The 114,928-nt window shown below is 34.1% G+C and overlaps 4 protein-coding genes, 1 long non-coding RNA gene and 1 pseudogene across 29 annotated transcripts; 3 read left to right on the forward strand and 3 right to left on the reverse strand.

Moving 5' to 3' along the window:
- The first annotated feature begins 53,365 nt into the window (after positions 1-53,365).
- Positions 53,366-56,813, forward strand: LOC102659429 (uncharacterized). The gene is made up of 2 exons (XR_005886301.1): positions 53,366-55,778; positions 55,907-56,813. It is a non-coding gene; the product is annotated as an uncharacterized lncRNA (long non-coding RNA).
- Positions 56,318-64,102, reverse strand: LOC100817804 (protein HAPLESS 2-like; annotated as a pseudogene).
- Positions 64,103-64,206: 104 nt separating this feature from the next.
- LOC102670411 (E3 ubiquitin-protein ligase At1g63170-like) lies at positions 64,207-91,299 on the forward strand. Of its 18 annotated transcripts, none has more exons than XR_005886294.1 (8): positions 84,985-85,121; positions 85,221-85,560; positions 89,194-89,257; positions 89,334-89,374; positions 89,774-90,170; positions 90,383-90,512; positions 90,848-91,001; positions 91,090-91,299. XR_005886294.1 is itself a non-coding variant. In XM_041004874.1 (5 exons), exons 2-5 carry the CDS (start codon positions 85,244-85,246, stop codon positions 89,877-89,879), a joined length of 525 nt encoding a protein of 174 aa, XP_040860808.1. In that variant the 5' UTR covers positions 64,281-64,340; positions 85,221-85,243; the 3' UTR covers positions 89,880-90,326. The 18 variants fall into 18 exon arrangements, 9 of the variants coding, with proteins under 9 accessions (XP_040860808.1, XP_040860807.1, XP_014617493.1 ...); XR_005886293.1 differs by having other exon boundaries at positions 90,848-90,976; XR_005886297.1 differs by lacking the exon at positions 84,985-85,121 and adding an exon at positions 83,952-84,140 and having other exon boundaries at positions 90,848-91,299.
- On the forward strand, positions 70,803-75,471 carry LOC121172746 (clustered mitochondria protein). 2 transcript variants are annotated; one of them, XM_041004879.1, is made up of 4 exons: positions 73,342-73,461; positions 73,551-73,744; positions 73,843-74,723; positions 74,813-75,471. In XM_041004879.1, exons 1-3 carry the CDS (start codon positions 73,349-73,351, stop codon positions 74,028-74,030), a joined length of 495 nt encoding a protein of 164 aa, XP_040860813.1. In that variant the 5' UTR covers positions 73,342-73,348; the 3' UTR covers positions 74,031-74,723; positions 74,813-75,471. The 2 variants fall into 2 exon arrangements, 1 of the variants encoding a protein (XP_040860813.1); XR_005886300.1 differs by adding an exon at positions 70,803-72,518 and having other exon boundaries at positions 73,306-74,723.
- LOC100818339 (protein HAPLESS 2) lies at positions 72,609-85,345 on the reverse strand. 6 transcript variants are annotated; one of them, XM_041004868.1, is made up of 18 exons: positions 83,578-85,345; positions 83,359-83,502; positions 83,031-83,119; positions 82,893-82,932; positions 82,676-82,733; positions 82,534-82,594; positions 81,779-81,857; positions 81,363-81,497; positions 80,172-80,366; positions 79,921-80,001; positions 79,738-79,838; positions 79,102-79,219; positions 78,503-78,535; positions 78,299-78,398; positions 78,114-78,202; positions 77,514-77,629; positions 76,748-76,848; positions 72,609-74,701 (listed from the first exon to the last, which is right to left on the reverse strand). In XM_041004868.1, the coding sequence occupies exons 1-18, from the start codon at positions 83,755-83,757 to the stop codon at positions 74,616-74,618; spliced, it is 1,806 nt and encodes a 601-aa protein (XP_040860802.1). In that variant the 5' UTR covers positions 83,758-85,345; the 3' UTR covers positions 72,609-74,615. The 6 variants fall into 6 exon arrangements, with proteins under 6 accessions (XP_040860802.1, XP_040860803.1, XP_040860801.1 ...); XM_041004869.1 differs by lacking the exon at positions 72,609-74,701 and adding an exon at positions 75,286-75,503; XM_041004867.1 differs by lacking the exon at positions 72,609-74,701 and adding an exon at positions 76,054-76,656 and having other exon boundaries at positions 81,779-81,815; positions 83,578-84,141.
- A 1,584-nt stretch (positions 91,300-92,883) lies between the features above and the next one.
- On the reverse strand, positions 92,884-96,457 carry LOC100818325 (programmed cell death protein 2-like). 2 transcript variants are annotated; one of them, XM_006586653.4, is made up of 11 exons: positions 96,330-96,457; positions 95,962-96,195; positions 95,766-95,849; positions 95,540-95,670; positions 95,354-95,451; positions 94,618-94,706; positions 94,418-94,526; positions 94,043-94,197; positions 93,894-93,964; positions 93,412-93,526; positions 92,884-93,282 (listed from the first exon to the last, which is right to left on the reverse strand). In XM_006586653.4, exons 2-11 carry the CDS (start codon positions 96,163-96,165, stop codon positions 93,118-93,120), a joined length of 1,221 nt encoding a protein of 406 aa, XP_006586716.1. In that variant the 5' UTR covers positions 96,166-96,195; positions 96,330-96,457; the 3' UTR covers positions 92,884-93,117. The 2 variants fall into 2 exon arrangements, with proteins under 2 accessions (XP_006586716.1, NP_001241040.1); NM_001254111.2 differs by having other exon boundaries at positions 96,277-96,394.
- Positions 96,458-114,928: the final 18,471 nt, after the last annotated feature.

Raw genomic sequence — 114,928 nt, forward strand, 5'->3', positions numbered from 1 at the left:
TAAAGGCTATCTAATATTATTTGACTCTCATAACTGTGTTATTGAAAACAAGCATGATAGGAATATAAAGCATATAGGCTATAGAATAAATAATGTTTACATGATAAATTTAGATAAAAAACAAAACCATGATCGATGTTTTCTTAGTAAAGATGATGATCCTTGGTTATGGCATAGAAGAATTTCCCATATAAACATGGAACATTTAAATAAATTGATTTCAAAAGATTTAGTTATTGGTTTACCAAAACTTAAATTTTAAAAAGATAGATTATGTGATGTATGTCAGAAAGGAAAAAAAGTAAGGGTTTCTTTTAAATCAAAAAATATTGTGTCAACAACTCAACCCTTACAACTTTTGCATATGGATCTTTTTGGTCCCTCTAGAACTATGACTTTTGGAGGAAACTATTATGCTCTTGTTATTGTTGATGATTACTCTAGATATGCATGGACATTATTTCTCACTCATAAAAGTGATGCATTTCATGCATTCAAGAAACTTGCTAAAGTTATTCAAAATAAGAAAAATCTTAAAATTGCATCTATCAGGAGTGATCATGGAGGAGAATTTGAAAATAAAGATTTTGAATCATTTTGTGATGAACATGGCATTGAGCATAATTTTTCTGCACCCAAAACTCCTCAACAAAATGGAGTTTTTGAGAGGAAAAATAGATCCTTAGAAGAAATTGCTAGAACTTTACTAAATGATACATGTCTTCCAAAATATTTATGGGCTGAAGCCGTAAATACTGCATGTTACATCATGAATAGAACTTTAATAAGACCAATCTTGAAGAAAATTCCATGAGTTATATAATGGAAGAAAACCAAACATTTCACATCTTCATGTGTTTGGATGTAAATGTTTTGTGCTAAACAATGGTAAAGATAATTTAGGAAACTTTGATGCTAAATCTGATGAAGGTATTTTTCTTAGCTATTCATTGCAAAGTAAAGCACTTAGAATATATAATAAAAGAACTATGATTATTAAAGAATCCATTCATGTTTCTTTTAATGAATCTAATGCAATTTTGCCAAGAAAAGATGTACTAGATGATATTTCAGAATCATTAGAAGAAATGCATATTCATGGAGAAGATCACAAAAGCAAAGGAGATGAAAATAATAAAGATTTTCACATTGATGAAATTAAAGCAAATGCTGATCTTCCAAGAGAATGGAGAGCTTCTAAATATCATCCTCTTGACAACATCATTGGTGATATATCCAAAGGGGTAACCACTAGACATTCTCTTAAAGATATTTGTAATAATATGACTTTTGTTTCTATGATTGAACCTAAAAATTTGAAAGAAGCCATAATTGATGAACATTGGATAATAGTTATGCAGGAAGAGTTGAACTAATTTGAAAGAAATAATGTTTGAGAATTAGTTGAGAAACCTGAAAATTACCCAATTATAGGAACAAAATGGGTATTCAGAAACAAGTTAGATGAAAATGGCATAGTTATTAGAAACAAAAGGGATCTTCCTCCACCACCACCGCTGCTGGCCACCGCTGCCATGGAACCTCTGAAGACCCACCAACACCAGTTCTTCCCTCTCTTTCATCTCCTCGGTCATCCACATTATTTTCCTCTGATGACCAGCGTCAGAGGTACTTCTCTCAATTCTGTAATAGAGTCATTCTAGACCCTAAGTACCTTGACCTTGAATTTTTTGATGGGGAAACATTTGATTGTTACCAAGTGTTTCAAAATTTTGCTTTGGTTGATTTCATGTTTCTCAAACTTCCCTACTTTCTTGAATTAGTTAAAGTTTTCTATAATAATTTGAAAATTTAGGATGGTGTTCTTTATTCTGAGGTGCATAATATTCCCATTGTTATTGATCAGTCCTTGTTTTATTCATTGACTAAACTACTCAGTCAAGGTGTTCCTTTTGAGGGCACTCTTGTGGATGGCTGGAAATTTGACTATTCAAGTCATGATGCTCGCAGAATGGTTTGCAATGACCAGGCTGAGATGACCGACAAATTACTTTCTAGGTCATTTACTTTTGATTGTCGCATCATGCACTATATCATTGTTCGTATTTTGCTTCATCGGTCTTCAAATCTTGCCCAAGCCTCTAAAGAGGATTTGATTATGTTGTAAGCCCTTCAAAATGGTCATCAGATCGACTAGGCCCATCTAGTTCGGTATCGGATACATAAGGCATTACAGGCCAATGCACCTCTCCTGTATCCCCACCTTGTTACTCTTTTTCTTCATCATTTCAATGTTCCTTTGGATGATGAACCATATGTCAAGGTTAAAAGGTCTTTCTCCATTGGTGTCGGTGCTGTTACCTCCTTTGGTTACCGGAAGGATGTTGATGGTCAATGGGTTCACAAACAAGACTTGCCATCGCCTATTCCTGATGAACGTACCCCATCTCCTCCACCACAAAGGGATACTTCTTCTTCTCTGCTGATTGAAGTCCTCACAGAGCTCCACGATCTTCGAGCATTTGTGGGTGAACATTTTGATGTGATGGATACTCGCTTTGATGGGATGGATACTCATATCATTAGGCTTGGAGATGATATGAGCTTCATCAGGCGTTTCTTCGATCCCCCGACTGACTCTTAGTTATCTTTCTTATGTTTTATTTCCTTAAGCTTTATGGTCATTTCTTTCACCTTGTATTTTGGCTTTTATTGCTTAGTACTTTTGTTATGGTTGTCTTGGATGTTTACCATTATGTTTTGGTTTATGTTTGGTTATTTTAGACTTTGATTTGGATGATTAAGACTTGTTTGGTTTATTCTATGGATTGAATCAGTTTATGGATAAATTGTGCTATGATTTTACTATTGTCTTAGTTCCTTTCTCCAGACATTTTTGACTTTTTGATGTTGCCAAAGGGGGACAGTACTTAAGGGTAGAATTTATCATGAACTTAGGCATAAATTCCAATTTTAAGAGGGAGTAAGGGTTGTGAGCACGCATTATCAATGGTATATTGTTTATCTTGATTTCAGATTACTGTCATCATTAAAAAGGAGGAGATTGTAGAAGCATATATGATATGAAGTTTTGATGATGCCAAAGATGAGCGTGATTGAAGTTGAGAATTCAGAAATGCAAGAAGAGCGATGTACTTAGTTAGGGTCTTAGAAAGAATTCCTTAATTGATGTTGCACAGGTTTGGCTAAAGGAAATATTTTACAAAAGTTTTTTAAACAATTATCTTTTCAAAAATATGATATTTCCTCTTTGGTAATCGATTACCAGAGGATGTAATCGATTACCAGTGGCTAAATTGATTTCTAAGACAATTTGAAATTTTCGAATTTGAATTTAAAAGCTTGTAATCAATTACACAAGGTATGTAATCAATTACTAGAAGTTTAAACTGTTTGTAACAGCTTTTAGAAATTTGAATTTAAATTTTAAAAGCTTGTAATCGATTACAACACTTGTGGAATCGATTACAAGACACAAAAATTCAAATTTCAAGTCTGAAGAGTCACAACTCTTCAGAAACTAACTTTGTAATCGATTACCACATTTATGTAATCGATTACCAGTAAGGAATTTTTGAAAATAACTCCCAAAAGTCACAACTGTTCAAGAAGTTTTTGAATGGCCATCAAAGGCCTATAAATAGGTGACTTGGGATACGAAATTTCATAAGAGTTTTTCTGAACAACATTGTCTTATCCTCTCAAAACCAAATTTTCTTATCACTCTCAAAATATTCCTTGGCCAAAACACTAGCAAATTCAATAAGGAATCTTTATCGATCTTCAATTGTAATATCCTTCCCTTGAAGAGAGAAAATTCTTCTTCTTCTTATTCAGAGAGATCTGTTTAAGAGACCGAGGGTCTCTTAAGTTGTAAGGATATCTGAACACAAGGGAAGGGTATCCCTATGTGGTTCAGAGTTTGTAAAAAACTTTTTACAAGATAGTGAAAATCTCAAGCGGGTTGCTTGGGGACTAGACGTAGGCACAGAGGGTGGCCGAACCAGTATAAAATATGAGTTTGCATTCTCTCTTCCCTTAAAATTCTTTTATTTATTGCTATTTATCTTTTGATTGAAAGAAGTTTATTTTTGAATTGTCTTTTGAGTAATTCATATTAAGGGTGCATTGTTAACTCAAAAAGAGAGTTAAATTGTAATTGGGAATAATTTTTGTATCTTAATTCAATCCCATTTTCTTAAGATAATTGAGGCCACTTGTCCAACAAAGCATACCTGGTTCTTCTACCACTTCTTCTTGATGTTAATGTATTGAAACATGAGGCCCCATTTTTGTATCACAATTTTTTCTTTTTCCTAATTCCAAGAAGCATTTTCATCAATCTCAACATCTCAACTAATGGTGAGTTTCTTTGTTTGTATATTGTAAATTCTATAGCCTTTTGATTGCGTACTATATCATAAAAAGATTCCTCGTATAATCCTGTCTTCTAGCTTATGTCTCTTTTAGTATGGAACATGCATGTAGCAGATAGACCCAAATACTCTTAGGTGTTTAGCTTATGGCTTTCATCCACTCTATGCTTCAATAGGAATCTTGTCTTGAATTGCTTTAGTCGGACATTTTTTGAGTATGTAGACAACAATGTAAACTATTTCTGCCCAAAATGTATTAAGCAATCCCTTATCCTTCAACATTGATCTGGCCATTCCATGATTGTTTGATCCTTCCTCTCAGACACACCATTTTGTTGTGGAGAATATGCCACTGTAAGTTGACATTCAATGCCCTCATCTTCACAAAACTTATCAAACTCGTGTGAGTTGTATTCTTTGCCTCGATCACTTCTGAGTACTTTTATATGCTTCCCACTTTGTTTCTCGACAAATGCTTTGAACTTCTTGAATATTCCAAAGACTTTTGATTTTTCTTTAAGAAAGTAAACCTATGTCATTCTAGAAAAGTCATCAATGAAAAGGATGAAGTACTTTTTGTTTTTGAGTGACACTGTCCTCATTGGTCTGCAAATGTCAGTGTGGATTAACTCCAAAAAGTCTTTAGCTTTCCATGCTTTGACAGTTGAAAACAATAATTTGTGCTGCTTCCCAAGAAAACATACTTCACAAGCTTTATTATTTTCTTTCAAATATGGCAAACCTTTCATCATACTCTTTTGATATAGCAGCTTCAAAGCTTGAGTGTTGAAGTGACCAAACCTTCGATGCCACAACCATGAATCATCAACTTGGGCTTTCATGGCAATGTTTGTAGCATATTTGAAGCTTATTGGGAAACTTCTATTTCTTTTCTCCATTTTAACTTGAGCTATCTCCCACTTTTTGTTATTTTTATCATAGATTGTGCATGTATCTCCTTCAAAGTGAAGAGAATAGCCTTTCTCCATCATTTGGCCAATGCTCAAGAGATTCTCTTTAAGATTAGGAACAAGTATGACATCTTTGATGAATCTCGTACCTTTCTTTGTCTCCACCATGATAGTGCCTTTTCCTTTTGACTCTACCATGGTTCCATTTCCTAGTCAAACTTTGACTTTGACGGTGTTGTCAATTTCTTTGAAAATGCTCCTATCATTAGCCAAGTGATTGCTACAACCGCTATCCAAGTACCAGTTTCCACGTATCTCATCACTGGAATCTCGGGTAGCATAGAAAAGATGTTGCCCATTGTCATGCTCTTCAACAAAATTTGCTTGATGCTTATTTTTATTGCGACAATTCTTCTCCATGTGTCTAAATTTCTTACAATAGTGACATTGGCTTTCCACGATGCCAACAATCCTTCTCTGAGTGACTTTTCTTTTTATAGATGTCACATGGAAGATATTTTTCTTGATTTGTCTTAGAGAAATTTCTAGAATTCTCTTTGTTTCTAGAAATTTCTCCAAATTTCCTTTCACCATTTTCTTTTTTTTAGACCACAATTTGAGCTTTGATTGAAATACATTTTCAACAAAGTCTTCATCATGTCTTTTCAATCTTTGCTTATACGCTTTAAGAAAGACCATAAGTTCTATCACTGATAAAGTAGACAGGTCTTTGGTTTGTTCTATTATAGTCACAATTGCATCATATTTATGGGGAATAGAAATAAGAATTTTCTAGATAATTTTCCTATCAAAAATATTTTCCCTGCATGCTCTCATTTGACTAACTATTTCTTTTATTCTAGAATAATAGTCTTTAACAGTTTCACACTCCTTCATCTTTATTAACTCAAAGTCTCGTCTTAGACTTTGAAGTTTAACGGCACATACCTTGTCACTACTCTGAAACTCCTCTTGCAATGTACTCTATGCATCTTTGGAAACGTTGCATCGTCTATTGCTTGTTGTAAAATATATAGCGCCCTTGAATCTTTCTGCTTATTCTCCTTCAACTCCTTTTGTGTTGCAATTAGAGTTAAAATGTCGGCAGAAATAGTGAATCCATCTTCTATAATATCCCATAAATCTTGAGAGCAAAAAAATGTTTTCATTTTAATGCTCCAAAAATCATAGTTCTCTCCCGTGAAAATAGGGGCAAGAGTAGATGAAGCTTGGGAAGTATTAGCCATGGTTTAAGGAAAATATAGAATATAGTGTGATTTTTTATATAAAAAACATTAGTTTAAAATAAAGAATACTAAAGCGACATTGCAAAGGGCGGTGCAACACCACTATAAATATGCAATGCAATACTAATTGTAATATGAGGTTGAGAGAAATCAATAAACCTTTCTCCAAACATTAGTTGCTACATGGCATCTAGCCTTTACTAAATCACATTACAAAACTACAAGGCCTACACACTAAGTGTTCTACTATTTGTCTTTTAAGAGTCCTTATTACACCTCCTCAAACCCACATATCAATCATCATCCAACAACTAACCATTTTACTATTTTCCTAAAATACAAGCAGTGGTATCAAAACTACGTTCGGTCATATAGTACATTCTAGAATTTTGTATTCTAAAGTTATCTATAATTTACAAGCTTTTTCTTGCTTTGTGGATGGTTTCTAGGACATTCTTTTATTCTTCTTGAATTTTGCAGCACTTTTCGACAGTATTCGAAGGGATATTTTTTGCTTTTTACTTGAGTGTCTCTTGTTGAGGGAAAATTTCAAGTCAAAATGTTGAGAGTCAACACTTAGAACCTCAAAAATCCACTTAGCATACCTATTAATTTATTTAGCTTGAAATAAATTCTATTGAACAAAGTTTAAATCTATTCAAAATTTTATAGTGAATAGGCTTTAATAAATTAAATCTTTCTATTTTATTTGCTAAAAAATATTCCTTCAACATATTTTGAGGTTTCGGGATTAGCATTTATTGCATTGGAGCATATACGATAGATATCATTAGCATTTACAATACTGGAATTATGACTTTATAAGTCGGGTTAAATCACACATTTTACGACGGTTTTGAACCGTCGTAAAAATGGACATCGTAAAAGGCAAAAAATTTATAAAGACGGACATCAAAATCGTCGTTATATATACCACTTTCTACGATGGTTAACATATAACTGTCATAATATATCATATCAATTTATGACGGTTATTAGAATAACTATTTTCGTATGTACGTATGGTAAATGACTTTCTACGATAGTTATCAATTAACCGTCTTAGAAAGATCCACATACTACAACGGGTTATGGGGGACGGTCTTTGTATGTGTTTATAGTAAATGAATTTTTACGACAATTATCAATTAACTGTCTTAACAAGTTCGCATACTACGACGATTATCCAATAACCGTAGATAACCGTCTTAGTATTCATTACTTTTTTTCCTTTTTTTTTGGGAATGACTTTCTACGACGATTATTATATAACTAGCGTATTAAATCCAATATACTAAGACAGTTATATAATAACCATCGTAGTATTTGCAACTTTTTTTTGGAATTTTTTTTGTTTATTTTTTTTTTGCTCTATTGTATCTTTAATCATTTTCAACATAAATAAAATCATTTAACTACAACAAGTGTGAAAAAGTCAATATATATATATATATATATATATATATATATATATATATATCCATTACAATACAATAATACAATTTTTAAGAGGAATGCATGTATGTAATAAGTTTTGCTATCAACAATATTAAATTGAAAATATCTTGCCTAAATCTCTTGGTCTCACTTTGTATGTCCATGAAGGGTTTCTTGTCTATGTTTTCCTTTTCACTCTCCAACACAGCGATGTTCGTTCCTCCGATGCGGTGCTTGATCCTGAATATCTTCTAATCTAACCCTAAGATCGACTATCAACACTACTCGTACCCATTCCAAATCACCTATGAATATAACTTGGGAAATTAGGATTCAAATATAGACACCATCAATAGTATTTGTATCATATCATAAATAAAATAATGAAAGTTCAAACTAAAACAGAGTAGACACAAAGTATATGCTAGGTTTTCTTTTATGATCATCACTCTTACCAACATGAAAAATCATATATTTAACAAGTCCTATGTGGTTAATTGATAAATAGAAATTAGAGTATGAGTTTAAGGAAGTTTGTGTTAATTGATGTCTATTTTGCTTGTAAACAGATTTATGAGGACCAGTCTCAGGGCATATTATGCTATGAAGATGAGACAGGAGAAATAATTTGTGAAGGGTACGATGAAGGGCCTCGTTATCAACGAATTCCTAGGCCAACGCATCACCGAAGGTAGAGAATCTTAACCAACCTAGTGCTTAACTCCCTAACTTAGAAATTATTAGGCAGTGATGGACCATTTTTCATAGTTTTGACCAATCTTTAAGTGACATAAACAAAATTTTCAAATTAAGTGTTGAAATGAAAAGGCACAAATCTTTGTAGTCTCAGTAGAATAACAGTATTCTGGGGAAACTGCCCTAGTGGTAAATTTCTATTTCTGCACAATACACCTAGAGGTCCTTGATTTTGGAATTGGCCAAAAAATGTTTCATAGTAGTCAGAGTTAGCTCCTGGAATTTCTGCTACAGAATCTGGTGGAAATTTGACTTGACCATCTTGAGGAAACAATAAAACAACAAGTGATATGGAACATCAAAGATAGATGGAAAATGCAGGGAGATAAGTGAAATCTAGTTAGCATAAGCAATGGAAAATGCAACAACATGCATCTAGTCTACGATGCCTACGCTCCAACATGCATCTAGCAACATGCAACACACAAAAATCATGTTTAGACATAAAATGAACCAGCTGAAGTTGATAATCAACTCTTCTTCTAGTCTACGATGCCTACACTCCAATAAATTCTTGCATAACCAAAGCTATTATTACACTATTCAATATTGATGTATTTAGAACATGCATCTACACAATAGTGTAAAAAATAAACAATAAAAAGATGATTTTCACATCTCACACATCAAGATCTTGGGTCACATGCATGTGTGCACACACAAATAAGTCGCATATGTTTGTTACAATTGATCACCAAAGAAATAAATTTAAAATTTGTGAAACTCCCTATATTATTTTCACCTATTTCTACTCTTTTCTCTATCACTCCTAATCTCTGTCCATCTTCCCTTGCTATCTCATCTCTCCTCACTCTCCAATGATATCTTTCAAGCTAACAAAATAAAACTACCAAATAACTTTTACTTTTAAAGATTTTATTTTTAACTTTTTAAAGAGAAAAAAAGTCAAATATAGACTAAAAAGGAGCAACTCGTATCTAAGGGGCGAAAGGGAACAAACATGTACAAAGGACCAAATGTATAACGCTTTCAGTGAATGAACTATAATAACTTGATGATAAAAATAATACTTCCCAAATAAATGTAATTTACATCAACAAAATATGTGGTTCCAGGTAACAAATTATGTATTCCCTTCCTTAAACTTTCATTGTAAGTATATGGATGGTACCCCAATAGTCTGACAAGACTACAACCGATAAATGAGAAATGACTCAAATGAGGACCATCTCTAGTTCTAGTTGTCTTAATTTCAACATTTGAACGAACTACATCTTCAAAGTTAACAAAAACTTGGATTGCATCTTAAAAGTTGTTGGATCTGTAATTACCTGCACAGATTTGGGTAGCGCTTCAACTTCTTTCAAGTCTGTGTTGCAACCCCATAGTCGAATAAGTAGTTGTTGACACTTTGGAGATGATGATTTTAAGTAAGTCTTGTACCATTCAACAACATCATGCTTACTTATGTTCTTCAATTCTTCTGCTTCCTTCTTTGACAAGTCAAAGATATACCTAAAAACAATAATGTTTTATAGCATCAATATAGCAACAAAATGAAGCTAATAAAGACATTTCCTACAAGGCTAGCCCCTTTTAGTCCTCCTTAAACTTCTATCATCACTTGGCAGAAGATGTTCCATAAATAGCAGATTCAGCAGTAACCAGAAATAACAAAATGTGAGCATAAAAGATATATGGCAGCTGAACCATGAGTGGTTGCTAGTTATAATACTTAAACAATAACTGACAACTTAAATAACTAAAGTCTAACACTAACATTTAGACCCCAAAATATAAAATACCTTTTTTCAACAATTTGGTTCCACAATTTATTGCTTTCATATGTGAGTGGAGGGTCTTTCTCCAGCAGCTTTGCCATTAACCCACTTTTGTAATTCTCAAAGGAATCGCCATCAAGTCCATCTTGCAATCCCAAAATTTTTCTCCAAAGCATAAGTCTTCATTAACATTTCAATATAATATTTTAGATGAGGGAATAAAAAAATCTAGTCCGATACAAAAAAATCCTTTTTGGAATAAGTTCTTTTGACATTTTATTTTCTTTGAGATGAAAACTCAACAGAGAAAGATCATTTTGCTACAAAGAGAAATGAGAAATAATTCATAGAATAGCAGCTTCTGTTTGTCTGTCTCTTTTTCACAACCTCTTGTTTTTCATTGAATTTGAGACAACTACTATATAGCAAGCATTAAAACAAGAAATAGGATTTCTCATTGTTTGTGATCTAAACAATAAATAATTCAGATTCGGGCTATAACAACATTAATGCCATCATCTGAGGGGGAGAAAATAATTCAGACTCTGCTAATTACAAATTCCTCGCATTTTTACTATTTGCATCCATTTCCTCCTTTCTCAAAAATAGCAGGGTGGGTTATAGCTCTTCAGAATTAAGAACCCAAGTCATGTTAACTTAATTGCAGTTCACAAGGAAGCAAATACGCTAAGAACATGGAGGTTGAAGGAATCAGGAACACTTACCAATAATTCTTCCAGGCCATTTAACAAGTTTTCAATTCTACCTTGTAAGTGAACTGGGTGGTACTCAGATGACTGAACGCAGAAACAAAACCCAGAGATACGATATGTTACTCGTGGGCTGCATTCAACAACATAACTAAGCTGCTCTTTTGTCCTGTATCCACATACATGAATTTTAGTCCCCAAACAGACAAAACAAGAAGGCAAGAGAGAGAAATGAAAGATGAAGAAACAACAATCTCAACCTAAGTGACCAAATGCAAGTGAGTGGTTTCACTGATACATATTGTGCTTTTCAGTGAAACTAGGATTCTATAACATAATAGAAATTTCTAGACCAAATCAAGACCACTTCATTATCAAGCCATGCATGCTAAAAATTGGGGCTTCCCCATATATTGAATAAAAAGAATGGGATTGCTCACGTGAATTTCTTTCACCATTTTCCCTCTATGAACAAGGACACAAAGTGAAACATGGGTTCTTGGTCAGCAATTACTTCTTCAACATTATAGGTTTTCCTAGGTATTATGAATCAAAGTTATTACAGTATTTCTTAATATAAGAGTTTCCTAGGTTTTCCTTATTGTTTTTACCATACTGCACTGTATTAAGAAATGTAACAAAAATTTGTTGCAAGGAGAGGCAGTATTGCCCACATGTTAGTATTTGCTACACTAGAACAAGTTCTATGCACTTTTTTTCTCTCCAGGCTAGATACGATCTTTTGTTGACTCACTCCTTTTGCCAATTAGTAAGTCAGTGAGACACAAAACCAGAGACTCCCTGTTTTAACAACCTGTCTTTTAGAAATGAGCTTTCATGCACAACAATAGCTTCCAACACAAGTTCAGATCAGACTGAGTATACACTTTGAAAAAATAAATCTATCTCAAGCCTGATGCAATGATTTCTCAACTTTCGATAAATATAGAGTGGCTAGCTACAAACCTGTATCTCTTGTTAGGCTTACTTAGGAAACACTATGCACATTATTGCCTGGAACTAAATATGATTATAGTAAACCTAGTAACTTCTTGAATGCAAATAGAATAGCCATATACAAGATAGTGAAATAAATCTTCACCTCCACCAATAATAACAAGCTTCATCAATCCACCGTGGTAATAATCCTTGTATAATTTCAATATTTGCTCGAGCAAATTAATACCCTTCTCCATTGCATCAACCAAGCTCTTTTTATTCCCTTCATGTGAAAAAGAAATAAAATAGTTTTTCAAGTATACAAAATAAGCTGAAAACTAATTGACCAACAAATGGATGAATAACAAAATAAAACTTACTCCAAAATAATCTATTTAAAGGATGATTATGAGCTAAAGTATGGCACTGAAGTTGTTGAAGACGGCAAGCATCACTTTGTAAAACCTGGTTAAATTCTATGTTCAGTGTTCTACACCATTAATTGACTTAACATACTCTTCCTCGGAGATCCTGAAGAAAAAAACATAATGATCAGTAAAAGAAAGGCACATTATCAATGAAAACAAGGCAGAGATCAGCAGTCTCAGCATTCTCACTTGTCATCAGTCTTAACATTCTCACTTGTTAGCCTTAATTGACTTAACACATGTTTAATAAATACCTTTGTCCACAATACCCTCAAGACCCTGCAAGGTAGTGAGAGAAGCAGCAAGGTCATTGGCCCAGATGTTCCTTCCATCAACCACTCCAGCAAAGAGGTACTTTCCGGTGGGAAATCCACCCTTGATCAAATCAAGAGTGTTGCTTCCACGGACCAAATCAAATCCATATGCAGTGACACCATTCAGAGATGTGAGGGTCTTGTATGCCTCAACAGGGATGTCAACAAAGTAAGTCTCAACAAAAAAATTTAAACCAGATAAACCAGAAGTGTATTCATACTGGTTGTACATGAACAACACTAAAACAGAATTCCAAGTGCATAAAGGGAAATGCAAGTAAAAAAATTGTGAAAATTGTAAAAGTGATAGATACCTCAGGTATGAATTCAATGGTTTTAGTGCATCCAATTACACTTGTTTTTAAATTTTTGCTCCTGCATGAATCCATATTAAAGCAATTAAACCTACAGGATCGCTAGGCATATTCATAAATGGAAATGTCCTAAGACATAGATTACACCAGAAATAAAATTCAGCTAAGACAAACATGAAATTCTCAGCAAGAAGGCATGCATTGGTGTTTAAGTCATCACCACCAATAACAACGAGCCCATCCAAGTCTAGCTTTTTAGCTGTTTCTTTCACTTGTTTAAACTATACCATGCAAGTACACTGAACAAGTGCATCAAACTTGAAAGAAGCTACACAAGTGCTGAAATTAATTAATCATATAGTAAACATATGGCCTCACAAAACTCACCTGCTCTAGAGTTTCAATCTTGTCCCTCCCACTGTAACTCATGGTTGTCTTCATGCTGGGTGTGTGAACAGAAACAACTTCTTCCTCCATATGTTTCAACCTTTATATCTTGCTTAAGACATTACTGATGGAAACTTGCTTGTGGGGCTTCTATGGAGGCTGGATCTTTGAGCTTCAATGAGGTCCTTTAATGGTGATTTTCCACCATGGAGATGTAGCGGAAGACAAAGGAGAAGAGGGGAGAGGAGGCGCCATCCACTAGGGAATAAGCCATGGAAGAAGGAGCTTCACCACCAAGATGAGCCTTGGATAAGAAGCTTGGAGAGGATGCTTCAATGGAGGAAAAGAAAGAGGGAGAGAAAGAGAGAGGAGGGAGCACGAAATTGAAGGAAGAAAAAGGGAGAGAAGTTGAACTTTAAGTTGTGTCTCACAAGACTCTCATTCATCAAAGTTACAACAAGTGTTACACATGCTTCTATTTATAGACTAGGTAGCTTCCTTGAGAAGCTTTCTTGAGAAAACTTCCTTGAGAAGCTTCTTTGAGAAAACTTCCTTGGGAAGCTAGAGCTTAGCTACACACACCCCTCTCATAACTAAGCTCACCTCCTTGAGAAGATTCCTAAAGAAGCTAGAGCTTAGCTACACACACCTTTCTAATAGCTAAGCTCACCTCCTTGAGATGAGAAGCTAGAGCTTAGCTACACACCCCCTATAATAGCTAAGCTCACCCCCATGACAAAATACATGAAAATACAAAAAAGTCCCTACTACAAAGACTACTCAAAATGCCTCGAAATACAAGGCTAAAACCCTATACTACTAGAATGGCCAAAATACAAGGCCCAAACGAAGGAAAAACCTATTCTAATATTCACAAAGATAAGCGGGCTCATACTTAGCCCATGGGCTTGAAATCTACCCTAAGGCTCATGAGAACCCTAGGGCCTTCCCTTGGATCTCTGGCCCAATCTGCTTGGAGTCCTTTATCCAATGCCCTTGCGGGGTAGGATTGCATCAATTACCATGTAGAAAAACAATTAACATTTGTAATAGAGAGCTCATATGGCCCTCCATATAAAGAAGTGGAGTACAAGAATAGGTGTTGAAGTTTTGGAAATCAATTGTAAAGACAACATACACAGTTGCAGGCATAATTTCATGAGAAAGTCATAAAAAGTCAAACACATCCTATAGCATCTTTGTTACACCAAACATAATCAAGCTACAAGTGCATCATGTGATCATCATTATTTACTTGGAATTACATCTATGGGTGATAAGGGAATCTATGAAATAATAATTTCATTGATCCTATTAAAATGAATATTTTGTAATAAAATAAAACCACAAACTAAAACAATTTAAGCGTAAATAATGGAGACCTTAATTGTGCCTTTCATATACACTCAGCTAACCAAACCATCAAGTAGTTTGTTTGCAACCATTAATGTGACATGAAACAATTGTTTTAAATTTTTAACCAAATGTTGTAATCACAGGAAAAATGTACTACTCCATAATGTAAATCAAATTTAGCATTCACTTTTCCTAATAATTAAAAAGAATGTTGCCCATTTCTGCCGAAGTGTTGTGATGTCCTCCACGTCTAACGTTGATCCATCAGAAAACCACTGCAAAATTAAGAATCGATGACATTATTAGTAACTTAACAAATATTAACCAAACTTACAATTGTAAGTCCATGCATTACGTATACCTTGTTCTAGTCATCCTTCAATCCGCCAGCCACTATGCACCACATCCAATGCATGACATAATATCCGCACTCGTACTCTCTAGTTTGAACATGACTCTAAATTTAACAGTGAAAATTGTTAGTTAACATGCAACACTTCAAGATGTACAAACAGTTCATTACAAACAGGTATAACATCAATAATTGCTAACCTTCAGTTCAATCCACCAAGGTGTAGCTTGATTAGACATGCCTTCGAAAGAACTAGTTATTGTCTTCATTGCACTAGTAAATAAAATAAATAAAAAATCATATATATGACAACCATTTTTTCTGCATATTTAACAACAATTACCTCCACACACAATCATCTGTATATTTGAATAGAACCTGTTAATTGTGGCTTTGATGTTAATATCAGCCTTTTTCCTCAGGGAACAAAACCAAACAACCGTGTTTTCCCTTGGACACAGAACAAATAGTTGCCAATGTGCCCTGAAGTTGACAATTATAATTAGGTAATTATTCAACCAAAAAAATGACTACAATTAGAACAATAGTTGAACTTACTGATGCAAGTAAGCTCCTAAGTACAACTTCCTTTGTGATTCCTTGACCCATGTTTGAATGTATTGCTGGCATTGTTCACATCTGTCCTTAGCATTGTGTATAGATTGAGGCTCCAATAAACCATACAGTGACTAATCACCTCTGCTTCTACCGCACTCATTCATAAAACTATTTCCAACACAAGTCATGAATATTGTAAATGTCTTAGATTTTAAGATGTTGGTTATGATGTAATCAAACATAAAGGTTGCAGTTAAATGACTTACATGGTCCATGGCTGTAGTATAGCTATGTTTAAACACTTGTCACCTGATATTATTTCCGCTAGATCAACATGTGTGATGAAAATTTTTGCCCTAACATCAGGAAGTCCAAATTGCCTCGCTTCCCACGACACTTCCACTGGATTCTTGTACACGTAAAACAATGTCTTCATCAATTTTCCCAATGGATTGAATTCAACTGTAACCTCAGCCTCACCAACAATGTCCAACTGGCTTCCGCACATTATGATTTGAATCCTATATGGTAGAAGAAAATAAATATTAAGGTTAATCAAATATGGTGTATTACCAATGTGTATTTAAATGACATTTGGCAAGGCGATAATTATATTACTTACATCAGTTATAGGTTTCACTAGATGTCTAGGCCATGCAATGAATGTGCTACTCGCGTTCCTGACATACTGAATCTCTGAAGTGGAAAACGGGACACTGGCGTCACCATCATAAATTGTCTCAACACAAACCCTTACTACATCATCTGCGTAAGCAACAATGTGTATCGTGCCACCAACTCCAAACACTTTTCCCAAGGCCACAAACTATGTACTGTCGCCACACACAATGTATAAGCCCATAGTACATGCATCAACTGTAGACCGCTCCTTAGCAACAACATTTGTAGCAGCCTTGGCACAACTTTCTTTGGTGCTAACACGTGCAACCAATACGTCAGGGATAGACAGTCTAAAAGGAGCTGACTGTTGCATTTGAATTTGGGATAACTCACTCTTGATTGCATCCAACTGCTTTTGCATTATGTCGATAATCCGTTTGTTTTCATCTTCTACTTCTTTCCTCAACTCTTGCTTTATACTTCCTATGATTTCCACCAATTTATCTGCGGTCATCGTCATTGAAGAACTGTTGGAGCCAGTACCACGCGGTCCATAGTAATTACCTATGGTGACACCTGCGGAAGCAAAGCTTCATGATGAATCAAAAATGATTCAAAGGTGTTTTGATGATAACAATAATGACAACAAAAGATGATGACAAAGGTGATGAACAAAATGCTCAAAAGATCAAAGAACAACTCAAGTGAATCAAAGAACATCTCAAGTGAATCAAGAACAAGTCAAGAGTTCAAGAATCAAGAAGAATTCAAGACTCAAGAAGAAAGTCTACAATCAAGAATCAAGATTCAAGATTCAAGATCCAAGAATCAAGATCAAGATTCAAGACTCAAGATTCAAGAATGAAGAAAAAACTCAATCAAGATAAGTATTAAAAAGTTTTTTTTTCAAAACTTTGAATAACACATGAGTTTTTGACAAAACCTTTACCAAAGAGTTTTTACTCTCTGGTAATCGATTACCATATTGTTGTAATCGATTACCAGTAGCAAAATGAGTTTGAAAAAGTTTTCAAACTGAATTTACAACATTCCAAATATTTTCAAAAGGCTGTAATCGATTACAATGTTTTGGTAATCGATTACCAGTGTCCTTGAACATTGAAATTCAAATTTAAATGTGAAGAGTCACATTGTTTCACTCAAAAGCTTTGTGTAATCGATTACACTTATTTGGTAATCGATTACCAGTGTTTGTTTCTGAAAAATCTAAAGATGTAACTCTTCAAAATGGTTTTGCCTTTTTCAAATGGGTTTTAAGTTTTTCTAAAAGTTATAACTCTTCTGAATGGCCTTCTTGACCAGACATGAGGAGTCTATAAAAGCAAGACTTTGTTTTGCATTTTCAATCAATCTTTTCAACAACAAATCTTGAACAATTATTCATACAATCCTTTACAAGCCTTGAATCTCTTTGAATCTCTTTGAACTTCTTCTTCTTCTTTGTACCAAAAGCTTTCTGAAGTTTTCTGGTTTTCAAAACCTTGAAAACTTGTGCTATTCATCCTTTTCATTCTCTTCTCCCTTTGCCAAAAAGAATTCGCCAAGGACTAACCACCTGAATTCTTTTTGTGTCTCTCTTCTCCCTTTTCCAAAAGAACAAAGGACTAACCGCCTGAATTCTTTTGTGTCTCCCTTCTCCCTTGTCAAAGAATTCAACACGACACAGTCTGAGAATTCTTTTGATTCTTCCCATTCCCTAATACAAAAGCGTTCAAAGGTTTAACCGCCTGAGAATTCTTTTGTATCCTCATTCACAAAGTATCAAAGGTTTAACAGCCTGAGATCTTTGTCTTAACACATTGGAGGGTACATCCTTTGTGGTACAAGTAGAGGGTACATCTACTTGGGTTTGACTGAGAACAAGAGAGGGTACATCTCTTGTGGATCAGTTCTAGTGGAGGGTACATCCACTGGGGTTTCAAAGAGAACAAGGGAGGGTACATCCCTTGTGGATCTTTGCTTGTAAAAGGATTTTTACAAGGTTGAAAGAAATCTCAAGGACCGCAGGTCGCTTGGGGACTGGAGGTAGGCACGGGTTGTTGCCGAACCAGTATAAAAACTCTTGTGTGTTTGTTTCCTTCTTCCCTACTCTTTTACTTTCCGCTGTGCATTTAATTTTCGCTTTTACTTTCTGTTAAGTTTCTCTTCTACTCCATATTCTCTTAATAACATAAGTAAAAGCCTTATAAGAGTATTTTTTTAATTAGTAAAGGTTTAGGAATAATTAATTCAACCCCCCCTTCTTAATTATTCTGAGGCCACTCGATCCAATAAGTGGTATCAGAGCAGGTTTCTTGTAGAATGGCCTCTTTAGATTCTTTGTATTTCAAAAGTATTTTCAGGAACAGGTTATTTCAAGATCATGATGAAGACCAAGTCAACTTATGTCTCATGACAAAATCTAATGAGAATAACAAAGAAGATTCTGTAAGGAAGAAATGGTACATAGATAGTGGTTGTTCCAAGCACATGACGGGTGATGTATCAAAATTCAAACCTATTTCTCCCAAGAAAAGTGGACATGTTACATATGGCGACATTAACAAGGGAAAAATTATTGGAGTCGGCAAAATAGGTACAAGTTCTTCTACTTCTATTGAAAATGTGTTGCTTGTAGAAGGTTTGAAGCATAGCTTATTAAGTGTTAGTCAATTATGTGATAAAGGATATAAAGTATCTTTTGATTCTGAAAAATGCGTTATTAAGCATGAGCATGACAAAGATATTGAACATATAGGTTTTAGAGAAAATAATGTTTACATGATTGATCTAAAACAAAAATCTGTAAATGATAGATGCTTTTTAAGTAAAGATTGTGATCCATGGTTATGGCATAAGAGAATTGCTCATATTAACATGGATCATCTAAATAGGTTAATTTCAAAAGATCTAGTTATTGGATTGCCTAAATTAAAATTTGAAAAAGATAAGTTATGTGATGCATGCCAAAAAGGTAAACAAACAAAAGTATCCTTTAAATCTAAAAATATTGTTTCCACCACTCAACCATTGCAATTATTACACATGGATTTGTTTGGACCATCTAGGGTCATGAGCTTTGGTGGAAGTTACTATGCATTAGTAATTGTTGATGATTATTCTAGATATACTTGGACTTTATTTCTTACTCATAAAAATGATGCATTTCATGCATTTAGAAAACTTGCCAAATTAATTCAAAACAAAAAGAATCTCAAAATTATCTCCATCAGAAGTGATCATGGAGGTGAATTTGAAAACAATGATTTTGAAATGTTTTTTGATAAGTATGGAATAGAACACAATTTTTCTGCACCTAGGACACCCCAACAAAATGGAGTAGTAGAAAGGAAAAATAGAGCCCTAGAAGAAATTGCTAGAACTCTTTTAAATGACACACCTCTTCCAAAATACTTTTGGGCAGAAGCGGTTAACACCACAAGTTATATTATGAATAGAGCCTTAATCAGACCCATTCTTAAGAAAACCCCATATGAACTTTTCAACAATAGAAAACCAAACATTGCACATTTACATGTTTTTGGATGTAAATGTTTTGTTCTAAACAATGGTAAAGAAAGCCTAGGAAAGTTTGATGCCAAGGCAGATGAGGGTATCTTCCTTGGGTATTCCTTACATAGTAAAGCATTTAGAATATACAACAAGAGAACCATGACAATTGAGGAATCAATACATGTTACTTTTGATGAAACTAATATTACCTCCCCGAGAAAGGAGTTCGTTGATGATATTGCAGATGCTTTAGAAGACACTCAAAATGAAGAAAGAAATCTGAAAAGAAAGAGAGATGATGAAGACAAGGATGATCAAGATGACACAGCACAAGAAAATGATAATCTTCCCAAAGAATGGAAATCTTCAAGAAATCATCCTCTTGACAACATCATCGGTGATATCTCAAAAGGGGTAACAACTAGACACTCTCTTAAAGATTTATGCAATAATATGGAATTTGTTTCATTAATAGAATCTAAAAACTTTAAAGAAGCTATTATAGATGATCATTGGATAATAGCTATGCAAGAAGAATTAAATCAATTTGAAAGAAATGATGTATGGGAATTAGTAGAAAAACCTTCAGATTATCCAATCATAGGAACTAAATGGGTATTTAGAAATAAATTAGATGAAAATGGTATAGTAATTAGGAATAAAGCTAGACTTGTAGCGAAAGGATATAACCAAGAAGAAGGTATAGACTATGAAGAAACTTTTGCACCTGTAGCTAGATTAGAAGCCATTAGGATGTTATTAGCATATGCATCTATTATGAATTTTAAACTATATCAAATGGATGTCAAAAGTGCTTTCTTAAATGGTCTAATTCAGGAGGAGGTATATGTGGAACAATCTCCTGGGTTTGAAGATTCACAAAAACTAGACCATGTCTATAGATTAAAGAAAGCACTTTATGGCCTAAAACAAGCACCTAGGGCTTGGTATGAAAGATTAAGTAAATTTCTATTAGAAAATAATTTTACTAGAGGGAAAGTAGATACCACCTTATTTATAAAAAGAAAGGATAATGATATCTTGTTAGTACAAATTTATGTTGATGATATAATCTTTGGATCTACTAATGAATCTTTGTGCAAGGAGTTTTCTATTGATATGCAAAGTGAGTTTGAGATGTCCATGATGGGTGAGTTAAATTACTTTCTTGGACTACAAATCAAACAAACAAATGATGGGATCTTTGTCAATCAAGCAAAGTATTGCAAAGAACTCATTAAGAGATTTGGAATGGAAAACTCAAAACACTTGGCTACTCCTATGAATACAAGTTGTTATCTTGATAAAGATGAATCTGGACAACCTGTTGATCCAAAGCAATACAGAGGTATGATTGGATCTCTACTTTACTTATCTGCAAGTAGGCCAGATATTATGTTTAGTGTATGCATGCGTGCCAGATTTCAATCAAATCCAAAGTTTTCACATTTATTGGCAGTAAAAAGAATCATAAGATATCTATTAGGAACAGTTAGTTTAGGATTATGGTATCCTAAGAATTCTTTATGTAACCTAGTAGGATACTCAGATTCAGACTTTGCTGGATCAAAAACATATAGGAAGAGTACTAGTGGTACATGTCAATTCATAGGGTCTGCACTTGTTTCTTGGAATAGCAAGAAACAAAATAGTGTAGCTTTATCCACAACAGAAGCAGAATATATTTCTGCTTGTAGTTGTTGTGCACAAATTTTATGGATGAAACAACAACTATCTGACTATGGAATAGTATTAGATCACATTCCCATAAAATGTGACAACACAAGTGCCATAAACATATCTAAGAATCTAGTTCTTCATTCTAGAACCAAGCATATAGAAATTAGGCATCATTTTATTAGAGATCATGTTTTAAAAGGTGATGTTGTTTTAGAATTTGTAGATACTAAAAATCAACTTGCAGACATCTTTACAAAACCACTAAGTAAAGATACCTTCTATAACATTAGAAGAGAATTAGGACTAATAGATGTTAGTGACTTATCAAAATAAATCTCTATATTACTATGGTATTTGAACAATTTATTATTTCCTTATTTGCATGGTTTGATTGAACAAGTATGTTATTTGACTATGTGGATTTTATAAGTTAATCTGTTTATGATTGTTGCTTCATGGTTTTTACTTCATGATGTGGTTAATATTTTTTTATGAATGTTTAAGATATATTTGCATACTTTAAGTTTGATACGCACTTTGGCTTTTTGTTGATGCCAAAGGGGGAGAGAAATAGGGATAAATCAAGAACTCACATGAGTAATCAATTTAATTTTAAGATAAGCATAAATTCAAAAACAAAGGGGGAGCATTTATAAGATTGATCGACTAGGAAAAAGTGTGTGTGTGTTTCTTGATTTTAGAAGTTGTCATCATCAAAAAAGGGGAGATTGTGGAAGCAAAGCTTCATGATGAATCAAAAATGATTCAAAGGTGTTTTGATGATAACAATAATGACAACAAAAGATGATGACAAAGGTGATGAACAAAAAGCTAAAAAGATCAAAGAACAACTCAAGTGAATCAAAGAACAACTCAAGTGAATCAAAGAACATCTCAAGTGAATCAAGAACAAGTCAAGAGTTCAAGAATCAAGAAGAATTCAAGACTCAAGAAGAAAGTCTACAATCAAGATTCAAGATCCAAGAATCAAGATCAAGATTCAAGACTCAAGATTCAAGAATGAAGAAAAGACTCAATCAAGATAAGTATTAAAAAGTTTTTTTTTCAAAACTTTGAATAGCACATGAGTTTTTGACAAAGCCTTTACCAAAGAGTTTTTACTCTCTGGTAATCGATTACCATATTGTTGTAATCGATTACCAGTAGCAAAATGAGTTTGAAAAAGTTTTCAAACTGAATTTACAATGTTCCAAATATTTTCAAAAGGCTGTAATCGATTACAATGTTTTGGTAATCGATTACCAGTGTCCTTGAACATTGAAATTCAAATTTAAATGTGAAGAGTCACATTGTTTCACTCAAAAGCTTTGTGTAATCGATTACACTTATTTGGTAATCGATTACCAGTGTTTGTTTCTAAAAAATCTAAAGATGTAACTCTTCAAAATGGTTTTGCCTTTTTCAAATGGGTTTTAAGTTTTTCTAAAAGTTATAACTCTTCTGAATGGCCTTCTTGACCAGACATGAAGAGTCTATAAAAGCGAGGCTTTGTTTTGCATTTTCAATCAATCTTTTCAACAACAATCTTGAACAATTATTCATACAATCCTTTACAAGCCTTGAATCTCTTTGAACTTCTTCTTCTTCTTTGTACCAAAAGCTTTCCGAAGTTTTCTGGTTTTCTAAACCTTGAAAACTTGTGCTATTCATCCTTTTCATTCTCTTCTCCCTTTGCCAAAAAGAATTCGCCAAGGACTAACCGCCTGAATTCTTTTTGTGTCTCTCTTCTCCCTTTTCCAAAAGAACAAAGGACTAACCGCCTGAATTCTTTTGTGTCTCCCTTCTCCCTTGTCAAAGAATTCAACACGACACAGTCTGAGAATTCTTTTGATTCTTCCCATTCCCTAATACAAAAGCGTTCAAAGGTTTAACCGCCTGAGAATTCTTTTGTATCCCCATTCACAAAGTATCAAAGGTTTAACAGCCTGAGATCTTTGTCTTAACACATTGGAGGGTACATCCTTTGTGGTACAAGTAGAGGGTACATCTACTTGGGTTTGACTGAGAACAAGAGAGGGTACATCTCTTGTGGATCAGTTCTAGTGGAGGATACATCCACTAGGGTTTAAAAGAGAACAAGGGAGGGTACTTCCCTTGTGGATCTTTGCTTGTAAAAGGATTTTTACAAGGTTGAAAGAAATCTCAAGGACCGCAGGTCGCTTGGGGACTGGAGGTAGGCACGGGTTGTTGCCGAACCAGTATAAAAACTCTTGTGTGTTTGTTTCCTTCTTCCCTACTCTTTTACTTTCTGCTGTGCATTTAATTTTCGCTTTTACTTTCTGTTAAGTTTCTCTTCTACTCCATATTCTCTTAATAAAATAAGTAAAAGCCTTAGAAGAGTAATTTTTTAATTAGTAAAGGTTTAGGAATAATTAATTCAACCCCCCCCCCTTCTTAATTATTCTGAGGCCACTCGATCCAACAACACCATGTCCAGCAACACGAACACGACAAGGGTGCTCTGGATGGCCAATGGTAGTGTTCAAAATGTCTTCACGACCATGCGGGACAAAAGTTCCTTGTGTTGTTTGTTCCTGTAAATCATCTTGTCACAATCACAACTAACAAAATCATAAGTGTCATTACAACTTACAATTTATAAGGGTGTCATATACTGAAGTTACAATTTTGTCTGTGATTTCTTGAGCTGCTGCAGATGTCATTTGCCCAAATTTATTTGTTCTAGCCTTCTTCCATATCTGTATTTTCAGTACCCTCACCTTGATTCACTCTTGACTTTGTTTTCTCGGCCATCAATTTTTTTTCAAGCATATCATACCCTCCATGAGATAGTACATGGGGAGAGTCGTTGAATTTTTGAATTTCCTGTTCTTTTTGCATATTCCCTATCAGCGTTATCAAATACAAGTCAATAAATAATGACTTTAACAGCAATTACATAAGTTAAATTTTGTGTAAAAACAAATTAAATTCCAAGTAGGTGTCTATCGAGTCTTTGCAAATTCTTCCCATGTTTCTCAATCGAAACCATACTTAGCAAATGGATCGATGTTTTGTTGATCGTCTTTGTCAGCGTATACATATCTGGTGGTCAGGGAGAACTTAAATTGCCTTCATCTTGTCGCAACCATGGACATCACCTTCTTCTTCGCAGTTAAACCTTCAGGGATGTCAAATTTTGCCTAAAATAATAAATACTTTTCAATCAGTTACCATAAACCACATTTGCACCGGCATTATATATAAACAAAAGTAAACTCGTTACCAGTTTAGTGGACTTACCAAAATATCATCCCATATAAGAACTTTAAGAGTTTCAGGGACATCTTTCCAAGTAGAATGAACAATAGGGATTTTCTCCCGCGCCACTACCCCCAAGTAACTATGAAATTTTTCTTTATGAGGGCCACATCCTCTACCAGTAGTAGTGTCGACGTGGACAGTTGGTCGTGGTTGATCTAAGCTTTAGGCAGTCAACCTTCGAAGCTTGGTACTTTGTCTAGTCTTCCTTTTTGTGGTTGCGCTAGAAGAATCTGGTGGTGGAGAGGATCTCGAGGGTGTTGTCATGGTTGCATACAAAAAGAAAAATAAATCAAGCCAAGTTAATTATCCCAACATACAAGTATGAAATTCTAATGAAAGACAGATAATAAGAAATTGAAAATGATAATGGACAGCGTAAACAAAATTTGGGTTATATACCACATTCAAGTAGCAATATCTTCCCATAAACCTTCATCATGATCGATACGATTTGCATATACATCATCCTCCTCATTTTCAGCATTTATGGAAGGCATTTCTGTGGAAAACACCGACATGTCATTAACATCAAGGGTTGAAGCATCAATATCGGGAGGGATACCAGTTGTTTTCCCCTGAAGAACCACTGACCATCTCGAGTCACTGGGATCTTCAACATAAAACACCTGTCTTGCTTGTGCTACCAGGATGAATGGCTCGTTCTTGTAACCAATCTTTTGAAGGTCAACCAAAGTAAAACCCATTTTGTCTGCCGGACACGAGCATTTCCACTAACCCATTGGCACTTGAAAACAGGAACTCTAAATTCATCATAATCAAGCTCCCAGATTTCCTTAATGAGTCCATAATAAGGCATGGACGCTCAAATAGGATGGTTATCTAATGCACTACTAAAGTGGTCCGAATGAGCATCAATCGTTACTCCACAGTTTTGCACAATACTGTTATCATCCTATGTCTTTGTGTAGAAAGAATAATTATTGATATCATACCCCTTCCAAGTCAGGACATTGAGATTAGGCCCAATAGCTAACAATGATAATGTCTTAGAAGCACTGTCGCTAGCAAATATTGTTTTTCTAAACCAATTCACGAAACTCCTATTGTGCTCCTGTAACACACGCATCATATTCATGTTTGGGTGACAAGCTATGACATATTCTTTGTGAGCATCTATGTATGGTATAACTTCAGCTGTGTTGTTTAGTACATATAAATGTGCTTGTGAGACCTGCTGGTGATCCATGGTTACAACATTGAATCCTCATGTCCCCCTACCTTGGCGGGTAGACTCGTGACGGTTTTCAGGAAGACCAACAGGTGAAGCATTTTCAATGTACTCAGAACAAAACTCAATAGCTTCTTCTGCCACATACCTTTCAACAATGCTTGCTTCTGGCCGATATTGATTCTTGGTATAACTTTTCAATACCTTCATGTACCACTCCACCAGATACATCCAACGCAGATATACGGGCCCGCACAACCATATTTCTCAAACAAGATGAACAACCAAGTGAACCATTATGTCAAAAAATGCTGGTGAAAAATACATCTCCAACTAACAAACGATAATGAAGCCTTATTTTCCAAATCATCCAAGTGTTTCGGGTCGATGACTTTGCTACAGATGGCATTGAAGAAAAAACACAATCGAGTTATTGCAACCCTTACTTTGTCAGGCAATATACCACGAATGGAAACAGGCAATAATTGTTGCATTAAAATGTGACAATCATGGGACTTCAAACCAACCAATTTCATTTCAGTCATAGATACAAGGCTCTAGATATTTGAAGAGTATCCTAGTGGGACTTTAACATTTTTCAGACAATGACAAAAACTTTTTTTCTCGAACGTTGACATCGTATGACATGTTGGCAGCAAATATGTTCAAAGCCCTTTTGACACTGGATGCAACTGTTGTCGTATGCCCATTTCTGCTAGATCTTGACAATATTTCAAACCATATTTTATCTTCCTCTTAATGTTAAGTAGTGTGCCTATCAAACTATCACAGACATTTTTCTCAACATGCATAACATCTAAACAATGTCTCACATGTAAATTGCACCAGTAAGGCAGATAAAAAAAGATGGACCTTTTCTTCCAAATTTTGTTGGGGGAGCCATCCTTTTTTTGTGTCTTCACATAGATAATGGTAATGTTGTTCACCCAATCAAGAACTTCAACACCTAACAAAGGAATCGGTGCACTACCAATCACAGATGTCCCATTAAATGTTTTCTTCATTCGCCTATATGTGTAAAAAGGTTTTAAAAATCTTTAGTGTCTTGTATACACTGTCTTTTTGTCATGCTTTAATTGGATGTAACTTGTGTCTTTCTCACATATGGGACATCCGTGGTGGCCTTTCACACTATATCCACTCAAATTACCATATGCTGGAAAGTCATTAATGGTGCAAAATATCAAGGTACGCAACTTGAAGGTCTCATGAGCATTCCCATCATACACATCAACCCCTTCTACCCACAATTTTCTAAGGTCTTCAATCAAGGGAGCAAGATAGACATCAATGTCATTTCCTGGTTGTCTTGGACCGGCTATCATAGACATCATTATGTACTTCCGCTTGATGCACAACCAAGGAGGGAGGTTGTAGATCATTAGCAAAAAAGGCCATGAACTATGATTGCAACTCAAGTTTCCAAATGGATTCATTCCATCCGAAGCGAGACCAACCCTTAGGTTTCTAGGATCTTGGCCAAACTCTGGATACAACTAATCAATTGTTTTCCATTGAGGAGAATCAGCAGGATGATGGAGCAATCCATCTTGGATCTTGCCATCAGCATGCCATGTTAGGTTTTTCGCGTCTTCTGCATTAGCAAACAATCGCTTAAACCTTGGTATTACTGGAAGATACCAACACACTTTGGATGGACGATCTTTGTATGTGGTTGCATCTTCACTGCAATCATTGGAATTCACTTTGTAGCGTGACACCACCCCACATGTAGGGTAGTTGTGCAATTTAGCATACTCATGCCTATACAAAATACAATCGTTAGGGCAAACACGTATTTTTTGGTATTCCATTCCAACAGGACATAATATCTTTTTTGCCTCATAATGATTCTTCAGTGGCGTGTTATCTACAGGAAGCATATTCTTCAATAACAAGAGTAATTCATTGAAGCTTTTGTCACTCCACCCAAATCTTGCTTTCATATTCACCAAAGCTAACACCCCTGACAAACGTGTGTACTTAGTGTTGGACAAGTTGCCTCGGATATCTTAAGAAAGGGGGGTAGAATTAAGATATCACAGATTATTCCTAAATTAAAAAAAAAATCTACTTTTAAGTTAACCCAACAACCCAAGATTCCTTTTAAACAAGAACTCCTAGATAATAATGCAAATTAATCTTACTAAATAGAAATAATAAGCACTAAACAATAAAGGAGTTTAAGGGAAGAGAAAATGCAAACTCAGATTTATACTGGTTCGGCCACACCCTTGTGCCTACGTCCAGTCTCCAAGCAACCCGCTTGAGAGTTCCACTATCTTGCAAAATCCCTTTACAAGATCTGAACCACACAAGGACAACCCTTCCTTTATGTTCAGATTTCTTTACAACAAGAGACCCTCGGTCTCTTAATCCCTTTTTAGAAATAGAAAGAAGAGAAGAAGAAATATCTCTTGAAAGAGATAGATTGAACAATTTGAGCACTCAATTAATTCCTTATTGAATTGCAAGTGTATTGGCCAAGAAATTCTTAAGAGGATAAAATGATTTTGCTTTTTGAGAGGATAAGACTTTTTGTTCTGAAAAACTCTAAACAAATTCGTGTTCCAAGTCACATAAATAGACCTTTGATGGCCATGTAAAAATCATTTGAAAAGATGTGACCCTTGGAAATAATTTTCTGAAAATCTCCTCTGGTAATCGATTACAAGACTTGTGTAATCGATTACAGGCTTTAAAATTTGAATCAATAAGTTCAGTAACTGCTAGTAATCGATTACCATTCATGTGTAATCGATTATATAGTGTAAAGTTTGAATTCAAATTTCTAATAGCTGTTATAAGTCATTTTGGCCACTGGTAATCGATTACATCCTCTGGTAATCGATTACCAGAGAGTAAATCTCTTGAAAAAGACATTTTTGCTTAAATTTCTGGGCCAAACCTTTTGCAGTTTCAATTTGGAATTCCCTCCCTAAAAACACTAGAGATCTTCTTGATGTTGTATCTTGTATTCTTGAATTTTTGTCTTGAATTAAACTTGAGAAGCGCATTTTCATAAGGCATCAAAACATCACGATCATATGGGATCATCAAAACATCAAAGGCAAAGTCTTTGCTTCTTCAATCTCCCCCTTTTTTATGATTGTGACACCCTCTACCCCGACATATATATAAATAAATAAAATATATAAAAATATATTGGTAAACAAAATCACATGGTTAAAAGGTTCACATTCACTTCAATTATCAAATAAAACTTATTAAAAACAAATTTGACTCAAAATAAGGCCGTCAAAATTTACAAAAATATTTTGTTAAATCAGTGAGGTGAAATAAAATAGACTAACATCATAAAATTAATATACAAACTTATATCCCAATGTCACATCTTATCAGAGCGTTGTGTCCCAACGTCCTTCAGCACAATATTCTTTAAAGCAGTTTACCTAGTCATCTGCTCCGCCAAACACAAAGTTCAAGATCATCACAGGATCCAAACACAAACAGCAAACTGGGAGTGAGTTATCACATTCCTAACTAATAGAGAAACAAGACAACTAGATATACATATCATATAACCCAAATAAAACTTACTTACACGTAATTCACGTAATTCCACCACTTTGTCATTCAAGTTCACTTTTCATCCATCAATCACACTTTTCAATCATCAATCACATTACAGAAGAATCACATGCTCTGATCAAGACATAATAATACCTCAATTTCATAATAAACTATTAGCAAGCACATGAGACAATTATGCTAAGACTCAAGCCTACATGTAATGTGGTACCATGTCAGTGAAAAACCACCCTGGGGCGCTTAGGAGTACATCACAAGACACACCACACAATGGGTTTGCCAGGTCACTCTCACTAAGTAAGATCATAGGGAGACCAGTCAGGGTCATGATGTTTTGCGAGAATGCTCCAACCATATGGGATCAGCATAGGCTTAAAGGAGCACTCAAACCCGGTGACCCCCAAGGCCTACACTCCGAAGAGTCCGTCAGGGCCTCTCCCTCCTGATTCAGGTCCAACCCCTAAAATCATTTTAGCACATAGACACTGCTAGTGAATTATACAATACCCACAACCTCACACTCATATCATAAACATGTACAACATATTGCGCTACAATTTAACACTGGTTCCTAAATAGGAACCTACACTTTCTCTTTAACACTGCGCATTTACACTTTTCTCAAGATAACACTGGTCGGGTTATTCTACAATTCACAGCTTACAACACAAATAATGTCACATCAAGAGTTAATCACACACTTATTCACAACCAAAACTAGTTCACAATTTCACATCTCATAATGTCACAATTCACCATCACATGTTTTCACGTATCTCACAATTCAACACCTGTTCTACTTTACACTTTTACTCAATCTCAATAACAATATTATAATCTCAAGGCAACATATTATTCCACAATTCATCACATATTTCATTTATAAGCACTGCTCATGAATTATACAATATCACGACCTCACACTCATGTTTCAAACATGTTTAACACAATTGCGCTACAATTTAACACTGGTTCCTAACTAGGAACCTGCACTTTCTCTTTAACACTGCGCATAAACATTGGTCGGGTTATTGTATAATTCATAGCTCATGATATAATTAATGTAACATCAAGTGTTAAACACATCCACTTATTCTCAATCGAATATCATGTCCACACTTTACATCTCATAACATCACATCAACCATCTCATAACATTCCCAATGATATTCATAAGGTACAACATACACATGTTCATGAAATTTAACCATAATATTCTGAAACTCCAACACTTAATAATTTTTGGAATCATACTATAACACTCTACAATATTATTTACATAAATTATTAATATAAATAACTACCTCTATATATATAAACTAGCATACATCATATTAAATCACAAATTTCAAAGTAAGCTTTCAATGCACAAATTCTAAATAATTATATGAACACTTTGGTCAGTTTCAATTATGATATTAATTTTTTAAATTATATATAAAAACCTAAACAGCAAGAAAAAGAGAAAATACAAAATCAATATCTCTCTCTAAATTTCTCCTTACTTTATTTCATCAATTCATATTAATTAGAAAAAGTACTCAATTTATAGGGTTCACGCTCAACACAATAGCATATCAATTTCACAACAATTGGTCTGTCAAACATATATAATTCACTGTAATAATTATCAGGATAAAATGAAATTGCAAAAACACCCAAAAACTCATTCCAATTGATATCTCTAAGGATCCCTACACATGTTCTCACTGGTCCCCAATTGTGAATAACTCATCCCTTACCTCTAAGCGGGCTCACGTGTCTTCAACCCCGACAGCGGCATCTCTAGTGGTTTCCTGAGATTCTCCTAGTTTTTCCTCCGACTGCTCTAATAGAATTCCCAAACGTCAAAGAGACGGAGAAGGGATTGAAACCTCCACTTGTACTATCTTCATATGATTCCTTTTTCTCCCTCCGCGAACATTATCTCACAAATCCCAACGGTGAAAGTGTGTGAAATTGAATTTCGAACAACATATCCAAATTTCGTGAAACTCCAACGGTTAACGAAACCGGGATCGTAATTTTACTGAGACCGTTTTGGGTTTCTGCGGGAAAGGAAAAGGCTATAATGCGAAAGGTATTTCTCTCAGCTCAAACATGATATCAAAATTCCCAACGTTGAGAATACTTGGAATTGGGCTGCAAACATAGTGCTCAAATTTCACGACAATCCAACGGTGAACGAGTCCGAGATCATCGTTTTTCTGAGACAGGTTAGGTGGCCTGCGGGAAAAAGAGAGGGTTTTGGGAGAAGAGAGAAGAAACGAAATTGTGAGGCAGAGGAGGCTGAGGAGTCAGTCTGAAAACTGACCTAGCATGTTGTTATTTATAGCTAGGGGCATTTACGTCCTATTATTTGCTCTATTTATTTATTTATTATTTTATAAAAACAAACTTTATTTTATTCTCTATCAAACAAATAAATAAAATACCCTTTTTATTTTCTCTCAAATCATTATTTTAATTAATAATTATATCTCCTTATTTATTTATTTATAAAATCTCATCATTTTTTTAAAACTCTATTTATTTATAAATAACAATCATTTTTAATCTAGTTTACGAAAATTGGGATGTTACAATGATGACAATTTAATTCCTGAAATCAAAATAAAAACAATGTATATGCAAGATATATTGCATTCACTCATTGCATACTCCCCCTATGTTTTGGAATTAATGATCACCTAATACTTAACCACCACTTAATCACTTGATTACTTGATTTCTAAGCTTCTATTTTTAAGCTTCTATACCACCCCATTTCTCTCCCCCTTTGGCAACATCAAAAAGCCAAAGTGTGTGGTAAAAACAACACAATAGCATTCATATAATTCAATATAACACGGAAACACTAAAACCAAATATAATCCAAACATTCATAAGTTAAATAAATAATCCAAACATTCATAAGTCAAACCACAGATAATCCTAAGCATAAAAGACTAAATACCAAATACCGAAAGATAATGAAAATCCTGATAACTAAAAGATATAGCCAAATAAACGATAAGTAAGAATCTAAGACTTAGACGGTGGTGGAAGATCGAAGCACCGACGAAGATAAGTCACATCTTCTACAAGTTGGGTGATGCAGGTATCCATGCCTTCAAAGCGACCATCCAAGGAATCAAATCGTTCACCAACATATGTGCGGAGGCCCCGTAACTCTGAAAGAACTTCATTCATAAGGGCTGAGGAATAATCTCGTTGAGGAGGAGGAGAAGGAGTACACTCGTCTTGTTGAGGTAGCGCATCCTTCTTCAACCATTAACCATCACGATCTTTACGGTAACCAAATGAAGTTACAGCACCAGCACCAATAGCAAAGGATCGCTTGACTTGAACAAAAGGTTCATCATCAAGAGGAATTTGAAAATGACGGAGAAATAGGGTGACCAATTGAGGATAAGGAAGAGGTGCATTGGCCCGTAATGCCTTATGCATTCAGTACCTAACCAAGTGAGCCCAGTCGATCTGACGACCGGTAAGAAAAGCCCACATCAAAATCAAGTCCTCCTCAGAGGCTTGAGCCAAATTAGAAGAATGGGGAAGCAAAATTCTAACAATAATATAGTGCATGATGCGACAATCAAAGGTTAATGATCCAGCCAGCAATCTACCGATCATTTCAGCCTGGTCATTACAAACCACACAGCGAGCATCATGACAAGAATAATCAAACTTCCAGTCATCAATAATGGTGCCCTCAAAAGGTGCACCTTGACTGGGTAATTTAGTCAATGAAAAGAATAGAGATTGATCAATGATCATAGAAATACCATGCACCTCGGAAGAAATAATACCATCCTGAATTTTTAAATTGCTGTAAAAGACTTTAACAAGTTTAGGATAGTAAGGCAATTTTAAGGACATAAAATCAACCAATCCAGAGTTTTGAAACACTTGATAACAGTCAAATGTCTCATCATTAAAGAAATTTGTGTCTAGGTACTTAGGGTCTAAGATGATCCTAGAAGAAAATTGAGAGTTGTACCGTAGACGTTGATCATCTGAAGAAAATAGAGTTGATGATCGTGGAGATGATAAGGAAGGATGAATTGGTTTTGTGGGTGCTTCAGATGGTCCGTGGCGGCGATGGCCAGCAGCAGCGGTGGTGGAGGATGATCCCTTTCGCTTCTTTGATGATTATGCCATTTGATGAAGTTTTAGTGAATTTCAATTGGTGGAATTGAAAGAGGAGTGAAAATGATGAAGATTGGGCTTTGTGGGACGTGTTTTGGTTAAGAATTGAGGGAGATATGAAGATTTGAAAATTTAGGGAAGTGGAGGCACGAAGGAGGAGTGTGGCTGCGCAACGCCACTGGATTTCATGAGTATTTATAGAGGAAGACGTGATGTAATTGATTACAAGGTTTGGTAATCGATTACAGGAGCATTAAGCCTTCTGGTAATCGATTACAGGCTGTTGTAATTGATTACAGGCTATCTGTTCTTGTGTAATCGATTACCATAAAGTGTAATCGATTACCAGAACACAAACTAGGCTAGTTCCTCTAAAAATTATCTATGCCTATGCTAAAAACATCTAACAATATCAATCATCACTACTAATATGTATTTAATTCAATCATTCAAACATCAAACACACAATAATGCATCAATCAAACATAATAACAAGAATTTAAGCAAAATCAAGCAAAGTGACATACTTAACACAAACAATCAATCATTAAGAATAGATGATTCAATCAATCAATCCTTATTTATCCAAATCACTAATATCTAAGAGGCCTAATTCCCTTCTAATGGAAAAGAATGTTTCTTTGGGGAGAGGTTTTGTGAAGATATCAACAAGCTGATTCTTTGTATCAACAAACTCTAACACACAATCTCCCTTTAAAACATGATCTCTTAGGAAATGATGTCTGATTTCTATATGTTTGGCTCTAGAATGTTGAACTGGATTTTTGGATAGATTTATTGCACTGGTATTGTCACACCTAATTGGTATATGATCAAGAAGGATTCCATAGTCAGATAGTTGTTGCTTCATCCATAAAATTTGGGCACAACAACTGTCAGCATAAATATATTCCGCTTCAGTAGTAGATAAAGCAACAATGTTTTGTTTCTTACTATGCCATGATACAAGAGCAGATCCAATAAATTGACAAGTCCCACTTGTGCTCTTTCTATCAGTTTTGGATCCGGCAAAGTCAGAATCAGAGTATCCTATTAAGTTACATGTTGAGTTTTTAGGATACCATAATCCTAAGTTGATTGTTCCTTCTAGGTATCTTATGATTCTTTTTACTGCACTCAAATGTGATTGTTTAGGGTTGGATTGGAACCTAGCACACATGCATACACTAAACATGATATCTGGTCTACTAGCAGATAAATAGAGAAGAGATCCAATCATACCTCGATATTGTTTCATGTCTATAGACTGACCAGATTCATCTTTGTCTAAATAACAGCTAGTACTCATAGGTGTAGCCTTGTGCCTTGCACTTTCCATATCAAATCTTTTGATCAATTCTTTGTAGTATTTTGCTTGGTTGACAAATATACCTTCTTTAGTTTGCTTGATTTGTAACCCCAGGAAGTAATTTAGTTCTCCCATCATTGACATCTCAAATTCGCTTTGCATATCAAGAGAAAACTCCTTGCACAATGAATCATTAGTAGATCCAAAGATTATATCATCAACATATATTTGAACCAATAGAATATCATCATAGTTTTTCTTTATGAATAGTGTGGTATCCATTTTTCCTCTAGAAAAATCTTTCTCTAAAAGAAATTTGCTTAGATGTTCATACCATGCCCTAGGGGCTTGTTTTAAACCATATAAATCCTTTTTCAATCTATAAACATGATTTGGCTTATCTGTCATTTCAAAACCTGGGGGTTGTTCAACATATACTTCTTCTTGAATTAAGCCATTTAGAAAAGCACTTTTAACATCCATTTGATAAAGCTTAAAATTCATTATGGATGCATAAGCTAAGAGCATTCTAATGACTTCTAATCTTGCAATCGGAGCATATGTTTCTTTATAATCTATACCTTCTTCTTGATTGTATCCTTTTGCAACTAATCTAGCCTTGTTCCTAATGATTATGCCATGTTCATCTAACTTATTCCTAAATACCCATTTTGTTCCTATGATGCGGTAGTTTTCAGGTTTCTCTACTAGTTCCCACACATTATTTCTTTCAAACTGATTTAGTTCTTCTTGCATAGCAACTATCCAATGATCATCTATTATGGTTTCATTTATATTTTTAGGTTCAACCATAGACACAAAAGCCATATTATTGCATAAATCTTTAAGAGAATGTCTAGTTGTTACCCCCTTTGAGATATCACCAATAATGTTGTCAAGGGGATGATCTTTTAAAGCTTTCCATTCTTTTGGAAGTTCATCATTTGATTTGGCTTCTTCTGGAGGATCTTCATTGCTTCATTTCCCTTTTCCTTTAAAATCTTGTCCATGAATATGCATTTGTTCTAAAGATTCTGCAACATCATCTAAAATATCCTTTCTAGGAGAAATAGCATTAGATTCATCAAAGGAAACATGAATAGATTCTTCAATAGTCATAGTTCTTTTATTATATATTCTATAAGCTTTACTATGCAAGGAATAACCAAGGAAAATTCCTTCATCTGATTTAGCATCAAATTTTCCTAAGTTTTCCTTTCTATTGTTTAATACAAAGCATTTGCAACCAAAAACATGTAGATGTGAGATGTTTGGTTTTCTACCATTGAACAATTCATATGGAGTTTTCTTTAAGATAGGTCTGATTAAAGCCCTATTCATGATATAACATGCAGTATTAACGACTTCAGCCCTAAAATATTTTAGAAGAGGAGTGTGACACCCTTTACCCCACACATATATGTACTAATAATAAAAGAAATAATTAAAAAATTAAACTTAATTCAAGTTTTTAAAACATATTTAAATACAAGCCTTTCAAGAGGGTAGCAGGCTCACATTCACCTTTCTAACATCATCATAAAACTTTTCTAAATAAATAATAAATTCACTTCGGCTCAAACAAGGCCGTCTATAAAACCCTATACCCCAATGCCACATCCTATCAGACCATTGCGTCCCGACATCCTTCAGCACATGGTTCCTTAAAGTAATTCACCTAGTCATCTGCTCCCCCGAACACAAAGTTCAAGATCATCACAGGATCCAAACACAAACAACATACAGGGAGTGAGTTATCACATTCCTAACTAATAGAGAAACAAGACAACTAGATATACATATCATATAAACCAAATAAAACTTAGTTACACGCAATTCACGTAATTCCACCACTTTGTCATTCAAAGTTCACTATTCAATCATCAATCACATTACACAAGAATCACACGCTCTGATCAAGACATAATAACACATCAATTTCATAATAAAAAATTAGCAAGCGCATGAGACAGTTATGCTAAGACTCAAGCCTATATGCAATGTGGTACCATGTCAGTGAAAAACCACCCTGGGGCGCTTAGGAGTACATAACAAGACACACCACACAATGGGTTTGTCAGGTCACTCTCACTAAGTAAGATCATAGGGAGACCAGTCAAGGTCACGATATTTTGCGAGAATGCTCCAACCATATGGGATCAGCATAGGCTTAAAGGAGCACTCAAACCCGATGAGCCCCAAGGCCTACACTCCGAAGAGTTCGCCAGGGCCTCTCCCTCCTGATTCAGGTCCAACCCCTAAAATCATTTTAGCACACAGACACTACTCGTGAATTATACAATACCCATGACCTCACACTCGTGTGTTAAATACGTACAACATATTGCACTACAATTTAACACTGGTTCCTAAATAGGAAACCTACACTTTCTCTTTAACACTGCACATTTACAGTTTTCTCAAGATAACATTGGTCGGGTTATTGTACAATTCACAGCTTACAACACAAATAATGTTACATCAAGAGTTAATCACACACTTATTTACAACCAAAACTCATTCACAATTTCACATCTCATAATGTCACAATCCACCATCACATGTTTTCACGTATCTCACAGTTCAACACATGTTCTACTTTACACTTTTACTCAATCTCAATAATAATATTATAATCTCAAGGCAACATATTATTCCATAATTCATCACATATTTCATTTATAAACACTGCTCGTGAATTATACAATACCACGATCTCACACTCATGTTTCAAACATGTTTAACTCAATTGCGCTACAATTTAACACTGGTTCCTAACTAGGAACCTACACTTTCTCTTTAACACTGCACATAAACACTGGTCGGGTTATTGTATAATTCATAGATCACGATATAATTAATTTAACATCAAGTGTTAAACATATCCTCTTATTCACAATCGAATATCATGTGCACACTTTAACATCTCATAACATCACATCAACCATCTCATAACATTCCTAATGATATTCATAAGGTACAACACACACATGTTCATCAAATTTAACCATAATATTCTCAAACTCCAGCACTTAATAATTTTTGGAATCATACTAAAACACTCTACAATATTATTTACATAAATTATTAATATAAATAACTACCTCTATATATATAAGCTAGCTTACATCATATTGAATCACAAATATCAAAGTAAGCTTTCAATGTACAAATTCTAAATAATTATATGAACACTTTGGTCAATTTCAATTATGATATTAATTTTTTAAATTATATATAAAAACCTAAAAAAAACAAGAAAAAGAGAAAATACAAAATCAATATCTCTCTCTAAATTTTTCCTTACTTTATTTCATCAATTCATATTAATTAAAAAAATGCTCGATTTATAGGATTCACGCTCAACACAATAGCATATCAATTTCACAACAATTAGTCTGTCAAACATATATAATTCACTGTAATAATTATAAGGATAAAATGAAAATTGCAAAAACACCCCAAAACTCATTCCAATTGATATCTCTAAGGATCCCTACACATGTTCTCACTAATCCTCAATTGTGAATAACTCATCCCTTACCTCTAAGCGGACTCACGTGTCTTCAGCCAGCGATAGCAGCATCTCTAGCGGTTGCCTGAGATTCCTTCAGTTATTCCTCCGACTGCTCTGATAGAATTTCCAAATGTCAGAGAAATGGAGAAGAGATTGAAACCTCCACTTGTACTGTCTTTATGCGATTCCTTTTTTTCCCTCCACGAATAGTATCTCGCAAATCCCAACGGTGTAAGTGTGCTCAATTGAATTTCGAACAACATATCCAAATTTCTTCTCGCACTTCTCCAGCTTCGATTTGGAGATGATTTGAATTCCAACGACATGGAAGGAAGAAAGTATGAAGATAATTATTAGGGTGATAGCGGAACACAATGCCATTGTTATTGTTATGCATCAGTTCTCTAATTGCCCATACATAATACATGGGTGTGCCAGTGCGTGATAATAACCGCCAAGATTCAAAGGCGGTTTGGCGGTTTTTTACTTTCCTTTATGGTGTGTTTGGTTGGAAGGTGAGGAATAAGTTACCATAGAAATGTGGTGTGTGTATCTAATTGGTTTCCCAGACATGCACACTCTACGTAAGGCGGTTTGGCGGTTTGGCAGAAGTGACAGTAACCGCCAAAATAGATTCAAAGCGGTTTGGCGGTTTTTTACTTTCCTCTTCTCCGGAAGTCCCTACGCAACTGTGTTGAAGTGCATGGGCCACGCCGTTCACGTGCTCAGAGTTCCCTCTGCCGAGATCGTATACTGGTATAATAAATAATACATCATAGATGCTGCACTTTTCTTCTTCTTTGTATCGTTTTTTTCTTTCTGGCGATTTCTTTATTCTCTGAGAATATTCACGGTGCTATAGTTTTTAATGAAACAGTTGAACTCTGTAGAGAGGGGGAAGGGAATAGGATGTGTGAGAAGCTAGTTTCGAGTTTGTTTAAACCTGCGCACGGTGTCGTTTAGAATGCTATGTTATAGGGGAATCAAATGAGTTAATTCGGTGGACAATGTTTATTTGGCTAAATGTGTTTTGAATGATTCATTATAAAAGTATTCCCAATTCGGCAATTTCACAACATAGGCTTACGGGGATTACTGTACTGAATCATTTTACAGGATATATTTAAACATTTCAACCTGTGAATGGTGGGGAAAGCCTTGTGGACTGGAATTAGAAGATCCTGTGTGCAAGCCTTCCTTGCCAAAAAGGACTGTGTTCGACTTTTTGGTCCTCTGTTCTGGTAAGCAAGTTGCAGCACTTTTTGTTGTCTGTGTGATTTTAGATATATATGAAGTTTGAGAATTAAACTAGATAGAACTAGCATTGTTAGTGTGGTGCTGGAAACTTTTCAATATAACAAGTTGGTGTATTATTTTTTACTCTGTCCTCATTCTTTATTTTGTTTCTTACCCCCCCCCCCCTCCCTTTCATATGCTATTACTAGCTTTCATAGTTTTCTTTTAAAAAATAAAGTAATAGACATTCCATCATCAAGTTGGTGCAGACAAATTAGATTGATCATTTGAATGAAAACACGAACTAGGAAAACTTGGTTCATATATTTGTCTCATTTGTAGGTACTAGGTAGATTTATTGTTTTGGCTTGCAAAAACAACTCTAAGTTTCTAATTTTTGTGTAGATTTCTTTGGAGCCAGATTACCTTGTCAATGGAGAATATCTTGTAGATAAAGGAGCAGCTCCAAAGATGTTGAACTGTCTTATGTAAGTTTTTTAGCACTACTAGTTGGGCTTGGCATTTGAATTATCTTTGAAGTTCTAGCAAATCTGTATGCACAATGAATTTAATTAATTATATATATATATATATATATATATATATATATATATATATATATAAATCTATTAAGTAAAATATTTCTAAGAAAATTTATGTTATATTTTAGAAATGGTTGTTTAACGAAGTACCAACTAGATTTATTCAGCCTCTATTAGCTTATTTATTTATTTGTTATGTAACTAAAATTTATGATATTTATATAACTTAATAATTATAAATTAATATAACATAACAGTTTTATACATAATATAATTAATTTACTATTAGTTTATTTATTTGTAATGTGTGAATTTTTTTAGTTTTGTTAATTAATATAAATTGATTTTCAGGTGTACCATATAACTACTATTGAGCAAACTGAGACAATGTTACACATTTGCTTAATTTTAATAAAAAAAATTTAATTAAATAAAATAAATATATTTTAATATTTAATATTAGGACCATCGTTGTAGCATTTATTGGTCAACAGGATTTATATTCATGATGGTTTTATGATATTTAATCCAAAGCCAATTTTTTTATAGAGACCAAAATTAAATTTAAAATTTAATAATTTTTCAAGAAAATCATATTTAAGTATTTTCATAAGAAAATATAAGTTTTAAATGGCTATTCCTTATAATTTTATTATACGTAAAAAAAGTGTTTAATTTTTTTTAGTTTCACAATTTCACGTGTATTCTATATAATGTATATTAATTACTTAGTAGTGAAGTTAACAATGATGAATAGTTCTAATACAGGTCACAAACCAACTAAAAAAATTAAAAATGATCAATAAAAAATAATTAAAGTACACGATTATGTGGATTTTTAGTCTGAACAAAGTTTTGAATTTATGATATATATATATATATATATCCAGAGATCAGCGGAGTAGGATCAAACGGACAAATAGGAAGTAAGAATGCAATATGATAAAATCAAACGTAAGAATTGTAAACTTGTAAAGCAGATATCAAGGGCACACCGGAGACCGGCTTACAAATCCCAGGTTTTCATAAACAAAGAAACCGAAGCGGCGGCAGAGCCGCACAGGATCGGTGAAGGGAGAAGAGAGAAGGATAAAAAATAGAAATTTATTGAATCTAGAAAGAAGCGCTTACAAAAATCTTGTTTCAGAGCACCTCTCTTCCGAAACCTGAAAAATGGCTCAATGAAAGGGTGCCTCACAACATACTTGAGGACTCCTTATATAGCCAAAAATCTAAGACCGGTAGTTGCCGGTAGTTTTGACCGGGACTATTTGACTGTTTGTTACAAGACAAGTAGTTTTGACCGGGACTTTAATGGCTACAGGACAGGTAGTATTGTCCATCATTAATTACACATTAATTACAAACAGACGGTTTTGTGACCGAAATTTAATCTAAACAGATACCAAAACAATCATCTTCGTTTTGGTAAAAGGGATCTTCTTCGTCTTCTTCAGGAGAACTTGTTTCTTCCTTCTTTGAGGATGAAGCTTCTTCTTCCTGTTGTAACATTTGTAGAACTTCCTTCAGATTTTTAGCTAAGACCTCCTTTGATGTCGATCCTGCTAAAAATGCCGCCAGATGAGACTTTTGGTTCAAGAACACAGAAGTCTCTGGATCAGCCGCTTTGAGAAATTCTGGATGGGATTGGAACCATAGTTTTACTTGTTCTGGATCCGCTTTGGATGAGTCAAATTGTGTCCACCATTTTACAAATGTGTGTCTTTGTAGTGATGGATATTGGTTTGTCTTTTCAGTCTTGTTGTAACGATATTGCCATGAGAATATCCATGACAGTGCAAAGCTTGAAAAGTATTTAAGATCTGCTGGAATTCGTGATTCCTGCGAATTGTATTGTTTCTTAAATTGGGAAAATCCTTGTTGGACCGTTTCTGGGAATATCTCTAGGATTGGTCCAAAGAAGTCCCACCATTGCAAAAACCAATTGGGAAAATTGTAAATTGTGTTGGTCTTGAAATATATCAGCCATGAATGCTTGAAGCGGGTATTTTGGTGCCAAAACACCTTAGTCCAAGCATCAACGTAATCCCAATAGGTATAACCTACCGGATCAAATGGAACTGAAAATCTCTTTCCTTTGTTCAAGTCCGAACCAAAGTGTCTTGGTTGAAGAACTTTTAGTATTTGGATGGTTGAGTGGGTGTTTAAAGTTTGGTCTTTTGGATCTTTGAAATGTTTGATAGATACTGAGTTTGAATCTACCAAAATCAATTCATAAAAAGTTCTTGTCTTCAGGATGGTGGTTGGTTTGTAGTGAAATCCTGGTGGGAAAGCCTTGGCCGTCGCCTTGAAGGGATTTTTGTCCCAAAATTCAGGTTCCATCTGCAAAACAGTTAACAATTTATTTTTATAAATATAATTGTTAGTTTGTTTGGTAGGTGGTGTTTGAGCTTTGGCTAAAGGTAGTTTTCCTTTAGTATTGGTGGCTGTTTTGGTCATTGACGCATTTTGGATCATTGTTTGTAAATTTGATTCAGATTCATCATCAGATTCTGAGGCAATGTCTGCCCAAGATTTTTTGATTATTTTTGGAAATTTGGTCAGACCCATGTCTTGAAGGGCCTGAAGGGTTTCAATTGGCCATGCATAGTCGGCCGATGTTTGTTTGGCGGTTGCCGGTTTGGGAGATTCCTGAGTGGATGGCTCAGGTTTGATTGAGGCAATCTGGGTTGATGACCCTTCTAAATTGGTTTTCTGGGTAGATGACCCAGCCTGGGTTGGTGACCCAGAAGAGGTAGATGATTTCTTGATGGTTGGCTCTGGAAGAGCCAGCCTGGCTCCTTTGCCTGTACTCCTTCCTCCCCGTAGGGAGATTCCCGATGCCTTAGGAGGCATTACCACTTTTCTGTAAGAATTCACGGGTAAGGTAGTCAGGTAGTGAATTTGAGGTGCCCTTGATGTATTCTATGTCAAAATCAAAGACACTTAAAATTGCTTGCCATCGTGCAAAAATTTGTTTTGAGGCAAGGTTTTTAACATCTTTTTGTAAAATATCTTTGGCTGATTTACAATCAACCCTGATTAAAAATTTTTGGTTTAATAAATCCGATTGAAATTTGGAAATGCACAAAACAATTGCTAAAACTTCTTTTTTAACAGTTGAATATTTTAATTGTGCAGGATTCCAATGTTTTGATGTATATGCAATGACATGATCTTGGCCATGGACTCTTTGTTTGAGGATGCCACCATAACCTATGTCTGAAGCATCAGTTTCGACAATTTTAAATGCCTGTGGAATAGGAAGATACAGACATTTAATGGATTGGACTTTGACTTTGATTTCTTTAACCGTTTGTGTATGGAGGTCAGACCAAGGAGGCGGATTTTTCTTCAGCCTATCATGTAATGGCTTGACAATATTATTTAAATAGGGGACAAATTCTCCTACGTAATTTAGACAACCTAGAAATCTTTGTAACTGGGTTTTGTCTAAGATTTGGTTGGGGAATTTGCTAGCAAACTCTATTGACCTTTCGAATGGAATGATTGTACCTTGATATATATTGTGACCAAGGAATCTAATTCGAGTTTGGAAAAGATTGATTTTTGATTTGGAGACTGCCAAACCATTTTGTTTGATGATATGTATGAAGGTTTGGAGATGTTTGAAATGTTGGTCAATGTTTTGGGAAAAGATTAAAACATCATCTATGTAGACAATGACAAATTTTGAATAAGGATTAAAAATATTGTTCATAATTTTTTGAAATTCTGAAGGGGCATTCTTCAGTCCGAATGGCATCACGTTCCATTCATATTGCCCGAAAGGTACAGTAAACGCTGTTTTGTACCTATCTGATTCTTGGATTTGGATTTGCCAAAATCCAGATTTCATATCAAATTTTGAAAATATCTTTGCAGAATTTAATCTGTTAAGCAAATCTTTTTTGTTTGGAATAGGATATCTAATCCATTGTAATGCTTGATTTAATGGTTTGTAATTTATGACTAAGCGGGGTGTTCCACGCTCAATCTCAGATTGTTTGTTAACATAAAAAGCCGCACAAGACCATGGGCTTTTGCTTTTCCGGATTAGGCCTTCATCAAGCAAATCCTTGATTTCCTTTTGACAATATTGAAGAAGTTCTTCATTCATTTGGATTGGTCTGGCTTTTGTGGGAATTTGTTTTTCCCTAAAGTCTTTCTCATAAGGGAGATCGACAATATGTTTCTTTCTGTCCCAAAATGCATGTGGCAATTCAGAACAAACGGTCGATTCAATATGATTTAATAAAGATTGAATTCTTTCTTTTACTTGGGGTTTTCCCAGTTGTATCTGAATATTATTAAAAGATACTTCTTCTTTTAAGAAGTTAATTTGATTAATCTTATTTTCTATAAGATTTATATTTCTGGAAATTGGTTTAGTAGAAAAATTAAATATAATTTTTCTTCCTAAATAATTTGTGGTTATTCCTTCATTAGATATTTGGATGGGAAACAGGGCTCTAATGAAGGGCGTTCCTAAGATTACTTCATTCTTAAGGTTTTTTACCAGAAGAAAGTTTGTGTTAATCTTAAGACCTTGGTTTTCAATTATTGCATTTGATAGCTTAAAATTAATTTTTAATTTTGAGCCGTTTGCCGTACTTAATTTTTCTGAGGTTTTCTCAAAGAATTTTGTAGGAATTAATCCTTCTAAAATGCAGTTTGAATCAGCCCCTGTATCAAATAGGGCCATTGTTTCTAAAACGAAATCATTAATAATTATTTTTGTTTATGTAAAATTTTTGGATTTTAATCTTGTTGATTAATCCCATAAACATATCATCTTCTAAATTTTCTGGTTGGTTTTCCTCACTGTTGTTGGTACTTTCAGAATCACTATCTTCCTTAAGTTGAGAAAGAATGATCTGGTGAATTTCTTGTTGTTGACGAAGTTCTTTTACTTCTCTTTTTAGATTGTTTATCTCTGTTTGGAGATCTTGGATTGTCGTTGGTTTGGTTGAAGAATTTTCTAATCTCTTGAGTATGTTACTTACATCAAATTTGTTGTTTGTGATAAAATCCTTCTGTCTAGGTTTTACCTCTAATGTTTTCTTGAGTTTTTCCAGAAAAACCTTCTTTTCCTGGGGGTCAGGTATGGAATTGATTGCTTCAAACAAGAGATCTTGTTCTCTCGTTAGAGTATTGATTTGCCCATCATCATCATCTGTTGATGATAGTTGGTCATCTTGTTGGATTAGGTTTAGGTTTTCATCGGAAAGCACGGAGGATGAAGTTTTTGTTTCTTCCTCCGAGGTTTCTATGAGCCAATTGTTTATTTGCTCTTCAATTGCGGGTTCTAGGTTAAGGTTTCTTAACTTCTTTTTTAGCCTACAGTATTTGCTGATGTGGCCTTGTTTTCCACAATTGTAGCACGTTATTTTTGATTTTGTTTTTTGTTTAGGATTTTCCATTCCTCTATTGGTTGATGGTTTGTGTGAGTATCTCCTCCTTGGAAATCTCTTTGTATTGATCGGTTTATTCTCATGGATTTCTTTTTTAGAGGATTGTTTTTTCTTTTGTTTTGGACAGGCCGGTAGACCAAATTGTTCGCAGAAAGAACCTAAATCTCTCTTTGTTTGAGCCTTTTCTTTGGCTAATTGCCTTTGAATTTTGTCATCCTGACAAATTTTTAAGGCTACCTTTTGGACGTAAGAAATTAATTGACCATAGCTTAGACTTTCATATGGAATATCTCCATTGGCAGATTGACTACGGATTTTATCTCTAACCTTGTCTCCTAATGATCTGGGAAGACCAGCTAGAAATTTTTCTTTCCAAAAAGGTTGTTGACTATCTTCTCTTGTGTAAACCCTAGTTAGGAAAGTATCTCTATACCACCTAAAATCCGCTAAGGTTCTACACTTAAGATTTGACAATAATTCTGCAGACCTATCTTTCCACAAGGATGGGTCTCCAATGAAATGTTGGGCTATTGTAAAAATTAATGTGTTAACAGCGTCAGGAATCTCTTTATCATCGTCATTAGTAATGACTTTTCCATTGAGATCCGTCTTAACTGCGCTGTAAATTTTTGATTTCTCTTCGTTAGTGAGATAATTATCCCACCATCCTTTCAGTTGTCCAGAAAATCCTGCCACTAAGATATCTATAATGGTCTCTTCTGAACATTCATGGGAGGTTTGGTAAGCCGTAGCTACCATGGTCATATGTTGGAGTGTATTCATGATGTTATACTCCGTTTGTGCATCTATGTTCCATTCATAGATGTTGTTTGCACTAAAACTCTTAAAATTGTTTTCACCTCTTTCTTCTAATAGAAGGTCAGGGGCAGTTGGACGTTGATAATATAATTTGGAGGGTGTTTTCCAGTGTTTGGAATTAATTGGATTTATATTCTTCTCTGACACTGATCCTATCTCAGTTGTGTTATCTGAGTTTTGGTCACTATCTTCATTAATGACATTGATTAATTTGGAGGTACTTCTTGTTACCATTTTGGAAGTATTTTCCGAGGCTTAGGGGGTATCTGGAATGACTTTAAGTAAACTACCAATCTTGTTTAGTAATTCACTATGGTTGTCACCTACGCCTTCAATTAAGGATTTAGTTTTTCTAAGTTCCCTAATTTTTCTTTTAGCCTTCTCACTAACTTTGAAAGGTTTGAATAAAGGTTTTTCAATGGGGATTCTTGGCGAAGTTTCCTCAATTGATTTTTGTTTAGGAACTACCTTAGTTTTTATGGTTTCTCCTAACGCTTGTAAGTATTTGTTGGTATAATTTGCCTGTTCCATTAGGCTCTTAATGTCTTTAGAGGTTATTTCCTCGTTGACATCTTTTGTTTTGAATGGTATTGCCATGACAGCTCTACTGTTACTGTCTCTGATGTTTGGTAGTTGATATTGTGTTGCGGGAGGTATTCCGATTGGATTAACTCACCATCCTTCACTTGCCAATTTGTTATGACATTTGTTGTTGGATCACCTATGTTGTCTTGTTTCCAAGGGTAATCTATATCCTTTCTGATGGCATAAGCATGAAACCAATCAAAGAAAAGGACATTAATTTTGACTCTTTCGACAAATTCGTAGAACTTGTCTTGGATTTGTTTTCTGTTTGTACCCTTGTAATGTTGGAAAAACCATCTCCTTTGGGGTTCATTCTCCGGAGAATAAAAATCTTTCCTAAGGGTTTCCTTATCAATGCTAAAGTTGTCAGATAACATCATAAGGTTCCATAGAAGAGTATGTTGGGGATTGGATCGACTTTTGGTCGTCCTCTTGTTCTTGGTTGTAAGTTGTTCTAGGTATGCTTGAAGTGGTGTCTAATCCTTGGAGGTTTACAGTAGGGAACTGGTTATGTGACTCAGATCTGGTTAGTCCTACTGGAATTGAACGGGTTCTAACTGAAAAAGACCTTCTGGCTGACTCATATTCAGACCTAGAGGCTTCTATCCTTGATGAAAAAGAATTTCTCCTATTGAAGGTTATCTCTACCTTTCCGGAGTTATCTTGCTTAATATGCTCTATGGTTGGAGCGGGTCGGGGAATAGACGGTGTGGCCTTATCCATAACCCATCTTTCGGGAAGAGTTACTTCATCCCATTTTATTTTTCTCGGGAGAGACACGTTAGCCTTTGTCATATCAGTGATAAACAAGGTTGTTTCTCCTTTTTGAGGTTTTAACAGGACTCTAGATGCACAAGTATTCATGACCTTGTACTGGATCCTATAAATTAAGGCTGCTGGGATTGATCCTTCTTTCATGTCAAGGCCATGAAAGTGGATGTTTAAGAACAGAGAGTCAAGAATGTTTCTGTCCATCAGACTCACTGTTTTGTTTGGATAACAATTAAAATATATTGGACCTTGTCCTAGGCTGGTTTCGACTGTTCCAATTAGGGAGTCTTCAAATTGATTATGCCTAATATCTCTTAGACACATTAAAACTGCTGCATCTATGCCCATATCAATTAAGGGCTTGATGGCTACTTGTATACAACCGATGTGTAGATATTTATACTTACGGCTATGTTCATAAATTGAATTTTTTGAAAGTAGATGAAATTCTTCCCCTATATCTTGTCCTAGAGGAATATTGTTTTCTACTTTTTTGATTATATAATCAAAGTTGTGTTTGTCTTTAATTGTTTCAGGAACATATAGTTGATCCTGAGGGATTTCTGGAATGTTCCAGTCATCCATGTTTTGATTAATATCTTCGAATCGGACTTCCTCATCGAAGAGATTGTGTTTTGGGGCGACCTCTTGGGTCTGGTTATCTTGATCATTTAAGAGATTGGTGTTTCTTGAAGAAGATGAAGAGGAGGAATTTGAGCGAAAAGAGATACGGGAAAAGGATCGCAATAATCTAGACATGATTAAAACATTCTCTAATATCTTTGCCTTCATTTGGTTCCATAGGAATCTTTCCATAAGGCTATATGTTACAGAACTTCTTGGATCTGAATAAATGAAAAAGAAGATTTTTTTTTTTTTAACTACAGACAATATAGTTTGAACATTACTCCTATAGCCACCAGTATATTATGTCTCAATATTTTATTTGAACAATACACCTTAGCCTTACTGCCCTTTCTCATCCACGGGACTTACTGCTACAGTATCATTCAACTAAAATATCAGACTGCTGTGCTTCCAGAAAATACTGTTCAAACACATACTGTTTAAATTAAAATCACTGTACATGCTTCAGTGATTATGGGATGGGACGGCTTTGGGCTATTAATTTTCTCAGCCCACGTACTTGCCTGGAGTAGTGGATTTTTGACAGGTGGTGTAGATATAGACTTTAACTATTGGCTACTGGTATGTCAATGACCCTCAACATTTATGGAAGAAAAAAAATAATTCAGTCTATACTTTTTCTTATAAATAATTATTGAGAATTTGATCACACCTCTCTATAGATCATTATATCAAATGTACGTACTTCAATTGTTCATAATTGTTTTAAACTAAGTCGGTCACATTATAACTATTTTTTTATGAATTGGAGAGTTACCTCTATTCTATTGTTTCCTCTCTAATTAATTATGGCATACGTAATTCTCAATTAAGCTTTGGCTAATTGTAAAGAGTATAATATAATGTTACCGTTTTCCCTGAATATGTTACCGTATTGACATACACCTTCTTGGTGCTCTTGCTGAGAAGATCTCTCTTTTCTTCTTTTTTGTCTTTTGGGGTTCATGTGTGTGTGTATATGTTCATGATGTATCCATGTCCTTGTTCAATGCATGCTGCCCTTTTATTGGATTATTTCCCTAACTTTGTCTTATACCTTTCATGTCTTGTTGCTTTTCAATGGCACACAGTGTCGTGCATTTGCAAAAGCCTTACACTATAATTAAAGAAATGGAATTTGAAGGAGCATGTTCCAAGAAGATGGATGCTAACCCAGTTGCTGTAGTTGAAGCTTTTATTCATATAAACAACCAATTACACCAACATGAGGTTGAGTTGAATAGAAATGAATTTTTTAAATCAAGATTTACCATTTCATTGCTACTCTAATAGTTTTAACTTTTTTATCTGATATCCATGCATTTCAATAAAACATTTACTTTTTGTAGGCTGCAGTTTGAATACTAACCTATGCCCAACAACATCTAGATTTTCAACTTAAGGAGCCATGGTACTGTTTGATATTTAATTTCTAAGCTCATCATCCCTTCTTTTTCTTAAACAATTCTACTTTATATCTGTGGAAGCTCTTGAGAATATTAGAGACTTATATTAGATGTCCTTTAGGTATGAGAAACTGCAGCGATGGGATCATGCCCTCAAGGCTTATACAACAAAGGCTTCTCAAGCAACAAGTCCACATCTTGTCTTGGATGCCACTTTAGGTTTATTCTGATGACTTCACCTTCATTATAACTTCCTTCATTTGAGTTTTTTGAATTTTCCTTGACAGATCACACATATATGATTATGATACTTTTGGTTGACATAAATGTACGTCTTATTTAAAGATACTAGAGAGCAACAAATAAAAAACCAAAAAAAAATTGCAAAAAAAAAAAGAGGCCCAAAAAATACTAAAAAAAAATTCAACACCTACTAAGACGGTTCTAGGATTCACCGTCTTAGTATATTCAACATACTACGACGATTATTTGAATAATCGTCTTAGTATGTAGTTTGCTTCCATGATTGTATAATCGTCGTAAAAAGGCATTGTTTTGTTGGGTATATTAAGACGGTTATTACAATAACCGTCTTAGATTCCAATAACTTTCTAAGACGGTTATGGTATAACTGTCGTAAAAAGTGTAACATACAAAGACGGTTGTGTCAACCGTTGATGTATTATTTTTACTTTTTATGATGTCCTATGACGGTTCAAAATCGTCGTAAAATTTGTGATTTAACCGACTTAAAATGTCATAATTCCAGTTATTGAGATAAATTTTTTCAACCAACTAATGTGACTTATAGTGTTTATAGGCCATCAATTAATAAATAGTGCATTTAGTTGCACAGAAAATGAGTGAGTATCTCATTAATATACTTCAAAATGAACAAAGAATAGAAATAGACAATCAACAATTAATACACCTAAAAGTGAATTTCATGTTTCTTGTGATTAGAACAAAAAATAAACTTATATGTTACATACATAAAAGATCAGAAAAATATATATATATTTTATAAGTATATCAAATTTTGTCAACCGAGTAACATGGTTAATTTTGTGTAGATGAATGCAAACAACATTTTTTTATTATTGATCCAAATACATTAGAAATCTTAAAATTTGACTCCTTTTCTTTTAGATCAGGAGAAAATTATTAAATGAAAAATGAGATTCGTAATTATTATAATTTTTAATCAACAATAGAGAGAAGATGAGTGCTAACAATTAGAGGTGAAATTTGGTTGGACCACCCATTTGCTGCCTATGGCCTGGCCCATGTAAGGCTTGGTTTGGCCTAACTCATTGAGTAAAAAAAGTCAGGTTCAAGCTTTTTAAAAAACTTGTTTAGTCAAAAGGTCAGGCCATGGGTCTTAAAAAAAGCCAATTAGGCTCCAAGGATGAGCTCATTTAGCAATGATAATTTTTTCAATAAAAATATTATTATTAATATGATATATAATATCATAATTATTTTATTTAAATTATAAAATTATTTTAGTAGTTTGATGATTTGAATAATTTTAATTAATGTTCGGAAGAGGTTAATTCATATAGGCATAGATGGATAACAAGAATATAGACTCTTTCTTTTGGTGGGACATAAAAGACTTTGGTAGCATGTTACATGTAATATTTGTTGGCAAGTTTTGTTCATATCTTGTGGTTTAAAATTTCCTTATTGTTTTTTATGAAAATATTTGGTTTTTTAAAAAAAATAATATTTTTTACCCTTCTTAATATGAAACATGCCTTTAAATTGACTAACGGACCAGACAGACTTATACAAAGGTCAAGTCTAGATGCTCAAACTTGAGTTGTAAAAATATAAAAGTGTTAGACCTAACTTAGATAAGGTTGGATCCAACCCAACCCATTTTCACTCTTAGTAGCAACACACTCCTCCACAATGCTCTTTCTTATTGGTAAATATGTATTGAAAAATATAAAATTAGGTGAGAATCATTAAATAAAATGTGAGACCTACTGAATTTTGTAATTTTTATTAAATTTTTAACGGTAAAAAAAGTGTTAAAGAATGTGACCCTAAAAATTTTTTACATTTCTTGTCACGTTTAATAAAAATTATTCTTTTAATTACTTTGTTTGTTTCTTTTAAAATGGAAAATTTTTGGAATAGTTGTTATAATTTTTTTTTTTGAAATGGTTTTACTCCTATTTATTTATTGTTTTCAAAACTTAAAGTAATATTTTTTTAATTATACTCTTGGTTACCTCAATTTAAGCTTAGACGATAGTCGATAAGAAACAGAAAGAATTTTTCTTTAAAAAAGAGTTTAATATTTATATATTATTATTTAATCATAAATTACTATTTAAATTACCTTAAGATAATTAATTATTTTAAAAATCATCAATAAAAATTATCATACATGATGGATATGATTGAATAAGTGTGTAAAACTTTTTACACTTTCAATGCATATATAAACTTTTTTTCTCAAAAAAGAAATAGAATATATATATATATATATATATATATATATATATATATATATATATATATATATATATTTAAATTTTAAGTTTAATTGAATTCAACACCGGATGATTACAGTGGTTAATTAATAAAAAGAAAAATAGCCCGGCCTAAGTAAATTCTCCAGCCTGTCTAGTCCCATTCTCACCCGTCACCACCAAAACACTAAAACCTCACTCTTTTCATTTCCATATACTCCTACTAAAACCCTCTTTTCTCTATTTGTCCACTGACTGTTAGGTTCCTCGTACCACTATTATCATTATCACTCTGTTTATTGATATGATATGTAACTAACAGTAACAGAGTGATCACTCTGTCTAAGGAGGCATGCTTTCATCATGTGCTAGGACTCGTTGCACACGAAGGATGGCCGCGTTCACCGCGTCGATGATTGCAGTGTGATTTCGGAGGTTACAGACATTACCACGGCTGGTTTGTTCTTGGAAATGGTCACATGCACGTCAAGTATTAATTAGTTATTTGGGTAAATGACTATTTTGACCCTTGAAAGTGTAATTCAGTGACAATTTAATTATTGAAAGAACAAAATTCTGATTTAGACTCTGTGTAAAAAGTGCGACATTTTTGTCCTACTACTGATATACACTTTCCAAGACCAAAATGGTCATTTACCCTTAGTGATTTAGTTAGGCCCTCTTTGTTTAACTTGTCAATAAGTACTTGTAAGGTAAAATGAATTAAGCTTTCAACACAAGTTAAAATTTTGTTTGGATAAACTTCTCATAGTTGTGGAGGTTACTGGTATTACCGGTTGTAGTGTTGTCCTTGGAAATGGTTCAGGTATGGTAATTAGTTAAGACTAGTGAATAAGTCGGGTGTACATAGGTGGAGTGAAGAAAGGACAAGAAGAAAAAAGAAAAGAAAGAGAGAGAGAGAGAGAGAGAGAAACTGACAAATGTGATAAGTAATATGATAGGAAAAAACGAGAAAGATAAGGAAAAATGAGATGGAAAATGGGATGGAAGAGATAGTGCATATAAGATTATAATTACTGATTTGTTAATCAATGTTGGTTCTTAAGAAATCTGGAGGTGTTTATCGAGTGAAGTGAGACATCGTGTTGGACATTTAAAATTGGCAGATTATAATGTGGAGAATTTGTGTTTGCAGCATTGTATGATGATAGGTTCATAAGGGTTCATGTTCGGCATACTAAAGAGTTGCTTTCCCTTTCTAATCCCAATGCTTCCTTATCCACCTCACTTTCTCGGCAGAATGACAAGGAACAAGATAAAGCTTAGAATTCAGGAGGTATGGGATAATTCTCTTCCTTTTATGGCTGTTTAGAACCTTTATAAAATAAATAAAAATTCAGGAGGCCTTATGTTTTAAATTGTGGTCTTGTTCAAACAAGCATATTAAATGAATAATTTCATGCCACTAAGAGTTGACTTGCAAGTCAAATGAAGTGATACAATTACAATAATCAATATCTCACTACCTTGAGCCAACCAAAGTTTATCAACCTTGTTTATTAGGAAAAAAAACAATCACCTTTCATCAACACTGAATAAAGTTTAAAATCCATACTAAAAGTTAGTGTGGGGACCAATGAATAAATAAATAAATAAATAAAACAGGTTAGCATAAAAACTTCAAAAAATGACTACTATTTTAACAGCAGAAAGTGATGTCAAAATTTATATTCAACAAGTATTTATAACACCAATCGTCAGACATAAACGAAGCATGAAATGAATGTTGGGTCAGTTGGATTACTAGGAAGCATAGATACAATACAGATACGATATGACGCACACACGCGCAAATACAGCAAAATTTAAAATTATTCGACACAAATTACTATATGACAATGAGAAAATGTATCACCTACTACTTATTATTGCAACATGGTCACAGAGACCAAAAAACTTAACATCAGTTGTATTTTAAAACTGTAAGGAGAAATAAGAATGTGAGAGATTGAACCTGTGATACGGGTTAATTATGCCATGTTAGCACTTAGTGTTTTGTATGTTGCCTCTGGAATATGTACGAAGTAGTTACTAATTTGTTACTGCATTTCATGAAATATCAGATACCTTGAAAATTAGGTTCCAGAGCTTGATGGACCTGGTTATATGGAGGATATCTCTGGTTTGTTGAGTAATGTGCTACCATCCTCATTGAAGGATGTTAAGTGTGTGGAGAGCATATTGTTTTCTGCCTTCAATCCTCCCCCAAGCTATAGAAGGTAACTCAAGAAATGCTCTCTTAAGTTGATAGCACTTCATATTTGTGTTCTGTTTAAAGGAAGTTGATAAGGTTTTCTGTGCTTTTCAGGCTTGTTGAAGATTCATTTTATTTGGATGTGACAACGCTGGAGGGTAATGTGTTTTGTATAACGGGAAGTACAAGGATGTTTTATGTTAACTCGTGCACCACAAAGACTTTTGACCCAAGGCCAAGCAAAGCTACCCTTGAAGCAACAACTCTTGCTACTCTCTTGCAAAAGATTAGCCCTAGGTTCAAAAAAGGTAACAAAGTGTATTTTATTACTCATTGACTTAAGACTTAAATTTTCCAAATTGGGGCTTTGAGAGCCTAAACTTATATCCTTTCTTCAATTATGAAGCTTTCCACGAAATTTGGGAGCAAAAAGCTGCTGCACATTGTTTTGAAAAGGAGCAGCCTGTATTGATGCCTAATTTGTGGCTTGGGTCATACCCAGTTCCTGGTGAGCCATCTCTGGAAATTTGTTTCATCAGTGTTATCTTTTCAATTCTATACATTATAGTAACTTGTGCTCCAGGGGTTGGATAATCAGGTTGCTCTTCCTTAAGTGGTATCATTTTCTCATTGTCATATAGTAATTTGTGTCAAATAATTTTAAATTTTGCTGTATTTGCATGTGTGTGTGTGTCATATCGTATTTGTATTGTATCTATGCTTCCTAGCAGTCCAACTGACCCAACATTCATTTCATGCTTCGTTTATGTCTGACAATTGGTGTTATAAATACTTGTTGAATATAAATTTTGACAGCACTTTCTGCTGTTAAATAGTAGTCATTTTTTGAAGTTTTTATGCTAACATGTTTTTTTATTTATTTATTCATTGGTCCCCACACAGATGCGATTCAGACAGGGCTGAGAATTCAGTAACTCTTTTATATGGTAGCGAGCCACTTGGCATGCCAAGAGAGTGGAATGAGGAGTTGCAAACATGTCGAGAATTTCTCCATACAACTCCACTTGAGAGGTACCTTTTACTTTCTCATTCATAACCTGGTGATTTTAAAGGAATGAATGTTCTTTAGTTTTTTCTGTTGGTGATGACCTGACACATTCATTATCTCTGCTTCTTGGATGAGTTTTCCGTTACTGTAGGCTTATGCGGGATAGGGCACTTTATAGAGTGACATCAGACTTCGTTGATGCAGCAATTAGTGGTGTTGTTGGAGTGATTAGTGGCTGCATTCCTCCAATAAACCCAACTGACCCAGAACATTTATACATGTTAGTAGGACCTTCCATTTTAAAACTTGTGCTATTTATCCAATATATTATTGAAGCATTTTCAAGCCAGAATTTGTAATCATCTTTCTTCTTGTAATTTCTTTCTCTAATAATAAAGACCACCATGCTCATCGGAATTCATTCATTCCATTGAGTTCCCTTGTCTGTACAAGAACTTTGAATTCTTTTAGTTGATTTCCTAGTTCTGCTATATCAGGAAACGGGAGAAGGTAAAAGGATAAAAACCATAACTATATATGATTCTATGAAATACGTAACAAGTTGCTCTAAAATGTTAGTGTCAGAAATTTAAAAAGTACGTACATTAAATTATACATTTGGGCTTGAATCTACTCAGCCTCTGGCTCATCTAGCAGAACTTGTTTGTGTTTATCATAATTTTCTTGCCTCACTTTATCATGTTTTAGCTTCATCTCTTTAACTCCCCCTTTGAGCTATCCCGTTTCTTTCTGTGTTTGTGATGTGCAGGATGGTCAACAATATGCTGCACAATATCCATATTCTGTTTTTTATGTCCATACTTGCGCATTTCTTTATGAACATGGTGTAAATCATCAAAATAATCGGAGTTCCTTTCAGAATGCTTGTGCATATGCTCATAAGTGGTCCTTCGCCTATTTTGAGCACTATAGTTAGAGTGCCTAAGTTCTTGCTTATGATGTTTGTTATCATGAATATGGTGATGCCCCTTGTCAATTTTGAATCTACGTTTATCCATGATGATTTGTTCATCAGCGCCTAAGATATCCTCCCACCAGTCATATAAAGGATCAAATAGACCTTTCTGGTGCAAAAGCCATAATAGCACAAGCACTACAATTCAAAGAAGAGAGTATTTATTTTAAGTTGTTCTGCTAAATTTTCAAATTATAATATACTAATGGACATTGAATAGAAGTCATACCTGTCGGAAAAATTGTCAAAAACAGACCAAACATCATTACCCAACTCAAGCAAACATATTGTATGTGGCACTTGAAGTCAAAAAACCCAGAGCATTTTTCTCTGTTCTCCCACCCAAACCGAGGAACAAGGAAGAGATTCGATCAAATAATTAGTTATGACAGATGAATCAATATTAAGAAAAGGTTATGATTAAGAAAGCAACATATAGTTATTGATCTTCCAATACCCTGCTTCAATTGTAGGTGATTTATACTCAAGTTTATAACAAAATATTTAAATCACTTAAGAATAGAAATATGGCACAAACTCAGTATCAATTTACCACATTTCAAAGAACATGAAGAAAATACGAAAAAAAATTTATCCAAATGCAACTAAAGAACAATCTCGAATAAATGCACTAACTTTTGTTTCATTCTGTTACTGAATAGATTGTTGAATAATAGTTTATGCATAAAATAATCCTAGTTTTAATCCTTTATGTTATTAATGACAAAATATTCGAATGATTGCCTTCATGAAAAATAAAATGCATTCCACTTGTTCACAGAAGCCAGTGCTACTCATCCGTGTTTGATAAGTAGAATTTCAAAACATATGGGTGGTGTTGGTAAAGAAATATATATTCATATACTGATCAAAGCAACTCAATATTCCCCATGAATAAAATATACAAAATTTCAAGAAAATCATATTTTCTATATTTTAAATGTTGGAATTTAAATTTTATAACTTGCAAATGAAAAGTATAGTTGAAGATAATACCTACAAGTTTTTCCAGTGATAAATTCTGTTAAGCTTCTCCATATTTTATTCCATATGCTTTCGATAGAATCAAAGAAACTATTTATACTGGCCTCTGGTGGTTGAAAAGGCATACCCTGCAGTAATAGATGATTTAGTATTTCACAATTTGTTGTCATAACATCACCAATAATTAACATATTTTGTGAAGAATCAGAAGACTAACTTTCTAATGAACTTATCTACGGGGAACAATTCTACAATATCAAATTCATGTCTCAGACTCGGACTGATCTGCTATTGATTACCTAGAGCTTATTACTAACCATTTTAAGTAATTAGAAACAAAATATTAAATGTATTTATGTAGTGATACTGCAGATAAAAGAACTGCTGTAAAGTCTTCTTTGTCGTCCTGTCCAACAGTTCAAAATAACTATAGTTGTTAAAGTTTGATAAAAAGACCAATGGGCAATGGTGAAACATAGTATCCAGATTTTAGAAAGTTTCACGTTTTATGAGAATACAAATCTGGGTCAGATACATGGATTAAATAATACCATTGTGTTCATGCCATAGAAAATAAAGCATACTAAATTCAGGTACCAGGAAAGAACATACATGTGTGTCGTTGTCAAGAACGGTTGCCGTAGTAGCAAATTGACATTCAGCTCAATCAACTTCATTATAATCAGAATCCTTTAATACGGCTTCATCCAAAAAACCCAAAAAAAGGACACAGTAAATGTTAATGTGTTCCTTATCCTCGGAATAGATAACGTATAAATCCAAAGCTTCAACTTTACCCGCACAAAAATATTTTGAAGCCTGATCAGTGCTTGGGTAGATTTTGCATGATTGGGTTGTAACCTCATTTGGCTTCATTATTAAAAATTGCTCCTGAACCATGTTTACAAGCAAACAAGAAAAAACATAATAGAAGACCTATGGAAGTATAGAAAAAAAAGGGGCAAAAAACAAACTTCTGGCATATGTTTTAGCATAATACCTCCATCAGGGTGATATCCTTGGAGCAATTAAACTGCAAGACAACACAATATAGCAAAGCTAAAACTACAGCTTGTTGGACCCTAAGGAAAATGACTGCAATGCATGCCTCAAATATATTTGAACCTAATTTTGTAACCATAATAAAACTAAAGCATCAGGAGTAGCATGCATCTGTTAAATTCCTATTCATGTCATGCAGTCAATTCAACTAACTAGAGATAATTTAACCAAATAACAATTTTGCCCCTGAATGTTATGGAACGCAAGGAGGAAGTTATATGTGGTGTGCGACTTTTAGGTACCATGATAATTAAACAATCATGTCCTCATATCAACAATGAGCACAGGTCAAAAAAATTTATAAAAAATTTATCACAACCCAGTTTCCTATCAGACATTATAAGGAAAAAAATAGAAAAGAACTTCACTAACACTTTCAAGCCTTAAAGAACTGTGCCATAAAAATTAATATAATTCATATCTAACATTGAATACCAAAAAAAAAATCAAATCAAACATTCCATTGTCCAAGTATAAGGAGCATTGGATAACAAAGACAAATGCCATGAAACACATTATAGCGAAGGAAACTACCGTCAAACTATATGACGCTTCCACCTCACCGGTATTCTTAGTTGTGATTGTAGCAACACCAAATTGAGTTAGGGCTTCAAATGTAGGGACGCTAACACTTCTTATCTTTCCTGGGCTCCTAGAGAAAAAGAACCATGTCAGACAAATTTAGAAAAGCTTTTTTTACTATGAAAACAATAATGCTGCTGGACATTATAGGTTTCTAAAACCAAAAATCACACCCTAGCATCAATAGAAACAAAATTGGCTACATTGCAGAAACTTCTCACAATCATTTTTCAAATATTTTCTCTGCCCATCTCATTTTCAAAATGTATACATCCATTTATGATCAGGAACTTCATTATTGGCAATTCGTATTCAGCATATGAAAAAGTGATAGGTAACGGCCTTCCACCCCCCACCAAAAAAGAAAAGAAAAATAGAGTTCAACATCATATGGTAAAACAATTTTGTCAGTGAATGACTACAAAGTCCAACATCTCAAAATGATTTTGTCATCTTACAATCTCATTCAAGATAACAAATCAATTTTACACATCAACTTTCACATGGAAATATTACAAAAAGAACAAAAGTTTCAAGTCACTCGTGACTGTTTTGAAATCATATGTAGATATCAAGTAAATATTATACCTTTGATAAACATACTCTACATCATTCGCACTTAATTCTAGCACAAGGTTTGTACTAAGAACCTCTGTAATTCCTATGGAGAAAGAATAACTCCCAGCACTCTGCAGACAAATAAAATAAAATAAATAATTTCTAATAGAAGACACTATATTAAATATAAATACAACATTATTGCAACGTAACTGGATGTTGGTTTATTCTTCCAAACCTTCCTTCCAAACCATAGAGCGGCACTTGATTCCTACTTATTCGATTCAGGTCAGCCTGTTAAGGACAAGAAAGTTTCTTTCAAATTTTCAACGACTATCAATGAAGTTTTTCTCCAAATCCATTTTGCAAAAATAGAAGTGAAAAGAAAATGACAAAAATGAAACCAAAAAAGCAAGATGAGAATAAGAATTAAAGAAGAAAAAAATTATTGTTGAAGTACCAACCTCCCGAAAATTCCATAATTGATTATGCAAGCAGGTCCAAAAGGGAGAAGAGCAAAAGTTTGGTTGTTGATTAAAAGCTTCATAGCTGACACCAATTTTGTTACATTCAATACCATCTAAGGTAAATCTCACTCTCAAGCAGCATCCACATAGAAATGTTTCTCCCCAAATCCTGTGGTTGCCCAGGGCTGCCCTGTCACAAGAAAAATTGTAAATATTGTGTTTAAGCTTATAACAGTTGTGAATCATGCCGAAAGTATGTAAAAGTAGTTCATCACTGTTTTCTTCCATAACTACAGCAGTAATGCCAAGATTAATGTGTGTGATTTGCATTAAAAATGGGAAATAAGGTCAGTCATTAAAAGAAATGCCTAAACTAGTGGGGGAGACTGCAGTGACTAAATAGAGCACATGGCTCTACAGACTTGCAATTGCAATATATCAGCCTCCTTATAATTATATTTTTCTAATATGATTTCAGGTTGCAAGAATTCTTCATTGAGTAGCTATATATGCATATGGCTACAATGTTGACATTTTTTGCAAGAACACATCTTGGTACCTCCAAGCTAATCAACATACAAACAAGAGCTTGAAGAGGAAAAACCATTTTTCACATAACCTAGAATGATAAGGAGGTTCATATAGCCTTACATTAAATATCAGTCCCTTAATACTATATCATACTTGTACACCATTGATTGGAATATGCAATAAATGGTATTTTTGTGTCACATTAATTGTGCACGAGGAAGTATAATTTTGTATAACTCCAAAAATAACAGTCATGACCATGTTTTCAAGTCTATCCATAATGCAGTGACCTCTCAAAATTTAGAATTGTACGATTAACAAACATGATAATAATTGATTCAATCAATGCATTCTACACTATTTTTCTCTGATTTTTTTTATAATTTATTTCTCTGATATTTGTAAAGATAGCTAGCTCCATTTATTATTCATTGTAAAATTTTATTATATTCCAATTCATAAAAACATGTTCCACAATTTGTTTGCAAAAGACCAATATCCAAAAAGTATCTAAAGGGGAGTTGTAACTTTTAAGTAACAAAAAATTCAAGAAACCAATCTAACATACCAATTCTTTATCTTAATTGAACCTCAATTTTGTTATAACTAAAGTCAATAGAGGTCAATTACGGTGAAACCAGTCAAACAAGCATACCTGCCTTGGTACGACCAGATAGAAATCCTCAAAAGATGGTATATTTGTATACCCAACAAAATCTCCAATAAGATTAACCCTCAAAAATTTATCATCAGAGATCACTGTTCTGTTTTCAGGACCCACAAACACTTCCTGCCGGCCAAATTATGTGTTAGATACACAGAAATGGTAAAAAAATATTCCTGACATGACTCATTGAGTGCATTTACATCTATTATATGCTATGTGAAATGTGATACCAAAAACTTGATGCAGAAGACAACATTTGAATAAATCAGAAAACTAAGAGAACATGTAGAAAATTGTAAACCAACATATCCAGCATCATGAGACAAAATACATAGTCTATGGAAAAAGATGCTTGTCAGGTTTAAATTTAATATTGTTGCATAAGGAAACCAATAATTACATACCGAAACTTTAGTTCCACTCTTCACCTGTATTCGAACACTAAATCCCAATGTTCGCCGCCCAATGCCAAAAACATGAAACCTGAATTGAATTAGAGAGAGGGGGGGAAGGAAATCTAAGTTGTGACTGATGATTAAAACAAAGAAATCACTTTTTACTTTGGCAAATTTCAGAGGTGATTACAATTAAAACATGACATGATGAAAAAACTACACTATAACTAATCTTAAATAACAATGTTTCTTCATAAAATTGTTAGAATATCAGGGTATTTAATACTAAGCAGTATTTTTTAGTTAAATTATAATATTCGTACATGATCAGTGTTAAGAGTTGAATTTTACTAGTTATATTTCATAACCTATATGATTAATATAATATAGCTAGGGGTATAATACATCAATATACTCCACTGCACTTTTATCCCCTTTCTATCTAATCCCTAAAATTACAACAAACTTAAACCTATTTGATTATTGCAATTGACACTTTTTAAAAATCTGTAACTAACAGGAAAAAAAAAAGATAATCTGAAATTGTTCGAGCACAATGAAAACAGAAAGATTTCAAACAAATATCTTGACAAGATAACATAGAATGGGGTCTTGATCTGTATAAGTAAACGGTTCAATGTAAAAATGATTTCCATATGTTCACCCAAGTCCAGGACAAAATCCAATTAAGACCATATATAAACCAGGGTGGCTCAAATCAATCACAATTGGATTAAAAAAGGACGGGGAGGGTGGAAGCTTACCAATCACCAGGGAAACGCACACAATGTGCAGTGTTGGCCTTTCCTTTTGTCAATTTGTCAACTAGTTAAACAATTTCACCCATAACGGTTAGTTTTGTGTTTCCTAAAAACTTACAGAATGTTGCAACATCAAAGCACTTACAGAAGTTTCCACATGATGAAGGCATCCGCCTCTGGGGTCCACATGGACAACATATTGGCTACATTAAAGACGGAAAGAGAGATATGTTAAACCTGAATCAGCAGTGAAAGGTGAAAATGCCAAAGAATATTTGAGGGAGGTGGGATCAAACACTAATGTCCTTTTCTTATTCTTCCCTTTGAATAATTTCTTTTAAAATTAGGAGTTAGAAGGCCACCTGAGTGTACTCGATAATATGACCCTCTTCATCCCGCAGTCTGCAACACAAGTAGCAGAAACCAAGCCGTGAAATTAGCATTGTCTAAACTCTAGTCAGCGTCTAGTTCATAATAAAATAGCAATAAACATGGCTTGCCTTTCACATATCTTCACGACATTTGCACCAGCATCTGGCTCGCATTTGCGTGTCTTAACATAATACTCTTCAGGTTTATAAGGAACATCCTGCAAACGAGTAATTCAAACTTAATCATACAAAATATTACATCCACGTGTACGCAATCCTCTTACGACAATTTGCTTTGAAAAAATAATTCTCCAAAACCAGAATAAGATGGTGATAGATTAGTCCACAAACGATAATAATAATAAATTAATAATAACAATAATAAGTTATTGTTAATGCAACAAAAATAAGTAGATTACAGAGAGTGAATAAAAGTAACAGAAGAGAAGTATCATACTCGTATGTATGTTAACTGATACAAGGCATATGCAGAAGTTTTGTTGACCGTTATGACAGGAGGAATACGCAATGTCTGCATTTTCCTGCTTGAATTTTCCTCCACTTCCACCAATTCCGCAACAATTGACGCCTCTCCACCACTCTGCAAAATCACAAAACAACAACCTCAACACACAGGAACACAATGAGGAGCGTAATGTGAATATGATCTATTTACCGAGCCACTGGGAACAGCCATGTTGAGTACGATTTTGGTAGTACAATTGAGATTGTCCTCGGAATTGGAGTTCTTCTCGCACTTCTCCAGCTTCGATTTGGAGATGATTTGAATTCCAACGACATGGAAGGAAGAAAGTATGAAGATGATTATTAGGGTGATAGCGGAACGCAATGCCATTGTTATTGTTATGCATCAGTTCTCTAATTGCCCATACATAATACATGGGTGTGCCAGTGCGTGACAATAACCGCCAAGATTCAAAGGCGGTTTGGCGGTTTTTTACTTTCCTTTATGGTGTGTTTGGTTGGAAGGTGAGGAATAAGTTACCATAGAAATGTGGTGTGTGTATCTAATTGGTTTCCCAGACATGCACACTCTACGTAAGGCGGTTTGGCGGTTTGGCAGAAGTGACAGTAACCGCCAAAATAGATTCAAAGCGGTTTGGCGGTTTTTTACTTTCCTCTTCTCCGGAAGTCCCTACGAAACTGTGTTGAAGTGCATGGGCCACGCCGTTCACGTGCTCAGAGTTCCCTCTGCCGAGATCGTATACTGGTATAATAAATAATACATCATAGATGCTGCACTTTTCTTCTTCTTTGTATCGTTTTTTTCTTTCTGGCGATTTCTTTATTCTCTGAGAATATTCACGGTGCTATAGTTTTTAATGAAACAGTTGAACTCTGTAGAGAGGGGGAAGGGAATAGGATGTGTGAGAAGCTAGTTTCGAGTTTTTTTAAACCTTCGCACGGTGTCGTTTAGAATGCTATGTTATAGGGGAATCAAATGAGTTAATTCGGTGGACAATGTTTATTTGGCTAAACGTGTTTTGAATGATTCATTATAAAAGTATTCCCAATTTGGCAATTTCACAACATAGGCTTACGGGGATTACTGTACTGAATCATTTTACAGGATATATTTAAACATTTCAACCTGTGAATGGTGGGGAAAGCCTTGTGGACTGGAATTAGAAGATCCTGTGTGCAAGCCTTCCTTGCCAAAAAGGACTGTGTTCGACTTTTTGGTCCTCTGTTGAAATTGGACATATTATTGGGAGTTCACATTGGCAAGGGAATAAAGACATTATGTTGCATTTTCTTCAATTATTAGTGGTTGGCATGCTTTGCTTAACAAGTGTTAATCGAGTTTAACAAATGTGGATAACTCTTAACACTCTGTTTCATGAAGTTATTATGTACGTAAACATGGATCTATGTATTTGGGAGGAAAATGAAAATCAGCGCAGAAGTGATAGAAGCTGATTTGTTAGAACAACTTATTTTCAATCTGTTTTGTAATTAAAATCATGAACAACCTATAGTGTAAAAATAACCAATCTAAATTCTTCTCAATAAGCACAAGCTCACCTCCATTTGCTCAAAGAAGCTTTGGCATCATTCATTAGGTAAATAAGCATTGCATCTGAAACTTTATGATGGTAGGAGAGGGAAGAAATTTGGCTTTGGCATCATTCATTAGGTACTTAGAAGCATGAATGATTTCATACACTTCCTAAACATTGTTCTTCAAGTAACTTTTAAGAATTTTCATGCAGTTGTTTAATTCTTTTGTTTTAATTGAGTAAATATTTTACTTATATTAACATGGAGATACTATATTGTTACTTTGAGACATGTATTTAAGCTGCTTTTCTATAAATTTTAATTTTTTTCACATTCTATGTTTGTAAGAGGATATAACATAATCTGCTGAATGTTCCTTTAATTATAGTTTTTATATATTCTTGCACTTAACTTTTCTTTATTTTTATATTACAACGAAGATGCTCATCTAAATGTTTTTAAGTTTTTATTTGGATACTGGTATTCTTTTATTGTATTCTGATGAACTTATTCTTAGCATTTTTCTGTGTTTCAGACTTTACACCACCACAAGGCCTAGTGATATCAGAACACCCTATGAAAGGATGTTGGACAATAAGGTGGAGTTTGGTTCCCCAGATAAGCGGTCTGGCGGATTCTTTAACTCTGTTCTGGTAAGCAAGTTGCAGCACTTTTTGTTGTCTGTGTGATTTTAGATATATATGAAGTTTGAGAATTAAAACAAAAAAAACCCCCCTTTTTTGGGGGGGGGGGGAAATTTTTAAAAAAAAAAAAGGGGGGTTTTTTTTTTTACCCCGCCCCCCTTTTTTTTTTTTTTTTTTCCCCCCCCCCCCCCCCCCCCCCGCCTCCCTTTCATATGCTATTACTAGCTTTCATAGTTTTCTTTTAAAAAATAAAGTAATAGACATTCCATCATCAAGTTGGTGCAGACAAATTAGATTGATCATTTGAATGAAAACACGAACTAGGAAAACTTGGTTCATATATTTGTCTCATTTGTAGGTACTAGGTAGATTTATTGTTTTGGCTTGCAAAAACAACTCTTAAGTTTCTAATTTTTGTGTAGATTTCTTTGGAGCCAGATTACCTTGTCAATGGAGAATATCTTGTAGATAAAGGAGCAGCTCCAAAGATGTTGAACTGTCTTATGTAAGTTTTTTAGCACTACTAGTTGGGCTTGGCATTTGAATTATCTTTGAAGTTCTAGCAAATCTGTATGCACAATGAATTTAATTAATTAATTATATATATATATATATATATATATATATATATAAATCTATTAAGTAAAATATTTCTAAGAAAATTTATGTTATATTTTAGAAATGGTTGTTTAACGAAGTACCAACTAGATTTATTCAGCCTCTATTAGCTTATTTATTTATTTGTTATGTAACTAAAATTTATGATATTTATATAACTTAATAATTATAAATTAATATAACATAACAGTTTTATACATAATATAATTAATTTACTATTAGCTTATTTATTTGTAATGTGTGAATTTTTTTAGTTTTGTTAATTAATATAAATTGATTTTCAGGTGTACCATATAACTACTATTGAGCAAACTGAGACAATGTTACACATTTGCTTAATTTTAATAAAAAAAATTTAATTAAATAAAATAAATACATTTTAATATTTAATATTAGGACCATTGTTGTAGCATTTATTGGTCAACAAGATTTATATTCATGATGGTTTTATGATATTTTTAGAGATCCAAAGCCAATTTTTTTATTAGAGACCAAAATTAAATTTAAAATTTAATAATTTTTCAAGAAAATCATATTTAAGTATTTTCATAAAAAAATATAAGTTTTAAATGGCTATTCCTTATAATTTTATTATACGTAAAAAAAGTGTTTAATTTTTTTTTAGTTTCACAATTTCACGTGTATTCTATATAATGTATATTAATTTCTTAGTAGTGAAGTTAACAATGATGAATAGTTCTAATACAGGTCACAAACCAACTAAAAAAATTAAAAATGATCAATAAAAAATAATTAAAGTACACGATTATGTGGATTTTTAGTCTGAACAAAGTTTTGAATTTGTGATATATATATATATATATATATATATATATATATATATATATATATATATATATATATATATATATATATATATATATCAGTGATTATGGGATGGGACGGCTTTGGGCTATTAATTTTCTCAGCCCACGTACTTGCCTGGAGTAGTGGATTTTTGACAGGTGGTGTAGATATAGACTTTAACTATTGGCTACTGGTATGTCAGTGACCCTCAACATTTATGGAAGAAAAAAAATAATTCAGTCTATACTTTTTCTTATAAATAATTATTGAGAATTTGATCACACCTCTCTATAGATCATTATATCAAATGTACGTACTTCAATTGTTCATAATTGTTTTAAACTAAGTCGGTCGCATTATAACTATTTTTTTATGAATTGGAGAGTTACCTCTATTCTATTGTTTCCTCTCTAATTAATTATGGCATACGTAATTCTCAATTAAGCTTTGGCTAATTGTAAAGAGTATAATATAATGTTACCGTTTTCCCTGAATATGTTACCGTATTGACATACACCTTCTTGGTGCTCTTGCTGAGAAGATCTCTCTTTTCTTCTTTTTTGTCTTTTGGGGTTCATGTGTGTGTGTATATGTTCATGATGTATCCATGTCCTTGTTCAATGCATGCTGCCCTTTTATTGGATTATTTCCCTGACTTTGTCTTATACCTTTCATGTCTTGTTGCTTTTCAATGGCACACAGTGTCGTGCATTTGCAAAAGCCTTACACTATAATTAAAGAAATGGAATTTGAAGGAGCATGTTCCAAGAAGATGGATGCTAACCCAGTTGCTGTAGTTGAAGCTTTTATTCATATAAACAACCAATTACACCAACATGAGGTTGAGTTGAATAGAAATGAATTTTTTAAATCAAGATTTACCATTTCATTGCTACTCTAATAGTTTTAACTTTTTTATCTGATATCCATGCATTTCAATAAAACATTTACTTTTTGTAGGCTGCAGTTTGAATACTAACCTATGCCCAACAACATCTAGATTTTCAACTTAAGGAGCCATGGTACTGTTTGATATTTAATTTCTAAGCTCATCATCCCTTCTTTTTCTTAAACAATTCTACTTTATATCTGTGGAAGCTCTTGAGAATATTAGAGACTTATATTAGATGTCCTTTAGGTATGAGAAACTGCAGCGATGGGATCATGCCCTCAAGGCTTATACAACAAAGGCTTCTCAAGCAACAAGTCCACATCTTGTCTTGGATGCCACTTTAGGTTTATTCTGATGACTTCACCTTCATTATAACTTCCTTCATTTGAGTTTTTTGAATTTTCCTTGACAGATCACACATATATGATTATGATACTTTTGGTTGACATAAATGTACGTCTTATTTAAAGATACTAGAGAGCAACAAATAAAAAACCAAAAAAAAATTGCAAAAAAAAAAAGAGGCCCAAAAAATACTAAAAAAAAATTCAACACCTACTAAGACGGTTCTAGGATTCACCGTCTTAGTATATTCAACATACTACGACGATTATTTGAATAATCGTCTTAGTATGTAGTTTGCTTCCATGATTGTATAATCGTCGTAAAAAGGCATTGTTTTGTTGGGTATATTAAGACGGTTATTACAATAACCGTCTTAGATTCCAATAACTTTCTAAGACGGTTATGGTATAACTGTCGTAAAAAGTGTAACATACAAAGACGGTTGTGTCAACCGTTGATGTATTATTTTTACTTTTTATGATGTCCTATGACGGTTCAAAATCGTCGTAAAATTTGTGATTTAACCGACTTAAAATGTCATAATTCCAGTTATTGAGATAAATTTTTTCAACCAACTAATGTGACTTATAGTGTTTATAGGCCATCAATTAATAAATAGTGCATTTAGTTGCACAGAAAATGAGTGAGTATCTCATTAATATACTTCAAAATGAACAAAGAATAGAAATAGACAATCAACAATTAATACACCTAAAAGTGAATTTCATGTTTCTTGTGATTAGAACAAAAAATAAACTTATATGTTACATACATAAAAGATCAGAAAAATATATATATATTTTATAAGTATATCAAATTTTGTCAACCGAGTAACATGGTTAATTTTGTGTAGATGAATGCAAACAACATTTTTTTATTATTGATCCAAATATATTAGAAATCTTAAAATTTGACTCCTTTTCTTTTAGATCAGGAGAAAATTATTAAATGAAAAATGAGATTCGTAATTATTATAATTTTTAATCAACAATAGAGAGAAGATGAGTGCTAACAATTAGAGGTGAAATTTGGTTGGACCACCCATTTTCCGCCTATGGCCTGGCCCATGTAAGACTTGGTTTGGCCTAACTCATTGAGTAAAAAAAGTCAGGTTCAAGCTTTTTAAAAAACTTGTTTAGTCAAAAGGTCAGGCCATGGGTCTTAAGAAAAGCCAATTAGGCTCGAAGGATGAGCTCATTTAGCAATGATAATTTTTTTAATAAAAATATTATTATTAATATGATATATAATATCATAATTATTTTATTTAAATTATAAAATTATTTTAGTAGTTTGATGATTTGAATAATTTTAATTAATGTTCGGAAGAGGTTAATTCATATAGGCATAGATGGATAACAAGAATATAGACTCTTTCTTTTGGTGGGACATAAAAGACTTTGGTAGCATGTTACATGTAATATTTGTTGGCAAGTTTTGTTCATATCTTGTGGTTTAAAATTTCCTTATTGTTTTTTATGAAAATCTTTGGTTTTGTTAAAAAAATAATATTTTTTACCCTTCTTAATATGAAACATGCCTTTAAATTGACTAACGGACCAGACAGACTTATACAAAGGTCAAGTCTAGATGCTCAAACTTGAGTTGTAAAAATATAAAAGTGTTAGACCTAACTTAGATAAGGTTGGACCCAACCCAACCCATTTTCACTCTTAGTAGCAACACACTCCTCCACAATACTCTTTCTTATTGGTAAATATGTATTGAAAAATATAAAATTAGGTGAGAATCATTAAATAAAATGTGAGACCTACTGAATTTTGTAATTTTTATTAAATTTTTAATGGTAAAAAAAGTGTGTTAAAGAATGTGACCCTAAAAAATTTTTACATTTCTTGTCACGTTTAATAAAAATTATTCTTTTAATTACTTTGTTTGTTTCTTTTAAAATGGAAAATTTTTGGAATAGTTGTTATAATTTTTTTTTTGAAATGGTTTTACTCCTATTTATTTATTGTTTTCAAAACTTAAAGTAATATTTTTTTAATTATACTCTTGGTTACCTCAATTTAAGCTTAGACGATAGTCGATAAGAGACAGAAAGAATTTTTCTTTAAAAAAGAGTTTAATATTTATATATTACTATTTAATCATAAATTACTATTTGAATTACCTTAAGATAATTAATTATTTTAAAAATCATCAATAAAAATTATCATACATGATGGATATGATTGAATAAGTGTGTAAAACTTTTTACACTTTCAATGCATATATAAACTTTTTTTCTCAAAAAAGAAATAGAATATATATATATATATATATATATATATATATATATATATATATATATATATATATTTAAATTTTAAGTGTAATTGAATTCAACACCGGATGATTACAGTGGTTAATTAATAAAAAGAAAAATAGCCCGGCCTAAGTAAATTCTCCAGCCTGTCTAGTCCCATTCTCACCCGTCACCACCAAAACACTAAAACCTCACTCTTTTCATTTCCATATACTCCTACTAAAACCCTCTTTTCTCTATTTTTCCACTCTGTTTATTGATATGTAACTAACAGTAACAGAGTGATCACTCACTGTTTTGTTCAGAAATGGTAGCGAAACCAAGCAAGGGCATAAGCAGAAAAAAGACCGAGTCGTAACAACAACAACATCAACAACGATAGGGCTGCAGAGAACATTCCAATGGATAAGAAGAAGAAGAACAATGTGGATGAAACGCGGAATGCAGATACAGAAACAACAAAACAGCGTTGATTCAATTTCTTACATACATACACGTTATATTGCATGGATTTCAATTTAATGTACATTTTAAATAATAAATTGATATTGTGCGAGTTGATCATTCGTACGTGCAGATGATGATCCTCGGGGTTCCCTTGCCTTCATCAGAATGATAACAGGGGAAAAGATTGTCGTTCAAGGGAGAAGATTGTCGTTCAGGGGAGACTTGAGAGTTTCAACGTGTGAGATTCTGTTCTGCTTCTGCATGTTGTTGTTGTCGTTCTTCTGATTTGTTTGTTGTTACGCCTTACGCGAATTAAGTGCGTTTGTGAGTTGTTTGTTTGTTTCGTGAATTTGTTTTTTTTTTTCGCGTTTGAGTGAAGGGGACACTGTGATGGACGTAAGACAGTTCCTTCTTGAGTCTAAGGAGGCATGCTTTCATCACGTGCTAGGACTCGTTGCACACGAAGGATGGCCACGTTCACCGCGTCGATGATTACAGTGTGATTTCGGAGGTTACATACATTACCACGGCTGGTTTGTTCTTGGAAATGGTCACATGCACGTCAAGTATTAATTAGTTATTTGGGTAAATGACTATTTTGACCCTTGAAAGTGTAATTCAGTGACAATTTAATTATTGAAAGAACAAAATTCTGATTTAGACTCTGTGTGAAAAGTGCGACAATTTTGTCCTACTACTGATATACACTTTCCAAGACCAAAATGGTTATTTACCCTTAGTGATTTAGTTAGGCCCTCTTTGTTTAACTTGTCAATAAGTACTTGTAAGGTAAAATGAATTAAGCTTTCAACACAAGTTAAAATTTTGTTTGGATAAACTTCTCATAGTTGTGGAGGTTACTGGTATTACCGGTTGTGGTGTTGTCCTTGGAAATGGTTCAGGTATGGTAATTAGTTAAGACTAGTGAATAAGTCGGGTGTACATAGGTGGAGTGAAGAAAGGACAAGAAGAAAAAAGAAAAGAAAGAGAGAGAGAGAGAGAGAGAGAGAGAAAGTGACAAATGTGATAAGTAATCTGATAGGAAAAAACGAGAAAGATAAGAGAAAATGGGATGAAAGAGAAAGTGCATATAAGATTATAATTACTGATTTGTTAATCAATGTTGGTTCTTGAGAAATCTGGAGGTGTTTATCGAGTGAAGTGAGACATCGTGTTGGACATTTAAAATTGGCAGATTATAATGTGGAGAATTTGTGTTTGCAGCATTGTATGATGATAGGTTCATAAGGGTTCATGTTCGGCATACTAAAGAGTTGCTTTCCCTTTCTAATCCCAATGCTTCCTTATCCACCTCACTTTCTCGGCAGAATGACAAGGAACAAGATAAAGCTTAGAATTCAGGAGGTATGGGATAATTCTCTTCCCTTTATGGCTGTTTAGTACCTTTATAAAATAAATAAAAATTCAGGAGGCCTTATGTTTTAAATTGTGGTCTTGTTCAAACAAGCATATTAAATGAATAATTTCATGCCACTAAGAGTTGACTTGCAAGTCAAATGAAGTGATACAATTACAATAATCAATATCTCACTACCTTGAGCCAACCAAAGTTTATCAACCTTGTTTATTAGGAAAAAAAACAATCACCTTTCATCAACACTGAATAAAGTTTAAAATCCATACTAAAAGTTAGTGTGGGGACCAATGAATAAATAAATAAATAAATAAAACAGGTTAGCATAAAAACTTCAAAAAATGACTACTATTTTAATAGCAGAAAGTGATGTCAAAATTTATATTCAACAAGTATTTATAACACCAATCGTCAGACATAAACAAAGCATGAAATGAATGTTGGGTCAGTTGGATTGCTAGGAAGCATAGATACAATACAGATACGATATGACGCACACACGCGCAAATACAGCAAAATTTAAAATTATTCGACACAAATTACTATATGACAATGAGAAAATGTATCACCTACTACTTATTATTGCAACATGGTCACAGAGACCAAAAAACTTAACATCAGTTGTATTTTAAAACCGTAAGGAGAAATAAGAATGTGAGAGATTGAACCTGTGATACGGGTTAATTATGCCATGTTAGCACTTAGTGTTTTGTATGTTGCCTCTGGAATATGTACGAAGTAGTTACTAATTTGTTACTGCATTTCATGAAATATCAGATACCTTGAAAATGAGGTTCCAGAGCTTGATGGACCTGGTTATATGGAGGATATCTCTGGTTTGTTGAGTAATGTGCTACCATCCTCATTGAAGGATGTTAAGTGTGTGGAGAGCATATTGTTTTCTTCCTTCAATCCTCCCCCAAGATATAGAAGGTAACTCAAGAAATGCTCTCTTAAGTTGATAGCACTTCATATTTGTGTTCTGTTTAAAGGAAGTTGATAAGGTTTTCTGTGCTTTTTAGGCTTGTTGAAGATTCATTTTATTTGGATGTGACAACGCTGGAGGGTAATGTGTTTTGTATAACGGGAAGTACAAGGATGTTTTATGTTAACTCGTGCACCACAAAGACTTTTGACCCAAGGCCAAGCAAAGCTACCCTTGAAGCAACAACTCTTGCTACTCTCTTGCAAAAGATTAGCCCCAGGTTCAAAAAAGGTAACAAAGTGTATTTTATTACTCATTGACTTAAGACTTAAATTTTCCAAATTTGGGCTTTGAGAGCCTAAACTTATATCCTTTCTTCAATTATGAAGCTTTCCACGAAATTTGGGAGCAGAAAGCTGCTGCACATTGTTTTGAAAAGGAGCAGCCTGTATTGATGCCTAATTTGTGGCTTGGGTCATACCCAGTTCCTGGTGAGCCATCTCTGGAAATTTGTTTCATCAGTGTTATCTTTTCAATTCTATACATTATAGTAACTTGTGCTCCAGGGGTTGGATAATCAGGTTGCTCTTCCTTAAGTGGTATCATTTTCTCATTTTCATATAGTAATTTGTGTCAAATAATTTTAAATTTTGCTGTATTTGCATGTGTGTGTGTCATATCGTATTTGTATTGTATCTATGCTTCCTAGCAGTCCAACTGACCCAACATTCATTTCATGCTTCGTTTATGTCTGACAATTGGTGTTATAAATACTTGTTGAATATAAATTTTGACAGCACTTTCTGTGTTAAATAGTAGTCATTTTTTGAAGTTTTTATGCTAACCTGTTTTTTTTATTTATTTATTCATTGGTCCCCACACAGATGCGATTCAGACAGGGCTGAGAATTCAGTAACTCTTTTATATGGTAGCGAGCCACTTGGCATGCCAAGAGAGTGGAATGAGGAGTTGCAAACATGTCGAGAATTTCTCCATACAACTCCACTTGAGAGGTACCTTTTACTTTCTCATTCATAACCTGGTGATTTTAAAGGAATGAATGTTCTTTAGTTTTTTCTGTTGGTGATGACCTGACACATTCATTATCTCTGCTTCTTGGATGAGTTTTCCGTTACTGCAGGCTTATGCGGGATAGGGCACTTTATAGAGTGACATCAGACTTCGTTGATGCAGCAATTAGTGGTGCTGTTGGAGTGATTAGTGGCTGCATTCCTCCAATAAACCCAACTGACCCAGAACATTTATACATGTTAGTAGGACCTTCCATTTTAAAACTTGTGCTATTTATCCAATATATTATTGACGCATCAATGTTTTTTAATTGTGTTTTGGCAATAGGTTCCTGCACAACAATATATTTTTTAGTTTTTCTGTTGATACGGACCTTCAGAAGTTGTCAAAGAAATCTACAGATGATAATTCACAAACATGGAGTACAGGCACCCCACACAGTTCTTCTGAAAAATCTTGTGACTTCCAGGTTCCTAATGGGGGGAATAATGATGGTTCAAGCTCAGAAGATAGTATCAATGATACGTGATAGTAAAGAAGCTGGCTTTGAGGGCCACAACCTCCAGACACAAGAAGGGATAAACTCAGGGAAATTTCATTGCTATCTGCCTTATTATATTGCTTCTCTATTTATACTGTTAATTGGAATAACAGAATTTGTGATTCTGCTCTATCCTATCCTAACAGAATTGGGATTGCACAAGCAAATGGCAAGCATTGTCGTAGTGGTGCGCCCCCTACAGGATGCGCCAGCTCAGCAAAGTTAGTTAACAAAGTCCCTGAGGTAAGCAGGAGTGGTTGTCCTCCTTCTGGGTCTTGCTTCAGGTAATGGTGCCTATGTAGTGTTGCTGCTATCAATCAATGACATGGAAGTTATTCAAGATATTCCTCCTGAAGCTGAACTGGCTGAGAGTGATGTGGCCACATATGCTTCTTTAAACAATGATTTGAATGGCACAAAGGCTGACCAGGAAGCTGATGTCCCAGGACTTCACAATCTTGCTGTGGCTATAATTGACTACAAGATTTTTTCATTGGTGAGAAAATCAATTCTCAATATTTCAACACACACGATTTGTTATGTATGTGCATGTCATAAGGTGATTAATGGTAATGACAAAAGGTTTTTTGTTTTATAAGATAATGACAAAAGGTTTAAAACGTGTTTTTGTATGATTTTATCCATATTTAATTACTAGTGTTGTGCCTGCTAAACAGTGAGAACATCAGGGTCACTATCACCATTTGAAGGACAGCTCTGCTAGCTCTAGACTAGAAGATTTTACTATTATTCCTGACTGAAATTATTTGGCCACGTTTATTTTACGGTTATTTTACTTAATCCAAAGATTCTAATTAAGTTCTAAGTGTCTTATTAACAGGGAGCATATCAATAATGGATCAAGAGTCTTCAATAATTTTTACTATTAAATATATTTAAACATTCAAAGAGTTCCCAGACAATTCTTTTAAGAATATTTAGTACATAACGTTTAATATATTATACTCTATCTTTGAATTCTTTTAGTTGATTTCCTAGTTCTGCTATATCAGGAAACGGGAGAAGGTAAAAGGATAAAAACCGTAACTATATATGATTCTATGAAATACGTAACAAGTTGCTCTAAAATGTTAGTGTCAGAAATTTAAAAAGTACGTACATTAAATTATACATTTGGGCTTGAATCTACTCAGCCTCTGGCTCATCTAGCAGAACTTGTTTGTGTTTATCATAATTTTCTTGCCTCACTTTATCATGTTTTAGCTTCATCTCTTTAACTCCCCCTTTGAGCTATCCCGTTTCTTTCTGTGTTTGTGATGTGCAGGATGGTCAACAATATGCTGCACAATATCCATATTCTGTTTTTTATGTCCATACTTGTGCATTTCTTTATGAACATGGTGTAAATCATCAAAATAATCGGAGTTCCTTTCAGAATGCTTGTGCATATGCTCATAAGTGGTCCTTCGCCTATTTTGAGCACTATAGTTAGAGTGCCTAAGTTCTTGCTTATGATGTTTGTTATCATGAATATGGTGATGCCCCTTGTCAATTTTGAATCTACGTTTATCCATGATGATTTGTTCATCAGCGCCTAAGATATCCTCCCACCAGTCATACAAAGGATCAAATAGACCTTTCTGGTGCAAAAGCCATAATAGCACAAGCACTACAATTCAAAGAAGAGAGTATTTATTTTAAGTTGTTCTGCTGAATTTTCAAATTATAATATACTAATGGACATTGAATAGAAGTCATACCTGTCGGAAAAATTGTCAAAAACAGACCAAACATCATTACCCAACTCAAGCAAACATATTGTATGTGGCACTTGAAGTCAAAAAACCCAGAGCATTTTTCTCTGTTCTCCCACCCAAACCGAGGAACAAGGAAGAGATTTGATCAAATAATTAGTTAAGACAGATGAATCAATATTAAGAAAAGGTTATGATTAAGAAAGCAACATATAGTTATTGATCTTCCAATACCCTGCTTCAATTGTAGGTGATTTATACTCAAGTTTATAACAAAATATTTAAATCACTTAAGAATAAAAATATGGCACAAACTCAGTATCAATTTACCACATTTCAAAGAACATGAAGAAAATACGAAAAAAATTTATCCAAATGCAACTAAAGAACAATCTCGAATAAGTGCACTAACTTTTGTTTCATTCTGTTACTGAATAGATTGTTGAATAATAGTTTGTGCATAAAATAATCCTAGTTTTAATCCTTTATGTTATTAATGACAAAATATTCGAATGATTGCCTTCATGAAAAGTAAAATGCATTCCAATTGTTCACAGAAGCCAGTGCTACTCATCCGTGTTTGATAAGTAGAATTTCAAAACATATGGGTGGTGTTGATAAAGAAATATATATTCATATACTGATCAAAGCAACTCAATATTCCCCATGAATAAAATATACAAAATTTCAAGAAAATCATATTTTCTATATTTTAAATGTTGGAATTTAAATTTTATAACTTGCAAATGAAAAGTATAGTTGAAGATAATACCTACAAGTTTTTCCAGTGATAAATTCTGTTAAGCTTCTCCATATTTTATTCCATATGCTTTCGATAGAATCAAAGAAACTATTTATACTGGCCTCTGGTGGTTGAAAAGGCATACCCTGCAGTAATAGATGATTTAGTATTTCACAATTTGTTGTCATAACATCACCAATAATTAACATATTTTGTGAAGAATCAGAAGACTAACTTTCTAATGAACTTATCTACGGGGAACAATTCTACAATATCAAATTCATGTCTCAGACTCGGACTGATCTGCTATTGATTACCTAGAGCTTATTACTAACCATTTTAAGTAATTAGAAACAAAATATTAAATGTATTTATGTAGTGATACTGCAGATAAAAGAACTGCTGTAAAGTCTTCTTTGTCGTCCTGTCCAACAGTTCAAAATAACTATAGTTGTTAAAGTTTGATAAAAAGACCAATGGGCAATGGTGAAACATAGTATCAAGATTTTAGAAAGTTTCACGTTTTATGAGAATACAAATCTGGGTCAGATACATGGATTAAATAATACCATTGTGTTCATGCCATAGAAAATAAAGCATACTAAATTCAGGTACCAGGAAAGAACATACATGTGTGTCGTTGTCAAGAACGGTTGCCGTAGTAGCAAATTGACATTCAGCTCTATCAACTTCATTATAATCAGAATCCTTTAATACGACTTCATCCAAAAAACCCAAAAAAAGGACACAGTAAATGTTAATGTGTTCCTTATCCTCGGAATAGATAACGTATAAATCCAAAGCTTCAACTTTACCCGCACAAAAATATTTTGAAGCCTGATCAGTGCTTGGGTAGATTTTGCATGATTGGGTTGTAACCTCATTTGGCTTCATTATTAAAAATTGCTCCTGAACCATGTTTACAAGCAAACAAGAAAAAACATAATAGAAGACCTATGGAAGTATAGAAAAAAAAAGGGGCAAAAAACAAACTTCTGGCATATGTTTTAGCATAATACCTCCATCAGGGTGATATCCTTGGAGCAATTAAACTGCAAGACAACACAATGTAGCAAAGCTAAAACTACAGCTTGTTGGACCCTAAGGAAAATGACTACAATGCATGCCTCAAATATATTTGAACCTAATTTTGTAACCATAATAAAACTAAAGCATCAGGAGTAGCATGCATCTGTTAAATTCCTATTCATGTCATGCAGTCAATTCAACTAACTAGAGATAATTTAACCAAATAACAATTTTGCCCCTGAATGTTATGGAACGCAAGGAGGAAGTGATATGTGGTGTGCGACTTTTAGGTACCATGATAATTAAACAATCATGTCCTCATATCAACAATGAGCACAGGTCAGAAAAATTTATAAAAAATTTATCACAACCCAGTTTCCTATCAGACATTATAAGGAAAAAAATAGAAAAGAACTTCACTAACACTTTCAAGCCTTAAAGAACTGTGCCATAAAAATTAATATAATTCATATCTAACATTGAATACCAAAAAAAAAAAAATCAAATCAAACATTCCATTGTCCAAGTATAAGGAGCATTGGATAACAAAGACAAATGCCATGAAACACATTATAGCGAAGGAAACTACCGTCAAACTATATGACGCTTCCACCTCACCGGTATTCTTAGTTGTGATTGTAGCAACACCAAATTGAGTTAGGGCTTCAAATGTAGGGACGCTAACACTTATTATCTTTCCTGGGCTCCTAGAGAAAAAGAACCATGTCAGACAAATTTAGAAAAGCTTTTTTTACTATGAAAACAATAATGCTGCTGGACATTATAGGTTTCTAAAACCAAAAATCACACCCTAGCATCAATAGAAACAAAATTGGCTACATTGCAGAAACTTCTCACAATCATTTTTCAAATATTTTCTCTGCCCATCTCATTTTCAAAATGTATACATCCATTTATGATCAGGAACTTCATTATTGGCAATTCGTATTCAGCATATGAAAAAGTGATAGGTAACGGCCTTCCACCCCCCACCAAAAAAGAAAAGAAAAATAGAGTTCAACATCATATGGTAAAACAATTTTGTCAGTGAATGACTACAAAGTCCAACATCTCAAAATGATTTTGTCATCTTACAATCTCATTCAAGATAACAAATCAATTTTACACATCAACTTTCACATGGAAATATTACAAAAAGAACAAAAGTTTCAAGTCACTCGTGACTGTTTTGAAATCATATGTAGATATCAAGTAAATATTATACCTTTGATAAACATACTCTACATCATTCGCACTTAATTCTAGCACAAGGTTTGTACTAAGAACCTCTGTAATTCCTATGGAGAAAGAATAACTCCCAGCACTCTGCAGACAAATAAAATAAAATAAATAATTTCTAATAGAAGACACTATATTAAATATAAATACAACATTATTCCAACGTAACTGGATGTTGGTTTATTCTTTCAAACCTTCCTTCCAAACCATAGAGCGGCACTTGATTCCTACTTATTCGATTCAGGTCAGCCTGTTAAGGACAAGAAAGTTTCTTTCAAATTTTCAACAACTATCAATGAAGTTTTTCTCCAAATCCATTTTGCAAAAATAGAAGTGAAAAGAAAATGACAAAAATGAAACCAAAAAAGCAAGATGAGAATAAGAATTAAAGAAGAAAAAAATTATTGTTGAAGTACCAACCTCCCGAAAATTCCATAATTGATTATGCAAGCAGGTCCAAAAGGGAGAAGAGCAAAAGTTTGGTTGTTGATTAAAAGCTTCATAGCTGACACCAATTTTGTTACATTCAATACCATCTAAGGTAAATCTCACTCTCTCAAGCAGCATCCACATAGAAATGTTTCTCCCCAAATCCTGTGGTTGCCCAGGGCTGCCCTGTCACAAGAAAAATTGTAAATATTGTGTTTAAGCTTATAACAGTTGTGAATCATGCCGAAAGTATGTAAAAGTAGTTCATCACTGTTTTCTTCCATAACTACAGCAGTAATGCCAAGATTAATGTGTGTGATTTGCATTAAAAATGGGAAATAAGGTCAGTCATTAAAAGAAATGCCTAAACTAGTGGGGGAGACTGCAGTGACTAAATAGAGCACATGGCTCTACAGACTTGCAATTGCAATATATCAGCCTCCTTATAATTATATTTTTCTAATATGATTTCAGGTTGCAAGAATTCTTCATTGAGTAGCTATATATGCATATGGCTACAATGTTGACATTTTTTGCAAGAACACATCTTGGTACCTCCAAGCTAATCAACATACAAACAAGAGCTTGAAGAGGAAAAACCATTTTTCACATAACCTAGAATGATAAGGAGGTTCATATAGCCTTACATTAAATATCAGTCCCTTAATACTATATCATACTTGTACACCATTGATTGGAATATGCAATAAATGGTATTTTTGTGTCACATTAATTGTGCACGAGGAAGTATAATTTTGTATAACTCCAAAAATAACAGTCATGACCATGTTTTCAAGTCTATCCATAATGCAGTGACCTCTCAAAATTTAGAATTGTACGATTAACAAACATGATAATAATTGATTCAATCAATGCATTCTACACTATTTTTCTCTGATTTTTTTTATAATTTATTTCTCTGATATTTGTAAAGATAGCTAGCTCCATTTATTATTCATTGTAAAATTTTATTATATTCCAATTCATAAAAACATGTTCCACAATTTGTTTGCAAAAGACCAATATCCAAAAAGTATCTAAAGGGGAGTTGTAACTTTTAAGTAACAAAAAATTCAAGAAACCAATCTAACATACCAATTATTTATCTTAATTGAACCTCAATTTTGTTATAACTAAAGTCAATAGAGGTCAATTACGGTGAAACCAGTCAAACAAGCATACCTGCCTTGGTACGACCAGATAGAAATCCTCAAAAGATGGTATATTTGTATACCCAACAAAATCTCCAATAAGATTAACCCTCAAAAATTTATCATCAGAGATCACTGTTCTGTTTTCAGGACCCACAAACACTTCCTGCCGGCCAAATTATGTGTTAGATACACAGAAATGGTAAAAAAATATTCCTGACATGACTCATTGAGTGCATTTACATCTATTATATGCTATGTGAAATGTGATACCAAAAACTTGATGCAGAAGACAACATTTGAATAAATCAGAAAACTAAGAGAACATGTAGAAAATTGTAAACCAACATATCCAGCATCATGAGACAAAATACATAGTCTATGGAAAAAGATGCTTGTCAGGTTTAAATTTAATATTGTTGCATAAGGAAACCAATAATTACATACCGAAACTTTAGTTCCACTCTTCACCTGTATTCGAACACTAAATCCCAATGTTCGCCGCCCAATGCCAAAAACATGAAACCTGAATTGAATTAGAGAGAGGGGGGGAAGGAAATCTAAGTTGTGACTGATGATTAAAACAAAGAAGTCACTTTTTACTTTGGCAAATTTCAGAGGTGATTACAATTAAAACATGACATGATGAAAAAACTACACTATAACTAATCTTAAATAACAATGTTTCTTCATAAAATTGTTAGAATATCAGGGTATTTAATACTAAGCAGTATTTTTTAGTTAAATTATAATATTCGTACATGATCAGTGTTAAGAGTTGAATTTTACTAGTTATATTTCATAACCTATATGATTAATATAATATAGCTAGGGGTATAATACATCAATATACTCCACTGCACTTTTATCCCCTTTCTATCTAATCCCTAAAATTACAACAAACTTAAACCTATTTGATTATTGCAATTGACACTTTTTAAAAATCTGTAACTAACAGGAAAAAAAAAAGATAATCTGAAATTGTTCGAGCACAATGAAAACAGAAAGATTTCAAACAAATATCTTGACAAGATAACATAGAATGGGGTCTTGATCTGTATAAGTAAACGGTTCAATGTAAAAATGATTTCCATATGTTCACCCAAGTCCAGGACAAAATCCAATTAAGACCATATATAAACCAGGGTGGCTCAAATCAATCACAATTGGATTAAAAAAGGACGGGGAGGGTGGAAGCTTACCAATCACCAGGGAAACGCACACAATGTGCAGTGTTGGCCTTTCCTTTTGTCAATTTGTCAACTAGTTAAACAATTTCACCCATAACGGTTAGTTTTGTGTTTCCTAAAAACTTACAGAATGTTGCAACATCAAAGCACTTACAGAAGTTTCCACATGATGAAGGCATCCGCCTCTGGGGTCCACATGGACAACATATTGGCTACATTAAAGACGGAAAGAGAGATATGTTAAACCTGAATCAGCAGTGAAAGGTGAAAATGCCAAAGAATATTTGAGGGAGGTGGGATCAAACACTAATGTCCTTTTCTTATTCTTCCCTTTGAATAATTTCTTTTAAAATTAGGAGTTAGAAGGCCACCTGAGTGTACTCGATAATATGACCCTCTTCATCCCGCAGTCTGCAACACAAGTAGCAGAAACCAAGCCGTGAAATTAGCATTGTCTAAACTCTAGTCAGCGTCTAGTTCATAATAAAATAGCAATAAACATGGCTTGCCTTTCACATATCTTCACGACATTTGCACCAGCATCTGGCTCGCATTTGCGTGTCTTAACATAATACTCTTCAGGTTTATAAGGAACATCCTGCAAACGAGTAATTCAAACTTAATCATACAAAATATTACATCCACGTGTACGCAATCCTCTTACGACAATTTGCTTTGAAAAAATAATTCTCCAAAACCAGAATAAGATGGTGATAGATTAGTCCACAAACGATAATAATAATAAATTAATAATAACAATAATAAGTTATTGTTAATGCAACAAAAATAAGTAGATTACAGAGAGTGAATAAAAGTAACAGAAGAGAAGTATCATACTCGTATGTATGTTAACTGATACAAGGCATATGCAGAAGTTTTGTTGACCGTTATGACAGGAGGAATACGCAATGTCTGCATTTTCCTGCTTGAATTTTCCTCCACTTCCACCAATTCCGCAACAATTGACGCCTCTCCACCACTCTGCAAAATCACAAAACAACAACCTCAACACACTGGAACACAATGAGGAGCGTAATGTGAATATGATCTATTTACCGAGCCACTGGGAACAGCCATGTTGAGTACAATTTTGGTAGTACAATTGAGATTGTCCTCGGAATTGGAGTTCTTCTCGCACTTCTCCAGCTTCGATTTGGAGATGATTTGAATTCCAACGACATGGAAGGAAGAAAGTATGAAGATGATTATTAGGGTGATAGCGGAACGCAATGCCATTGTTATTGTTATGCATCAGTTCTCTAATTGCCCATACATAATACATGGGTGTGCCAGTGCGTGACAATAACCGCCAAGATTCAAAGGCGGTTTGGCGGTTTTTTACTTTCCTTTATGGTGTGTTTGGTTGGAAGGTGAGGAATAAGTTACCATAGAAATGTGGTGTGTGTATCTAATTGGTTTCCCAGACATGCACACTCTACGTAAGGCGGTTTGGCGGTTTGGAGGTTTGGCAGAAGTGACAGTAACCGCCAAAATAGATTCAAAGCGGTTTGGCGGTTTTTTACTTTCCTCTTCTCCGGAAGTCCCTACGCAACTCTGTTGAAGTGCATGGGCCACGCCGTTCACGTGCTTAGAGTTCCCTCTGCCGAGATCGTATACTGGTATAATAAATAATACATCATAGATGTTGCACTTTTCTTCTTCTTTGTATCGTTTTTTTCTTTCTGGCGATTTCTTTATTCTCTGAGAATATTCACGGTGCTATAGTTTTTAATGAAACAGTTGAACTCTGTAGAGAGGGGGAAGGGAATAGGATGTGTGAGAAGCTAGTTTCGAGTTTTTTTAAACCTGCGCACGGTGTCGTTTAGAATGCTATGTTATAGGGGAATCAAATGAGTTAATTCGGTGGACAATGTTTATTTGGCTAAACGTGTTTTGAATGATTCATTATAAAAGTATTCCCAATTCGGCAATTTCACAACATAGGCTTACGGGGATTACTGTACTGAATCATTTTACAGGATATATTTAAACATTTCAACCTGTGAATGGTGGGGAAAGCCTTGTGGACTGGAATTAGAAGATCCTGTGTGCAAGCCTTCCTTGCCAAAAAGGACTGTGTTCGACTTTTTGGTCCTCTGTTGAAATTGGACATATTATTGGGAGTTCACATTGGCAAGGGAATAAAGACATTGTGTTGCATTTTCTTCAATTATTAGTGGTTGGCATGCTTTGCTTAACAAGTGTTAATCGAGTTTAACAAATGTGGATAACTCTTAACACTCTGTTTCATGAAGTTATTATGTACGTAAACATGGATCTATGTATTTGGGAGGAAAATGAAAATCAGCGCAGAAGTGATAGAAGCTGATTTGTTAGAACAACTTATTTTCAATCTGTTTTGTAATTAAAATCATGAACAACCTATAGTGTAAAAATAACCAATCTAAATTCTTCTCAATAAGCACAAGCTCACCTCCATTTGCTCAAAGAAGCTTTGGCATCATTCATTAGGTAAATAAGCATTGCATCTGAAACTTTAAGATGGTAGGAGAGGGAAGAAATTTGGCTTTTAAATAGGCATAATAAGACTTGTATGTGTCCTGCACTTTTTGATTCACTGGCAATCGAGTCCAATCTCAGTTAAGATTCCACTTTTTTTTTTCAATAATTACCTTTGCAAATGCTTCTTCTCTGTTTTTCAGATTGCTTTTGAACCAAACCTAAAATTTGCATTTCAGGAATCACTCAGCAGAAACTCTGTATGGATGGAAGGACCGTGTGGAACTTGGCGTTCGTGGTTGCGGCAGGGACCGTGCTGGTTTTGAGCGCGAGCGAGGTGCCTGGCATGCCTAGGTTGTGGATTGTAGGGTACGCTATGCAATGCGTCCTTCACATGGTTTTCGTTTGCGTCGAATATAGGAGGCAGAGGAGGCAGCAACCCGCTGTCGCCTCGTCAGTGCAAGACAGGATTGGGAGCAGCAGTGGGAATTTGAGTGTGTCTTCGAGAGAGGGTTCTGCTTCTGCCTCTGCCTCTGCGCAGTATGTGTCGTTGGGCCAACTCGATGACGAGAGTACTAGGTGAGTGAGTAGTTTCTTCCTCCTTTTTTTATATGGTAAATAATTTCGTGTGAACTTTTGGCATTCCGTCTTATATAAACGAAATTTAGTGAACGTGTGTGACTGTTGCCATGTTAATTCTATTTGCGAATGATAACACTAGATTAAGTGATGATGTAGTTTTTGTGTGTGAGGTTTCTTGGGAGAATGTCTATGTTTTGAAGGTCTTGCTTAGTGGTTTTGAAATGACTTCTGGTCTAAAGATTAACTTTGCAAAAAGTCAATTTGGGATTTTTGGGGGGTGAAGTAAATTGGGCTTATGAAGCAGCCCAAATTCTGAATTGTAGCCAAATGGAAACCCCTTTTTATTACCTGGGAATCCCTATTGGTGTGGGAGCCTCTGATAAAAAAAATTTGAAGTTAAAATATCCAAATGGAACCAGAAAAATATATCCATGGGTGGGAAGATCACTCTCATAAATTCTGTCCTAAATGCTCTTCCAATTTATCTCTTATCCTTTTTCAAGATACCTCAAAGAATAGTTCAAAAATTGGTATCCTTGCAAAGGAATTTTATGTGTAGGGGGGGGATCAAGAGCATAAGAAAATACATTGGGTGAAGTGGGATGTTATTTGTCTTCCCAAGATTGATGGGGGCCTGGGGATCAAGGATATTTCTAAATTTAATGCAGTTTTGTTGGGTGGATGGATATAGGCCTTAACCTCTGATCAGCAGCAGTTATGGGCCAGAATTATAATTTCCAAATATGGAGGATGGACAAAATTCCAGAATGGCCGAGACAAAGGTTCTGACTTCAGCTTTTTTCACCAAAATATGGCTTGGAAGGTTGGGTGTGGGAATAAAATTAACTTCTGGACATATAATTGGTTAGGGGAGGATTGCACCCTTGAGCAAAAATATAATTCGTTATTTCTGAGTAGTAGACAGCAAAACAATCTCATTTCCATGATGGGCAATTTTGCTCAGGATAATTGGAGCTGGGACCTGAAGTGGAGGAGGAATTTATTTGACCATGAAATCATAGTAGATGGTGTGGATGGTGGATTGCTCTAACTAGCACTATATGGCAGCATAGGAACCTACTGATTTTCAAGGGCAAACCTTTTGACTCATCTAAAGTGATGGATGATGCTTTATTTCTAGCTTGGTCTTGGTTAAAAGCTAGAGAGAAAGACTTCAACAATAGTTTTAATCACTGGTCTACCAATATTTTGGATTCCTTTGGTTAAGCTGGGTTGGGTTTTTCTTTATTTCGATGGTGGGGTTAGGTTGGGTTTTTTCTATTTTGGAGGGCGGCACCATAGGTGTCTTGTATTATCTTTTTCACCAGTACCTCTAGTACTGATATGTTTAATCTAATACTATATATTTTCTGCCTTCCAAAAAAAAAAAGTGATGATGTAGTAACTGTAGCCTTCTCTTTAGTCTAGGGACAATTATTGAAAGCTTGTTGAATTTGAAGAGCTCTAAAGTCTCTCCCCAATTACTGAATGAATGAAAAGGGCTAATGATGTAAGTTTGATGGTAAAATGCAATGACAGAGATTGCCACACGATCTAATTTTTTATTGTTGATTTTCTTATCAGTGATTGCGATTACTTTACCCTCTAAAGTGAGTAACTTGGCTGGATCGTTTGAATAATCCACCCCCACGTCTAGAATGTACATAGATAAAACAAAATAAAATAACTGTCCAACCCATGAGTAATACAACTAACCACCAAACAAACCACACAAATAACTGCCACATATCCCATACATAACAGTTCAGCACAGAAATAATGAGAACTGCTGGAAACTATTTCTTATTTCTCCTAAGTCCTAACATATACGTTATTGCAATATATGAGATGTGTGACTATGACAATAGTCATTATAGAATTTGCTTTAAAGCTATATGTTATTGCAATCACTGCATGGAATCTAAACATGTACTGCAAGATTTGCTATACTTTTCATAAGCTCCTACAAAGATGTGTGCTCTATCCAAATTACCGGAAAACAACACATATACTTCTATTCCCCTGTTACACACATAATAATATGTAACTACTCCAAACTTTCTGTCCTAAACTGTCAGCATGATGGTTACTATTGAACATATTCTAATAATAGATGATTGATAAAAATTACTGCTCCTACCTTCTACCAATAACTGTCATAACTACCTCTAACTCAGTTCCCATCATCACCTCCAACTGAAAAATCAGCCTTGTCCCCAAGACAATAAGTAGGAAACCAGTTCTTCCTCATTTTCTTTATCCAATTCAACAACAATTACTTTTCCATTTTCATCTAGGGCTTCATTACCTCCCGAAATTACCAATCTTAATTGTTTATGCACATTAATGTAAGGGATGGAAATCACAGAACTTTTCTCTGTCACAACTGCCCCTGACTCTCAATTCCCATCATTCTACCTGTGTGCACATTCTATGTATGTTTATTTATTTCTGTCTATAATTGTGTTGCAACATATTTGAACTTCAAATCAAGTACTCAACTTGTAGCAGTTGGAGTTGTCTGAGGATGATAGGTCACATGTGAAGAAAATTTCTGTTATATGTAATCTCTGTCTGAAGGTATATCATTTTCTGTTGAATTAGTTCATATTTGAAATTTGTTCGTGTTGTAGTTATGTAAAATTGTAAATGATTTTTACCGAAATTTATCGAGTCTGAGTTTTCTGATGTTTTCAATTTTCTGTATTTGATAGCATGAAAGTTTTGGAAGGAGTTTTTTTAGCCCTTTGCTCTATATTTATGCTTACTCGGTAATCTTTGTATCATGTAAAAGCATAAAAATTGCTTGGTTTTCTGGTTGGTGTCACCATTGCAGCTCATAAATATGATCTTAATTCTACAGCACCCTTCCAAACATCAGATATCTTGGACCTCCATCCAATTGTCAAGCATTCAATTCCAGTGAGTGCAGAAGCCAAGGGACTTGTGGAAACAGGAAAGCTACAATTTGCTGAGGTCATTACCATTGTTTTAAACTGTGGCCCATTACATTGTGGCTGCAACATCAAGGTTTTGGGGTCTCAAGTATCAATTCAACCGCTGCACTGCAACCATAGTTGGGGCTGCATCAGCCGTCACATTATGCAGTTTTCATGATATCAAGAATACTGGCATAGTGTAATTGTGACTGGCTGACTGCTATCACAATTTATAGCACTGCTACAACTTCCTTTCAATGTTAAGTTGTTGGAAACTTGGGATGTCATTTTACCATTTGGTCTTGATTTGTTTTCTATTTGTGGAGTTATATGTACAGATTCACAAAATTGAACAAGAATTATACCACATATTGGTATGATTGAGTTATCTTCTTTTGATTGAAAGGTGAATTAGTTATGCTTCTTTACATGGCATTCTCTCGAGTTCCTTCATCACAGGATGTTTGGTGCATGGTTTATTGTAACCTGACCAAAAATAGTTAACTTGACAAACTCATATACACACTTATTGGTATGATTGAGTTATCTTCTTGAGGTTGAATCTAGATGAATTAGTTATGCTTCTTAACCTGGCATTCTCTTGAATGCATTCATCACAGGATGTTTGGTGCATGATTTATTGTGATCTGACAAAAAATAGTTTATTTTACTAGTTATTTTTCTGATGCAGGAAATGCTTAATGAGGCCTACCGCCTACACTTTATTTTCAGAGGCACTCTCAGTTCTACAACAGGCATGAAATTCCATATTGTTTTATTTTTCTAAAATGAATTCCTTGTTTTAAAATAATTATTGTATAATAACTGTAGGTTACTGGTCCAATGCATCGGGAGGTTGCCAATTGCTGCCGGTATGTCAGTTGTTTCTGTTTCGGTTAGTTCAATCGTAGAGGTTTCGTTTTTTAGGTCGTAGTTAAATCTGCATGCCTTGCTGATACAGACTCGGGTAATAGTAGTGAAATAATTCTTATAATGATTTTCAGTTGCTATACCTCACAACTTTGAAGAATTATAGCAATATAAACAATACTTGTGTCCTTTGTAATGAAGTCCAGCAAACATATTTTTTAGAGTAAAGACTAAATATGATCACTGACATATTATCAGTCCTTAAAAATGTTTAAAAAATCCTATTTTAGTCCCTACTCCCTAGACATCGCAAATGAAGGTTGTGTAGGTCCTCTTCTATTAGCATGACCGTTAAGTCAGTAATTTCAAGAATTGTAATGAATCAAACACTTCTTGTTCAGCAGCACTTGGCATGGAATAAAGATACTCAAAGGTGGAAGGTGTCTTCAATGTTGCCAAGTGATTTATGCAACCAGTACAAAATTGGACCCAAAATTACTGGAATGAAGGGTGCATGAACAACCAAACTTGGAGCTGCAGGAAAAAAACAAGGATGGTTCTAAAAAATTCAGTAACGTGAAGCCACCAAAAACTACAAGGTCTTGGATTAATACAAGTGTGACACTTGCAAAATGCAAGAAAAAATGTACGGAGATTGTTCCTGTACGACTTATGCAAATTCAGACATCAGGGGAGAAGGTAGTGATTGCACCATTTGGTACGGTGATCTGTTAGATATAAGACTGATTCCAGAAGCTGGACAAGATCGGTATATTAGATTGGCAGTGTCTGAAACAGGTATGAACTTCAAATTTTGGAGATGTTTGGGAGAGAAAAATATGAAAGTTAACTACATTAGTTGATCTTATTTTCTTCTTCAATAAGTGTTTATAGAGAAATTTATCCGTACACGACTTTCATCCTCATACTAATGAAAAAATACGTTTAATTCTACTTAATGCCCAATTTACATCTTGTGTTGATTGCTTATTTCTTTTTTTCCTGTCAAGCTCAACAAAATCAAGATGAAAAGGATATATTCAAAGATACAGGTGGTTGTGATTGGTAGCATTGTTTCCTCTGTTATTGTGCTATTAATTTTCATATTCATTTACTGGAGCAACACAAATAAAATCAAAGGTAAGCCTTTGCCCAACTCACATTCTGTTTTCGTATGGATTTTTGTAGTCTTTCAATGGAAAAGTTGATGCATATTTAGAATGGACACATAAAGATTCACAACACCATTGTTGTGTCCATTCTTTTGAAATGAAAGCAAAGCGTGTGAACATGTGAACGTAGTCTTCACATATATATACTTTTCACCTACCTCAAAATGACTAAAATAATTTTAAGCTATCAATTAAGAATAAAATGCATACTATAAATTTCAAACTAGTACAGCCCCAAAGCCAACTTTATTAGTATGAGTTGAAATGTTATTTTGCTTATTCACCTTGTTTGGATGAAAACAGAGATCATCATCAGGGTTAAAGGAAAGAACAATGAAAGCCAACAAGAAGACTTTGAGCTACCTTTGTTTGACTTTGCCTAAATAGTACATGTCACAAATAGCTTCTCAGATCACTATAAGCTTGGCAAAGGTAGTTTTAGGCCTGTATACAGGGGGTATGCGAGCTATGTGGCTATTGATAATTAAGCTCAAAATTTGTTATTAACCACATTTAATTTTCTTTCCCACAAATTTGGTGCTAAGGAAACACTACAACATGGACAAGAGATCGCTGCTAAGAGGCTTTCACAAACATCTGGACAAGGTTTAAAAGAATTTAAGAATGAGGTTCTGTTATGTGCCAAACTTCAACATTGAGATCTTGTTAAAGTTCTTGGATGTTGCATTCAAGAAGATGAGAAATTGCTCAGATATGAATATATGGCGAACAGAAGCTTAGACTTCTTTCTTTTTGGTTAGTCTCATAATCAGCTTAGAACTGCTAATATTTGGAACGATAGAAGCCGTGCTTGGAAAGCAGACGGTTACCAAGCATTGTCTTAAAGGGGGAAAAAACACACGTGTCTTTCGTACATATATAATTTACTTTTATCATTTTGCCACTTTTCCAACTAAAATAAAGAAATAGCCTTCGTATTTGAAATAAAAATAAAAGATTGTATTGGAATTTGAAATCTTTGTATTATTTTTGTACTATGTTAATAATAATTGAACTAAAATCTTACATAATTTTATTCTAAATTATTAATTTCTATTTTTTTTCATTCTTTTCTTTTTCTGAGATTCGAATCTAAAAATAGAAGAGTTAAGTGAATTAAAAACCTAAGGGGCCTAAGGATAAAGATATCCAAATAAATTTAAGTAAATAAATTCAAAGGTAGTTCGTGCCAACATTTTATCAAATTGGAAATTTGATATACAGGTCCTATAGAAACATATGTAACATATAATCCACAAATTGAATAGACATATAGATCTAGAAAAATTCAATTGACATCAACAATTTTAGGATTTAGTAAAAAAAAAATTGTTTATAATTATATTAATTACTACTAATTATTTTTCTACTAGTGACTATTTAATCAAATTCAATCTCTTAATTACAAACTAATATAACCATTAATATATCTAAATACTAATTAAATGCAAATTCAAATTATCAGGTACTCAATACGTTTTTAGAAGATCAGCTACACAATACTAATCGTAACAACATTAGACTTACGGCAACAAAGAAAATGTTTTTGTTACTTATATAATTAAAAAAAAAAATCTGACATTTGAGTAACATTTGTTTTCTTATTTAAAATTAATGTAATCATTAATATATGTAACTACTAATTAAATAGAATTCAAATCATCTGGTGTGTAGTACGCAATTCATACAACGTTCTAGCAAATGTGGGTGGTGATAGATGGGATTTGTTCATGGTTGGGATGAATGGGCTCATTTATCCTGCTTTTTCATTGTAACAACTTAAATGAGACTCCTTTACCTCAATTTAAAATACACATGGGATTTAACTTCCTCTAAAATATACTCTTAAAGAAAGACATTAAACTTTTAAGTGAAACTAAATTCCAATCAAAAATTAATCTCAGTCAATCCAAAGTACAGATGCTTGTGAAGATACCTAAGGATATCACTAGGGAACCCGAGGTCCTAATTACAATGGTACCAAATAAAAAAATTAAAACAGTGAATTTAATTCAAATGGACCAATATGAAAAAATATTTTAAAATAATCGACTTTGGTAATAATTACTTAAAAAGTTTTATCTAAAGCATAATTTAATGAATTAACAGAATAAAATAGTGCATCAAAATTGAATTTAGATAAATGAGTGTGATGATGGTTCGTGAATGCGGGAAAGTCGAAACAAAGCGAGACAGAGTAAACTGAACTTGTAAGCAATTAAGCATTATTGTAGCCACCTTACAAACGAGAGGAAAATGTTTTAGTTCACGCCAAAAACTGTCTCACAACCTAATTCTATTTTAATTCAGACGGTGAAACTTGATTACAACCTTGTTCATTGTAGCAAAATTAATTATCATTTTTTCAGTGAAAAACGTACACATCCTAATCAAGCCTATCCTATAAATTACACAATCAACAGCCAATCCTCAAAATTGATAGTTGAAGTAGATAAAGAAAATCCTTCCTCATACTTCCACCAAGTCAAACGAAGAATAACATATACTTCTGAGCCCAAAATTTAAAAACGATAATAATTTATATAAAAAAATTAAAAAAAAAAGACATTTCTCTATAAGGTTGTGGAAAGTGAATAAATTTGTACCCAAGCAAATTCATTTTTGTAAGGCAAACTTGCTTCACAAGAGGCTTCACACGCATACACCACAATTGAAGCCCAATCCAGAGAGTCCACTTCGTTGTCAACGCCGAAGTAATAGAGCAGTTGTGGCAAAATCTGGCACCACCAACATTAGCAACTCAGTATCTAAAGGAATTACGCAAACATTTGCATGACCATGCAAAAGAAATAGTATTATATGCAGAATGACATTCAGCTTCAACCACTGATGTCTAAAATAACTACCTGAAATTCACAAGACATTGGTCCACTGCAGTAACTGCATTTAGGGATATCAGCATTGGATGGTCGACCACTTGAAACAGGCCATATTGGCTTGGCATTAGTATTCCTATAATACCTGTTTTACCAAAACTAAGTAATTAAACATAACATGTAGATAAAATCAACACCATCAATCTGGTTATACATGGTTGGTTTTTATCACACATCACAACACAAATTGTGATTATAAAGCAGTGCACCTTTTATAATGTGATTTTGAGGGCAATTAAGAAGCATAATTTAAATTCCACCTTTTGTACCCGTATTTCAACATTTACTATAATCAGATCATGCAGACATAGCTTGTTCAAATTGGCTGTATTGTATCAAATGTAGGTTAACCCAACATTTTCTCCCAACTGGTTTAGTAAATCTACCTCCATAAGGACACATAAGGAAATTCACTATAGTTAAACATTCAAATTCTGCTGAATCATAATCACCTCAACACTTGTTCAGGAGCCTCGGCAATGCGTTCCTGGAAGGAGGCCCAGCTCTTTTTGTCATCATCACCCTGTTCAAAAACAATATAATTAGCAAATAATAGACTTATACAAGTTATATATTCTTATTATAAAAAGAAAAATAATACCTTAAAGTTATCCATAAGTGAATTCATTGTGTCATCATTCCTGTTCCTAGAGATCAAGGAATTAGCTAAGCTATTTTCCTCAGATATGTCCCTATTATATTCACTTTCATCTTCAATGCTGATCTCAAATTCAGGCCACAGATTCTTGCTTCCAACTGTATGGTAATCAAAGAATGATCTCATGTGTAAACTAACAGGAAGCTAAATAGTAGGTGTCATAAAATTTTATCACATAGATTATTTTCTTCAAATTCAGGATTAGATTGTTATGTATGAGCAATGAGAAATATTACCATTAGTCTTATTAATTTTATATTTCATCTAAAAGTGAAATAGATGCTGTAATAAAAGTACAAAACTCTAAACCAAAGTGACCTTTATGAGACTCCAAGGAGGTGGTTCCACTTTTGTTGGGTCCAAAAACAGGTGAAGAAACTTTCATCTGTTGGCAAGCAGTTTTATGCCCTGTGCGCCAACTCATAGCCTGTGAGTTGGAAGAGAAAAGGAATGTCATGGAAATCAAATTTGTGGAAGAAAAAATAAGGATACATAATACATTTAAGTAATTCAGTTACCTGGTGTTTCTCAGAGCAATACCGTGCTTGTCTGCAACTACTACAAAGCTTGTCTCCTTTCCAGGTGCCACACCAATCACAAAGAGCAGCTGAAAGTAAGAAAACATTCTATCAAAATGGAGGTAGATTCAGAACAAATTTGTGTTATAGAATGCACATACATTTAGTCCAACGCCTCTAAGTCATCAAAAGTGCTAATCAACTTATCTTAATGAGCAAGCATGCCATATATTACCTATATGTTTAGTATAATAACTGTAGAAATAATGTGGCATATAACAAAAATAAGAATACAATGCAACTATGCAAATGGCATGTTCAGCTTCAAGGTAACCAAAATTATGTTTGAGAATGACATCATATTATTTTCTTTCCAGATAAAAGCATGGTGTCACTATGTGCAATAAAAGAAGGGAGGATAACAAGTAATCATGAACTTTTTTTACTTCATGCAGGACTCCCTAACACTAGTACTCAGTACTCACAATGAGACAATCATGGGTATATATATTCACAAATCGACATACACAAACACAAGCCAGCAAATAATGATCAAACAGAAACAACAAACTCTCTTCACCATACCAAACCAAAGGATTCAAACAAGTAAAAATTGATAAAACTCAAACGAATTTACCATGGATTTACATAACTACATAAATGGTCACAACAAATATTTGTAAGATGGGATTATTTTCAGCAAATGAAGCAAAAATATTATGACGAGTAAACCAACCTCCACTGCCAGCAGGTTCGTGGCTCTCATTATACTGAGGGCATTCAGGTGAGTAAAATGGATTAATGCGGGGTAGTTGACAACGGAAAACCTTCACACTTCAATAAATCATTACATAATCAGAGATCAACAATCATAGGAACTAGAACAATGGAAAAGTTTATTTCACAGAGGATGATCATTAACCTTCTAGATGGCTTCTCTGGATGGCGTTTCCATTGCTCATGCTGATCCCTAAGAAGACATTTCATGGAGGGACACATAAAAACAAACAACATTCGGTGAAATGTGGTTTCCTTGTCAGTTGGTGCATAAACCTAGCAATTCAAGCATTTAATACACTATATATCACAATCCACAGGTACAACACAAACCATACAAATGTCAATGATATGAGGGATTAACTTCATACCTGAAGCAAGAGTTGTAAAGGATCTCCACAAATGTCACACACAGATGATCTCCCTGATGGTATATTCAGAGGGTCAAGCCAAGCCTATTATTTACATCACAACGGATCATATAACCACGAAAAACAACTCTAGCATTCGCTCACTAAAGGAAGATAAAAGCAAAGTGTAAACATATTCAATGAGATGGTAAAGTACCGGGACTCCACCAGTTTTGCTTGGGAAATATTGACGGCGAAGAGACCATTCATTCTTGGGTTTGTCAACGAAACCAAGAGTAATAGGGTCATCTTCTTCTTCTTCTTCGTCATCAAAATCATCATCTTCGTCTTGATATTCTACATCATCATTCTGGATAGCCTTGAGCTTGTCAACAGGATCTCCAGTGGCATCAGTGTCCATGTATTTAGGAATAAACAAAAAAGTGCTAGTCTGCAAGATAGTAAAGACTGATTCTGTTAGTGGCACATAGGATTTTAGCAGTAAACCAGAAATATATGGTTCGAACCCAACCAATTATAGTATCTGGGTTGTGTTTGTGTGGGTTAGACGGTTCGGTTTCTGACCTTCCAACCTCATCTGCCACGAGAAGGGAAGAAACCGAGACGACGACAATGATAGAGGGCGCCGCAGAAAGCTCTAAGTGGTTCGTTCGTGTCTTTGTTTCTTGTGAGTGGGTTAGGTTAGATCTCAGTCGGAAGGAACTGGGTTTGTGGGTTGGGCCTAATAATTAACTTAGGGTGTTGCTAGGTGCACCCAGCAATGATGTTAACTTACATAATTGCCCCTTATAATAAAATTAATAAATTAAATTTTTTAAATAAAAAAGCTTTTCCCCTAACGGTTCAAACTCTTCTTCCGCGACCAAAAGCTCTTCTTCTTCCAGCTTCCCGCTTCCAGCTTCCAGTAGCTCTTCTTCTCCCCGCGTCCAGGTTTGAGTTCTTCTTCTTCTCCACGCGCGCGTCGTCCTCCATTGTCGGCCGATTGAAGCTTTGAACCTGCCTTGCATTCGTGTTCCGCCTTATAGGTTAGTGTTCTAACCTCATTTTTCTCCTTTAATCGCTTATGATGGCCATAGGGTAGAAGACATGTTTGGTCTGTGCTGGGCTTGGTTGCGCGAGGTAGAAGACGAGCCTTCTTTCGCGGAAGGTTCGCTTCTTTCACGTGTGTGAATGTGTCGTGGGAGGTCGGACGGAAGAACGTTTCTTCCGCGGATGCCAGCGGAAGACGGAAGACATGGCACTTCCGCGGGATTCCGCGGAAGAACCATCTTCCGCGAGAAGGAAATGTGACGGCCTAGATACCCGCGGAAGAAGCTTCTTCCGTGTGTGTCAAAGACGTTCCATTTCCTTCTCGCGGAAGATGGTTCTTCCGCAGAATCCCGCGGAAGAGACATGTCTTCCATCTTCCACTAGCATCCGCGGGAGTGCTTTTCCTTCCTGCGGAAGAACCTTCTTTCGCGAGTACCTGTTTTATTGAATTTTGCATTTTTTTTAAATTATCCCAGAACCATGATTTTGTTCATATTATTATTTAGTTTGTGTTATTTATATATGCATTTGTATGTCTAAATTGAAATTATATTTGGTGTGATTTATATATGCATTTGTATGTCTAAATTGAATTACAATTTGGTGTGATTTGAGTAGGATGATTAATGAAGCTAAGCTATGACTTACACTGCCCATAAAACTTCTGAGAAAACAAGATGATTGTTTCATTCATAGTGTTGGAAATGGTAATTAAAAAAGATGATTGTCTCATTCATAGTTGAGAAAACAAGATGATTGTATAAGGCAAATTTTTTATTAATGAAGCTAAGATGTGACTTACACTGCCCATAAAACTTCTGAGAAAACAAGATGATTGTTTCATTCATAGTGTTGGAAATGGTAATTAAAAAAGATGATTGTCTCATTCATAGTGGCTGAGAAAACAAGATGATTGTTACATAATCCACCTCTAATCATTGGAAGAATGTATTTTAAAATTAAATGCAAATTCACATGAATTTGGTGCAATGGAAACCTGAAACTTTGTGATGGCATCAATCATGGGGCTATCTAGTTTTGTTATGATATCTGTATTTTGAAGACAAAGGGAATGCATATTATTGTTATCTTTATTTCATAGATACGTACAATGTAAGAACGGGATTTTGGCTTCTTTGCATTAGATATTGAAGTTGTTGGATATGGGGTATGTTGTATAGATGATTATTCACATATGAACAGCTCTGCCCACAAAGTCTCCACAACTTAAATATACACATGATTATTCACATTTGTGAGTTTGGTCATATTGAAGAATGATGTGGAGGATTTAAATTTAAATCATTTTACATTTCTTAAATCCAAAATCATTTTACCTTTCTTACATTTCTAGGGATGTTCACTTGTGCATTCTCAACTTGTGGAAGATCTTATTGATGCCCTAGAGGATTGGACAAAATTGATATGCATGTGTGTGTAATTTTTGGTGCTGATGAGGGTATCGTGGTAGGAAATTGGAGTTATCTTCCCATGCCAAAAGTGATATATAAAACAATAAGATATGAAGTCATCATAAAAAAAAATTTAACAGTGACTTAAAACAATAATTGAACAAAGAGAAAATTGATGAACTTGAAGTGAAAATTGAGAGAGTTTTAATCATTTTCACTAGGGTTCATCGATAGGTAGACAAGCAAGTCATATGTCATTAGATGTGAGTATTGTGATGATTAGACAAAAACCTAATGATTCATTAAATAATTACATTGTTAGATTCACTAGAGAAACTCTACAAGTACGCAACCTCATTAGTGCCTCGAGTCAAACCCTACAAGTACGCAACCTCATTTGTTATATATGCATTTGTATGTCAATTATTTGGATAAATTATGTTGAACTAAATATATAATCTGTGGATTTGGATAAATTATGTGGATTAGTTAGGATTCCAAAGCTTTGTTACACAAATTATTTGAATGTTTAATTTGACGAATAAAAGTAAATGTTCTTCATGATTTCAGATCATGGTTAGAACACGAGATCTACGTCGTGTGTTAGGCACAAGTAGAGGCAGAGACCTTAGTCAGGATGTGCCTGAGGCTGATGTTCCTCGGCGTCGTAGGCCCACTGCCTCATCACATAGGCAACGGGTTACCCAAAGAGTCGAGGATGTTCCTCAGTTGCCTGAGGATGTGCCTCATGTGTCTGATGGTAGCCTAGAGAGGACAGGCGCCGCCGATGGTGTTGAGACAGATCGAGTGGCTAGTGATGGGAGCTTGGGGGCACCTGCTGATGATGAGGGGTTCCCTGGTGGGCCACGCGATCCATCTGTTTTGATAGGATTTGCTTATCATGTGGCACACAACATATGGAGTGGACAGATACGTACTTTTTTTATTCCAGTAATTAGAAAGTAGTTTCTTTTATTTTGAAATACACAAATTTATAAATTGTTATTCAATTTAGGAGTGACCCGATCTCAAGTTGGTCTCCCATGGTAGGAAAGTAGATAAATTTGGGAGACCGGCTGCTGAGATCGAAAGTATGATTGCGGCCACCGGATTGGATCCACTGATCAGGTGTTCTGTAATCACCACTGATCCTGGACTCATATTCGCTTTTGTTGAGAGGTGGCATAGGGAGACGAGCAGTTTCCACCTCCCAGTAGGGGAGGTGACGATGACTCTAGACGACGTTTCATCACTCCTGCACATTTCGATTACTAGCGCGCTGCATTCATTCGAGCCGCTGGTTACATCTGACGCAGTGGCCCTATTGACGGAGCTACTTGAGGTCACCCCAGACGAGGCTACATCTGAGACACGTCAGGCAGGCGGACCTCATGTTCTATTGTCCTGGCTTTGGGACATGTACCAGAGTAGGTGTCGGGCCAGGCAATGGGTTGTTGCAGCTCGGACGTACCTCCTTCATTTGGTTGGTTGCACTCTTTTCGCTAACAAGAGTGCAACCTATGTCCATGTTGTGCACCTGCAGGCATTCAGGGACCTGGGCCAGGCAGGGGCATTCTCTTGGGGAGCGGCCGCTTTGGTCCACTTGTACGATCAGCTTAACGAGGCGTCGCAGGCCCTTACACAGCATATGGCCAGTTACATTTCACTACTTTAGGTGAGTAGGTGAGTATCGCTGCTTGTAATTTAAATTAAAGTAAAATTCAATCCATGTTTATTTGCTGATGTTGACTTTGTGTTTGTAGTGCTGGATTTTACGAGCCCCTTTCCAATCGGGTCCCACAAGGTGTGTTGTTGACGAATGTTTATTCTTGAGGGCTAGTCCACGTGCTTGTAGGTGGCTTAGGGGTAAAGCCCAGATGACCGGGATTAAGGGGAGCCCCTTCAGAAGCACGTATTGATGCCCTGACAGTGACCGACGTCTGTTGGATGTCGTATGCTAAGCATCGAGGAGTTCGGGGCTATGACTTGATCTCCTCGTACACGAGGCAAGTCAGATGGGGTCAGATCATCGTCTACATTCGACCAGAGAGGGTGGTTCAGCAGATGGGGTACATTCAGACCGTTCCTCCGCCACCGATTCATGATTCGTTGACAGGTACTGATATAGACGACCGGTGGGTACACTTTTCAGATCATGTGGTGCCTACAGGGGAGCTCTGTGTAGTTCCTGGGCAGGTGGCCCCAGACTACATGGAGTGGTTTTTTCAGATTTCGCACCCTTGTGTGACGCCGACGGAGGACACTGTTGAGCCGAGACTTGCGTCCCCCTCCCACTCATGATGATGACTTCGTCGAGCCACCTGTCGCCGAGGTTCCAGTCGCGTCAAATCTCCCTACGCATTTTGTGGTAAGCATAATTTGTGTAGTTTTTGTCAACTTAATTATTTTTTATAAATTCATACTAACTTGTTATTTCCACTGAGACAGGTTGATTGCACAGCATGTATCAGGATTGGAAGGATTGCTGAGCATTTGGAGCGGGTCATCAACCTCAGGATGGTGACTGAAGGGACTGACTTATATGATATCATGGATCTTTGTCTGAGGATAGCTAGAGATGACGACCCAGATGACAGTCTTAGGCCGCGACAGAGACCCCGCATAGATTAAGATTTATCTTTTTTATTGTATTTGTTTATGTATTTAAATTTTAGTATTTGTTTTTGTATTTGTTAAAACACATTGACTTAGATAATGTCTCTATTTCTTTATGTATTTAAATTATCTTTTTACTTAAATTGTTAATTTTAGTATTTGTTTATGTATGTGATAAATATAAGTTAGAAATTTTTAAAAATAAGTTAGAAATTTTAAAAAGTAAGTTAGACATTTTAAAAAAATAAGTTAGAAATTTTTAAAAATAAGTTAGAAATTTTAAAAAAATAAGTTAGAAATTTCAAAAAATAAGTTAGAAATTTTAAAAAATAAGTTACAAATTTTAATTGATTGAAACAAATAAGTTAGAAATTTTAATTAAATGTAATTGATTGGAAAAAATAAGTTACAAATTTTAATTTTTACTAAAAATTATTATATAATTTAAACAACAATAAGTTACAAATTTCATTCAAAAAAATAAGTTACAAATTTCAAAAAAATAAGTTAAATTTTTTTAAAAAATGGAAATTTAAAAAAATAAGTTAGACATTTAAAAAAAAAAATTAGTCATTGAAACAAATAAGTTACAAATTTTAATTAAATGTAATTGATTGGACAAAATAAGTTAAAAATTTTAATTTATACTGAAAATTATTATATAATTTAAACAACAATAAGTTAGAAATTTTTTAAAAATAAGTTACAAATTTCAAAAAATAAGTTAGACATTTTAAAAAGTAAGTTAGAAATTTTAAAAAAATAAGTTAGACATTTTAAAAAGTAAGTTAGAAATTTTAAAAAAATAAGTTAGAAATTTTAATTGATTGAAATAAATAAGTTAGAAATTTTAATTAAATGTAATTGATTGGACAATATAAGTTAGAAATTTTAATTTATATTGAAAATTATTATATAATTTAAACAATTACAAATTTTAATTTTTACTAAAAATTATTATATAATTTAAACAACAATAAGTTACAAATTTCAAAACAATAAGTTACAAATTTTAAATAAATAAGTTAGAAATTTTAAAAAAATAAGTTAGACATTTCAAAAAATAAGTTACAAATTTTTAAAAAATAAGTTACAAATGTTAATTAAATGTAATTGATTGGGCAAAATAAGTTATAAATTTTAATTGTTTTTGGTTCTATAATTCCATTTCAATTGCTTGTAATGCAGTGGATAAAAGTACTGTTTGTACCTTTTTTTCTCTTTGTAACTCCTTATAAAACTTTTTGATAAAATTTGATAATAAAACTCTTATTCCTTTTTGATACCTACTACACATTATAAACGGGTCACAAACATAATAAATTGACACACTAAGACATATTACATCGACTAGAACATCATGGACACAAATTTAATTTGCACGAAATAGCCTAACATTTAACTAGCATTCAATCACGCAAGGACGTAAACACATCGTCCTCATTTTCCATAACCACTTTACTAAAGAGAGCCAAAATTTATATTGGCACAAATTGTTTCCAGTAATTGGACTCTACCAGCACCTTTAGCACGTCGTCGACACATTTCAGCTCAATAATTTCAAATTCTAAAACTTTCTCATAATACTCCAAATGACTAGGTTGTCGATAAAACAAACGCCTTACAACTTGGGATTCGTGAATCCCATGAGGAGGATTCCCTTTAGGTGCTACTTGCTTGATCAAATCCTTCAGTTGATCTATGCTACATCCTTTTGGAATATCAAATTTTTTCGGATTTATTCCGGTGAACGCGTAACCCACAAAGTTGTTTTGGCGTGGCATGTTCCACCTTCCGTTGTAATACAGAACCGCATCATGTGTAGAGATGCTGGGGGATTCAAGTAAGTTTAAAATTGCATCTGTTGTTCTACCAACGGTACATAACAACTCAATCGGTCCAACAAATGAAAATTGATCATTATACATTAACATGGTGTTCACATCCATGTCATTTTTCAATTGCATACTTTCAAAGTGAATGTTGTTACCTATATCTTCCACTGGTCGTCGGTAATGAATTTCATCCATAACTTGATTGTTGTTTTGCTAAAGGCTGTTGTGTATTCTGCTTTTGAGAGTTGAAAAATCGCATAGGTTTGGTACTCGCATGGGCACTGGACTAGAACTTTGAAAATAAACCTCACACTCGTTGTGAATGACGGTTCCATTTGGAAAAATGAATGCCAACCTCGAGTTCACGATCGTCTGGGACAAAGTCTCTCCTAAGAATGCCACTGTTTATCGAAAATTAATTTGACAAACTCTGAATACCAGTTGCTGTTGAGTACCATGGACATCCCCATCTGTCATTTATATAGATGGCCCAGTCAGGCACATGGCTTCACTTTTACCAGACCAGTGACTATTTTACATTGTGAAGCGTAAAACTAAAGCAACCTTCTGTCACGTCGTTCACTATCGGGTCATGTCAGTCATTGTCATCTGATGTCATTAACTATTGTGTAACGTCAAACCCAGTTCACAGAACTGCTTATTTCATCAAACCTTGCGTGGAAGAGTCAGTAAAAGAAAGGCCCAAAACTCAAAAAAGTTGGTTTCGGGCCATGTAAATTTGGCTAAGTACCTCTGTTTGGGGGTTTTTTTTAAATTATCTGGGAAAGCCGTGAGACTCTCCAAAGGTGGTCTGTCTCATGTTTGCACGTCAACGAATCCAAAAAAAAAAAATAACAGGAGACACCGGTTCATTCGAATAGGGCCTGCAACGAAAGGCCAAAAACTCAAAAAAGTTGGTTTCGGGCCATGTAAACTTGCCTAAGTACCCCTGTTCGGGGTTTTTTTAAAATTATCTAGGAAAGTCGTGAGACTTTCCAAAGGTGGCCTGTCTCATGTTTGCACGTCAACGAATCCAAAAAAAATAACAGGAGACACCGGTTCATTCGAACAGGGTCTGCAACGGAAGGCCCAAAACTAAAAAAAAATAGTTTCGGGCCAACATTTCCTCTTTAGGGACGACACGTGGCCTGCTATTCTGGCCCTTATCTGGCATGTCCATCCTTCTTGGCGTGGCATTTAATTCGTCGTCAGAAAAAACTAAAGGACACCTCGCTTGTTTCTCTTTCGGTCGCCACCGGTCTTGTCATCGTCGAAGGCGCCCTTGCGCTTGCCGGCAGAACCTTTTCCGGCGACCTCCTTGCCTTTTCCTTTGGCCTTGTTCGTCATTTCTACAGAGAATGCAATGAGACCAATGCCAATTGCATGGTCAGAGTTAGAGAAATGGAGAGACGAAGAAGTGTGTGATTGGAGTGTGTGTAACTGTGAAGAACGAGGAGTCCAAAATTAATTTTACTGTAAAAAATTTGAGGAAAAATGTGACCGACACATATCATGCGGTGCGTAGAAGAATCGACCATTGGTCAACTTCTGAGAGGAAAAAATCATTTAACTAATACAAAATAATTTTAAAATTAACAAAATAATTTAACTAATTAACCCACGGAAGAACCTTCTTCCGTGGAATTCCATGGAAGAACCTTCTTCCGTTGACTCTCGCGGAAGAAGTTCTTCCGCGTAATTCCACGGAAGAAGGTTCTTCCGCAGTTCTTCTTCCGTTGACACTCGTGGAAGAATTCTTCCATGAGTGTCAACGAAAGAAGTTTGACAAAAACGCTTAAGGGCATTTTTGGGATTTTGAAAATTTGTTGGGTGCACCAGCAATTCTGCTGGGTGCCCCTAGCAAATCCCATTAACTTATGGTAAGCGAAAGTACTTTGGTCGGGTCAGATGGGTCCAAAAATAACTACCAAACACAACCATGTTTAACTGGCTTAATCCGTTTCTTTGACTTGCCCTAAACCACTTGAGATTCTTTTTTTCGATTTGTGTGGTTTTGGGTCGGGCCGAGTCACCTTGCACACCCCTAATAGGCGTGATGCTAGATGCACCCAGCATTATTGCTGGTGCACCCAACATTTTAAGTGAATGAGTGAAAATAACATTCACTCAAGTTGATTTGTATGAGTCATACGGATCAACATGATCCGTATGAGTCATATGGATCATGTTGATCCGTAAAGCTGGGTGAGCGTGAGTAAATATTGATTCGTATGATTTACTCACGCTCACCCAGCTTTTTAAGGAAGAGGATAGAAGAGGGGCATTTTTGGCATTTTTTAAAAATGCTGGGTGCACCTAGTATCACCCCCCTAATAGTCATATATCTAGTTAAGAGTTTCTCTGCAATGGACCCCCTAAAACAAAAAAAAATAAAGAGCTCATGTTGATTTATTCGGAGTAGTCCAATGTGGACTGCTTAAGAAAATTTATGGGGTGTTTGGTTTGATTGTTTTTTGTTTTTATTTTCACTGAAAACAGAAAATGGTGATGAAAATGTGTTTGGTTGGATTTGTGAAAAAATTTCAATGAAAATGAAAACAGGAAACAAACAGAAAATGAAAACAATAAAATCTCGTTTTCAGTGTTTTCAGTTGAAAATAGAAACCTCATTTTGAGTAAAATGAAAATGTGATGGCAAGGAATGTAATTTTAAGCAAATCTAAAAATACAAAAAAGACAAGAAATCAATATTTCATAAATTTTCAGTATTTTTATTTCCTGAAAACAGAAAACAAGAAGTCAAACCAAATATATTTTCAGAATTTTAATCTTTTGAAAATGAAAATAGTTTTCAAAAAATAAAAACAGAAAATGAAAATACAAACCAAACGCCCTCTTATGAACTACTCGATTCTTATGAGGAGGGTAAAAAGCACGAATTGAAGATAGTAAACCAATTATTTCTACGTTGTTATTATTACTAATGCTTATAGAGATGATATGACAATCCATCATAGAGGTTAGCTTTCCAAAGATACAAAATTTATTATTTTTGGCAATGAATTGCTTGTCTAATTATAATATTAACATATTGAGTTTGTAAACAACAGAACTTGAAATTGAATATAACATATATGCATGAAGATTGAAGAATAACTTTATGATAAGAACCTAATACTTGAGTCATGCTTAATTTGAAAGATTTTAATAAGCAGCGGTTCTTCTTTTTCAAAAAGAAAAGAAGCAGCGGTTCATAATAATAAAAAAAGAATATAAGTATCTTGAAGGCGGGTCAATATTCTTGATAGTAAGTTAAATGGATAATGTGCAGTGCTTAACAAAAAAAAAGGATAATGTACATGTGTTTAGAAACTTATTAAGTATTACTACTATTAGATTAGATGTGGATCTCCACCGAAACTAATAGTTACTTTGGAATTGAGTTTGATGTGATTTTATATTAGAGGTTGATTTCAGATGGGGAACCAAATACACACGTATATCTTTGTTAACCAAGGATAATTTGTGATGAGTGTACTTGACGCGAACATGTGAAGAACAAAAAAGGTTAGTGAGTAGTCAAATGAAAGGAAGGAGATAATGAATGAATAGAATAAAATAACTGATCAGACAATAAAGGGTGAAAAGAATAATATTATGTTAATCATCAACTACTAATACGCAATTTGTTTAAGAAAATTACTAATATGCAATCAATATATAAATTAGAAGAGAGAAGTTATAATATAATAAAAGATTGGTTAAATATTATTTTGGTAATATATGTTGTAGTATTTTTTATTTTGGTCATTTATGTTTGAAAAGTCTCATTTTATTCATTTATATTATTAAATAGTTTCATTTTGATGTTTTATATTTTAAACAAAATATTAAATATGTTAACAAAAAATGTGACATGTTTATTAATGTTGATTGAGATGATGAGGTGTTAATTGAAATGGCATTGTTTTAAATGGTTATATTTTGATCATTTATCTTTTTAAAATGGTTCAATTTTGGAACTTTAAATTTTTGGTTTAATTACTCATTTGATCTTTATAGTTTCATCATATTTTAGTCCTTATAGTTTTAATGTGGTTTCTTTAATCCCTATTGTTTATATTTTAATTCTCTATTAGTACTTATAGTTTGAAAGTCATTTTTTAGTCCTTATAATTTATATTTTAATTTTCTTTTAGTACCTATAGTTTGAAAGTGGTCTTTTTAATTCATATACTTTATATTTTAATTCTCTTTTAGTCCTTACAATCAAAATAAAAGTAATATTATCAATTATAATTAACTACAAAAATATTAACAAGTAATTCGTAACTAATTTATCGTAAGATAATTTGTAATAAAAAAATAGCTGATAATTTTAAATAATTTGTAGTTAATTATTTTTATATATTTTTTTGTAATAAGAACTAAAATATAATTAAAATACAAATGATAGGGATTAAAAGGATCACTTTCAAACTATAGGGACTAAAAGAGAATTAAAATACAAACTATAAGAACCTAAAAGACCATTTTAAACTATAAGAACTAAAAGAGAATTAAAATGTAAATTATAAGGACTAAAAAACCACTTTCAAATTATAGGAACTAAAAGATAAAGATATGAATCGTGAAATTATAGGAAGTAAATGAGTAATTTAATATAAATTTTTTAAATGGTGTCATTTGGGGCCAATTTTAGCATTGACCATTAAGTTATGTGTTCCGTTATGCAGCAGTTTTTTTATAACCGTTAGATACATCATCAAATTGTATAATATTATCATAGAACCTCCCATACTGTAACATCTTCTTTTTCTCCTTCCTCACCATCCCATTTATCCCCTCCATCATCACCATTCTGCCACCACTTTTGTCGACGTCACCATCAAACCAATGCTCTGACAGGAACCACAACCTCTACGAAGGTCTACATAACCCTATCTCCCATTGATGCGAAGGAATCAAACAAGGTTTAATCTAGATCCGTTGTTGTACATTTGGTAGATTTGGTGTGAATATGCTTTTGTACATCTGGGGCATTTCAACCTCCCTCGTCACTGCATGCGTCGTCGCCAACAATGGTGTTTCAATTTTTCCACACTTTTCACATTGACTTCGTTGCCAACAAGCCCGTCACCCACCCACCAAACTAGGACGTTTCAGTCGCACACCCATCAAGCCCTAACGATCCCGTTTCGCACCCACCAAATCCCAACGTTCTTGTCGCGCACCCACCAAATCACCATCACACAAAATTAATATGATTGTGATTATTGTTTGATATGAACTGATTTGCAACATCGCACAAAATAGTGTCGACAAATCCATGAAGGCAGGAGGAGCTTATGTTCCTCTTGGGTTTTTGTTGTTGTTATTCCCCTGAGAAAAAACATTTGGTTTTCTCCCGCACAACCATGGTTAACGGCGATGATGATGAGAATGGCGAAGAGTGAGAATGTTTGTTAAGTATTTTGGTTTTTAGAGGGAAAAATGAAATTTCATCATCAGAAATCGTCGTGACGGCATCGAATGGTGGTCACCGACGATAGTGGCTAGGGAGAAAGAAATAGGTAATATTACTATGCAAAAAGTGCACCATAACACTATGAATATTCAATCAATCTAAATGTCACCATTCATGGTCCGTAATGGACCACATATCAAATGGTCCACCAAAGCGATGTCCTTCATTTTGATCCATAAAATTTATGAAATGATACATCTTGATCCTAAAAATTACATATGATATGATGTCATGATTTTATAAATGTAATTGATGATATCATATCTAAATTATTTTCAAAACACTCTAGATAATCCTTAAAATATATTTTTATCGATAAAATGATAAAATGTTACATATTAATTGTTCATTTTTTTATTAATGGGAGAGTCGAACCGCAACCTCTCACCCCCTCTCCCTTACTGAATCAACCTTATAATTTCGTCCTTAAAATACTTTGATTGTGTTTGTTTTATTTTCTCTCCCTAAAGTTATTCAAATTTTGCCTTCACTCAGCAAATATTGAAATTCTAAAACACTTGTCATCAATCTAAGTTGTACAATACACAACATTAGTCGACAGATAATGCTTATGAGAAATGAAAATAATGAATATAAATAATATAAATTTTATTTGAATGGTTAAAAATAAATAAACATGATGACTTTTTTTTAAATGATCATTTAATTATTATATAACTTTAAATCTTGATAATACTCTAAATTTACAATTTTCAGATTTAATTTATAATATAAGTCTTTTTAACAGATATTAATAACTATAAACGTGCGTGTTGATTTCTTTTGTTTTTAATTTATTTTTATTGACGTTGAAACTTCACCAACGGAAGCAACATACAGGCTGAAGATAATTAATTATACATCTGGTATTTTTGTTGAACTTCTAAGATACCTCCAATCTGCACAAACTCACCTTTAGGTAGGAGATTTTAGTCAACATCATATCATATACCTACTACCTTAACAATCTCAAAAAATATAATATGGGTAAAATATATTCTAAATTCTTATGAATATAAATAAAATCAATTTTAATATTTTATTTTCATTCTTAATTTTATTTTTAATTTTTGTAAATTTTAAAAAATTTAAATACTAGTATATATTATCAATTATTGATGACGGAACATACAATTAGATATGTCGTACGTTATCTAAAAAAATCGAGTTAAAAAATAGTATAAATCGCTTCACTTAGCAATTAAGATAAGTAAATCAAAGAGAAAATTACAAATAAACCCGAAGAAGAGCCAAACTCTGGATATCTATTAAACACACGAAAACAGAAACATTTATAATTATAATAACTACACAAAATGGGCGAAAGAAATTACCTCAATGCTACGCCATTAACTCCCCTAAGTAATTATAAGCTCCTCAAAAGACAAAGGAGTTTCAACAACTAGCAGCACTAATGCAAAATTCCGTAATCACTAGTGGCTTTAATTAATAAACCATAATGACATAATGTTAATGTTGCGTGTTGTGGTTTGCTCACACTTGCCAATAAATCATTTGGGCAAATGTCTCAAATGGTGCAGCCACATTCAAATTTTGATGTGCCACCTTCCGGAAATTCAAGCCTAATATGCTTCAGATGATTGAGGAATCTCTCTTGTAATAGAATTGAGATATTAGAACACACCTAAGCTACATATTTCTAGGAAAGCATTTGAGGAATCTCTCTTATAATAGAATTGAGATATTAGGACACACCTTAGCTACATATTTCTAGGAAGGCTTTCCTAGGGCCTAACTTCCAACACCATGAGATTTTTGTTGTCCATGGACTAAGAATTAGGGTGGATAAGTGGGTCGGTCCGTCCTATGTAAGGCCTATCCGTATAAGCTCGTATTGACAGTAAATCGGGTTAGTCCGTCTCGCACTCTTACACAAAACTCGGCGGGTCAAATGGGCTAATCCATGAGTCTAACAGTAAAAAAAATTACAATTTCAACAAAGATGCAACACAACCAAATTAAGTTCCAACACAAATGTAAATAAAAATTCAACAATTAATCAATTACATCAATTAAATAATATGTCTTAACAAAAGAAAATCCAAACATTAAATCTAAAATATAAAACTTAAACCTTGAAAGAATGTGAATTGTCCATGGTAGCAGCAGCAAATCAAGTTTAGTGGTAATTTTTTCACACTCCCATATTAAGGCTAAGTTGAGTGGAATTCGTTGATGTTATGGGTTTGCGGGTCAATCCGAGGATCAAATCTGCACAATTCATATATTATGTGAGATGGGTCTAAAATCTTACATAATCATAAATTTTTTTAAAAAAATTTAGTCTCTGACCCGCACGGACCAAAAGGTCTCGCGGATCAATCTATAGACCCAAGTCTCTTTACTCACTTCTACTAAGAACAAATCTTTTGAATGAGTCCTATGATACCAACTTTTTTATTTATAGCAAATATATGCTGGTAGACCACATAATTCAATATTTAGTCTTCAGTTTAATTTTTGTTCTGTTGAATTTTTTTTAAAGGGATTTGTTTTTGTTTTTCTTTTAATTATGAAATTATTAGAAGATACTACTTGAGTCAGATAAAATTATTTTAAATGATAAAATTTTCTTTTTAATTATTTACCTAATTGTATAATTATGACTTAAATAAAGTCTAATGATTAAGTTGAAATAACATTTCAATTTATGTATGTGAGATTTGCATTGAAGGTTTGTGACTAGGTCTTGTTGGAGAGTTTTCCTTCTTTTATTATTTTTAATCATGCATTTTGTCCGTGTACCATTTTGTTGATCATTAAGCATATTAATTTAACTTTAGAACGGGTCCCAATAGCAGTTGTGCGACTAAAAATTTAGGACATGGAGGACCCTTCAAGAGGATCAAGATCATACAGGATAAGCCAAGAGATATGAATTAAAATAAAGGGTACTTTTTTTTTCTTTGGGTAAAAATGATTCCGAGTTGTATTAAAGAAGTGAACGAATCGTGCACACGTCTTATTTATTTCTTAGGTTATCAAAGTACAAAACCGACTACTTTTTGAACCTAACTTGTGATGAAATCCAACCGTAGAAAGCAAATGTGGCTGGCAGGTTGACTCCCATTTTACTTTCTTGTAAAAATCCATTTGAAAATTGTCGGCAGAAGACAAGGCTCAGCAATTGTTTATTTTGTCTTTTGAGGATATGATATGACCACTGCCTCCATGTTTGATTAGTTACCCACTATAAGGTATAGAAAATAAAAGAAAGAATCTACCAAAAATATGAAAATAAAGAGAGAAAAGTTTTAATATATTGTGTCGCTTTGCTAGTTTTATTTATTTATTTATTATATATCAATTATTTCTTAGACATGGTAGAACAAACCATCAAATTCATCGATAAAGTATTACTCTCTTTCTTAAATAATACTTAAAATAAAGAAATTATATACTAATACTTCAAGTATTAGAAATAATATTTAGTAGTCTCGTAAGTATTGGACGAAATTAAGCTTTCAAATTAGTCTTGGATGTTAATAAAATATATTAACATATAGTATAAATTGATGGATATTTAATGTACATCAAGGACTTTTGATATAATTTTATTACTTAAAGAACTATTTAAGAGAGAATATAATATCAGTAAAAAAAAATGAGAGAATATTATACTCGAGAAACCAAATCAATGAATTTACTCAGATATTATATATCAACTGTTTGATTGTATTTAGAAACATGAAAAAACAAATTTATTATGTTTAATAATGAGTGACTAAATTAGTTTTTGATTATTGGAACATGGTTTATATTTTTTTTTAAGTGAAATTTTTTAAAACGACTAAACTTATTTTGAACGGAATAACATTCTTATGGTAATAAATATGAATTTCCCATTAATATATCACTTATTTTTTTAATCCATTACACAACACATATATAAGAAAATAAAATATGATAATATAAAATTGTTTTATAATATCAACTAATCATAAATTAGTTAACTTTTTAATAACTATATTAAAAATAATGTTAATAATGACAACTTAAAATTTTTCTATATTGTTACTGCATCACAGTTAATCTCTCTTTAATCTTTATGTACGAATTTATTTAATATTTCATTTAGTTATTAACATAATCACATTTATTAATTGAGGTGTCAATACAAAATTATATATATATATATATATATATATATATATATATATATATATATATATATATATATATATATAAAATATGGAGGAGCATGAAAAAACTAAATTAAAATATGTGGAAGATGTCTACAATTGGTTGAAAATATATATTACTCGAATATATTAGACTAGATTAGAGTAATCCTTTTTTATTTAAATTAATTTTTGAAATTGAATTGGATCTAATTTATTTTTAACATGACATAATTAAAGGTTACCTATAAATTTTAATATTGATAAGCCACTCAAAGAAGTGTCTAGTTCTTGGAACTTCATATTTCATATGTTCACTCTTGACCATATATAGAGTATTAAAACACTATTTGTTAGACTTATACAATCTTGCCTTTAATTAACTTTTAGTCTCAAGTATTATTCAGGCTGACTCCATGGGTATTTTACACCGTTACACCTGAGGGGCAGCTAGTTTTTGTTTCTTTATGCTTGCTGTTGTTATTTTCCCTTTTGATAAAAAAAATGTAAGTATTATTCATTTCTAAATATAATGAAATCTTTCAAACATTCGTCTTAAACCTGAAAATGTTAACACTATTATATATTATATACTCTTTCAAGCACAAAGAAGAATAGTTTAATATACTACTTTTTCTCCCTAAAACAAATTAATAGAAATTAAGTAGCTACAACTACAATATATACTGTCCAGGATCTACAAAATACACGTGTCATCTTATGTGACACTTCGAGGCACACGTCAATCTTTTATGTTAGCCCTAGCATAGGAGCACGAACGGCCAACTCTTGACAGCCGGACTCCCTTACCAACATACTACTTGTGCAATCCGGTGCACTTGCCGGAAGCCGAACTCCTGCTTAAGAGATTGCTCCTACTGCTAAAGTTGATACACCAGCCACTTCGGTTGGTCTTGTATTGGCTCTTCCATCCACCATCGTTTCACCTTTGCTGAGTGTCGGTGTGACAACCACGAGTACTCCTAAGATCCCGCCTCCTCCTTCTTCAGATCCTTGAGCTCCTCCCTCGGTCACGTTGGCGTCGGTGTCACCTTTCTTTTCTTCTCACCCCTATGTGTCTTTGGATCGCATCTACACCTTCCGCGATGCTAATTCATTGTGGGGTGTAGGTTACAAGCCAGAGCAAAAGACGGTTGGCTTTGTGTCAGTCTTTGATAAAAACCTTATTCAGTTAGCTGGGGTGCAAAATGCTATAGATTCTACCAAGGTCTTCTTCCATGGAAGTTTGGTAATTTTGGAGGAGAATGGAAAGTGGCACCAAGAGGTCGTGAGCAAGGTGGCGTCCTTGGAGGCGAAGGTCGCCAAATGGATGGTTACTGCTCACATTGCCTGGGAAGTGGAGTGCCCTTAGGTAACTAGTGCCACTGTCGCCTTCACTGTAGCTGTGAAGTCGAACCATCAATTTTTGACCAAGGTTGGTGGTGTGCTTGCCATGTTGCTGTGCACCAGATTGGATGGTGATGAGTTGTTTGAGCGCTGCAAGGACTTGCAGAAGGAGAAAGATGACTTTGCTGGCAAGGAGGAGAGCACGATGGTGGGGAAGGATGAGTTTGCCAAGCTGGTTGCTGACTTAGAGGCCCGGTTGAAGGAGTTGGAGTCCAGGCTGGAGGAGTTTGAGTTGCTGGCATCCAAGGAGAGGGAGGCTAACAAGGAACTCGAAGAGGAGTTGATAATGTACAAGAAGAAGGCCATGGAGTAGCATGAAAAGGGATTTCACAAGGTCATTAGGCAGGCTGGGTTCTTCGCCAAGGACCTTAACTTGGGTCTTTTTGACCCTTTCAAGGACGTGAATGATGGTATTTTGCTCGACGAGAAAGATATTGATGTTGAGGAGGAGCAGGACATTGAGGAGCAAGGCGATGATGCCAATGCTTAGGTTGCCTTTTGTTTATTTTCTTCTTTGTTGGCTTTTTCCTGCAATGGCTATGTAATTATGACAATGATTTTTTTTCCTTCAATGCATATGCTTTCCATTGTGGATGAATTTTGCTCGGTTATTATATCTTATGTGTTTTCCTTTGTCTAAGCAACACTCTGTTACTTGTTGTGGTATGAATAGACTGTCATGATAAGAGTGAAGTCTTGATGGTGTATGAAGCAAGACCTTGGCGATGTGGAGACAAGACTTTGGTGGTCTTGTGAAATAAAGAAGTAGATGACAAGAAATCATCTCATGTTTGATTTCACCCTAGTAAAAGGTCTTGTCACTCATGTGGTGATACTTTCTTTTACTTTGTGGAGCTTATCCTATGATGCCTGTGAAGAGTTGGTTTGATTTGCACCTGGTTGAAGGTCTTGTCAACCATTATGGTGATAGGTCGTCTTGACTTATGGAGCTTTCCCCCCTAATGGTTGTGAGGGGTAAGTATGACTTTCACCTGATTAAAGGTCTTGTCGACCATTCTGGTGGTAGTTCGTCTTATGGAACCTAGACCTTTGACTGTGATCGTCATGTTTCTTAAGGAGTGAGCTGACCAAAGGGGTGCCTTGGGTTTTGTAGAAGTGCATACCAAGGGTGGACCTTGGGTTTTTGTACCAAGTGTGGACCTTGGGTTTGCAATGTTCCTGCAGACTTGTTTTCCTACACAAATAAAAGTTAGGAATAGAAAAAATTGTCAAA

The sequence above is a fragment of the Glycine max genome, chromosome 9 (genome assembly GCF_000004515.6).
Source record: "Glycine max cultivar Williams 82 chromosome 9, Glycine_max_v4.0, whole genome shotgun sequence".
Taxonomy (NCBI): Eukaryota; Viridiplantae; Streptophyta; class Magnoliopsida; order Fabales; family Fabaceae; genus Glycine; species Glycine max.

Bases quoted from the DNA above. Each gene is read 5' to 3' on its own strand.
- LOC121172746 (XM_041004879.1), top strand. From the start codon at position 73,349: ATGGAGGATATCTCTGGTTTGTTGAGTAATGTGCTACCATCCTCATTG. The intron at 73,462-73,550 runs GTAACTCAAGAA...TGTGCTTTTTAG, and splicing joins CCTCCCCCAAGATATAGAAG to GCTTGTTGAAGATTCATTTT. The intron at 73,745-73,842 runs GTAACAAAGTGT...TCAATTATGAAG, and splicing joins TAGCCCCAGGTTCAAAAAAG to CTTTCCACGAAATTTGGGAG.
- LOC100818325 (XM_006586653.4), bottom strand. From the start codon at position 96,165: ATGGACACTGATGCCACTGGAGATCCTGTTGACAAGCTCAAGGCTATC. The intron at 95,850-95,961 runs GTACTTTACCAT...TGTAAATAATAG, and splicing joins GCAAAACTGGTGGAGTCCCG to GCTTGGCTTGACCCTCTGAA. The intron at 94,198-94,417 runs GTCACTTTGGTT...ATTACCATACAG, and splicing joins CTCCTTGGAGTCTCATAAAG to TTGGAAGCAAGAATCTGTGG.
- LOC100818339 (XM_041004866.1), bottom strand. From the start codon at position 83,757: ATGGCATTGCGTTCCGCTATCACCCTAATAATCATCTTCATACTTTCT. The intron at 81,498-81,778 runs GTATGTAATTAT...TTTGGCCGGCAG, and splicing joins AGAGTGGAACTAAAGTTTCG to GAAGTGTTTGTGGGTCCTGA. The intron at 79,839-79,920 runs GTTACGTTGGAA...ATTTGTCTGCAG, and splicing joins AAAGAATAAACCAACATCCA to AGTGCTGGGAGTTATTCTTT.
- LOC102670411 (XM_041004871.1), top strand. From the start codon at position 85,076: ATGTGTCCTGCACTTTTTGATTCACTGGCAATCGAGTCCAATCTCA. The intron at 89,258-89,333 runs GCATGAAATTCC...TAATAACTGTAG, and splicing joins CACTCTCAGTTCTACAACAG to GTTACTGGTCCAATGCATCG. The intron at 89,375-89,773 runs GTATGTCAGTTG...CTTCTTGTTCAG, and splicing joins GAGGTTGCCAATTGCTGCCG to CAGCACTTGGCATGGAATAA.